Source organism: Buteo buteo, chromosome 9 (genome assembly GCF_964188355.1).
Source record: "Buteo buteo chromosome 9, bButBut1.hap1.1, whole genome shotgun sequence".
NCBI lineage: Eukaryota > Metazoa > Chordata > Aves > Accipitriformes > Accipitridae > Buteo > Buteo buteo.
Genome location: NC_134179.1, coordinates 5,420,645 through 5,563,626, shown reverse-complemented (window position 1 = coordinate 5,563,626; position 142,982 = coordinate 5,420,645). Strand labels below are relative to the sequence as shown.

Genomic DNA, 142,982 nt, shown 5'->3' with positions numbered 1-142,982 from the left:
GAATCATGTACAAATTAATTCAAAATGAATATTACATGAGTCATCAAAATGCTTCAGCTTCCTTCTCTTTATTTATATTTATCCTCCCACATGAACTGTCACCTGGTGGGGATGGCGGGGAACCAGGGTGAAGGGAGAGTGACTCATTCATGCAAAGTTTGCCGACAGCAATGTGGTTTGCTTTCCTTCCCTCCGAGCTGGGGAAGGCTTAAGGTCCATGGGAAAATTGACGGTGAAACCTGCACTTCTTTATTCCCCTTCTGTGAAAGTCTGCATGCCAAAGCAAAGCACAGGCTGCGGTTAGGTGCTGGTGAGGTAAAGGAGACCCGTACTGGATGCTGTCTGGCTGGCTGTTACTGCCCCTCTGCTAGGGGTCAGTGATCCTGCAGCTTGGCGGGTGAAGCGTGATGTGGGGGGCAGCCAGAGCTTGCCTGGCCAGCATCAGCCCAATGCAGACGAGAAGTGCTCTGGCACATCTGGGAAACGAGTGGCCAGGGACACAGGCAGCCCCGGCAGCAGTGGCGTACAGCAGGTGCGACCAGTTTGGTCCTCTCCGTGGGCCGTGACCTTCTCCAGTGTGGAGAGCATCTGCAGTTTGGTTATTGTTTGTCCTCAAGAATACCAGTGGGTCTGGCTGCCCTGATGGCAAAGAACCTCCTTCTTCTTTCTGGCCTAACTGTAGCCACAAACGTTTTTCTCTGTTTGCTCCCCTTCTTTGTTACTGTTTAGCTGGAGGACTGAAGTTCCCTCCTCCTTTTTCCTCCGCTGTTTTTAGCCACAGACATCAGATGGCCTTTCAGCTTCCACTTTTGTTAGACAAACATGCCAGCCCCTTCTCTTTGAGGTTTGTCATTCCCTAAATGATCCCAGTAATCCCTTCTCTGTACTGATTTCTTTTATGTTTCTCAAGATGTGATCTAGCCTTTCTTTGTGCCTTGTCTCAAGGTATTATCACCGCCTCCTGCCTGCTGGAAAGCTGCTGTTGAGCCATTCTAGTCTTTTCACTAGCTGCTTGTAGGCACGGTGTCCTGACACTTGGCTGGGGTCTCCCAGACTCTCCTGCAATACAAATAATAATCATACTCTTCTCCCTGACATCAGATTTTGCTGTTTCCAGTGGAACTTTGTCACCCCTGAGCAAATTTAAACTTTCATTCATTTTCATCCCCCCTGTCCCCCACCCCTTTCCGGATTTGTGAATGTTGTTCAGCAGTTTAAAAGGGCCTGGAAAACTGGGGTTAGATATAGGGAGGTGTCTTGGCCAGCATATTTCAGACAATATCTGTTTGCATTTTTCAACTGATTTACTCTAGTTGTATCTACATGCCTTTGATGTGAGCTTGCAGCAAACATTCTAGTGGACGAATTAATAATTAGATGGTGCAGTGATGGGTGCTCTAGAAATAAAATTAGATAGATAGATAGATAGAGATAGATAGATCAGTGTGACTGAGAGGAGTGAATTTTAAGCGATGTTATAGCACATTAATGGAAATCAAATGTGATATTCTTATTCACCCTGGAAACTCATTCCAGGGGTTGAGTTCAGCTACTCAGGAGACAGATACAAAACCACGTGAGCAGCACAGCGAATCCGAAACAGCTCTAATTTCGAGTCCTGAATTTTTGCAACTAATTCCTGCTGCAAAGCAAAGTGCATTCAAAACTTCCAGTAGGACCAGGGTTTCACACCCAGAGTCCATCTGCCATTTTTATGTGTAACCTCACCTAATGAATAGGTTCTGGGAGAGATATCTTCATGCAGAGAGCTCACAGGCAGGAATGGAAGCCAAATTTGTAGGATTATTGATGAATTATTCAGCCATCTCTGCCTGTAACACTGACATGTGAGTCAGGAGCTTAATGCCCTGAGGCACCACATTCATTGTGGGAGTACGAATCCTGGAGTGCTGGTTTATAATCAACATATTGCACAAATGCCTCTTACTTGCGCAAATCAATTTTCTCTAGGTCTCAGGCCTTAATCTCAAGTGCCTCCTGCTTGGGAACAAAAGATTAAGTTCTGGGTCGGGCTTATTCCCTATGGCTCATGTCAAAAGTTCTTACTGAGCAAGGGAGACAGGAAAACTGCTTGGTTCATTACTTATGTATTTGTAATGAATGGGAGAGGAAAAAATGCAACAAGACAATTCAGGTGAGGTATAAGGAAAAGCTTTCCAATTATGAGAAGAGTGAGGCATGGGAACAAGTTATCCAGGAGAGTCATTGAATCTCCTTCGTCAGAGGCTTATAAAGGTGGGCTTCACCGGCATCTGGCAAGGACATTTTGGATATATGTGATTCTGCTTCAATGAAAGAGAGAGGGGTGTGATTTGCTCCTGAGGTCCTCCCAGCTGTACATGTCTAAGACAGAAAGGAAGAAAATTAAATTATGTGTCAGTTGAGACAGGCCTCAGTTGTGAGGAAGATGTTTCAGAAACATCACTGAGTGTGGGAGACATTAGCCTTGGCAATATGCAGATTCCCCAGGATGGATGAAACCTGCCTTAATTCAAGTCACAGACGTCTTGTCCTGCAACAATCATCAGTGCTGAAGGCAGCTGTCTTTTGAAAGGCTTGTAAGCAACAAGGAGAGAAGAGGAAGAACTTCAGCAGGTCTTGGAATGCTTCCACCTCTCTTCTGTCCTGTCCCCTAGAGTCCAAGTTGCAGGTCCAGCAAGAGTGTAGGGGGCTACTTCTCCCCCCAGCCAAATGTAAATCTGCCCCAAGCCTTGACCCAAAGCCTCCAGGAATTACAATAGCAATGTCTTATGTAAAACACAGAAATTGGGTCATTGTTAGGCATGCAAGTGAGGATTTTTAAAGCTGTTTGGAAGATTTGGGTGCCCTGTTCCTGTTCAGAAGGAAGGGAGTCAACCTTCCCCTCTGCCTACCCACCCAGGTTCCTGGACAATGCTTGGCACATGCCATTAACCCACCTTTCATTTTGCACTCCCCAGGGGGTTATTTTTCTGCCTCTGGTGGAAACAAGGGGCTGTATTTTGGTGCAACCTGCTAAGTACCGTGCAACACTTAGAAGGCACTGTATAAAATGTCAACCATTATCATTAATCGCTCCTCTATGTTGCTGCTGACTTTTATGTGGCAGGCACTGCAGTCTATAACAAGCTACTGTCACTGTAAAATTATTCCTGTACATTTGTGGCTGAGCTGGAGGGCAGATCAGGAGAAGGGGAATAAGCATTTGCAGCTGCTGAGAGGGATGAAGTGGGCTGATGCTTTGTAGGGGTTGGCAGAGGTATGAGGAAGAGGCAAGGCTGGATGCAGCTTAGTAGGGCTGGGGCTGCACCAGGCAGTGCTTCCAGCGGGAGTTACAGTTTGCTGCAATAACTCCATCCCCTAGTGCAAACACAGGAGAGTTGGCTCTCTGAATACAAATGGACTTTGTTGCTGTGTGGATGGCCTGAGAAAAATCAGTCACATCTATTCCTGCAGTTGGACAGCAATAGTATACCTGTGGTGGATTCCAGCAAAATTCTGGATTAGGGAGTGTAACTGGGTGCTGGGCACTTGATTTTGAGGACTGAAGAAATGCTGCTGCAGGGCAGGAGGGAGCAGGGTTGAGAAGGACTCCCGTTCTAGGGGACTCACAGGATAGGAGAGGCCTGTTGGAGCAGGGTGGTGGTGCTGGGGGTGCATCACGATTGGACTGAAAGAGCTAGAGAAAAGGAGAGCGAAATGGGGAAGCAATGGCCCTTTGTTGTGCAGAAAGCGGAGGGTCCCTGCTAGTCAGCGCTGAGACTCTGGGCTGCAACAGAGTGCATCCCCAGGGACTCGGTGCACACTACAGAAGCGCTCTTCAAGGTGCAGGTGAGCTCAACAAATGTCCAAGACAGAAGAAAATCTGACAACTACGTCTGCTTTCAGAGACACCCCTTCCTGGCAGACAGCTCCTCTGTGTTGGAGGGCATGGGACTGTGGCTTGGCTACACCACTGAAACCCAGCTGTGCTCTCATGTCCTCCTGCCTCTCCTCCTCCTGAAAGGGGGCATGATCCCCCAAACAAGCCGCAGCCCCTTGCCTTTGTCTTGCCAATAGAGTGGGTGACAGATTAAAGGAGAGCGCAGAGAATTTGTTCTAGAAGAAATGCTATCACCTCAGGCAGTTTTAATAAACCAATAATCAAATAAAGAACAGACTACAATAAATTAACATCTTTTACCAGGAGCCAGGCAAGACTATCCTTTTAAAGCCATTGTCAGTGTTGTAACCGGTGAGAAGAAGGAGGGAGGGGAGAAGAAAGAGCAGTCGAGGGGAAAAGCAGGGGGGGAAAAAAAGCATTTAACCCCGCTTGTTAGACATGCGAATCCCGCGTCTAATTTCCGACGGCCTTACACCATGTGTGAGCGCTGATAAGGCCCTGTGTGAAATTGACAGCGCGGTCTGAGGCGTCTATCTGCCATAAACCATTTCTTTATTGCACAGATAAAGGAACAAGGCTGGCTGAGCATGACTGTGCGATTAAACTTTCCATCTGAAGAAGGAGAGGTGAAGAAAGAAACACATTCCTATTAAGGCTGCTATTAGTTAATGAGCAAGTGTGCGTGTGTGCGATGATACAGTATTTGTACACACACGGACACACCTGGTCCCAGGTTGTGTGTGAGAGCAGAGCAGAATAGAGGTGGAAAGGCAGGACGGGCAGTGGAGGGAGTAGGGGCGGTGTGAGTATCGTGCAGCACAGGTGGGCTTGGAGATTTGTGCAAGAAACTGAGTGTGAGAAGCAGGTAAATAGGGAACAGCTGAGGTCCAAACCATGTTTTGGCACATTCAGCTGCGTTTGTGAGGACAGGTGTGCGGCAATGCCAGAGGAGCGGACCATGCAGCGGCTGGATAACAGCGCAGTGCTGGTGCTGCCTGCGTGATGGAGCGGCCGTCTGAGCTCGGCTGTGAGGGTTCTGTGCTTTGGGTACTGAGACTTTGACAGCTTTGCTGGGTGGTGTTACACTGCCTGGCATGTTTCCTGAGGGTGTTATCCCTGCACTTTTGATGCTGCTTTACGTGCATCTCTATCCCAGGTGCACTCCCCAGCTAAGATCACTGGTGACCAGCAGGGTGAGTAGAAAGGGGAGATCTGTACAGCCCTTGGGCTCTTCCAGCTATGGATCCCTCCTCTCCTTTCCCCAGCCAGGGAAGGTCCCATCTCAGTGCCTGGACAGTGGCCTAACATGGTACTATGTGGCAGGCAGTGGTGTGCCCCCCGGCCCTGTCCTCACTGTTAATGGAAGCCAGTGTACTGGGGAGGAGGGAATGAGTGACCCGGAGGGCTTCAAAACAGTTGAACTGGAGCAGGCCCGTTAAATCAGAGCAGATGGCCACATTAGCCCTGCAAAAGAGCAGCAACTCTCCCTGTTCATCACTGGCCCCCCATCCAGCCTCAGCCTTCCAATTTTCTCTGCAAGCCTTTGACAGCTGCTCCCGAGGAAATTGCACTAGTGGTGAGCCGGGCTTAGAGAAACGTAGCCCTCACCTCCTTTTCATTACCAATAAGCACGCACTCCCTTTGTCTTCTAAAGCAATTTCATAGCCGGTGCACAAACACGGAGCCATCAAAGGAGCCTTTCACTGGGCTGGCATGAGAGACAATGGGAAGAAGATACACCTTCATCAACAAAGAGGCGCATTTCCATTTTGATAACAAATGTCTCTGGCTCCCCGTTGAACACACGCATCTTGTTTTCCCTCTGTTTTCTCTCTCTCCTTCCCCGAGCCAGCGAGAGGAGTCCGCCAAGCAGAATGGTACGTACAATAGCATTTCCCCCTTCCCTCCCATTGCCAGTTGTCGTGCTGACAGATCTGATAGGCCTGTGTGCCACGGTTTGCCTTTCGTTCTAAACAGGAGAGAGAGAGAGAAAAGCAGGCCTTATTTTCCTCCCTTCAGTGTTATCTTCCTCTTTCATGTTCTCATTACAATGCCACCATGGTGATAGAAAAGGAGAGATTCAGAAGCTGCCAAAAGAGCCACCGGGTATTTTTCTGCATGTGTCCTTCCCCCTGGGTGTGTGCATGCTGGACAAAATGTGGCTCCCGCGGAACTGGAGCATTCCCAGGCTTGCACCATTGTTCAGTGTGACTCCCCAGGCTTGTTATTTTAACTGACTGCCTGGGTGCAAGTAGGGGAGGAACAAGAGGGCTGCACTGACGCAGCACTCACAACCAGCTGACACATGGCAAACCCTGCATGGGCACGTACAGGGCTGCTGTCCAGTTAGGATTGGTGAACGTGGCCCTAACCACAAGCAGACAACTATCATAATTACAGGAGTCCACCCATTTCTAAATTATTTACCTGTTTTACCTCCTCCCTAAACTAATTATCTTGAGCAATTGCACTGCAGATCTCAGGCCATGTTGCAGAAGAGGAACACCACTGGTTCCTCCTGCTTTTGTCAGATTGAAAAAGTAAGGCACTGAGTTTCTGTCCATCTCCCCATCTTGGCCTGATGCTGTCCTGTGGTTAAGGTGTTTTCCATGCTGCCTGAACAAGACCAGCATCTTGTGACTTGTCTGCACCAGCGACATGTTGTTAGGCATTGTGTTACAGAGGGAAATTAGCATAGGCAGCCCTCCTGGTTCAGCTGCTGTCTCCCAGGCCTTGCAATATTCATGTCCCCACAGCCAGAGGAAATGTGAGCAAGTTCCCCTGTGAGCAGCAACCAGCTGGGGTGTCCTGACAGAGGAATACATAGGAGAGAGAGTCAAAGCCAATGGGGACAGGGGGAGGCGAACTAGCAGAAATTCTGCTCTGAGCATTCAGACTCCAAAACAACACTGCCCTGATGTCGAACATCACAGCTGATCTCAGCCACCGGGGATCCTGGGAAAGGCAGGCAAGGAAATTAAGAACTCCAGCTCTTTGTCCTTAGGGGCACTCTGTGGTGGAGCACTAGCTGAGCACAGCAAGGCTGAGTTTGCTCCCTCCAGACTCTGCTGGGAGAGAATCCTCAAATGTGGTTGGAAAGATGTGATGTACTCTACAGGTTCCTCCCTTTACTGCTATCAAGTGGCAATCCAGAGAAGGGCTCTAGTGCCAGGAGCTGGCCAGAATGCTGCTTAGTCCATCTTCTTTGACTCAGGCTCCGGTAACAAAATCTGAACGAGCAGTAGCAACTCCCTCTTGTGATGGTGAAGACCATATGCATGCACTTGCTGCTGGTCCTCAGGAGGTGGATGCACTTTAGTCCCCAGAGCCTGTTTTTATGGTCATTATCTCATCTACCAGTATTTCTTGCTCTGGCAAAATTTCCAGCCTCAGCAGAAGAGCAGTTTCCTTATCAGACTCATCCTGAGAGGATGAACAGATGCCTTCTTTCATTGCAGTACCTCTCGGTGACGTGACATGGTGCAGGGCTTGAGAGAGGAGCAGGAGTGAAAGGGGAAGCTGGGTTGGAAGAAAGAAAGAGAAAGAATGGGTAAAAGACAACCTAAGGAGAGGGAGAGTGGAGTGTGACGAGGGTAAGGAAACACACAGGAGACCTTTTTAAAGGTAGGAGGGAGTGAAAGAGAGGGGAATTGATGAAAACAGAAAGGGAAAGAAGGACTGCATATGATGGATTGTTCACCAGGAATCCAAGATCAAAATGCCAACTAAATTAGGGTACTATAGGTCACTGAACAGAAATTGCACAATGGCTGAGTCTCTAACAAAGGTTAAAACACGGACCAAACACAAATAATGACACAATCCAGAGTCAGTGACCATAAACTCCAAACAAAAAGGAAGGCGTTGCAGAGATGATGGGAAAGCAGAAGAAATCGTTGCTTGCAATCAGTGTTCAATGGGTCAGACGGAAAATAAAATGTGCTTTTCAGAGCTAGCATTCTAGATGCAAACACAGATGCAGGTTTGACAAGGTCTTTCAGTATAATTAATACACTTAAAACACTTGGTCGGAACGAAAAAACAACATCAGCTTAGGGACAGACAGAAACATGCTTAAAATGTACAGTATTGCCTATGAATGTTAGAATGAAGGAGGGGAACCCTGGTTGCTCTGAGCTGCTGAATACAGCTATCTGGGAATTTTTCAGTAAAATCTTTGGTTGGAAAATAACAATTTAGCTAAATTGAAGCCCTTTGCATTGAGAAGTGCAGTTTTGCTAAACTTCTGGTTTTGAAAACATTTACAGAAATGAATTGAAACGGTTGATGTATACCAGTTTTAGCCTGGTTTTCCAAGGAAAGGGACCTTATGAGATCACACCACATACGGTATGCGTGAGAAAAGGCAATTGCTTTTCTGTCCCCTCCTACAACTCTTGAACCCTTTGACAGGCTTCAACCAAATTTGACAAAGGGAGAGTAGGTCTCAGTGTTATTAAACTCTACACAGGTTTGTGCAAGAGGGAGCTCATGTAGAAAAGATGTTGGGGAAACAGCTGGATTGTGACATGAAACACCAGCACCCATTTTCAGGGCTGATTACTCTGTTCTGATGAGGAAAGAGCCTTGGGGTCAGTGGCACAGGTAGTCCCCACTGCCTGGGGAAATGCAGCCTGCCCCTATTACGATCCCTGGGGTCACACACCCTCCAGCCTGGGCCCAGAGTCCCAGAAACCCTGACTCCCCCTAATCTTATACATAAACCATCTCTGCTCTCCCAGACAGGCTGTCCTCTAGGTGACTTTTGGGGTTGCTATGGCAGCAAAATTGATAACTCCCATCTAAAAAGGCAATTCAGTGTTGCACAGGAAGATCAACAACATCCATCATGCCTGTACCCCACAGGTGCTGGGATATATGACCACCGTATCTACTTCAGCTGTATTTTTCAGAAGTCCTTGTAGTTGCACGCTCTTAGTTGCGCCATCCTATGAGGAGAAAGCTGTAGCCCACCATGTGGAAAGTGAGTGAAAGACACGCAACGTTCTTGCTTTGCCACAGATGTTTTACCTCACCTTAGATAAGTCTCAGTAGAGGGTGGCTATGACCACGGCTGCTGCTTGTCAGATGCTCAGTAGTGCACTGCTCTTCAGGGGGATGCTTTGGCTCCTGCGTGAGGTGATAGGTGCTCCTTCAGCTTCATATCTTGTTCTGCTGTGAATCTGAGATAGCAAAGTCTTTGCCGGATTTCTTAGGGTACTCTCTTTTTAATACCTCAGATCTGTCTGGCAGCCAATGAGGTTGTATAAATAGAAGAAATCTAGGGATACAGAGGATGGAAAGGCAGGCCATGTGGTCTGTGACATAAAACCAGGCTGTTATCTCTCTCTCCAGACCGAGGGCAGAGCTGAGAGTAATTCATCCTGCAACCGTCTTCCAGCAGCTGGCTTCAGATCTGAATCTGACAAGTCTCCCTGCAGATGCAGGGCCAGAGAGTTCATTCTCTAAGGCCCTTCTCACAGACACTGCATTTGGCATGGTGCATTCAGGAGGCAAAGGTATGAACTCCTTGGTCCCTAGATAGACCAAGAGAGGAGACAGACCCTGCACGCTGGCTCCATGGAGAGCAGCTGCAGCTCACAGTAGCTCAGCAATGCACACAGCAGCTATACTGACCGGGATGAAAAGAAAGGGAGTGAGGAGAGACACATGGCAAAGCTGAGAGCACAGTCTAGATATAAAACCTCCTAGCTGCAAGAAATTCAGGTGACAACAGCATGTGGAAGATCCCATTACTGGTCTAGGCATTCCTAGGGTCACCATATCTCACCCTTTTTTGCACAATCATGTCTCTGTGAAATAACGTTAAAAGCAAATACTGCTCCTCTCCCCTTCAAAATCCCAGGCAAAAAGACAATGATGAGATCCAGCTCCTTGTACTACAGCACTTAATAAATGTTGACATTTTTACAGAGAAAACTAAGTATTTTATTGGTGTTAATATGATCTACACAAGATTAACAGGATCCCCCAAATTGTTCTTCCACTATGTAAGTAAAGGCATATTTGGTCTTGCCTCTTATTTTGGGCTTGATTATAACTCTCCTTCCCTTTGATGCTCAGACAATGCCACACGGAGGGGATTAGCCCTCTCCAGCTCCCCAGACCTGGGAAGCCACTTTACACCTCCTAGCCCTCTCCCTGGCAGCAGGGACATGCTGCCCTGCTCTGTTGCCAGAGTAGTCACTGTGCTGGTCAGCTCTGCTCTCCCTCGTTTTCCCTTTTGACCTGCCTTATTTTTAGCTGCTTCTCACAGCTCTCTGAGCTGCATATTTCTTCAGCTTTGATTGTAGCGGCTGAGGTAGCAATAGCAACTGCGATTTTCAAGCTACATTTCATGGACAGTTTAGAATAAAAACCCTTGCATTAGCCTGAACAGGCTCCATAGCATTCACAAAGCGACTGCTTATCGTGCACACATTCTGCACTCTGCCCTCTCTTCTCTCCCCTGCTTATAGGACTGACACCATTAGCTGGACTGGCCCAGAGCTACTGCTTCCCACCCACATAGCTTGCAAACAGACCTCTTCCTCAGTGGCCCTCCAGAGTGAGAAAACAATTGCTTTGTACTTCAGCATCCCTCACCAGTGATGGAGATGAAGGCTCCTCCTCTCTTGTCCGAACCAGTAGGTCATCCTCCATCCTACATGGGTACCACACACCAAGACCCTGTCTGCCAGGTCCTGTGCTATCTGCTAGACTGTCCTTTGCCACAGTTAGGGCAGTGTCTGTGACAAATGTCCAGTCATTCATCTGGAAGCCATACTTGCTTTGAGAAAAGGCAGCAGTAGGCTAAATCTAGCTCAGCTCTGCAACAAAGCATGCTGCCAGGCAGAGTACCTCCAGCTGAGGGCATGAGCTCTAAATCATCACTCATACCTCTGAGTATTTTCCAGCCTGCACCTCAGCCCTCCTTCCTGACTCTCTCCATGGTGGAAGAACACATAATCACGACAAGCCACAGGATGTTAAAGGCAGGCTCTCATTCCCTCCCAGGACTCATCCGTGAGGATGCAGTCACCTTACTTTCCGTTAATCCCATAGAACCTCTGCAAAGTGCTGCTCCACAGCCTCGGCACTGGTAAATCTCTCACACAGCTGTTTATTCCCTGGTTGGAGCAGCTGGGATTTGCAGCTCTATAAAAGTCTCTGAGCACCACTGGGGCCCCCAGGCACCCTCATGAATAACACTACTCAGTATGGAAATGATCTGTCTGGCCAGGAGATCAGGCAGAGCCCCTGGGCTGTCATTGTTGTCTCTTGGCTGACGGGACCTCATTCGCCTGGTGCCCCAGCCTAAAGCCTTGAAGATGGTTTTGTACGCAAAAGTTTCACTCAGCACACAGGGATAAGGGAAATTTTCCCCACAGCCTCCTGGCTTCTGTGCAAGGCCTGTCCTTCCCAACTCACTGTGTGCAAAGTCCCCAGCACCGTGTACCTAGACATAAAGGGGTAAATCTATTCAGCAACAATATCACTTACAGGAAATGGCAACTCCACCTTCGTGCTTTAGGGTCTTCCTGCCAACTGAGGCAACCCCAGGGAGAAGCCTATAGGTGAGACCCAGGAAGCACTATGCAAACCCCTATTAATGGTGTGCTGAGGCATAGGGATCTCATGTAAGCATGCAGATGGAGGAAATAATACAGACCACAGTCCTTCCCCTACCTACCTACCTACAGCCATGCACGAACTTGCTATCTCTCTTTGCCATCCACTGCCAGCCCTGTCTTTCTACCCTGCTGTTCAGTGCACATCCAGTACAACTCGTGTCATGCTGTTCTCAGTGACTCAGTAAGCAGATATCTGGTAAATACACAAAAAGCTCTTGTCTCCCCATGTTACCCAGAGCCTGGGGAAAAGCTCTGGGAGAGCAGGTTCCAGCTTACTTGTTCTGACACTGCCTGGCCAGCCAATGTGCAGGCCACCGCGCCGAGCTGGGTTCAGCAACCACATATTCTCAACTGGGTGAGCAGGGAAGGATTTAGCCAAGACCCTATCAAAGCTGGAGTCAGAGAAACAGTGAGGTCTGCACCTCATTAAGTGGAGTTAGGAAGTGTGACGGTGAGCTACAGGCTGCTGGACATTCATGTTCTGCAGAAGGAAAAGTCTTGAAAGCAGCAGAAGGGGAAAGAGAAGGGCTTTGTATTGAGGAGTAGAAACAAAACACAGATAAATAGCAAGGCCAGCTCTATCCATCGCCTGTAAAGGATCTCTGTGTAATTCAGACAGCTGGGAGATTGTCAGGCTTTGCTCTTTCTACTCAGGATGGCATTGGCACAAACCTGCTCAAGGTCCTCAGCCGTTTGTACAGCTTGGTCCCAAAGCAGTGTAGCTGTCCCAGAGGGCTTAGTACTGCTGCTGTGTTGATGCAACTTTACTGCTCCTGGTCCCAGTGCCAGAATGGTTTCTGCTTGGGCAGGAATCTCTGACCACCTCAGGGACTTGCCTCAGGGTCAGGCTGATGAACCTGCAGAGCAGCTGGTCCCAGGGCTCCTGAGGCCCATTGCAACACCTTTGCCACCTGCATCTGCCTGCATTGGCACCTGAAGCAACAGCTCCTGCCTCAGACACATTGTTCTGCACAGCTATAGTCCCTGTGACACGGGGGCACTCATCCTGGCACAGAGATTGCTGGGTGTGCAAAAGGGAACCTACCAGCTGGCGAGGGGTTTGGGCCAGATGGTGGGCAGGATTAGAGGCATTTGATTTTTCAGAATGCATCAGAAACCTAGATGATCTAATGTTGCTCCAGATGTGAAATGCCTTAATCCACAGGGAGGAGATCTTTTCTGGGGGGAAGGGACAGTCCCTGCCAACTCCCTTCCTGGAAAGGAATTCTCTTGCCTTGTAGCGGGTAGTGGTCTGGGAGTGTATTAAAGAAATTACAGCATAGAGCTGGCTCACCACTCTTTACTGGCAAGCCACACAGAGAACCTTCCCGCACAGCAGCTCTCATACCCCTCCACACAGTCATTCGGGCTATGAGATTTAAAAAAATGCCTTTATTACAGGGATTATTATCATAAGTAGGTTAAACCATCATTGACAATGCCAGCTACCCTGAGGAGAAAAAAATAGTGACTTGGAGACTGGTGATTTCAGGCAGCTGCCCACCTTCCCTCCCAACCCCATTCTGACTAATTCAGACCTCAGGCAGATGCCTCTTAGCTATGAACTGCAATGCACAAAAAAAAAGCCTTATAAATAACCACCGTTGTTCCAAGATTGCCATCTCTGCCTCTCACTCCTTCACCCTCTCCCTAAGGCAGATTCTGAGGCCTCCATTTGTGCTAAGGAAAAGCAGAGGAGGGCTGCTCAAATCTTCCCTTTCTGCTCTGCAGTCCATTTGATTTTCTCCCAGTACACATGGCTTTGCTGCAGCAGAGACAAAAAGCTGTGCTCCCTCTGCTTCCAAAGTGCACCTTGTGCGAAAGGCAAGGGGGAGCTCAGCTTTGCGTATCTTTGCCCACTTCACTCCTCCATAAGAACAGCTACCCCTTTTAATTTATGCATATTGGTTTCACATCTGGATTTGATTTATCTCTGTGTTCCTGAACATCCCTAAGTGAAGAAATATTTTACCATTCAGGGAAGCATGCACCCAAGCAGGGTTTGTAAATGACTGAGAGCCTCAGCTCCACAGGACTTCAGATGTGGCTGGAGCAGCTCAGCCCAGCTGGACTCCCAGCACCCAGAGGTTTGCATGCATGCCCATGGACTGCCTGCATGTGCCCCCGCAGTCCTCAGGAGCTTTGTATCCCCTTGCTAGGTTGTGCAGTGCCTTTGCAGGACAAAAGGTACCTCTGTGTCTGTGTGTAGTGCAAGGACTCGAAACACCAAACCCAGAAGCCGAATGTCAAGAGAGACTGAACACAAAAATCTGCACCTGAGCAGGGTGAGAGCCAAAAGCGTTAGGTTTCAATGTAATGCCATCCAAAGCATGCCCTGAAATTCTTGCTGCCGCCAGTCCTGCTCGGGCTGCTGGTGGGCAGTGGGCACGACTCCAGGGAGCCAGCAATGGGCCAGTTGCAGACTCCTGCTCAAAACAGCTTGCTTTCTTCTCTAAGGGGAGACCCTGTTTTGTGGGATGCTTTAAGACAGATGACTTGAGAGCCAACTCAGAGGGAGAATTTGGTGTATTCACCCTCAACGCCCCTTCCCAGATTATTTGACTCTGAGAGATTAGGCTGGAGAAACATCCCCAGTTACAGATGGTTCCCTTTCTTAGATAAGACACCCGGTCAGCCCTGCTTCTAAATTAACTTCATCCCTTCCGGCCTGAGGGGTTTAACACAGATGGAGACCCTGATTTCCTGAATCCCCCTGCACATCAGGGGGAGAGAAGGGGGAGAAGCATGGAGCACACAGGCACCCACTGTTTGAAGACAGGCTGGTTTCTCTGTGTGTGAACATGGCACTGGGAGGGCAAAGCAGTTTCTCCCAGCCTGGTTTCTCTGATGGGGAAACTTCAGTGCCAGGGGGTATTCTACAGGAAGGATTTCTAGAGAAGGGAAGCAGAACATTCCCAGGAGCTGGTTTATGGTAGTTTTCACACTTACCAGCTGTTTGCACATGAAATTGTTTCACGCGATTAGGCAGGTAACAGCACCTTTAAGCCCTGTGTCAAATATTATTACGCAGTAAAATAAAACCCTGAAGGAAATCGTCTTGACATGCACCCTGATTTACACCCTGCACCGTGAAGATAATTACATTTCAGTTTGATATATAAAAGGCAGCACAGGAAGCTTGTGAAGAAGGTGCAGCTTTCTGCAGTACCTGCTAAGTCAGAAGTGTCTTGTTAATCATTGTTTTACAGGAATCAAACAAACATTGGTACAAAGGGGGACTAACAGGCCTGATCTCCAGGGTGGCTGTGAGGAGGGCTGGGAACCGGGCTGATTGGGGAAGACAGCTCTTGCTGAACGGGTCACAGGGAGGGTAAGCAGTATTACCTTTTCCTGCTTCTCCATTTCCTAAATGAGTGTATAACACTTGTTAATGCCCTGTATGCAATTTTCTCATCCCCGTTCCCAACAACAACAACAAAAAACATGGCTGAAGGTGTGGCTGCAAGTGTATTTGAAGATGTATTAGGCTGGTGGAGAGAAGGGCCAAGAAGGATGCATTTGTTTGGGAGGGAACTTACTGTCTAAGAGAAAGGAAAGTATCCCTATTCCTTATTCCCAGAATAAGGGCACTGGGCTGTGTTGAGGCTGTATTCTGCCTCTGACCTAGTCCATGGGAAGGACAAGTATTGAGTTCAGTGGTAGCTAGAGCTTATCTGCAGTCCATCTTTACCTTGTCTTAGTGCAGAAAGACTTTCCTTCTTTCTCAGTTATAAGGAAGGCACCTCTTGGGGAATCCCAGGAAGGAGTGAGATTTAACCCCTTTAAGATTGCCAAAAAGCTCATGCCATGACTTCAAGACCAGCACTGTTTCTTTCCTTTTTTCCTTTTTTTGCTTGGCGGTTGGTGAGGTTAATCCTTTCAGGGTGTGAAAAAGGGCAGAAAAGCCTGAGGCAACCAAAAGTCTCAGTCCCCACCTCCTTTCCCAGTAGAGAGGTTGTGACCTGAAAGCGCAGCTCTGTGGTCTCTAAGCAGAGCAAGAGTCAAGAGAGGAGTAGTATGTTATGTGGACCATCACTGACTGAAGTGAGCTGTGCAGGATATGGAGCACTTCATTTCTCAGTGGTTCATAACCCTTCAGCCCTGGCAGCCCCTGCAATTCATCACTTAACACAAAGGAATATGTATTAGAAATGACAGGCAGATTACACTCTGGGTTGAGCCAAACCTTCTTCATTTGGGTCTGGAATTGGTTTTAGGCTGCAGGGGACCTTGACAGTGATAAATAGTTGGCATGGCGGCCACTGCTGCCTGCACTCACAACTCATTGAGTGGAGTGGGTATTTCATTAACATTATTTTATTAACTTCCCACAGATGAAAGGCATCAGTCATCATGTTGCATTTTGACTAGAGAGAGTACAAGACAAGCATGAGACACAGCTGAAGGTTCACAAGGTGGATCTTCTGAGCTGCCTTCACTGGCACACACCCAGGACAGCAAGGGTGGGCCTCGGAAGAGTCAGTTTGGATGGGACATCAGTGCTGGAGGAGAGAGTGGGGAAGATAAAGCAAGAGAGTATTTATCGGGAGAAGCAGAGCCAAAGCCAGACCTGCTGTGGGATTGTCCCAGAGGCTGGGACTGCACTAGCAGGTCTATGGACTTTGCCAGTACAGCCTGGGTTGGGGGGCAGACTTATGATGGGGACAGTGGGACTGAGATAGCTGCTGATTGTGGCTGAGGAGAGCTGAGGAGAGCAGACTGAAAGTTGGGATTAACCGGACATTGCAGCGTTGAATTGAGTTCTGTCCCACTCTCACATCTTTGCCTTTTTGCTTGAATGAGCATAGGCGAAATAAGCACTGTGATTAGAAAAAGAAGAGAAGAGAACAAAATTAATTACTCATAAGAAACTTTTAAGATCATGGGTTAGACACTGCCTTCTTAAAAGTCTCCAAATCCCCATGAAAAGCCAGGTCTATGCAATGCACTTTACATGCTAACAGAGTCTAATTCCCTGTCTGATAAAAGCAGAAGGAAAGATAAAAAAGCCTGAAGGCAAATAGGATTAATTGTGTGTCAGAGGTGCCTAATTAGAAAGAATGATGGACTGGAAGGCAACACACAGAAGGCGTGAGCCAGCCCAAGCTGCTTTTAACGGCCTCTTCTGTGTATCCTGGAGCATCAGCTATTTGCAACATAAATGCTCTAGCATCAGTGAGTCCCCTTTTTCTTCTGCTCTTTCCTTTCAGCCAGGGAGCTGGGAAGCCCTTCTCTAGTAACTCCTGTGTGTCAGTGTGACCCTGGGAAGATTTCATCCATCCACATGCTTATTTACTCCATCTACCTTTCCCCTGAAAAATTGATGTTTAAAGAGCGCTTGTTCCTTCTTCCCTTTCCCTCTTCTTTTCATTGTCTGTCCGTCCTAGCATTTTCTCCTGCAAGTATTTTGAACATCTGGAATTTCCAAGGCAAATATTTCTCCTTACTCCACCTCAGGGGACCCCTGAGTCCCTGGCCTCCTGTGAGGACACAGAGTTGGCTTCGTTAGACTTGCCCCATGCTGGCAGGAAAGCCAAACTGCTCAAGGGAACTCATAGTCCCTGGACAGCCAATAGAGATGGGGAGAAGAGCCTTTCACCCCCGGGATTCTTCTCCTAGTGTGGATCAGGCCAATGCTGCTGAAGGCTCTTGTTCTTTTGCTGGCTCCAGGGCCCTATTTACACCAGTCCTGCTGGCCTGAGCAAAAAAGAGGAGCCCAGCTGACAGAGTCAGCAGAGATATCAATAGCTGGCTGGGCCAGAGATACCTCGTGGCAGTGTCCCATAGCCCATTAGGAGAGAAGCTGCCCAGAGAGAGAGTATGGGTTGCCATAGTAAATGGAAATAAATGGTTAGCAGTATTGCACTGGAATTTTCCATAAAGGAGAGCAGCTGGAGGGGATCTGGTTATTACATGTGATGGGCAGGTTCCAGTCTCTTCTCCTGCTTGAGGGCTCAGAGAGCGTGAGTAGGACTAATTTCATTTCACCTAAAGCATTCAGTGAATCCTTTTCACCATGTAAAATCCATTGCAGTTTTCTCATTAATCCTCCAAAGTACAGACACTTACTCCAGGCCTAATCCCACTCTGCTATTGTGTTTCTCTACTGCAACCTTCCTTCATCAGCTTAACAAATTCCCTCTATTTCAATAGAATATCCAAAGCTGAACATGCTGGGCATTAAACTGAAACCATCTCCCAGGGGCTGCTACACTTTCCTCATTGGCAGCCTCATTTCCTGGCCTGGGCAGGGAAGAATCCTGAAACCAGACAGGAGAGGCGGAGGTCATGAGCTGTGACATTAAAAAATTGCTTCTCTGAGCCTGTGTCAGGTGAGACAAAAAACGTATCACGTCCCAGGCAAATTAGAATTGATTGCAGCTTGGTTTGGGGTTGAGATTTTTTTTGTCCCTTTGTCTCTCATCTGGGCCTGATTCTAACTCAGGTGGGGAAATATATCGAGAGTCCATGCTGGTGATAAAGCACTGAATCTAATTAAAGACTTTGTCAAAGGGCTTTGTTTCAGAGGCTCAGCTCTGACTGACAAAAGACCCCACATCCATCAATTTAAGCAGGCCCTTTCTATGCACAGATGCTGCAGCTCAAAGTGAGCAATGTGCTGAGGACCTCTTAAACCCCCAGCAACTGGCCCTCAGCCCTTCTGCTCTCATTAGACTAGCAACAACCTCAGCACAGAGCTGCTCTTGGCAAAGTTCCTCCAAGGACTTTTGTTTCTTCTAACTTGGGTGCCCGGTTTCTTTCCTCTGTGTTCATTTTGCTTTCCTTTCCTCTTTCCACACAGCAGCAAGACTCCAGGTTCCTCCTTTACTTTGGCTATTGATTCAGTGCCAAGCTATTTCTTTCCCTCTGTGCATTAGTTTGTCACCTCTAAAATGGAGAATGCCTACCTTTCCATTTGCTTGGAGATCCTGAAGGAAGGGCTGGAAGACAGCTATATTAATATTTTCATCTCCAAATGCTTATGCTTTATTCACCCATGTAATTTGAACAGCTGTTTCCTTAATTTATACCACAAATCATGTTGTTTTCTCCTAGTCCAGACTGTGGCTCCCTCTCTCCAGTGTGGCACCTGTGAGTCCCAGCAGAGAAGTGTCGCTTTAGCTCTTAGGCAATTCCCCAATTGGGGTGGTTATCACGCAAAGGATTTCAAGCCAGGAAGAGCTAAAAATCTCCCTGACCCGGCTTCTGTCAAGTTTGAGGCCACAAAGGGCCTTCTCATGACTACACACCTAAAGACCAGCTAGGCAAATAACTACAAATACTGATTCAGTTGCAACATGCCACTTCCCAACTATTCAGTTACTGACAGCCCATTCACAATTCACTGGGGACATGAGGGGAACTACACAGCTCAGTTTTCCTATTCTACCTGGCCCTGCTTTAGCTCTCAGGATGCACCTAACACCTAAATAAGTTTCAGAGACATATCTGACCTTAGACCACTTGTCAATAGTACAGGCTAATGCCATTTGCTATATTTCCATTTATAAGGCATGATTCCCATGTAAATGTTTCATTTGTTTCCGAAATTACTTTGATCTCTTTTGAATTTTTTATCTCTTTTTATTGCATTCTGGGTTCATAATCCTGCTTTATGTCCTGGTATCTTTTGGATAGGCCAAATGCCTGCATGCATTTGTTTTTCAGTCTGGCATTTTCACTGTTGCAACTGGTACATAAGCACGCTTCTGAGGGAAAGATTCACAGTGGAAATTAAGCACAAAAGACTAAATGCTCCTGTTGAGCTATGAGATGTTGTGTTGTGCTGTTAAATTTTTAAGAGTATTTGGATGGAAATAGACCCTTTTTTGGTGTAGTTTTTACAAATCTCCTCTGAGGATCCATAGCAGCCTTCTGGAATAGGCAGGAAAGACTTGTCTTTTTAAATAAAAGTGAGAAGGGGGAAACAAAATAAACCCAGAAACAGCTATATATCTCTGAAGTTAGAAGTGTCACAGACATCCTAGTAGAACTAACTTGGGAATGATGGTGTGACGTGCATGGAAATGGGGGAGAGGCTTTTTATCTCATCAGACATGCTCTGAGGACAATGCTGGGTAGAAAGTCGGTGGTCTTACTCTAGTCACACAGCCCCTGGAGTGATCTCTTTTTTAGACTACAGCACTATCAACACAGTGCGAAGTGCTGAATTTATGCAATGGGGGGAAATGGGCTTCATTGGCGTGAGGCTATATCCAAGAGAAGAAATATAAGGAGCAAAAGGGCTGGGAGGGAAGTATGGGTGAAAACTAGGCTTGGAGGAGATGTATACGGTGCAGAAGCAAGAACGTGTATTTGGCATATTGCCTGTGTCTGTGCTATGAGAGAACATGATCTTGTTTTTGATCTTTACCACATTCTGATTTGTAAAGCAAGCCAAGAGGATTGCTCTACTGATGGCTTCTGAAAAAAAGACAAAATCAAGACCTGTCCATAAAGGACCAGTCTGGAATTCCCAACATTAACTTGATAGTGCCTCACATTGCCATGCAGCATCTCCTGTGTTTCATTTTCTTGCATTAGTGAGCCACTTCTGCTCCCTTAGATTCAGAGCAGGATTTAACCTGCACATGCATGATGACTTGGTGAAAGGCCAGATGAGGTGTTTAGTCTGCCCATTACATATGCATATGATCTTGGTGTGTGCCGTGAATGGGTGTTGAATTTATACAATCAGCCTCTGATCAGATGGCCCTCGGGCATTACTAAAACATAAAGCACAGGACAGGCCTAGGGAATCCTAAAAGCACAGGCTCAGCATGATCAAGCCTGTCTGTCCCTGTTACATTTCAATCCTGTCTTCCTGCAGATCTTTCAAAACAAAGTACAGCCAACAAGACAATCATGTCCTTAGACAGACAAAGCACGCACCGGTGCTATCTGCGAACAAAGCATTTGATGCTGATTGCAACATTTAAAGAGAAATCACTCTTCCCCAGCCCTAGCTCTAGTCCACCGGCTCTCACCGCTGGCAAAGGAGGTTCGATGACAGCCCCTGTTTTCCCCATACCTCCCTCCCTATAATTGCAGCAAGTGGAATGTTACTACTGCACATTTGTCTGAGTTAGTTACAGAGTTATGGTTGTTATTAAGTTTGGATATTTTTATAGACTTCTTCACTTACAATATACAAGTGTGCATACACACATGACCCTTTTGCTTTAATTTAGTTCTCTCCTTCCCTGCACCCCATCAAGTGACTTCTAATAAATGACTGAATAAATACATTCAGATAGTGCTGTAATGGAGAAAAATTCAGTGTCTAATGAAGAGATTGTTCTTATCCGGAGACTGTAAAGATGAATGGTGGTGACTACAGTTTGAAAACTCCTTTTAGTTTAAAATATTGCTCCTCGGTAAGGAAAAAAGAAAGCACAAAGAAAAAAAACCCAATCCTGTACAGTTTTTACCGGTAAGGAGCTGCATGCACACAGAACAGAACTGTCGCAGCCAAAATTGCTTCATATATCATAGACCAACACCAAGCAGATAATGGCAAACAAGTTCTGATCAGGGAGTGATTATTGCTCCCTGCTCCAAGCACTGGTGTGCAGACAACTGACTACAGCTTGATTTTCTTTAACTGAACTGACCTTTTGAGGTTGAAATTAAGAATGTGATCACACTGGCTGGTAAGATGAGGTGCCAACCTGAAGGAAAATTCATAAAAGAAGTCAGTCCTTCCTCTCTCACACTTACATTTTCTGTTTGAAATGGGATTGCCTCTTCCCACATTGTAGCTATATGTGCTTTTGCTTAAAGGAAAAAAAAAAAAAAGGGTCTTGTCTTCCCTACCTGTTACTGACAGATATCAAATTATCTCAAAATCATCTTGCACCTGATGAAAATCTGTGGTCAGATGAGATATCAGATTTCAGACCCTGGCAGAAATAGGAAGCAGAGTGGAGGGAATTATGATGAGATCATTTAGTTTAGTATCAGTCTGCTCTCCCCCAGCTTATTTGACGCGATATTCAAGCACCCTTCATCTCCCATGCAGTCGCAGTTTGTGTGTGTTTGTTTTGCCAATGCAGGAGAAGAGTTGTTCACACAGAACAAAAGGCAGGCTGCTATGAGTGATTTGGGAGCAGAAGAGCATGCCAGGGGATGCATTTGCAGGCAAGGCACAAGGCCCGTTAGTGCTATGTCCACTGGCTGGGAACACGTAAAGAGTACTTGTCCTTCTGGCCAGCCTTGCTCAGCCGCACAGGTCCTTCGGAGAGGATATAAACCTCAGCAGACACCAATGGACATCTGCTCAATGCCATCTGCTCTGTTATACCCCTCTGGTCGTTAGCTCCGTTTCCCTGGGCAGCACTTCATGCTCTTTGCTTTGTTTTGCTCTGACTGTACTGCTGGTGCTTATGGACACATTCACGCTTTTCAGCCTCACAAAAGACACTATAATCAAATGCTCTGGCACTGGAGGTTTAGGCTGGAACACGGGAGATGCAAAGTCAGGTCCTGTTCCATGCCACTATGATGCGATCACATAGGATCATCAATCAGCCCGTTTGGCCAGGCTCAAAACTCTTCCCTTCTCCCAACGTTTTGTCTGGTCAGGCCATATGAGTTTCAGAACAGGGATGCTTCCTATCTGGTACAGCACCCAGTCGGACAGGACCTGCAGAGACTATCACAGTACAAACAACAATCAAATGCGACAACTAAATTCCGTCCACTAACAACAGAGCTGTGGACACACCTCCTCTCCTCCATCCCTTGAGCCTAATGCAATGGGTTAATCTATGCAGTGTCAGGCTAGAGTTGCAGTTAATATGAGGCTGTAACTGCAACTTTGTACAGTAAGGCTAACTTTTTTTTTTTTTTTGGCATGACATAGGCATAGTCTCAGAAAGGATAGTAAATTGGATGAACCCCAGACTTGATCAGATTTGGCAATTCCTATGTGCCTATTATTAACATTTCACTACTGGAGAACAAGTTCCTAGCTGAGAAAGGCATGCAGTGGTTAAAGAAGCATGGTAGAGGCACAGCTCGACAGAATGAGACACAAGCAAATTACAAGTAGCAGGAGGTCTCCAGAGCAGGGGTAGTCAGTGAGGAGGGAAGCTCAGATTTCATCCTTGTCTAGAAGTTTGCATGCTATGTGATACATCATGTGCATCAGCCTGCATCTTACGGAGAAAGAGCTAAGCCTGGCTGCATCTTCCTTCAGTGTAAATGTAAATCTAGAGTCATTCCCTAGAAGCCAATGAGCAGGAGCAAACAGAGAGTTAGACCCAGTGTGTTCAGTGCCAATGCCTTTGAGATGGAGTGCTGGGCTGCAGCTTGACTGTGTACTCCAGTTCGGTACTTCTGCAGGGGCTGGAGGGGAGACAACATCTCAGCCTGTGCAATGGTGAGGTCAAACTGTGCAGCTTTACCACCTGGCAGAGGGGAAGGTGGCTGTGAGCGGTGGGACTGGCTGAGCTGTGGGCTGTGTAAGGAGGGAAGCTGCCTGAATCTGCTCCTTCCTCTGCCCGTCCAGAGCTTGAGCCCCTGGTGTTAGTCTGCTGGTCAATACTCCAAGGGAAGAAGTCAAGCTGACCAGAATTTTTCAAAGGTTCAGGAGTCTATGGCATGTCACTGCATTGGGCTGAGCAGTTACTCAAGGTGAGTCCTGAGAGGGGAGTTCAAAGTAGCAAGCAAATAATACAAAAGTCATGCATAGATGAATCTCCTGCTGCTAAGACAAGAAGTCAGACTTTCATCTTTCACGACTAAGACAGCACATTAAAATTAATTGAATGAGCCCCAACTTTCATGAAAAGGATGTTCTATGGCTGTTCATCTGAATCCTTGTTTCCCTCAAAGATGCTTTTGTGTCATTAATCCAAACTTGCATTGCATATACTCTTTCTTGTAAAGCACAATGAGACACACAAGACCCAGGATCTGCCACAGTTTGTTACTGAGTTTGTAATATGCAATTGTGGGAATGATTATAATATCACCAACTGGATTTTGTCTGTCCCCGCACATTCAAACATGCAAGCTGAAATGAACAGTGACAGGAAAATGTTCTTGTTTGCACACAAATACTTCAATAACTAGCAATTTGAGAAAGAGAAAAGTAGGAGAGAAAAAAGTTGAAGGACAAAGAACTCACATATTAAATTCTACAGTGAAGTTAACTCTTAAAAGGAATATCATTAAGGCTTTCAATGTACCTTGAAGAGTGGTAAAAGCAGCCAAAAGGGTTAATTCTCCCCCTAAATCTCTCATCCAGCGACCAATACTTGGCATGCCTTTTAAGGCAGCCAGGAAATTATATTAATTTCTCTAATGTGTGCAATGCCATAAGTTCTTTTTTTAATTATGATGATCAAAATATTGCTTAAAATTAAAGGCAGCTGCATTTGTTTCTGACGGATATCATAATTGCAATTGTAAATTGGGAAATGTAATGTTTCCTGGTGCTGCTGTGAGTAATGGTTCTGAAATCATTATAGATAGGTAGATATAAATAAACCAAAAGATCTGTGAAAATAGAGCAATAGCAAGCTAAAAGAGTAATTAGCAGAGCGAATAGGAACAGGAGAATCCAATGCTCAAAAAAATCTAGAAAGTCTGTGGAGTTCTGTGACTGTATTCATAGCATTTTGTAAAAAAAAGAAAATTGCTCTCCAAAGAGGGAGGAAAAAAACCCAAACAGAGAAAGAATTAATTTGAACTCTGGATTTACCAAGAAGTTTCTCTGCTGTCTTTTATAACCTGCAGAGAAATAAATTCCTCCCCATGAGACACTTGAATGTAAATGCCACAGACAGAGTCCTGTTCCTTTTGGTTTGTCCTACCCTTGGGCTTGACTCAGAGCGATGCTTACAGGTTATGCTGACTGCCCTGCTTTTCCCTGGGGAACAGCAGGTGAAAAGTGAGTGGTCCTGAGGGTCTGTCACTCCTGGTGATGAAAAGACAAGTCAGGTCTTTCAAACTAGCACAGAGGAGGATCAGCTGCCTCTTTTCACCTACTGCTCCTGAAGAGGGAATGTGAAGCCGGGTTTGGGCTCCTTGCCGCGGGGCTATGCCTAATCCGGGAGGCTGTTACCCTCTGAGAGAGGGATGGAGTGGTTTTAAGCCCAGGAAGCATTTCTTTTCCATACAGCTCTGGAGGAGCTGAAAGTATTCAGAAAAGCCCTGAAATGCCCGGCAAGGTGCAGCTGAGCTCTTTTTGTGTCACTGAATGCCCTCGCAGAACATAATGAGCCAATTCGGAATGGGTGTAAATCCAGAGGGTTGCACTATACATCAGTTTAAGCCGTGGGGTAGAAAACAAACAGAACAACAGAAACAGTTGTCAAAAGTGTGGCTTGTATTTGCCCTAGCCACCCTTGGTATTTCCTAGACAAAAGAGAGAAAAAGGTAAAAGTGTTCTTAATTTTAAAGTCTTGAGCTCTTCTACTTTTTTTTTAAGGAAAAGAAAAAGGAAGGTTTTCTGGTACTGAGGCCCTGACAACTGGAAAATGGCCAGCTTAACAGCGATATTTATCAGTAGACCCTGAGATATAACAAGCAATCACACTCCAGCTGGTTTATCATCAATAAGCACGGATGGAATATTAGTAACAATTCTGTAGGTTTTAGAAGGTGAACACTGAAAAAAAAAAGCAGCTGCAAATTGGAGACCTCAGCCTGGATTTCCTGGTCTGCTAAACTCACTTGTTCAACAACTCCAGGTGGTGTTGCCATGTAACTACATCACAAGAGCCATACTGGAAATTGCGGACTGAACTGATGACTCATTGAGTAGATAAACAGATGGAAATGGGAAAGCAGTCAACGGCTGTACAAGCCCCTGGAACATCCCCAGATGGAAAGAAGCTATCACTGGACCAGCTGACCACAGGGCCGGAATTGTTCCTAGCACAGGCAGAATGAGCAGGACGCAGAGATCTAACACTGTTTTGAAGATACTTGCTAGAGATAAAATTAGAGGCATAGGAAACTGCAAAAAACTGTAGAGCTCTGATGCTCTGGGACAGACCAAACTTGGCTTTTATTGTTAGTCCCACAAAATTTGCAAGCACAAGTAGAGCTGAAATCATTTAACATCTGCTGAAGAAATATATGTTCTTGCATGTGTAAGAAGACACTTTGACCTTAATTGGAGCAAAACCAAGCACCAGAATTTGACTAACCAGGCAAAATTCCAAGAAAAGCCAGTCCATCCCATAAAGTGGATTACCAAGAAGCACTTTCCCTCTACTGGGGGCAGGAGGAGAAGCCTAGAGACTTCTCAGGGTTCATTAGAGAAATAGGGATCATTATTTTCCTTCTTCAGCTCACAGAATCACCTCCTGAAAGGATCTTTTGGCAGCCAGAAACGAACTTAACAAGGACACTGACCGATTGAAGAGCCTTTGTGGATACTATAAACAGTATTGATTTTCACATTCACAAAGAAATGAATTAGATGCCAATTGTATATGAACTGGGCCGTTGCCTCTTGTACACAGTGTGTCTCACTACCTGTGTGAATAGAAGTAGGTCTGCAAAACGCTGGGTGCCCTCAAGGGAAAAAAAGGTTGAGGAGGGAGGGAGTACAGCTGCGGGATTAAAAAGGTTGTCTCCAGTTTAGTCCTCTGCTATTGTCAGCAAGCGCCTTAGGGAAGGCCATTTCTCAACTACTTAGACTGCTGTATGAAACCACAGGGAAACAGATTTAAACTCCATGATCACCATGGTGTTGGTGTACATGGTTACAGACTAACCTCAGACCTCCTAGCTGAAGGGGACCAGAAGAGAGAGAAAATGGTGGATACCAAGTCAATAGTATGAAACTGGACTCCTCTCTGCTCCACAGGACTTTTCACTTGTACAAATCCAACTGCATATTTTTTCTCATGCTTGACAAATGAAAAAAATAGATGTGTAGGCATCGAGCATCACTATCATCTCTGTGCCATTCACAATGACCTTTCCCTTCCAGAGCTTCAAAACTACCATTCAGGACAGTTGTCCACCACTGGGAGACAGAGGGATGCAGAGGTCCCTCGGAATGGGGAGGATACCAGTGCTGTGTCCCCTCCTGTGCTGGCCATATTTGACAAGGGCAGACCCAAGAGCCATGACAAATGACATGAGTCCGTGTCATAAAGCTCTATCTCCTACTCTAATCTTCATCATCACCATCACGAAGAAGATCTCAGACACTGAAGCCGGGGCTGGATTAATCTTCTGCAGGCCTGTAATGACTCTGAACTCTGTCTAACATCACTCAGCATGACTGCTTAATTACAGTAATTAGGGAGCGTGGTAGAAACCTGCGCAGTGTGAAGGAGGCACTGCACTCAGGAAATGGATTCTCTGTCAGTTGGGTCCATTAGGAGGTCAGCCTGCCTGTCACTTCCATCTCCTGTGGCAGACGGTCCTCAAGTCTGGGAGCTCGGGAGGCCTGTCTGAAACGTGCTGGGCTGGATCCCATGTCCTAGGCAGGGGTCGTGCAGCTTCTCATCTTTCTTCCTTCTCTCCCATTCCCAGGACTGCTCTTACACTCCAAGATCAGGCCCAGTGAAAGACCACTCCTGGCTACTCTTTAGAAGAAGACAAGGACAGTGTTTCTTAGATAGGTGTCCCTGGGAGAGATAGTGACAGCGAGGGCTCCTCTCTTACCGTCACCCCCCATGAGAGTGGAAGTGCTCATCATAGCTTTACCACTGGGTCACAGGGAGTCTAGGTGGGACTCTACAGCTGGCTTAGCCCTCCATCCCGGGAAAAGGCATATGGAGAGCTGGCAGGGAAGAGAGAACATTGGCATACCATTACTCTCACCCCAAACGCATAACCCAGGGTGGCCATGGCATGTTAAGGGAGTGATTAGAGCTTGCACTTAAAGCAGGTGTGATGTCTTTCTGGAGAAGCATCTCACTCCTGACTATGTCCAGCCACCTAAGCAGGTTGCCTTAGGTCAGGCAGCGCAAATCCCCTCTGTCCTGTGCTATGAGTGGCTTCTGCAGGCTCACAGCAGCTCTGTACCAGACTTGGAGCCGGATCTCCCGAGCACCAGTACAAACCTTTTCCCACACCACCAAACATGTCCTTTTCAGTCCTGATCCACCCTGGCACATAGCCCACCTGCAAGTATTCCCTTGGCTGCTCTCACTCTGCTAGTCACACCTGATCTTCCCTGAACTGTAACAAAATGCATTTCATGCTGGGCCTGCACTAGGGATGCTGACCTTTCCCGTCCTCCTGTGGTTCAGAAACACCTTCCCTGCCTGGTGTGATACCCCTGCACGAGCACACGCAACTTTGTTTGCACTTCAATAGGCGATGCTGAGCGTGGCCAAGGGACACGGATTAGAACCTTCCCCCAGCCAGGACAGAAATAATCCTGGCCCCACACCACTGCACCAAGGAAGAACTCCGGCTCTGAGTTAATGAACCATAAATTCCAGCTTAATGAGTTTTATACTGAGGAGAATAATTAATGTAATTAGTACTGATATGAAAATGATGGTACTCGAGCCTGGATTACAAGGGGGAAGGGAGGATCTGGGGGTGGGAGGAAGCTTGGAGGAAGTTCATTCCGTCTATGGTGCTGTTCACCCAGAGGAACAGGGCTGGATGCATTCTTGGCAGGCTTTAAAACCTCACCTCCCATCCGCCATAAAGGGAAAGAAAATAGAGCATGACAGTGTAGCAAAAAAGAGATCAGCCATCCCTGGCTGCAGCAGAGATGTGGAATCTTTAATGCAGCTCTTTCCTGTGTTGTCCTTTAATTTGCAGCTCCCCCACTCCACTCCATATTTGCAGTATATCGTCTGCCCTCCATGGTGCCTATTTTTTGCTTCTATATGAAAAGCTCTTTATAAAGGTGACTAGCTCCAAGGGTGAAAAAACAGCTCCTTAGCTATATAAGTATTTTGATATGTTTTATATATTTAGTGTAGTCCAAGAGGCAGTAATACTGATATTTTAGTTTTATACATATAGATTGATACATAAATTTCTATATACACATAAAGTGGCCCAGCAGGAGGTACTTTGTTCTGAGTGAGGCACTGATCATAGTATATTCAGCACTGGAGAAAGAGACCTCAACACTCATCTTAAGTGCTGACCCTGCCTGCACATCTGATAGTGGTGGGGAAATAAAAAAAAGCAGGAATGGATGTGTTTCACAGCACCTCTGTTTGAGCAGGCATCTTTTCCACCTTATCTGTGCAAAGTGTCTCTGATACTAGCCTGGGTGTTTGTGTGCCTTTTCAACTCATATGAGCATATGGTGGGAGTCTCCATGCAAATGGCATCTCTATTCTAAACTGCCATGCAGGAGGAAAATCCAGATTCTTTTCCCCTGTTCAGAAAGTAAATACAGTCTTGGGGGGAGACGCCAGGTTCTAGAAATACAGGATGAACTTGTCTGTCTTTGTGCAAGGTGAGGATAACATTGCCAGCAGTCTGCTTTCACCATCCTGCACTAGTGCTTGGATCTGCACGCTGTCCTGGGCCACATTGTCCCTGAGGATAACTTGTGGCTCTCCTTGAACCATTCTGAGAAACAAACAAGAGAAATGCTGGCGTTCTCAGCAAAATGTGCCATGGTCATGAGGGCTTATCTCATGCAATCCAATAAATGCCTGCCCAGTAATAACCAGCTTTGGCTGCTGCTAGCGCAGGCTGTATTGAGCCCACTGGCTGGAAGACAGAGACCCTTTTACCCTCCCTTCGTGACCCCCCCCCAGCCCGCTGCCATTTGCCAGCCCAGATCTGTGACTAAATTGTTCCAAAAGGTCTTTATCCAGATGCAGCGGCTCCATCCTTGTGCAGTGGAGCTTTTTTATTAAAAAATATCCTGGGGATTTTTCATTCTCAGAGTTAGTGGCTTGTGCTAAAAATTCTCTAATGGTGTATTGATCAAATGTGTCTGATAGGGCACCTCCTAAGTAAGTGCGAGCTTCATGTTCAGCTGGACTGGACTGATGCCCCGTTCGCCCAGGAGTGCATGCATGCTCACACAGCACAGGCCAATGTGTCTGTCCGTCTGTCTATAACTCCTCCGCCCCCCCGCGGGATGGAGCAGTGCCTGGAAAGGGGAAAGGCAGGAACCTGGCTGGGAAGCCCTGATCCTGTTCCCTCCCGGGCTGCTGGGGCTGTGGAGGTGTGAGGCTGGGCTGGGGCTGTGCTGCCAGCACCGCGGTCACTTGTCGCCGGGGCATGGCACGCAGTCATGGGGCCGCAGAGGAAATCCCCGCAGACAGGAATGCTTTCCCACACTTGCCCCCAGCCCTCTCACTGGACTGCTTGCTTCATTCTTTTTTAAGCAGAGGACCCCCTATAAAGATGGGGGTTTATTCTGTTGCCTGTTTCTCGTATGAATCCAGCTATTGCTAATCCAGATCAAGCAGGGAGTGCTTCCTGCCAGCTGGTGCAGGGCCCGGTTTTGCCCCTGACCGAGGTACGTTTGATCGCCATGTGCTGCTGGTGAGGAAATATCCGGGACACCAATGTTTGCCCGCTCACTGCACCGTGATTCATGGGTGCTAGCGGAGCATGTAATTAAGCAGGAGCAGAGATGGAGTAGTCTCCTTTCCCCTGCATTATGGATGGGGCAGAGGAGGGGTCTCTGAGCTTCCCATCCCTCTCTGACAGCTCCCATGCAGTGCACCAGAGAGCAGCAGGGGCTGTCAAGCAGTCCCTTGCAGCAAAAACAGGTGCAATGCATTTGTTGTCTTAAAACATTCAGTGTATACCTGCATATGGAACCAGAAGTGCTGCTTGCCTGCAGAAGGAAATCAGGGTGCTGGCAAGAGAAGTGGGCTAGAGAGGAGGGGGCCCCTGGGGATGACTTCACCTATACCTTCCCTAAATAGCTGCTGGCCCAGAGGACTGGCTGTTTGTGGCTCTGAATCTATTCCACCCACTTGCACGGGGAAACTGGGAGGAGGCTTCCCAGAAAGCTAAAAGGTAAAATGAATTAACTGAAAGAGGCATCTCTCATAGAACACTTGGGCATCATAACGACATCTGTGTTGCTCTGAGGGCAGAGCTGCAGCAGTAAAGCACACCAGACATTGCCTTGCAGGTCACCTGAACACTGCTTCTCTGTTTAAGTCTCATGTCCCCATGACTGCTGCAGACAGTGAAGGATGCAACATGAAAGGAGGGTTTATCTAGTCCTGAGGACAGCGTTTGCAAGCAGGCAGAACTTAGTCAGTAACTCCTGGGGCTCAGTGCAAAAGCAGGAGTGCATATGCACATATGTACATTTTGGGGTCTGAATGTGCAAGGGGTGATAGATGTAGTGAACAACTCAGGAAGCAGTCAGCACTGGGAGAAAGGAAGAGATCAAGCACCTCACACAAGTTTCACAGCTATGAGAGAAGTTGTTATAACTCTTCAGTTCACTTTTATTTAAGTTCTGTGATCAGTCTTTTCCATCTGCAAGAGCTCTTGTGTCAGTGCCACCAAAATACGGAACAGAAATTACAACATTTCACCCCAGTAACAGGAAGAATGGCTTCATGTCTCACACCAGTAAGAGAAATAAAACACCAGTTCCTCCCATATACTGCTAGCCCACTGGACACATGATCACCATCGACCAGTTTCCTGCTCAACTCGTTCAGCAATCTACCCCCAACAATGTTACTGGATAGCTCTGTTCCCAGAGTAGGGATCTTTTAAAATCATTTTGCACCATGGCAGGAGGGGAACACCTCTCATTAGCATTGCTGCAGCAGGATTTCTGCACCTGTGAGGTCACTGCAGACATGGGTAGCCTTATCATGAAGCAAAGCTAGTGTTAAGCCCGTGGCAACAGGTGCAGCAAAGTTTGGAAACAGCCATTACGCAAACATCGTGCAACTGTACAGAAGGGGAGGGAGGAATAAGAGCCCTGGATCAGAACCATTTCTAAATGCAGCTTTGTAAAACCAAAACAATGGACTTGAACCTCCCTGTCTCTTTCTTCAGGGTTTTTCTTTGGGGGTTTTCCCCCTCTTCCTAGGGTACAAGGGAATTTGGTGGTGTGTGGAGACTCTTTTGCTATTTTTTTGAGACCAAGCCAGTTCTTAAAGAGAAGAGAGACTGTTAAGAGGCAAAGAGAACCAAGACATTGCTAAGCTTAATATATGTGCTGGCCTAAGTTGAACTACTGCTTTGAATTTAGGCTTTTCTTGCTTTTTCCCTTTCTAAGGAGGATTGAGAATCCTTTCCCTTTGCTGAAAAGCACAGTAAAACCCTTTGTGGCAGTCTTCTGTGGCTCAATTGCAAAGCTGCACAAGGCAACTAGAGTTTCTCTGTAATGCTGCAGTCTGTGTCTCTGCCTTCCCCTTCCTCATCAAAGCATCATCCCTCCAGCCACGGGCAGCAGAGAAAACCACCTGCAACATGTTCTCTGCCTCCTCTGGCAAACAACCATTTTGTCTAGCTTGTTTCCTTATGTATCTGAAGACCTGACCATATTCCACTTATTTAAATTCTTAGATCTGTCTGAAACTGCATCAGGTGAAGGCTCCAAATCAAATTTACTTTAATTGCCACTGTGCAGGCAGCATCCTGCTATTACAAACATGCAAATAAGGAAGCATGTACCAGACTTTTGCTTGCTTTTCCTCCATGGTAAGTGATGCTGTGTTGATTCCAGGATCTCAGAGACCCCTGGGTTCTCCAGCACCTGATCACCTTTCCAAACAGAGTGACCAAAAGGCAGATTTGGCAGACTCCAAAGCATGGTTCCCTTGCTGGGGTGAATGTGTTGGCTGTGGCTTCAGTTCAGAGCACACCCAATTTCCAGCTCTGTGGTAACCAGAAAGTACCCCAAGGTATGTTGAGAAGAAAACAAGAGAGAGAAATAAATTATCTGCATCAAGACACATAGCACTTGAGTCCATTTTTGTAAGGAAATGACTGGCTGAATTCTCTGGAGACTGGCAGAGGAAATGTGAATCCAAATGACTCCAAAAAGGGTTCCATCAGTCAAGACCAAAAGGATGGCATAGGAAAAGTTGTGTTTAATGCTCTAAGGCTACATCTGTATAGTCCCTTGATCCTCTGGGAATGAGAGCACTCCATGGTCTAGCACATATGATAGCTGCTATGCCTGTTAGAAGTGCTGGCCATTTCAGCTTGGCCAAGAAATGCATCAGTGCCCTGTCATCCACACCACACCCAGCCAAGCAGAGCCAGGTCACCTAGCTGATAAAACAACCTGTCAATCTAGTGGGAAACCACTTCCCAGCAGGAAACCACCTCCCCACATTGCGCAGCGATTTCCCACCACAGAGACGAAATCTTGTCCTTGTGACCAGCTACCGTGGTGTCTCCACAAAGCATGAAGTGGCAACATGTACTGGAGAAGCAGGGGAAGAGGGGTGGGAAGAGTTGGTTCTACAAGGGTGTGTTGTATGCCGTGCAAGGGCCCAGGGGGATCCATGCGTGTGGCATCATCCTCACACAGTGCTATATTGCTTAACTAACTGAAGTATAAACTTCTCTCATATACAGATCGATTTATTAGCCTGCAGGGAATCCACGAGGTAGTGTGAACACAGATGTGCTTCTCTGTGGAGGAAGAGGGACAAGCAGGGTGAGTCTTGAGGCTACTCTAGGTGATGGGAACACAGAAAGTGCATAGAACAACTATAGCTGTTTAGATTCAGATATACAAAAATAAAATGGTGCCTTAGTCTGTGTGGCATGGCAGGAGCTGGGCTGGTAGCATCCAATGCAGTATTCATACCTCCTCTTACAGGGAGGCTTTCATCTTGATGGTAGCTTCACTTCTCATTTGTACAAGTCACACTGAAACGTTGTTTGGTATCCGGGCAGCAAGATAATGGTGTGGCCCCCATCTCTCCCTCCCACATGCACTTTGCTCAAACATCCTCGTGGTTTCCTGAGTGATGTTAAGTGTGCAATATCTGCAGAATGCCAAATACCCAACCCGAGACAAAGGAAAGTAAATGCCCATTCGCCAGGAAGGCATATCCCCTTGTTCAGAACTGTCCCAGCCGTCATCTCTTCTATGCCATACCTGGGTGAAACAGATGAAAGTTATCCTTGAAACCAAGCTCTTATACAGGATGTTCATTCCTCTTTCTCCTCTTCCTCTTCTTTGCTTTTATATACATTTAAGTGTATATCTATATTTATTTTTCCTCTAATACAAGTGAACACAAATGTGATGTGGAAATAAATTCCCTTCTCTAAAACACTTTGTGGTCACAGGAATGTACACGTTTGGATTTACACACCCACACACATTCCAATATCAAAAAATTTGTAGTCCCAAAACTAAGATGCTTTTAAAAAAGTTAAAAGGCCAGATTCCTCTATTGGCTTTTATCCTTCATTAAGAGCAAAAAGATTACCTGAAATAATGATTTATTCTTTATATGCTGCCTGAGTTCATTTTAAAATTCCAATCAACAGATGCAAGGAAGAGAGGGGGGAAAGCTAGTGGGGGGTCATGTTAGGCTTTGAAAAGGAAAATTAGAGAGAATGTTTTCCTTTCTAATTTTTTTTCCCCTATGGGTTTCAGGTTATAAGATGGTTATTTAAAGGATGCTTTCTCCAAATGTGTCAGCTTCAAAATATGTCCCCATGCCATCTGGATTTAAAAGAGTCAATCCAAGAGACTGGGATTGGGAACAGGAGGGAAAAAGGACAGAAACTAAACCCCTAAACCAAACCCTTTCCTTGATTCTTGGGTTGGTTTTGAGCATCTTTCATTATAAGCATCTTATTATTTGGTTCTGCAATCTTGGCTGTTTAGCTCTTTACAACAGGGATTTCCTATCCCCACTGCCAAGGGGCAAACAAATTTCTCCAAAGGAGGGAATAAACCCCCCACTACAGCCTCAGATTTGAGCACTGGCTGTGCTGTAAAACTTCACACAAGCTGTAACAAGGGCGGTGAAAAATCCACACCCAGCTAGTCTGGTGCAAACAGTGTAGAGATTGACACAAGGGAACCTACGGACATTTAATCAGGTTGGGCACATCCCATCCAACACAGGGCAGCCGTCACCCACATATGCATGCACACAGATAGCCAGCTTGATACAGGAGGGCCAGGATGAGAAAAGAAAGATGCAAGTACTGAATGAGACGTGGGCAAAGGCAGAGTGTTCCCTTGAGCATTAGCAAGCCAGGCAGATACTTAACCTAATCATGTCAATTACAATTGCACCAAAATTTAAAAATCAATAAATAAAATAAGCAATGGCAAAGGGGGGATCTAAAAGGCCTTGGTTGTTGAGCAACAGGATCAGGAGAAGTGAGAAACATTAGCTTCTTCATTTTGCTGTGTTGACACTTTAAACATACTGTTCCTTAGGACAGATGTAAGGAGCCCGGGAACCGGGAGGTGGGCAGCAGAAGGAGATGTCAGAATGATGAGGATAAAGATCTCGTGGGAGGTCTGACAAGGGGGTATAGACATGAGGGATCTTCTCCAGATATCGATCTTCATGTGAGTAACAGCGGGTCAGGTAATCACTCGCATTCGATATCTCTGAGTGACACTTTCCAAAGTTCTGTAAGTAGAGACAAAAGTCAATGGGTGAAAACTCTGGGATCATTGGCCATAAAATGTACAACTCTTCAGTTCCTTGCTGAGACATACATATAACAAGTAGGATGGAAAATTAAATAGTTCTGCTTACTGCTTCAGAAAAGTAGAAACCCAGGTGATAAATCCTCACATTTCAAAATTTTTGTCTCATTTCCTGAAATACCCGTATTGCTGATGAATATGTATAGATTTTGCATGGTTTGCCCCTTGCTTGTAAATGCTCTGCCTCTCTGGTTAAAATAAGCAGCTGGCCAAGAAAGGCCAGTTTATTTTCAATCTTCCTAACTCTTCCACACCTGAGTTTTGAAAAAGCAGTGCTTGTATGCATCATTAATCTAATCCAGGCTCATGCTCTATTATTTAAAGGGCACATGTGTCTGACCGGGGACTTTGGAGGCAAAATAGGTTATTGTGTCTAATGTTTACCTAGTAGATAGAAGTGCATGTGCTAAGCTTTACCTATGCGAGCAGTTCCACTGAAAGCCTTGGGGCCAGTTTTGTAAGTCAAATCAACTACAGAGAATATAAAGCACTCGCAAGATTGAGACTGCTCTGTGGTCCCACGATCTTCCCTCTGATGAAGTGTATTCTCATGGATGCTTTGCAAAATCTGATTCTTCTTCTTTAAGTGCTGAATTGAATGAAAACCCCTCGGAGTCCAAAGTGCTTTGATTTCTATTGAGATAATTTTGCAGAGGTGTGGCAAGCAATACTGAAGAAACACTGCTTGTTCGAGTGTAAAAATCGCAGAGACCTTTTTTCTCCCACAAAGCTCCACGCAAACAGCAGCAACAAGAAAACAGAGATCCCCCCCCTTCCCCTGCTCTCCTGGTGCTCCTGCGGGGCACGGCTGTGCAAGCTCAGAGGAGTGCAGAGCTTTCCCACAGCCCAGGACTCTGGCTCCCCAGAGGGTGGCAGCAGATGGGAAGGATTCCTCCCTGCACACAAGCTCTTTCCTCCAGTTTGAAGCCCCGCAAGATGACCCAAGCAGGAGGGACATCTAGCGAGGACCGTGCTTTTGGTCTTTAAAGTCAACCCACATTCATGGGCTAATCTCTTCTCTAAGAGAGAGCAAATGCACTGGCAATCACCTTCTATGCCTGTGGTTTGAACTGGGGCTGGTTGAAGCAAGTAACTTGCCTTTGAGTCCTTCCTTGTTCCCTTTCAAAATACCAGAAACAGTCGGTTTAGTGGAAAGGACAAGGATTTGACCCTCAGGAGAAAATGCCTGAAGGAACAGAACAATCTACTCTGCTCATCTGCTGCCAGTTCCTGGATAAATATTTCACCAGGACGCTTAAAAAAATCATATAGAAAACAAAGTGTCGACAATAATTTATTGATGGTTCAGACTGCTAGAAGAGACAACAAGCAAGTTGAAGGGTTGTACCGTCTTAAGGCAATTTCAGGAACAGTCTTGCTAAGAGCAACGAAGGGTGCTAGAGGATGGAACGTTTGTCTTAGCACCAGGAAAACAGCAGCAATACTAAGGTCAATTTGATTTTCATTTCCCTTTCCTTGGCAAAACTGTATATCCCACTGCTCAAGCTTTTAAAAGTCACTGATCTTGAATGGCCAGATAGCAAAGAATAGTAGGGTCTAGGCCCCTTCTATTTAGAACTGCTGCACTGGTACCTGAAATTCAGGTGGGCCATTCCCACAGCTGCCTCATGAGGTTTTTGTCCACTTCTGGCATTTAATTGCAAAGTGAAAAGGTGGAGAGGTGCTATGCAGCATTGTAACTGTTTGACTGGAAGAACCCAAACCAGGGGACATGAGGAAACTTCACTAACTCTATCTTAACCCCTTCAATCTCCTCCTAGCTGCTTTAGGTAGCCCTGACTCACAGCTCTCCCATTCCCAGGTGGGAGCTATATTTACACGGAAAGTTTAGGCCTCTACAGAGTTCAAGACTCAGATTTACACTGTACCACACACAACTCTGTGGCTGGAAAACTAGGCAGGCTGTGGCAACACATACTTTAAGCCTGGAAACAGTTATCTTCATATAAATTCTATAGCATAAACAAGGATCCATACCATAAGGGAAGCAGGGAACAAAGAGCAACTGTTTGCTATTCTTCTGATTGCACCAGCTGATAAAAAGGGATAATGAAGGGCTAACAGCTAGGGAGAGTGTTAGCCAGCACAGAATGTGGACAGGTTCCCTCCCTGTATAATCTACTCTCAAGAAATCTCAAACAACAGAACTCCTTTCCACACCTGCAAGGGGGAAAAAAGTATTAGCCGTGTTCTCCTCCTGCTTTATAAAGGTAAGTCATTAATTGATAGCTCAACTTTCTGGATAAAGCTAACCTGACAGGGAAGATATCTCAATGACTGAAATTTAGTAAAATGTAGTAGGCAAGAAGGTCTCTTAGCAAGACTAGCAATCTATTATCAATTAAATGAGAGGGTAGGTTTATATGCTTTTTGAGCATGCAACAGAAAAGTGTAGGACTTCATACTAATATGTGCCCTCAAAACGCCTAATAGACAGGTCTAATACGAAAGAGATTCTCAGTTAACATAGTAGACATCTTACGTAAATTGAGCTGGGTGTTAGCATCTAACACTGAAAGAATGAGAAAAGGTCATGGGATACTATTTTATGGGCTGCCTATTGACAATATACTGGGTCAGCAAAGCATATTTCTTTCTGTTTATCTATCAGTTAATGTGGGCATGAAACAAGCATCCATGAAGTAGAGCTACAGAAAATAAGTGTGATTTTGTCAGCACTTCTATTTGGCCAGGTGAGTATGAACATGTTCTTCTTTTCTTTCTGGGCAGTGCTCACTTCTCACAGGTGGGAGTGGGGCCAGAGCAGGGCAGCAGGAGAATGCCAGCATCAGGGTCAAAGGAAGAGACTTCCCTGTCTCCTTTCACCTTTCTTCAGTATGCGAAGCCAGGAGTCACATTGCTCTGGCTTCATTCCCTGATCTCATTTCCAAGTAGCAAAAGGGAAGAGAACAAGATCAGCCTGATGTTTTTTAACATATTTAGCAGCCAGTGCCCTTTGACTTCCTTCCCCAGTCCCACTGTGACTTTTCCCAAATCTAATTTATCTTTAACAAACTTTGAAATTAAATTAGGGATAATGAACTAATTAAATTGAACTGGCACACAATTCTGCCACTTTCCCCCACCTGACTTCTCCCACTTGCCTTTGTTTCCAGCATGACTCCATGCAATTCTTCATTATCTGGGTTACATCCTCCCCTCTCACTTTTATTTTCAAGAGCTTGATTAAAGGGGATGTCAGCAATCTATCCGTTTCAGCCTGGCAGATTACCTTTAAACAGCCTGTATTTGATTGAATTAGAGAGCTTTCATTTCTGCTATGACTTCCCCTCAACCCTTCTCCATCCCCTATACACCTGTCTCCAGCTTTTCTTCTATTTGCAGATCATCTCTGTGGTAAAATTAGGTGTGCTGCAGGCAGCTTTCCCTCCAATCTGACCATATCCTATACTTCTAATCATCCTGAAATAAAGAGTTCTTACTGGTCTAAAAGTGAAAAACTCCTTCTCAGGGTCCTGAGGATTTCTCTGCTATAGTCTCTGGAAAATCTGAAGACTTTCTTACATGAGAGTTGGACAGATACCGCAACCGAGGACTGTGGTTTCTGCTACTGCTCAAGAGCCAATTAATAACCTCTCATGCAGCTTAAACTTATCTTTAGTCTTGCAGCATGGCTCACAAACACAAGTAGGCTGGTTTTCTCTGCTTGGCCAAACACAAAGCAAACATAGTGCACATTCATGCACTTAACAGATGTGTTAACCTCTTCCCTGGCTGGGAAAAGTCCCTGCTGTTCAAAACTATTCAAACTTTGGGCTGCCACTGCCCTGACCCTCTCCATCAGTTGGTTTTGAATTTTGGGATGCAACACAGGCTGATGGACAGTAAGAAGTAGTTTTGTTGAGTGACAGCAACAGAAGACTGTTGTCATACTGCAGACCAGTCAGTGGAGAGGATGTAGGTGTCGGAAGATAGAAAATATAACAGGAACCAAAAATAAGAAGCATTTAATCATAGTGGTGGGAGCCTTGCATCTTCTCCTCCCTGTTTTTAAACTCCCTACTCAGCATTTTCGGGCTGCTTTTCATCCTCCAAGTATGGCTGCAACTTTAGGTATCTTCTGGCATGCTCCTGCTCTGTTTGACACCTTATCTATGAGGGAGCTCCCAGAATAATCACTGTCCTGAGTAAAGAACAAACATTAACGTATCAGGGATGAGCAGATACCAGTGGTCCCGAGCTTGCTCTTAGGAGTGGTGGAATGCTGCGAGGACAAAACTGAGGGCAAGTGGGACAGAGGGGCTTGCCCCTGGGTTCAGAAAAAGAAAAGCTTGAGCATGAGGAACACTGAAATTTCTGAAATATAAGGCAAACACCTATGATGATGGATGCACCCACAGACACATGCAAGTATTACTTATGCAGAAAACTTGCTCATAAAGTTGCATTCCTTCTTACAGCATGCTTTTAACTCTTGCTGTCTATAGTACGTACCTGTTCTGCATTCCTATAGCATCATAGACCATCAATAATCTTAAACATTGCCCTCCTTGCTGTTTCCCTCCTGAGGCCTTCTCTCTACCCTTTTGGAGTCAGGGCAGGGCTGCTATCCTCATTTACAAATGGGAAACTAATAAGGAGACGCCTTAGTTCTTTGCTGTATTTCTCCCGAAAATTGGAAATGGGGCTATTGAGCTGAGGGGGTATTCAGGCGACCTTGGTGCTGAGAGGAAGGAAATGTGGCACCTAGGAACTGAGTCAAGGCTGCTACATTTGATGGTTCTCCAACATCCCCAGCTTAGTCTGCACCAAATCTGTAACTGGTGCAGGTGTAATTGTTTTATAGGGACATGCAGAAAGCAGAGCTGGGAACCTGAACCCTGGTCACTAATTTGCTGGGATCTTGGTGCAAGTCTCATGATTTTGACCTATTCTTGCTGTAACAGGGACGAGAAATTCCCAAACAAAACTGAGAGCAGGAGTGTGGGGATGTGAAGGGGGAGGAAATAATTAAAAAAGCATTTAAAAAAAAAAAAATTGTCCTGATCTGTGGTGTCTCTTAGCAGGGAGAATTTGTGGTGGTGAGATTACACCTTCAAAGCACCGTATGACTGGCTTTATTTTTACTTCAGAGAAACTGGGAGGATTTCCAAATTTGGATTTGGAGGATTACTGTCCTTTTGCTCACAATAAAATCCCCCACCCCAGGGAGGAGAAGGCAAGACCTCCCAAGATGGATTAGGGAGTGCTTGCCTTGTTTGTAGCAGTAGGAGTGTCCTCCAGTGCAGCCCAAGGAACTGTTGGGAACTGGAGGTGAAGGCATAAGGGATGGTGGCTGCTTTCAACCACATCTTCCTCTAGGTTGGCATTTTCATCCTCTCTCTGCGTGCAAGAGGCTGGCAGCGCTGCTGCCTGTTGGTGACAGGCAGGCAGGCTCCTGGGAGCTGATCAGCTCCTCTCTCCAGTGACAAACAGACCCCACAACCAAATGGAGAAAAGAAAAACCAAACCAATCCAAAACTTACTGTCCACTCTCGCTCGTTACGTCTACGAAGACCTTGATCCTCATTCTGGGAGCAGGGGTGGGTGAGACACCGCAAGAGAGAGAGGTTACCATTCTGGTCCGGGCCAGGCCTGCTGCAGACACTTACCTAGGAAGGCTTTTGCTACAGCAAGGGAACTACAGGGCTGCTTCCAACACAGGAAAACCAGGGACCATGGGGATAAAGGCAGACTGAACTAACCCATTGCACACCTTCTACCCCGGTGTTTCTGCTCCACCTTCACCCGCCTGTTAGCACAGATGTTCAGGGAGGCACTAATCAATGGGACAGTCCAGTGGGACTTTTTGAAAATGCCATTTTTCTCCTGTTTATCCTCCTGCAAAGAGCTATTCCCCTCCTTCCCAAGGATCCAATGCCCTTGTCCTTTATCTTCTTCTGCAAACCACCCCTCTCCATCCCCAGGTTGCTGCTTCTCTGTGTGCCACCTCTGATCTATCCTGGGTGACTTGGGGGGGATTCAGTGAGCTGCAAAGCACCTCATGTCTCCCTTTGCTTTCTTCCTTGTCTCCACGCCCTTCTCTGCACCTCTTTGTTGAGTACCCCTGTGGGGCCGTAGCCCCATTAAACCAAGCCCTTTCCTCCAATATAAAAGGCAGCAAAATAAAGGGGAAGGAGCAAGGCTTAAAGGTATTTTCCAACCTAAATAATTCTATGATTCTAAGGCAGAAGCTGCAGTCACCACAACTTGGGGGGAATACACAGGACTGAGGGAGAGTTATAGGCAAGGAGGGGGCTGCCAATTGCATCTCCTTGGCCAACAACTCTTGGCATCACCCAGCAAATCTCCTGTGGCATGGGAAGGGAGAGTTGCCTCCCTTTCAGACAGGGACCTGGTGGCTTTAATACCTGAGAAAAGGGTATGATTATAGGGTAAGGGAATGTAAGAGGAGCTGAAGAGACCTCTTTCTGCTGCAAACACCATTCCATTTCAAAGGGTCACTGGTAGCTAGATATGGTCCAGAACCACTTGTAGGTTTAAATGCAAGCTGAGTCCTAATCAGCCCCTACCACAGGCCCTGAGCTTAAAGGAGCTTGGTGACCCTTAAAGTGGTCAGAAAAACATCAGAACAGGGAAACAGTCAGGTCTGGTCTCTCATCTGAGAAGGAGAGCACCAAAGAAAATAATCTTTCTCCGTCTCTCTCAAACATGCTGTCTGCACCAACCTCACGCAAGGCAAGCTCTTTTATTTTTGCATATGCAGTCCCTCTCTGACTGTCTCTTATTCACTGACTCTTTCAGGTGCAGGAACCTTTATGTGTTCCTGTATTCTCCCACATACTCTCCCACCTTGTTCTTTCACACATGCACATATGCTCCATCTTAACTATAGTTGCTTCCATGCACGAAAACTCTTTTTTTCTTTCTGTCAGTCCCCTTCTCTTTCCTTCCCCTTCTTGTACTGAGTAGCTTGGAAAGGCCCTCTTAACATCTCCATGAGGCTTTTGGCTTCAGCTTCTGCACATCCTAGTATTGCTGCTCTGCTTCACGCTGCTGAGCCTTACAAAAATTCCCCAAACCAAATCCCACACCGAGAGCTGTACCCTTCAAACCCACCTCATTTCTCCCTGTGTCTCCAGCCACACTGACTGCAGAGGGGGCAGACCCCTGTCCTGAAACAAAGCCATTAACCCTTTCCCCGTCCCACATGCCTCACCTCACTGTAGAAAGCAAAGGAAAACACTGCAAAGAGCATGCACAGAAGGCAAGACAAGGCAGAGGCATTCCTGTCAGCACCCCCAGAAATAAGGGTAGGAAAGAGAGCAGCCATCGTGGGCAGCATGCAGGAGGTGGAGGGAGTGGGGAGAAGGACAGACTGGATGCATAGGGGCCACTCCACAAAAAGGGGAGGAGATGCAGAGGGGGAGCACTGACTTCAGAGGGGTGCAGTGAGGAAGGCAGAGTGTGATCATGTACCTTGAGGCCAGAATCTGAGGGGAAAGGGCCTAGAGTGACATGCGCTAGCGTAAGTTGGGCTGGATGGTTGCATACTCGACTAGGTCTCCGCCAGCATGGATGGAGGTCCGAGGACTGGGTGACGAGGCCAGAGCGGAAGTGTCCAGCTCTGCATAGTGGACATCACAGTCCTTGTTGCCAGAGTTCTGGAGAGAAGAGAGCAGCAAGGCGGTGGGGACACAGGAGGGAGGAATTGGGGTTGAAGTGGGGAGGTGGGGGGAGTGAGAACACAGGAACCATGCAGAAGGTGGGGAGTGAGTGAATGAGACAGGAGAAGGGAGTGTGTGAAGGGTGGAGGGAGAAAGAAGAAGGGGGGGGGGAGAAAAAACAGTTAAGAAGAGGGAGGTAGGGAGGTAATGAACAATCAGTCAGGTAAAATTCCAAATCAAAGCACAGGTCCCAATGGCACTGCTCCCCATATCCACCACTGAGCTGAGTGACTCAGCCCGGGTTGGCAGCACTCCCAGCAACTGCCCCATCTGCCCCTTTTACTGGGGCTGCTCCCAGCAGCATCTCGCTGCTCTGATCTTCCCATCCGTCCCTCTGGGATCAGCATTTTCCTTAGCCAGGGGTGGTTCGGTGAATTCAAGCCTTATTGGATACCTGACCTGTCAGTTCTGACCCAGGAATTTGGGGTTCATCGCAGCACACTGGAGGCAAATGCAGGGTTGGGGGCATGAGTGAAAATCATGCGGAAGGCTTGAATTTGGGGTATTGGGAAGGAGATGCCTGGAGGGAATGGCTTCAAAGCCATAGCTCCAAGAGCAGGTTTGCAGCAGACACATTATCATAGGGAAATGACACTGCTTAGCCAATACTGTTGTTTTGCCCTAGCACGGGGGCTGCGGAGTTCTTAAGTGCTACATTTTAACACCAGGCTGACTGCACAGTACGCTACTGCAGATTAACTATGCAGCATGATTTTGTCATTGTAATAACATCTAATAGATGCTAAAAGCATCCTTCTTTGGCATGAAAATATTTATGGGTATTCCCTTACTAAGCGGGCTTATCAGCAAGAACTGCATGAATGGAATATTATCCAATTTGTCTGATCATTCCTACCCAGACATCTTTCATGCTTTGCAAATAATAATGGTCAGAGAACCCTGGAAGGCAGGATTGCATGGAAACCTCACTCCTCAGTTGGTAAAATGAGTCACCAGGAGGACCCCTGGTGTCAGTAGCCAAGGTATGAGGGGATACCCTGGCTACTTGCCCTGTGGAGTTTCTTTAGTACTTGCTTTTGGGCCTGTTTTATGTGTCAGCATTAGCCAAGCATCTGCTAAGCCTCTCTGAGAGGAGAGAGTTGTCTCTTCCAACTGAAAGAGCTTTCCAATTTCTCTATCCCTTTTCCAAACTGACTCCATCACATGGCAATTATGCAAAAGGTGTTTAATTTGAAAATGTTTCTCTTCTCTTTGTTTGGAAGTGTCCTCAGCCATGTACCAGCTGTGGCAGAGCCATTTTCAGAAGTTTATAGCCCTGTAATGAGCTGGTTTAGTGCCTGTTGCTGGAAGGGGTTATTCAGTGAGTGATTATCTCTGACTGCTGCGCTGTTCTGTAGCAGGGTTTGGCTCTCTGATGGTGCCCCTCAGCCACAGGGGTGAGGGGAAAGGGAAACATGGCTGCAGCAGCATTTCCAGTGTCCGGTTCCCCTGTAGTGTTCAGCGAAGCTAGACACTGGAGGACCAGGAGGTTTGAGGTTGCCCTCTGTCCTGCCCTTGGGGGGGGTGACCAGGTGGCAGTGGCAAGTTATTGGCATGAAAGCTGTGTAACCTATGGCCTCTCTGCTTCGTGTCTGGACCCAGACTGAGTGTCTATGGAGATTTAAGAAAATTAGTATTGCCAGCTCCAGACTCAAACCCAAACCTATGCCCTGCAGAACTCTTTCCCCCTGAACTTTGTATCTCAGTACCTCCTCTAGTCCCAGAGAAAGGCAGACTGTCTTTACCTCCTCGTTCCTGTCCTGTCTACTTTGCCTCACTCCTCTACAAAATAGTACTTCCTTCCCACTGGAGGTGTTTTCTCCATGGAGCTCCCCTGCTTTCTGCTACTCTTGGGCTTGCTCCTGCTCTCTGATGCTTGTTTGGAGTAGAATTTATTACAATATCAATAATGTGACTTGTATACAAGGTCTAGCACTGCCACATGCAAGCGCTCTGTGTAAATCATCAGCATCGGCACCCTGGTAATTGCCCTGTAAACCGAAAGGAATTATTTTGCTGTCTGCAGCAACAAAATTTTCTCTTCTACCTGTGCAAATGGGTATTGCTGACATATACACTAATCATACTTCTGCTCCTACATGCACTTGTACCTCCACCTCTCTCACACACAAACACACAGCTTCTACATCACACATAGGCACTGCCACGTGCATGCAGAGCACACCTCTGCTTTTACCCACACACGTTACTCTGCACACTGACACGCGTGGGGGCGGGCACTCTCAGACACGTATAGTCTTTGTAGGTGTTAGCTGAAACACACACTCACCTTTCCATCCCATTCACTCCTGCTTAGATATCCTCACATAGACCAAAGCTTTACCTCACAAGAGCTCAGAAACAAATGCTGCAGGCAATCCCATCACCCCTATGCTCACTTCTGTACCCTTAATTGTCCACTACACTGTCCCTGTATATATCTGTGCTGTCAGCTTCATGTCATCTTTCCCACAGTTTGCAACACATAAACATACATATTCATTTGTAGCCTCTAATGCAGGGCCCAACCCTGCTCCCTTCTGCAGGTATCTTGTCCCTGCAGACATGCCCCAGCCTCTCCCCTTCGCCTGGTCCCCTGCCAGCACTCATCTGCACACATCCACACGCACATACCTGCACACCCTCTTTGTGGATTCCTCCTCCACCTGCCTCTTTTATTTTCTCCTGGCACCTCTCCCATTTCCCCCTCCCTCGCTCTTTGCCATCTCTAATCACTTTCTGACTCCCATTCTAGTGCTGTGAAATTGTCAACCCCAGGCAGTGGCTTTCATGCCGTCTTGTGATAAATCTAGTTTATCCCAAATTACGAGGTTTTGCACAATTCATTTAAAGCTGAATGCACCCGCCCCATTTTTCTGCAGAATCCATTCCCTTCAACTCTCATCTTCTTCACTACACTCCCAAGTCAAATCTCCAGATGAAGTACAAGCAGAACAAGAATATCCTGCCTTTCTTTTGTGCTTCCCCTTTAAAGGATCCCAGAACCATATATACAACAGAGCAGCTGCCTACATCTGTGTCTGAATACAGTGGCAGGGGGGCTGTATCAAAGTGAGGTTGGCAGAGACCCAATGAAGCTGAAGGGGAATGTGCTTCCCTCCTCATCCTCCAACTGACCCATCTCTCAGGTTTAGCTTGCCTTGGTCAGTCCCTCAGCACGCTGTTGGAGTGTGGTTACTGGGCCTGAGCTGAGTGTGCTGGTTTTGGTAACTACCACTACCCCCGCTGTGGTTCCCTGAAGGTTTCCACGCGAGTGCTACCCCAGACACTCTTCAGCAACCCCTCTGCAGGGAAGTGCGTGTGTGTGACATGAATGGGAGGCTTCTGCAACACCTCTGAGTGGTGCTGCAGGGAGGAGGGCAAGAGCTGGTTTCTTTGCAAAGCGTGGCTGGGCAACGTGATGCACAGCCGGCCCTGGCTGTGGCAGTACGTACTGCCTCTGTTATCTGGGAAGAATCCAGCAAAACCAGCACTCGTAGGCAGCAAAGTGACACCCTTCTTCCCCTTGCCAGTCACAAACTTGAATAGGTTGCTGCCTGCCCAAAGGATACAGTGATTTAGCAAGAAATGGGAGCAAGCCTCATCTCATTCCTGGGGCAAAAAGCCAAAGCATGGTGTGTTTGCATGATGGGGGAGACTGATACCATTTACAGGGACTGCCAGCCAAGCTGACCAGAGGACAGGTCCAATTCACAGCTGTGCTAGACTTGTGCCAAGAGCGGGCAGAGCTGTGGCAGCAGTGGCTGAGTCGCCCAGACACCACATCCTGACTGCTAAGGGAGTTTCTTCATGGGCCAAATGAAATAAGGGCTCCATAGTGCCTCACCTCTTGGCTAAAACCAAGGTATGGAGCAGTGAGTGCCAAGCACAGGACATAGAAATACATCTTCTCAGACCAGGATTGAGAGCAGCAAACTCGGTTCCCATGGTTACGGAGCAGCTACCCATCAGGCCCCATCTCACATCACTAACTCTGCCACTTAATTAACTGGCTGCTCGTTATTTCCTGAAATGAACTCCTCCATCCTCCTGCTTGCCTGAAATTCGGCTCTCAGATGCTTTCCACAGAGCAGCCCATCTGGCTCTAGCATCCTGTGTTTCATTTAAAACTCACCTATCACTCAGCAAGGATTAGAAAGAGCTGGAGACAAGCCCCAGGACTGAGGGTCAGCTCCAAAGGGAAGTTTTTCCTTAGGAACATCAGCCATGTTCAGCTAAGATGAGGTAAATAGGATCACACCAACACAGCTCGGCAGGGAGCTGTGTCTTTTTATTTTCAATGCCCTCGGCATCTGTATCGCTGTAGACTTCTGCTAGCTAAAGGTCACTGGGCCCTGTCCTTCTATTATCTGCACAGAAATATACATTAAAGGGTCATACCAGGATGAACTGGAGGGAGGGTTATAATTAGTTATGTTCATAAAATATTACTCTAGTATGGGCTCATATTTACATTGCTTTCTCAAAAGACTGGGTTCACATTGCTGAGATCTAGAAGCACCAGGCTTGGTGTTTAGTGTTCTGAACCACCCCTCATGGAGGAAGAGTTTGAGAGAGACCTGCCGCGTTTACGTGGGGATCCTATGTCTCCCATGGAGGATGGGGGGAGCAGCCCCATGCCACGGGGTGAGGGAGGGAAAGGATATTGTCCAAGGCATGAGAGGAGGAAGGTTTTCTGTTTTCTCAACAAGGGAGGACACTAATCCTACCTGTTCTCTGTTTCCTATGCCTTTGCCCCTTGAATCTAACATTTCCTCCTTCAGCCGCAGTCCTTGAAAACCAGCCTTTCCTGCATGGCTGTTAACATTTCTCCCTGACCCTTAATCTCTCTGCTGCTGCCTCACATTAGCATCTCCCTATCTGAGGATGAACAAATCCACACAAAAAACAGGGGTTTAAAGACCTTGTTGTCAATAGAGAGCCAAATACTGGCACGCTCTGCCCTGCAGAAAATTGCTTTGTGAAGCTCTCGCTGCAGTGCACGGTGCTCTTCGAGAGCTGCTTTGTTCAGCTGCAAAATCTAACAGGGGCTCAACTGCAGAAGGTGAAGAGTGACCAGGGTGGGATAGCTGGCTTGTAGGCTTAGGTCTCATATGCATGTAAAGATGAGACTACCACAGGTTGCGGCAGTCCAATGACCCATAAAGGCACAGCTCTAGGACCTATGGAAACAAAGGGCAAAAGGGGCAAGTGCTGAATTAGGGTCAGTAGTATTTGAGAGGTGGGCTGAGATCAGAGTGTGGAGGTTGCCTTCCTCCGGGAGAGGATGCTCCTGGACTGTGAAGGCTGCTTGTTCGCCCCCACTGGATGGTGGGGGGTCTCTTATTTTATAGGGTGAGAGAACCTGTGTGAAAGGCAGTGAGGCTGGGGGTGAAGATGAGGTCAGACAGCATTATTAGAACCCTGATCTCCTTACCAGTTTGTCAGTGTAGGGAGAGGGCTCGGTGGCTGCCATGTCATAGTACGGAGTCTGCAAAGGGATTTTCTGGATTTCTTCCTCGTGTTTCATGTTGTCTAAGTGAACAACCTGTAATAGAGGAGAGAGAAGAGGGATGAGAAGAGCAAGTACTATCCTTCGTCACAGTTTGGGGCAACATCGACTTCAGGTGATACCACCACAAGATAACACCATGAAGGGCAGTGCATCTTACCTTCTCCCTTGGTCCTGCCATATTTCTTGCCTCCTGTTCTCTGTCTGTCTTTCTCACACCACTCATGACATTCAAGATGGTGAGGATGCTGAAAAGTCCTCACACCTAAGAGCCCAGCTGAACACCATCTCATTTGGAATTCAATCCCCATGAAAGGGAGTAAGCAGGTTCCAAATTATAGCTTTCAACTAGTGCCAGTCTTTGGGAATTCTGGGCAGACAAGTCCTTACTTTCTGCCCCTCAAACTTAGGCCACAGAATTCTTTGCTCTTGCAAACCTTGTTTTCCAACATTTAGGCACTGTGGACACTGCTTGGAATCAGTTTTCCTTGCCAGAGGAAGGAACTTGCAGCTGGGCTGGGGACGCATACCTGGATGTCTTCTGCAGTCAGGTGGCTTTTCATCTCCTGTTTCCTCTTTGGTGGAGGGGCAGGTTTGTGGGATGGAGGCAAGTCAATTCTGCAGATAAAGAAGTGGTTGCTGATTAGAGAGCAAGAAAAAGGGGTCTGCTTGCTTTGATGTGTTGTAACAAGCCGGATCCTGCATGCGCCAAAGATTTGATTGTGTTTGTCACTGCACTGCCAATATAATCATATAGATTATTCTCAGTACCCCCCCCATGCCCTCTTTCTCACCCCAATTAGAATTGTTAATAGAAATAAACTCCCTCCTAGCATTCTGTTCATAATTCCAAGCAAATCCCCATGTCGGATTGCAGATCCCGAGGGTACAGCTGGGATACCTGTCTCCCAGCACTGTTTTGGAATGGCTCCAAATCTTCCCATGGGAGGTGGCTTATTTTATGGCTGTAGGGTACCAGAAAGTGTCTGGCAGTGGTCACTGCAAATCAACAATGTAATGTCAGCCCCAATTTGGTAGCTTATCTGGAATGGTACCCCTGCCACAGGCTTCCCAGTAGGAGTCTGAATCTTCCTCATAGACGTGTTATACCATGCAGGGGCTTTCATCCCTGACCCCCAGTCAGGGGATCAGCTTTTGCCCCAGAGCATAAGGATTGGCAGCCATTATAATCCTAGCCTAGAGACTGTCTCTGCACATTCTGTTCATATGCACAGATGTGTCTAATCCTTTTACAAAACTTATTAAAACCCTGATCCACTAATTAGCCGGGTCCCCCTCCCTTCTCTCTGTACAAACTTCACCAGATCTTCTGATAGAGATGGGTGACTTTCCTTGGCAACTCAATGGATTCCAGCATGGGGCCAGAGTGTATGGGTAAGGGGGAGAGTAAAATGGGTCCCCGAGGCTCTGCAAAACATTGACTCCAAAGAAAAGAAGTGCTATTAACTTCTGGAGGCATTGGAGTGGGCTCCACAATAGAGGCAGCACCTCTGCAGACTAGGGCACCATTGTGTTTCTATTCTCAGCTAAAGTGGCTCTTTCCTCTGCCTGCATGGAGGGCCATTGTGGGAAGTGGATTGTCTGAATGCATCTGTATCGTAGGGCCAATGCTGTTGATGCAATTTCACCTTGTGGTGCTATTTTTTTGTTTGTGTTCCTTTCTGTCTCTCCTCCTACTTTCTCCGGTTCTTCTCCCTCCCTCACCCGCTATCCTCCAATGCCCTCTCTCAAATGGGATTAAATGGAGCACAAAATGTGGCCAAGATGTAACAACAATGAGTTGGGGGGTTGTGGAAGATAAAAGCAACTTCTAGCCTTTGGGCTTTTCATGTGTCCCCTTTGAGGTGGGAAGGAAGCGGGGGGTGCTCTTGTGAAAAGGCAGTGACAAGATAGAGGTTTTCAGGAAGAGGCCAGGGTAAATATTTCTGCAGAGGGTTCTGCTCATGCTGCACAGGCTGAACTCCACACCACCAAATTCCCTGCCTGGGATCTGTGCTGCACGGTGTAGGGCAGAGCAAAGCAAGTACCTGTCAAAGAGGAGCCCCTCAGGGGTCCCCTCTCCCTACTCTCGTATTGCCAGAGTTCATGTCTTCAGGCTGGCACCATATGTACCAAACTGGAATGCTGAGTGGATGTGAAACCTTTCTGGACTCTTTGGGATACATTCAGAGGTGCTCAGGGTCTACCAGAGACCCCTCTCTGGTGACAGAATGTGATTCAGTCTAAATCAGGAACCTGAAGCCATTTCTCTGAAAAAGGAAGAATAGGATCCTCTCCAACCACTGGAGGTGAGGGGCACTGAGCAGCTGCACCAAGTCCAAGGATATGCTACAGCAAAAGCAGCATCTGGGTGAGCATCATTGTGCTTCAGTTTCCACTTAAGGCTTGCGATAAAAGTTCAAAAATAGGAGAGAGCAGGATGGAAAGCACTAGGGGCCCCAAGGAAGGGAAGAGAGTCAGACGAGCGAGCCAGAGGGAGGCAGACAGGACGAAATGGCAGGAAAAATGGTTTGCTGCCGAGCTGTTCTGGTGTGCAGATAGCAGAAAGGCCAGCAGTGCTCTCTGTCTGCTGCCCCATCCAATAGCACCTGTACCATCAGTGTGCTGTACTTCTGCAAGCATGGGGCTACTTACAGGTCATTGTCCGTTTCAGTGCGGTTCTTTTGTTGCCGCCTGTAGACAATAATTACGGTGACAGCCACGCCGATGATGAGAGCTGCTGCAATGACTCCTCCCACGATCCCAATAATGCCTCCTGGGGCACCCTGAGGTAGTGGCTTATCTGCAACACACAGGGAAGCACAGGAGGGAGGGTTAGAGCATCAGGCAACACAACTGGTAAGGCACAAAGGCCAGTAGAACCAGGGACTCCAGGAGCAAAGATGCCAACGTGCTCTGAAATTGTCTCAGGTAACCATGTGCAGGCATCTTCATGGGGGGACACAGGTCATACTGAAACATAGCAGTCGGAGCTCAAGAGGAACAGGAATCTGTGGCTACAATTGCAGCCCAGTGTGTCTTCAAGAGCTAACCGCTTTCTTACTCTATTCTGCAATTTCCCCTTAAATCAGGTGGCTATTCCTGGATCCGTTTTTCTGCCTTTGTTCTGTCCTCAAAGAAAGAAGGGTTTAGGGAATAAAGGTGCCTCCAAGCAGTCACCTCATGTGGTGCAGAGGGACTCATGTGGACCTGCTACTTGATATTATTTAACTATCTGGAAAGCCTTCTGCAGGGCTTTGTCACAGTGTCTTCACTGAATTCCTGGTGCTGTTGAAATTAAGGAGACCTTTGCTATTAACGTAGGTCTTAGAAGAGCCAAGGACCAGTGCTCAATTTATTGAGGTGGAGCAAAGGTATGTGCAGCCCTAAACCTTACAAAAAAGATGCCCTTAGTGTAGGATTTAGGGGTGAGGGGGAGATATATCATATCTTGCATTTCATCTCCTGTTTGCTCCATGGCTGGAGAGCTCTGTGACCTGGGCCAGCTCCTCGGTGACTAACGCGGACCTCATTCAAAGGAAACCTATCCCACGGGCCTGATAGGAAAGCGCTTTGAAACGTATGATAAAAGGATTTAATTTGCTCTACCTTCCAACCTAATTAAACTTGAAAACTAGCTAATTGGTACTTTGTACTTACAGCTCCGGCAGTGATGAAAGAAGGAGATAATTGGAATGGAGGAAGAAGGAGGAGGAGGAGAAGGAAAAGAAATTCAGGGGAGGGGAGCGAGGCAGGAATGAGGGAACAAGGTGCTTTGTAGAACTTGTCTGTCACACCTAATTTTTGTACTTTTCTTAACGCACTGGCTACTGGCTGCTCATGGAGACCAGATACTGGACTATATGGACCTTATTCTGCAACAGTTATGGGTTTGGGTATCATAGTGGTAGCCAGTATCTCCACTAAACTACCCATCCCCAAGGCCTCAAAATTATACCCACTTTACATGTGTGCATGGTTATGAAATATATGCACACATTCCCAAACCACATAGGACAACTTCTACAGGACTTTTCAGGGTGAAAATCTGCCACTTACTCCCACCTTACATCCATGGATTCAGCACTTGCTCAGCTCGAAGGCTGGGCTCCCTGAAATCCTGCGTACCAGGTACAATTGCAGAACTGACTGCGCTGAATCGTTGCCAACAGCCTATTCCCAGATCTCACCTCACAGTCAGCCTTCTTCACCTTTCAAATTTGCTGCTGTCATCCAGGAGTGAACTGAGGTGTATAAACATTTCCCAGGGAAATCCCCTCTCTGGTCAATACCAACAAATTGCACAGCAGAGAAGTGGCATATTTACTGTATCAGTACAAAACACTTGAACTCCCTGCACCATGCTAAGATGTTGCTACCAATGAAGAATTTGTCCTGGGAATTGTCTTGACGCTGATCCCCCACCCCTTTCCATGCAAACCTGGTTTTCTCTTGCCTCGCAAGGACACCTCAGAGCCTCCATCAGTCAGCATCCCACACCCCGCCTTCCCCTGTTCCTTAATTAAGAGCTCAGAGCTGTGTGTCTTCGAGTGGCAGGATGCCGTAGTCATCAGAACGTGAGGCTCTGCTCCCCACTGTCCTCAGCAGTGGCAGTCACTTTTCTTTCTCTTCCCTTCTCCATAAGCCACATTATCTTGTAAATAATATTTCTGCCTTGAGACAGCTCACTTACAGCCATGCCCAGGCAGACAGCTGACATGTTGCAATCCAAACCCCCGGACAGCATTAGAGATTGTGGCAGGGACGGCGACTGTAAAGAATCTTCCAGTCACTTTGGCTGGGGCATTTCCGTGATGAATTGGCCCCTAATGGCTCTCTGGATGGCAGGTAGCGAGCAGAGAACATCAGCCTCCTGCTACTGCTGTAAATCAGTAGGTGTCTATATGTGTGTGGGGAAGGGGGGCAGAAGGAGAAAGAGGGAAAGGAAAATAAATAAATAAAGCGAAAATTAATCTCCAGGAACTTGAACAGGGCTGTATAATAATGGAAAGGGGCCAGGAAACTTTAAAGAGGGGAAAATGCAGCCATCAGTTAGCAGAAGAGAGAGAGGTAACTACAGGGCACTGGGTAAAGACAGTAAGGAGAAGAGGGAAAGAATGAAGGAGCACAAGGAGTAATGCAGATGCTTTGGGGTGTCTATCAGAGTACTTCCTTCTTTCCGAGCTCTCAAGACTATGGTGTGAACATCCCAATGTTGGTACCCACCCCAGCTACCTAAGACTGGGCTGTGTGGCAATGCAGTGTTTCCACAGAATGGCAAGTACCAAACAATGATACAATCCTATGAAAACAAGCCCTGCCCCTGCATCTGCAGGTCTCTTTCCTGAGGACAGGCTGAGCTATCCTACAAAAGCGTTAGTCACATCTTTGCAGGAGTCCAGCTAGGAAGCTGTGAAAGGCAACAGGGATAATTGCTGACAATAAAAGGAAGCACCAGGAGACAAGGAAGAAAAATGAGAGATGAAGGTCCTGAGAGAGCAAGAAAGTGCAGAGGAGAGGAGAAGAAAATGGGAAGAGGAAGAGAGAGACCTTCCTTTCTGCTGCATCTTCCTTCTTTATCCCCCCCTCCCCCTCCCCGCTGCACGCTTTAAAACCTTCTTTCATTTCATCTGCATCCCCAGCTGTTTATTTCCTCAATCTCCCCTTTCCTGGGGAAGAGCTGTGGCTAGTACAGTTTGCAGGGCTCACCTGCAACCCAGTCCATTTCCTTCTCTCCTCTGTGTTCATTGCCTCTTTAATAGGTAAAGTCAGAGACACCAACAGGGCTTTTTTGGAGGGCAGGGTGGCTGCAAGAAGGGGTGTTGTAAGTCAAATAGGAGGATACTGGGAAAGCCTCAGGAGAAGATGATAAGAACTGGCAGATGAGGATTCAGTTACATTGACAGGGCTTTTGGGCAGCCCTAGGAAGATGTTTGCAAGGCTTGTGAATCAGGATCAGAATAAATTGGCAGGACAGCTCAGGGGCCTCCAGAGTGGAGTGGGAAAAGGCTTTGCCAATTAAGAATGCAAAACCCCTTGCTCTGTGTCACGCTCGAATAATTTAAGACTCTCCAAAAAGTTTGTGTGAAGCAGTTGGCAGTGAGGCAGGTACCAGAGAACCCAAAGGGGCTGAATGAACAGCTCAGTCTTATCTGGATGTCTAAGGGCTGCTGGGAACTCCTCGTTCCTGCTAGAAACTGAATTAATTCACAGTATTACAATTAAGGAGAAAAGAAGGACACCCCACCCCCAGTCTCTTTCAGAGCAGTTTCGTTCATTACTTTGTTCTCCTGCAGCTCTTCTGGAGATGGAAGCAGACACAGGGAAGGAAGAAAAGTGGTTATCTATCCATAAATCATCCTTCCCAGTCACCTGATGGTGTGTGCGTCTGGGCTTCCAAAAGTAACCAGTAACAGACGAAGATCTTTCTACCAACCAGATAAATTAAAACATTTTGTGAGGTGCTGATAGTGTAATTCACCAGGCCCAATGCTCAGTTAAATCACATCCAGCAGTCCAATGCTGCCAGTCGTTCACATCTCCCAAACAAGTGAAGAATGTCCGCTAGACAAGAATGTCTATCCTGGAGAAATGCATCAGGCACAATCACAGTGCACAACTGATGCACAACATAGTTTCATAGCACTGGCTGTGAAAAAACCCTTGTCCAAACAGCCACAGGGCTGATGGCTCTGTCCGTATGGACAGACCCGTGGCTCAGATTTACTGCAGACAGCCATGGTAGCATTTCAAAGCAGAGAGACAAACGGACAGAGCTGTCCACACGCGCTATGCCCACGGGGTGAAATAGTGCAGCTGCAGAGCGCAATAGTAAAAAACAATAGAGGAACAATGAAGGCTTTGGAGAACCAGCTTGCAGGAGAGCAAGAGAGATGTTCCCAAAGGGAATTTGAAGTGAGGCAAAGATGGATAAAATGGAAAGCTTCCAGAGAAGGGTATGCCAGAGCGGAGGAAATGACTCACTTGCTCTTGGTATGGGGGGAGTGATGTGGAGGACTTTGCGAAAGGAAAGAAGAGACAGCGTCTGTCACACTTTTGGAAATAAGGTCTCTTCCCTTAAAGCTACCTGTGTGGCTGGGACATTTGCATCATGAAGCAGCCTCGCTGTTCTTGGGATCGAGACTTGAGAGTGGGATAAGTTAACATCCCCACCAAGGGTCTACACCTGTCTGGGTTTGATTTTTTTATGTAAAGCTGGGATCAGCCAGATAATTCTGCACTTGCTGCAGTATATGCACAGTGACATCCAGCCTGAGCAGGTGGGGAGGAGCAGATCTGTGGAATGGAGTCCTGCATGAATTGCAAAGACAGGTGTGGGTGGGATGGAGGTGCTGGCAGGCAGGAAGGCTTCGTTTGGATGAGAGGGCTGGGTCTCACACCGGTACTGTCTTCTTTCTATCCTGATTGTCTGCCATGTATTCAGTTACCCCAGGGAGAGCCTGAGCCCCACCCAATTGCTGATGCACTAACCTGCATCCCCCAGGTAAATCTGGAAGCTGCGCCAGTCTCTGGGCCCAGTTTACTGCAGCTCTGAGTGAAGCTAGTTTGCTCAGAGCGAGCTGCACACACTTCTGTCTTTGCCTCCCCCTAACTTCAACCTGACCCTTCAGTGTTTTGCAGAAAACCAGCATAACAACATGCAACACCTCTGATAAGCCATTTGCTCAAATATCTGCCTGCATCTGTAACCAATTGCAAAGTAGGGTTCCCTTTCCATTTATCACCTCTCCACACAAAACAAATCCCCATCTATTTCATGGCTGGCTAGCCAAGGCACTCAGCAATGTGCTGCCTTGCTCAGACACATTACAAATCAATGGGAAGGAATTGTGATTCTTCTCCTTTCTTTATGCTGGCAGTTTTGAAGCTCTTCTTGCTGCCAGCCTTGCTAGAGTTAATGTTACCTTGGTACTCAACTGCATCCCTGTTCACAGGCGTATACAGCCTGCATGTTTAAAGCAGCCTGTCCCGGTACAGTGCCAGCTCAAAGTAAGCCTGTCTGTGACCTGGATTGTCACCCTGATTCAGTGCAAGGAGTTAGCACTTGCTGGACTCCTTCTGCCTGCTGAACCTTTGAGCAAGACAATGAGATCAGATGATGCATATTTATAATACACCCCACCTGACACATTCCAGGGAGCCTGAGACACGGCAAGTTCACAGAGCTAAATTAAACTGAGTTGAAAAGCTTGGCAGAACAAATACATCTTCAGTTTGGTTTTAAAGACAAGAGCAGGATTGGCTAATTTGAGACACGCTCCAATAGCATACACACCCCCAGGCACAAGCTGGTTCAGAGCCTCATGAAGCCTTGTGTTTGCAAAGGGTTAATGAAATGCTGTTCCCAGGAGAGCCAGAGACACGAGCTGGTAAAGCTGATGGGCCAAAGGGTAGGATAAACAGCAGGGCTTGCAAGTCACTGGAGATTTTAAAGGGATCTTAAGTCTGAAGGAGGAGAGGTGGGTTAGGTCTCTTGGGGGGCAGTTGCCTTCACTGTGTGTATTAAGTGAATCCCATGCAGGGACAGCTAAGCATCCAGAGGATAAAAGGGATTAAGAAAGGAAAGACACTGCTTGGAAAGCTGAGCCACTGGCACTGGACCATTAGTGTGTGAGGTTGAAGTGCCATCCTGCCCCTCAGCAGCAGCATTTCCTTCATCTGTCAGAGCTGGGTCCAAAATCTTCATGCCCTTTCCTTTTGTCCTGGCCTGAAGTGGAGAGGAGAAGGGGAACACAGTATCTCAGTCTCCTCCCACCTAAGCCCCTCTCAGACCTTGCTTCAGCTCAGATCCTTGCCTAACTGCAGGTGGAGGTGACCAGGCTGCAAGAAACACTAGTGAAAACACTTCACAGTGAGGAAAATCTGTCCCTGTGCAAACACAAATCAATGTTCCATGGTCAATTTGCGGTTTGCAGCACCACTTAACCCCTGCAGTATCCAGAACCAGCTCTGTTAGGAGTGCTGTTCATTTGGTGACATATGGTGAGAGAAAAAGGGGGAGTTAGACCTTAGCATGGGGAAGAGGAGCAATTTGGTTAGCAAAGGTGGCTGGCAGGGTTTTCTGAGCCGAAGGAGTGTCTGCACTTCACTTGGTGACAAAAGCATAGCAAAAGCAGAGCTGATCCAGCAGGTCTCCCCATCCCTGCCTCCCAGAGACTCATCCAGATACAGAATGACCTCAGGACTTCTCTTGCTAGCAAGAGAAGTTGCTTCTGGTTTTGTGTCACCTCAGGAGCTGGCGATTCAGCCAGCCAAACAAAGGTTGAACACCAAAATGAAAGCAGAGCTGCTCTTCTGCCTCTATGCCCTGATAGAAGGAATTTTAAAGGCCGTCGCAGCCTCTCCCACCAGGGTGTTTGTTGATGTAATGCTCATTTACACAATTAGCCGGAGTGCCAAGCTATGGCTGCAATCCTGACGCTGCCGCGGCACGGGGCTTCAGCCTCATTCCCCTGGAAATCCCACACTGCACAGGCTGGGTCCCCAGGGCCCCGGCAAGGCGGGGGAGCTCGCCTCCCACCTGGGGCTGCTCTGCTTGCTGCTGCACCTCCCTGCACCTGGTCCAAACAAATGGGTGCTGGGAGGGTCGCAGTTATATTGTGTATTTTGAGTGGGGCCGAAAGCCACTGTTGCCAAGGGTGGTCAAACAAACAAATGCTCCTGACTGCTTTCTGCGTTCTCCTTCCTCTCCCTCCCACAAATGGGAAACCCTCACAACTGCCAAGCCCCTCTGTGAGTGACCTGATATATCCCCTAATTCTCTCTGCTGAAGACCAGATGACTGGATATCCCCTGGGTCCTGAGTGCATTTGGAGCACGGGTATCCCACTGTCTAGGTACTAATCACAATGTCCCTTTAAGATCCCTGCCCACTTCTCTTTCCCCTGTAATTTTTACTAGCCCAACTGGCACTTAAAGACCTTGCAAACCACTTGCCTGTCTCTGATGAGGTTTTGGGAGAGCTTGGCAGTGTGGTGTGCAGATCTGGCCCTCCCTGGGGTGCCTGCTTTGAAAAGCATGCCCAACTGCAAATGGACACATGGATGTGCTTGGTATTAGTGGGGATTTCACACACATTTCAGCAAAGGCAATTGCTTTGCCAGTCACCGAGGGTGGAGGCATCTCGGCTCTCCAGTAATGACCAGCTTTCTCCCTTTCCTCTCCTGCAGGGGAAGCAGCAGAGACATCGTTGGTTAAGTAGCATCTGGTTAAGTAGCTGCTGGCTGCAAAAGCATGTCTGGAATGCGGCTTTAACCCCTGATGACCTTCCCTTGCAATGCTTCCCAGTGGCCGATAGCAAGGATGGGGTTTGGATAGCAGCAATAGGAGTAGTGTGTTAACCCCATGAGATCCAGCAGAGAAGAGGACAGACTTCTGCAGAGTAGCTGTTGTAGCGGGAGCTCCGCTGCAGATACCTCTTACTGGGCTGGGTTTTCTTCCACTCCTGGAGCAAAGTGTAGCAGTTGTTGAACAGCATGTGGAGACATGGTTTGAGAGCTTAGGAAGGAAGCCTTTTCTCTGTGTGAAAGGACACAGCTTAGCAAAGTCATTACTGCGCAACATCAAGAGCCAGTGGTTCAGAGGGTGCAACAGCAAGCAGTCGTTTGCAGCAGCGTCCACCCATAGCAACTGAGCCCCTCTGTGCACACGCATGCTACATCCCCGCGCTTTCCACTCAGCCAAGAAATGCCTGCATTAACTCCAGATTCTGGGATGGCCCGGCCTCTCTGTGCCACTCAGTGGCTCTAGCAAAGAGGGGCCAGACATGACCTTGTTGTCTGTAACCCATCTATCTAAATGCAGCACAAACCTCACCCTGCCCTCTCTCCACCCTGCTTGGCCAACTCCACAGGCCTCCCTGCCTTCCCAGAACCAGGGGCTTCACAGCTAAGTGCAGCAGTATGGTGAGTGCCCCAGCCTGTTTTGGGGGAGAAGATGGGACCTGGAGAAGACGTGAAATGTTATCTGACGTTTCCTCTGCCTCCCAGCCCTTAATTTTAGTTCTGCTTCATTTCCTTGCAGCTCAGCAGAGTAATGAACAATCAAATCCCTTTAGTAATTTATTTCTTCTGCTGTACAGTTTTGAGGAGGTGATGACACTTAAAATTGCCTCTCCTGGAGGGATGAAGGGGTCAGATCCTGAACCCCATTACACCAGAGAGTGTCTCTCTTGATCTTAGCAGCCTGCTACAGCTGCCCAATGCACAGCGTGGTCCCAAATCCATGCTTAGCCAGAGATACAGCCTTGCTCCCTTGATGAGTCCATTAAGGTCATGCTATTACAAGCAGCCACCAGATGAATTCTGTCAGATAGAAGGTACAGGGACTGCAGCTCAGACTCTTATCATTTGTGTTAATAGAGTTAATTTGCTCAACAATCTTCAGCAGCACTCCTGGGAACATCTCACTCTGCTTGGCCGTGTGCCCTGGGCTGTATTTGTCTCCTGTTGCTTCTGGGGTTCTTACAGCATGGGGCAGCTGTATCTTGGATGTCCCCAAAGGATGAGTGAGATCAGCTCCCTCTTTGTGTCTACACAGAAACACTGCTGGGAGTTAGGTGCAGACACAGGGTATGTGTGGCAGGGTGAGGAGGAACTGCTCTGCTTCTCTGTCACCTGGCCAAAAGTGCATGAACAGTTGTGCAAACGGAAAGGTGGACAGGGCTACAGTTCTCTTATCTCCCCTGGTAGCTGCAGCAGCACGGAGGGCTCGAGGCTGCTGTGCCTCTTCACACACCCCCTTCCCTTCTCTCCTCTCCCACAGCTTCCCAAATACCCTTGAGACATGCTGCAGTCCAGACAAAACAATGACTCTTCAGCCTCCTGGAGCAGGGAGGGAGCTGCTGGCTATTCTGGAGTGATGTGCGAGAATGAAGCTGGTGGATGCTCATGTGGCTCTGACCTGGACTCTAGTGCCACTGCCTCCTCTCCTGCTCATCACACGCATCTTCCTGACTGGCAGTGCCAAGGGTGAGATCCGCTTCTCCCAAGCCAGGATGGTCACTGTGCCTGCACTGACTTAGCAAAAGCAGCTGCAGCACGTCCCTGGCTGCCCCCATTCAATCCTGCTCCAGGAGAGGGACAATGATGCAGAGGGCAACTCAGACTTTATGTTCCTGACCCTTTTCCTGATTTCTCCTTCCTGTTAATGGCAATGAAAGACTCCTAACAGACCTTCCCTTCTAACTTCTCAAACATCTTGCAAGCTCTGTGGGACAGTCTCTGCCTTAGCATGTAACCACCAATATTTAGCCATGTAAACTTATTCAGCTGGGTATTTGTTAGCTTGCACACGGGTAGCTTCACCCATCTCCAATATAGATCAAATGGAAATGCTGGAAAGAGAGCGATCAGTCAGTATGAAAGAGAAGCTGTGAAGGACAGGCAATTGATACAAAAACTAGGGTTACCCTGGGGAATACAACAGGAACAAACAAAATCTCTGCAATGCTCTATAGGCACTTAACCAGATAGATATGGTCAAGAGGACAGTAATGATTCAGAAAAGGCAGAAGATTTGAATAACTATTCATGATCTGTCTCTGGAGACCAACAGACATTCGTTTGTGGCTTCTGAGATGACAAAACAATTTCCGCATGTTTGAGGATGACAAGACTGAGGAGCTTGGTGGACACAATCTCCTTGGGTACTCCACTTATTATAAGCAAACAGATAGGTTGAAAGACTTAGCTGAGGAGTTCCCTAACTCACTCCTGATAGTTTTTACTATTTGGTAAAATAGTTAAATTCTAGAAGGTTAAATTCTAGCAGAGTGGAAGAGGACACAGAGAATGACTTGAATACTATAGGGTGAGTTGCTGGCACCAAAGAAAAAGCTAACACAGGTTCCAGTTAATAAAGAATTAAAAGGCAGGAATACAATCGATGCCAGTCTACATGGTTCATGGGAAATGGTTCTTGTCAGTCAAATACAATGTCATTTTTTGCCTACTAAACCAGTCATCTCATCAAAGTAAGCTTAGAGATGGAATAGAAAATAGATTAAGAATGGCTAACTGACAGGTCTCAGAAGGAGTTGTCAAGAGGCAATCACTGTCAGTGGGCACATTTCTGCAGAGTCCGTAAGGAGGGGTGATGGGCCTGATGCTACTCAATGCTTTCATAGGGCGTGTGGAAACAATGACCACCTCAGTGCCTTAGCAATCCCTGGATGAGACAGAGGTCAGTGGATTTGTAAAGAAGCCCATTAATAGACTCAAGACGTTGTAATTCAGTCATTGCAATACTCTCCGTCCCTGCTGAAGCACCTGTATTTTTAAAAGGAAGAGGACCCAGAAGGGAAGAATGCAGAAGACGCCTGAGTATAGCTTTTCAGTAAGTTGATTGAAACTGGACCTTAAAGGATGTTCCTTAACACCTCCCTGGTGAGAAAGAAACTGGTGCCAACCTGCAGGAGAGGAACAGGAAAAAGCAAGGGCTGGGAGTTGAACACAGCATCCCAGAGGCTGCCCGAGCAGTCACAAGGTCATGCTGTAACACACAGACAACCCTTCCCCATGTCTAAATGTCTTTCTCCCCACCCTAATCCCTGCTATGTGTCAGCCTTTTTGGCTCAGCAGTCAGCTGAATGCTGAGAGAGGGGAAGTGACTCCTGTCTCTGACACAGGGAAGGTTGTGGGCCTTAAGGAAAGAGCATCCTAGGGAGGAGAGGGGGGGGCTCAAAGCCTGTGGGGAGAATACAGAGCTGCCTGCGCACGTTCCTCTGTGCAGGGATGGGCTCCACACATCCTCCTCTTCAGCTCCCTCTATTCTGTTGCTCAGGTAACACTTTCAAGGCAGGTCCTCCAAGCAAATTTTTAGGTCAGTTATAATTGGGAAGCCTTGCATGGAGCTATAAAACATCAGTTAATATGCTGGAACTATCTAGTTAAATGCCAATTATAAAACCCCATAAGCTCCTCAACTCAAATATATTAATAACATAATTAAACATTTATTGCTTATGCAAATTAAAAGTTAAGTTAATCGGACATCAATGAAACCCCAGGAAGTGACCATTTAAGTAACTGATTTCTATTTAATTATGATTCCGTCCTATTATAAAGCCCCCATGCCATTATTTCTGGACTGCTCTTCAGTGTTTACTCGAGTCATTCAGACTTGGCATTCCCACTCCGGTATCCATTCATAATTCCAGACAGCTGCAGCATTCATATCAACAGCCGTGGACCTTGCACAGCTGGCAGCAGCTGGACTGGGTACCTTTCCTACTTGTTGCTCCTTCTCCTACCTCCTCCTTGGCTAAGCTGCTAGGAAGGGCACAGCCAGAATTGCCTCCTCCAGATTCTGCAGATTCAGGGTGGGTAGAGGTGAGTATGCACTGGACCCGTGGAAAGGCACCCACTGGGAATGGCGACAGCGAGCATGTGTTTGTACATATCCCGTAGGCAGAAGTGTGCTCCAATGAGCAAGATAAGGATTTAGATTTCCTGAGTCCACACTTAGCCTTCTCCCTGGTTCCCTGCACAACTTCGCTGATGTCATTTCACTTCTCTGTATCACCCTCCCATGGAAGGGCACTCTTTTGCACGGCAGGGAAATTAGGGACCTCAGGGGATGAGTGTTTCATGATGGGTTCAGCTCCTTGGGCGGACAAAACTGTGTGCCAGCAGAAAGCTACTGTTCATTATTATTGTAAAGCAGTAATTGAAAGGGCTGGGAGCTACAGCAGGACAATGAGATGAGGCTGGGAGATGGGAAATGAAGTGATTTGTTCCTCGAGGGATGGAGACATTTCCCCTGGTGAGCAGAGCCTGTGCAGCCAGGGCCATACGGACAGACTCCCTCCCTCCAAGTGACAGGCAATCAGTTAAACCTGACAGGTGTGAAGTTGGCAATTTTCTTTTCAAAACTGTGAGATAAACAGGCTGGCGGGAGTTTGAGAGGAACAGAGAGATAAGGGAGAAATGGAAACATTCAGGCACCTTCTCTCCATGTGGCTAGCAGTGGCTCACAGGCAGGTGGGTGGAGAAAAGCATTTGCTTTCAAAGCCCCAGATATACCAGGAACTCAGGTGTGAGGCTAGAAAAAGGCACTAATGAAAAAGAGAAACCCCTTCCTCTCACAGCTCCTCAAAGGGTGCTCCCTTTGATCTCTTAAGATTTGATCCATATTCATCTCCTGGGATTTAGCCAGCACTGAACTGCTCCTCCCGAGCTCACCGGCAAACTACAGGACAGTGTTTTCTGCAAAGAGGCAGAAAGAGCATTTAGTGCCTCTTTGCCTGCAAACCATTTTCTTCCCCAAGTTCCACACAGTTCAGAGAAAAACCGCTGCCTGTTTCCTATGAGGATTTGAGTTTGGTTCAGCAGTTGTGAAATCTACGGAGGAGGGAGTGTCCCTAACTCACCTTGCGCTGGGCTTAGTCAGACGAGGCCACAACATTTAGCTCAACTGCTGAGGCTAAGGGAGCAACTCCAATGGCTGGTATCCATAAATTACTACCTTTCAATAACTCAGCCCCTAGGGGTGATGCAACATTTTTAACCTACATTTTAATCATGTACACATTTATCTTGCTGTGTCCCTGCTTTGCCTGCATGGCCATGCCTGACTCTCTGATTTCTTCTAGCTAGTATGTAAAATTTTAGGAGTGCAACACACATCCAGGGTTTTTTTAACAGGCTGATCTTTGTTCTGCAAATACTGTATAAGAGAGAGCCTGCATCTAAACACGTCTGGGAAGGCTGTGAAATGCCTTGTTTGGAGGAGGAGTGAACCAGCCCCCCTTGCCTTCTGCCAGGCACCACTGAGGGCATTTGAGGCTCAACAACACTTCTCGGTGTCACAGGTCCTCCAGCTGGAATACATTTGCATAAAGCAATTTTCTTTAACAAATGTGTTCATACAAATCAAACTCAAGATTGCAAATAATCTGAAACCATGAAAAAAACCTAATCAAACATATTTGTTACTGCAAGTAATTCACCCAGCACTGTGGAAACAGCAAGTTTCTCTCAGTTCAATTTTTCCAGCACTAGCTCTAGAAGACTTAATGGTGTGACCTTGAGTGCTCCGACTTGAACCCGAGCACGAATTGCCTCTTACTTCACAATGAATTTTGAATTGAAGGTCACGTATTTCTGGACTGATGCTCTGTGACCTGATCTGCCTCCAGGGCCCCTCAAGCTCCCACCCCTTCACAGCCAGCCTGCTTTAACATCTCCCTGTTACACTGCCTTTTTCTCTGTCTGTTGGAGCCCTTTGGCTCTTGCACCTCCAGTTCTGAGTCTGCTACGAATGTGGATCCCTGGGAGATCCATCTGGTTTTGAGTGTTGTGCAAGGCATTAATCCCAGCATGGGAGGGACATCTTCCCAGGTGCCTGTGCCCAGGGATATCGGGCAGGTTGCCTGATAATTCCCTGATTACACTGGACTATATCTCACTTTCACTCAGTACAAATCCTACTTAGGCCACATGCTTTCGTATGGGTGGAAATAAGCATAACTCCATGGTAGTCAGAAAAGTTGGATGTGCTTGCACCAACTGGGAACCTGGCTCTCTATCTTCATCATGGACATTTCAGCCCTGAACTCTGCATGCATCTCCCAGTTCCAGCGAGGTAAATCTCATGGTGTCTGCTCTGGTCTAGACTAGCTCTCTGCTGCTGGACCGTGCTCAGCAGTGGACATGCAGCCTAAGAGCAAACACAAGCCTCTTGTTCATCTCCTCCTGCCCTGATCCAGCTCCTCTCCTGACTCTCTGCTGGCACCTCTGCTGATCATCAGGCCTCTGAACTTGTTTTTGGGGCCAGCAGTGCTCACCTGCAGAGATACGGCTTTGAGAAGAGATCCAAGCCATGCTGCCATTTTTCCATGGGCTACATGCATTGCTGGCATTCCCACCCCCAACATGTTTCTGTTTTGTTCCAGAGAAACACAATACTTAGGGGCACTGCCTGGAAGTCAGTTCCTGCTGTGTTCAGCTCTCTGCAACCTGAGCTGCTGAGAAGAGGCCCCATGCAGTGGGTTTTATCCATCATCGCTTAACTGTAAGACATGGCCTGGGAAATCAGTGCAGCATTCCCCAGGGGCTCATCCCAGCAGGACCATGGGCAAAGATAGCCCCTCTTAAGCTTCTATCCATCTTAGACCCCAATCCCAGCTCCCCAGTGCTCCTTTTCTTTCTCCCCTTTCTCCCCACCCCCAAACTTGGCTGATGTGGCTGAGCCAGCTGCTGGGGATCCAGTTCTGTAAGATGCTGCCCCTCCGCATCGCTGTCATGGTTGCTCCTAGGGCTACTGACCTGAACGGCTGCAGCTGAAGCAAAGCTACGTTTCCAACATCTGTCATTACTAAGAGGAGCTGGCAGATAGGGGAAAATGAGAGGAGTAAAATATGTGGACATATAGATACAGCCTGGATAGTGGTCACAACTCCCTTGGCCACATTGAAGCCTGATAACAAGAGCGTTTCTGGGTTTTCCTCCCTCTGCATCTGAGGAAAGCCTCCCCAAGGCTATCTTTAACCCCTTCCAAAGTGAGGTGCCCAGCACACTCCTTTTTCAGCAGAATGACCGAGAACTGGCTCCCTTAGTGGCGTGTGGTTTGGAGGGAGCCTGTCTGCCAAGCAGCATACAATGCTCTGATCATCCAGCCTGGTATCAAAAAGCCTCCTGCTGCTCTGGTGCATGCTCCACACCTGCTTTTCTGCTGACAGGGAATGTGCAGTCTGCACCAAACCACACCTTTCCAGCCTAATCCTGAGCACTTCCCTCTCCATCCAGCTCATCTCTTCTCAATGGAGACCAGTTCAAGTTCAGATTTGGGTCAGGATCCCTCTCCCTCTCTCTCTGTGATGGGGAGTGCTGGGTTTTGGTTCAGATCTCCAGCAGATAATCCATGTGCTGAAGTTGGGTGCAAAAATCCCTTCCCAGGGAGTATTCCACTCTCTAGGCCAGAGGCATGGCAAAGTGCCTGTTGATATCAGTGCAAGGAAGAGCATGCACATTTTCTCTGATCTCTTGCTTGCTTTGTCTCTCCCTCCCTTGCAAAAGTCTGCGTCTTGCAGAGTCGTCTGCCTTGATCTTTGGGAACAAGGCTTTCTTTGTAGCATACATTCACAGTCAGGAACCTGGAGGAAAGGGGAAAGGCAATCTGTTCTTCCCAATGCAGAGATCAGTAACGGAGATGCAGGGATGCCGTCTGACTGATCTTGCCTCCCAATGGACCCTTAGCATCCCTATAGCATTTAAATGGTTTTGATGCACAATCGTCAGTGTTGCACTATGGGAACACCCTACTGTGTCAAATCAAAGGTTGGCCTAGCCAGTATCCTGGCCCTGACGGCAGCTAATTACACATGCCTAGAGAAAACAGAAGAGTGCAAGTGTGTATTGCCATTTTTCCAATAGCCTGTCCCACCTGCTATAGCTAACAGCAACTTAAGAACTTCCTAAGCTAGAGAGAGTATCATATTTTTTAATAGCTTTTGGTGGGTTTTTCTTCCCTGTGTTTTTCTAGCCACTTTTTTAGCATCAGCACTTTTGGCATCAGCAGCATCCTCTGACAAGGAATTTCACTGTTTACATTGATAAGGGGAAATGTTCCCACCTTCTTTTGTCTATCTTGAATCTGCTGTCCAAGAATTTCACACAATACCACCTATGTCAGTGGCAAAAACAGTCATTCCCTGTACACCTTCTCCAGGCCACTTGCTGTTTTGGAGATCCTCTTAACACTCAGCCTTCAGCCTTCGTCTGCAAGCAACTCTCATTACAAAATACTGCACATCATGGGAACAGACCGAGGTCGTTGGAAAGTAGATGCCATTTCTGCTACTGTGACTCTCTTTACAGCTACCAGTCACAGGCTGCAGAACGACGCAGTCACAGATGCACAAAAAAAAAGGAGAATGTCTCTTCTTTTAAAATTCTTTATTTATAAAAAAGTACATTTTTTTTCCACAGCTGAGCCACTATTGGTTTTTATACAAGTAAAAGGAAGGGTGATGCAACACCCCATCCACACAAATTATAACCATGAAAATGCCCCCCCCCCGGACCCAAACGAATTACAAAGGATGGAAAACAAAAAAAAAACAAACAAAAATCATAAAAGTCCATTACATTATTATTATTTTTATTTTTTATTTTTTACAAAAGCACTTACAACACAGATTACAAAAAAAAAAAAGTGGGGTTGGGGTTGTTTGTTTGTCTGTCTGTAGTCTTTATTCCACAATGATAATTACAGCAAGAGGAAGAAGAAAAAGAGAGATAAAATCACTGGAGTTAGGGAATCATGGTTAAAAAAAAAAAAAAAGGCAAAAGAAAAGAAAAAACAGGTCCTCAGTGAGAGTACCTCCACCAATACCAGTTCATGCTAGCAGAGGGTCTGACTCCATATGCTTGTTACATTCACCCCCAGGTAAATTACATATGGAAAGTCACACTGGTCTGAAGGACAAACTGCCCCCCCTCGCTAAGGCTTGGTTTTCCTTCCTTTGCTGGTGGACTGACTCCTCCCTTTCGCCCCATTGCAGAAGGCAGCACCCCCCGCTCTGGCACCTCAGCCCTGGCTGTGCTCTGCCCTGGCCCCTCTGCCAGGTCCAGCCCTTGGCCCTCCCCACCCCCTGCTGCAGAGCAGCAGCCCCTGGGGAGAGGCGGGCGAGTTTTAGGAGCGATGGTGAGGCAGCGGTTGGACCCCAGACCTTCGCACTCTCCCCTGCCTCTCTCGAGGAGTTGCTCGAATTGACAGCGAATTGCATCAAATACGAAGGGGAGGGAAAGGGGGGGGGGAACTGCAGGCTAGGGGAGGGTAAAGTGCTATCATAAGCCCCGCAGAATAAAGAACAGGCATCAGTGCACACGATGCTGGCAGCGTCTCCTCTCCCCACCAGGGCCCACTGCCCACAGCCCAGAAGAGCAAACAGACCCCAAAATGTCGGGGCTACAACAGGGAGCGGTTGTGAACGTGGGAACCTTACAGTGAATTTTAACCTGCTGGCAAAAGGCTACCACCTGCCCCACTGCTTTTCCTCTTTGAACAAAATGGGCCTGGGGTACCCCCCCCAATTCCACGGTATGAAACCTCTGAGCTTTGCGCAGCCTGCAGGCATGACACATTCGCCTGACTCCTGCGCTGAGATGGGCAATGGGGTTTTCACCTCCACTCTGAGCATAATGACCAGTGCCTCAAACTCCAAAAACCTGTGTGTGCGCGTGTGTGTGTGCGCGCGCGCGCTTGTGTATGGGAAAGAAAACCAGCAAAGGAGAGCAGCACCTCCCGTTCTAATTGCATTCCCTTCTCTAATTGCTTGAAGATCAATCTTTTGAATCTCTCTCTCTCTAACCCTCAGTGATTTCTGCTGAACAGTTGCTGTGTTTCTTTTTTGACTCAACATCAGGAAAATGGCTCCCTTTGTCCCTTATGTCTTTGCAATCAATTTGGTGCTACCATTTCAGTTTGTTTGATTTTTTTTACTAAGAAATCTTCAGGGTTTTTTTTTAATTTTTTTTCCCCTGGCTGAATGAAAATGATTTAACAACAGGGGAAAAAAATCTGGTAATTAAATAAGGGAAAATAACATTACTAGGGTGAATTGCAATGAATAATCCTAGAGATAAGCCCCAGCAGGAGAACAGCTGGGTTGTCTTTGTACATAAACTACAGGCTCATTTTGGGTTGTGACACAGATGTGGCTGCTTCAGTACAGCTCCCTGATTACACGCAAGGAAGGACCTGGGTGCTCGGCCCAAATTCACCTGCATTTTCTTTGCTGAGATGGTGGTGAGACCCAGAGCAATGTACCACAGGGCTCAGAGTGACCCCCCTCTCATCTGCCTGTTCAGCTTTTCCATCAGCCCATCTCAACCTTGAGGTACCCCAAGTTTTGCTTCAAGTTGCTATCCAGGATCAGGGCTTGGGAAGGGAAAAGCACCACGCTGATATGTCTGTTCACTGGCAAGAACCCAGCAAAGGGATCTGGACAATGATCCCTTCAAATGGAGGTACAGCAACCGGCCGTGTCTCCAAGGCACTTTGCCGATACTCAGTCCCCAAGCAGTGCAATGGCACTTCCCAGGCAGAAAGCCAACTCGGGTGTAACTAACGGGACACACCAGTTCAGGTTCAGCATAAATGGGGCATTTCCTGGAGAGCAGCAGCTCCCTAGCACCTAGGCAGAGAGGCGGCCAACACTGCCCACAGCAGGTGTTGGGAACTAGGAGAGGATGGGGACGTGCTCCACTCTGACCGGAGGGGTAGCCAGGAGGTTCCCACCCCATCTTCTGCTGCTGGCTGCAAAGCTGGGACACCACAACGAACAGCTTCCATCTCCCAACTGGAAGCTTGCTCTTTGCCGGGTCCCACAGGGTTGTTTTACGCCTCCTTAGCACCTCTGATGAAAGGGGGGCAGAGAAGCAGGGGATTTTTCACTCGAGGCAGCCTGAGGGTCCCTCGGAGAGGTGGCCCAGCCTGCGAGCTCATGTGCGCAGCTGTGAAAAGTGCGTCGCCACTTAAAATTGGCAACTTGACTCCAGCCTGTCAGAATCTGGCCCGTTGCGAGAAATTGAGGTACAAAGGGACAAATGACACTGTCCCCCGAGGAAAGAACAGATTGCCCCTCTGCGCCCCCTCGCAGCCCAGGCACCAGGAGGCCCTTGGGGCCACCAGGCAGATTGCCCCTGCGGGGTGAGTACTGCACGGCCGCCAGCACCTTCACTCCCCTGCAGAACCTCCCAGGAGGCAGGATGCACATGGTCTTCAATTTGGCCCCTCTACTGAGCTCACCCCTACATTTGGGTAGAGACAGGTACCACTTTCCCCTGATGCTGGTGGAAAACCTGATCGAATTACCCTCAAGGGCCCCCGCAGAGCAATTTAACCCAGAGAAGGGAGTGAAGCTATTATTACTGGATCAAGACGGCTCTCAGATGAAACATCAATCTGATTCCCCCTGCCCCCGCTTCTTTTTTGTTCTACCTTGCTATGGATTAATGGCTAATCACTTGGCTAATTACCACCCCAAAAAATCTCTTGGCCAATTAGCTGACCTTGCAAGGGACAGCAAGAAGCAAATCACTGCATAGAGGTGGCATATCTCTATGGCTGTGGGAATAATTGCACCAATGGAGTAATGCTGAAGGGCCCAAGCATGAGAAGAATGCACTACTGAACCTTGAACTTGCAGGGTACCTCACTGCTGTGACAGGTAATACTGTCTAAGGATCTTCCACTCCAGGCTTGCCCAGGTTCTGGATGAAAAATAATCATTTGTCCCCTCTTCTGAACTGCTCTGATGAGCTAAGTGGCTGAGCGCTTTCCTAGACTTGTGCTGGCACAGTATTGGGGAGCAAAAAGTGTGATGTAGCAGAAAAGGAATTGTATATAGGCTCTAGCTTGGAAATACCATATTGCTCTGCTATCTCCTTTTCTTTCTCTGAGTCCCACTGTTTTTTGAGCCCCCATTCAGCTAACTATGTGGACAGTGTGTGAACAGGCAATGAATAAGCCAAGGAGGCTACATCTCAAAAAATGACACCTCTAAGTGCACAGCTAATAACTACCAAAACATATATCTTAGGACTCCTTGTTCATATTTCCTGCAAGCCATACCTTAACTCAGGAACAGTTATACTGTCCTGCTCTCTCCCAGGCCCGTCTGCAACGCTTTGTACCTTTGGTCTTTAGGACACAGCTTCACTGTGGGCTAGGGCCCCACAGTGCCGTGGAGTCAGTGCAATGTGAATTTGCCAATCAGATCAGTGGCCCCTGCCTGTGACTAATGCAGAACATGAAAAAATCACTGCTGGACCCTGCAGATTTTATAGAAGGTTGTTTTCTTCCAAATCCATCTCCCCACAGTATGTATCTGCACTGGGGGAAATTTGCAGAGGAGGGTCTGTGCCACCGATTTCCACTCTGTGCTTGGCCACGGACCACCCAGAGTTTGGTGTTGGAGATGTCATCACAACCCTTTTTAGAGCCTAGTTGTGAAATTCAGATCTAAAGGATTATTCACTTGAGAGATGGACTTTGTTGAGAACACAAACTCTGCAGGCTCTGCAGTGTATCCCATGTTACCTTAAAGTAAGCTGTGGCTAAGGTACAGTGCTCAGCAATGCTGCTCTGTCCTGATCCAAATTACAGGGTTCACACTTTGGGGAATTAAAGCCCTGTGTATGCTGTTATCCCAAGGCACTGGATGGAAGTCATTCCCTCTGCAGGTTTACAACCACCCCTAACAGTCAGCCCCTACTAGTAATCAGAGATACGGAGAGATGTTAGAGATTTCATTTCCTTTATTGGGGGCTTGCTTGGTAGCAGGGTGCTCCTGGTGGCAGTGGATGGACTTGGGAAGGTTTAGCCGTATTTTTTAAGGTTCAGCCTGAGAGATCCCAAGGGAATCTCTGCCCTGCCTCGAGTGGATATAAAGCAGCCTTCCTGTGGCATTTGGCTGTTTTGCCAGAAGCCAGGAAGCCTGGAGGGCTGGCAGGAACAGCAGAAAGATTAGAGTGTAACAATTGGATTTCCCACTCCCCTACACCACTAAGGCAGTAAGAACAAGCTACAAACTGTGGATGGCTCAGGCTGAGCTTCACGTTGTCTGGACCAAGCACCACATACTAAAGGAAAGCATTGGAGGTTGCCTGGATCAGAGATCTGACCTTGACTCATCTGCGTGGGTCTGACTCGCCACCCTCCCTTTTGTAGCAGGATAACCACTGGATGTTACGGAACAAAACCCAGCGGGTAAGGCAGGAGGAGAATTAGTCCTGCTATTTTTAGATGTGCATGATAATACAGCTCAGAAAACTGGGGATTTCTTTTCAAACAAAAGATTTATTTATACATCAAATTAAAAAAAAAACAAAACAAAACAAACAAAAAAAACAAACAAAAAACAAACCACCAACCCACAAGAAGAAAAATAAGCCCCAACCCAGTGAATCTAATTTGGATATGATCAGTGTCAGACAGAGGGCCCTGAAGTCTGGAATCCCATTTATCCACAGAGCAGAGATAGCAGCAATCCAAGCCTCCCCATCACAACACAGTGGCTCAAGGGAAGGAGGACAAGATCAATACCCCAGGCTCACTCACTCCTGCCCTGTCTACCAAGCCTTTGCTTAGAAGAGGGATGTGATATTGAAAAAGTGGCAATCAATGCAGACTAAGCAATATATCTAAGGGCTGGGGTTGTTGCTAGGAGAGTTAGAGAGAAGCACCCCCATGCTCTGACACACGCAAAAGAAAAAAGTGTAAACACATGACAATTAAGTCTTAGTGGTATAATAAAACTAGGGGCCTGATGCTGTACCGAAGCCCTCAAAGACACTGGATGGTACCCTGGGAGATTTGCCCTGCCAGGGTCTGCAGACCAGAGCTGAAGGCAGTGAGTTTGTGGGAGAAGCAAAGTGGTTGGTCCCCTTCCCCAGGCAATGGCAGCAAGGTGTGTGGACGCCACGCCACGCCATGCACAATCGTTGTGCCAGAGTTAACTGCTCTGTGGCTGGTACTAGCAACAACAACAGCAACAAGAACAAAAAGAGGCAGCATTTCTCTGAGCCATCACAGGGGGAAAAAAAGTCAGCAATAAATACTCATTTTCTTTCTTTTAAAAGAACACTCAAACAAAGACAGAAAATGAAAAGCCAAGAAATAATAAATTGTAGGAGGAAAATGGCAGCTCTGTTTCCCTGCCCTGCTATCAGCCCATGCACCTGGCGTTTGTTCTAGAGCTTTTTCTCCCCCCTTTCTCCTCATTTTCCTTTTATTGAGTCATTAAAAACTGGGAGTGGATCTCCCCAGGCCTGCAGTGGGCAATGGGAATGCTACCCAGACCCCACGGAAAAGAAAGTGATTAGGAAAAAAAAAATCAGTTCACCTGATAATGGCACCTATGTTTCCATTGCCATAAGCTTTCCTGGCCTCTGTCCTTCTACGGACAGCCCACTTGACCCCCTCCCAAGGTTAAAAAAAAACCCAAAGAAGACAACATACAAACAAATTCCAGTGTTTCAGGGGTGCGGAAGTGGGAGGAGGAACCTTGGGGAGGGAAGTGGGGCCAAAGGGCACTCTGAGACATGAAGACACAAACAGAGTGTAATATACAGGCTGGGCAACAGTCGTTAAAGCAAATAGTAACACCTAAGCCACCGACCAATACAAACACCACAGAAGGGGACGAAAGTCATCAAGAGAAATTAAAAAGCAAAACCAAAACCGAGAAAATAATTACCCAACCTCCCACCTCCCGTACGCCCCCAAAATGATCTGTAAGCAAAGCTGCCCTCCCTCCCCGCTCGCCCCAGCCCGCCCTTCCTGCCAGTGCTGGAAGTGTCCAAAGTCTCTGCTGAGCGCCTGGGGCTGGCCGGGGGCGTGCGTGCGTGTGCGGGGGGGTGAGCGTGCGTGCAGTGTGTGTGCAAGCGGCTGCGGCACGCTTGGCTCCGCTCGGCTCCGCTCGGCAGGGATGCAGGGGGAGTGGGAGGGCATCACTCACGTGTGTGTGTATGTGTGTGTGTGTGTAGCAATGGGGTGCCGAGCTACACGTACCACTCCTTTTTGGAAATAAAAGATCCGTCGTTCTGTGAGACCATGTTCTCCGCTATGTCGAGCTGCTCGGGGTCGTACTGGAAGCCGAGTGTCCTTTCATCGTAAGGTTCGGGGTGCGCCTCCCCCTCGTCTACCGTGAAGTAAGGCCGCTTAGCATCCTCCTCGTATTTGTTGGGGCCACCCAGCTTGCGCTCACCTCCCGCATCCTCGTCCTCGTCTTCGTAGGTGCTGCCGCCCAGCGGGCCCGGCTTCTTCTCGTCATCCGAGTCGTCAGGGTACTGGAGGTTTTGGGCCATGGGGGGGTGATGCTGCGGGATGCCGGCCTTGCTGTAGCCATTGCCGTACACGTGCTTCTTTGTGCTGTAATCACCCTTGAAGGTGTGACGCCGACGCCGGAGTACCACAAAGAGCACCACGGCCACCACCAGGACCAGCGAGACTCCTCCCACTATGCCCCCAATCACCGGTGTGGGGATGTTCGGCTGCACCATGGATTTGCGATCATCGATTGGAGACGGGGTGTAGGGAAATTCTGGGTAGGAAAAGACAGATGGAAGGGGGAACAGTGTCAAACCATGCGGAAACGCGCCCTCCCTCCATGCTTTCATTGCCATTTTTGGGGGGTGGGGGGGTGGGAAGATGAGGGTAAGGAACAGGGAAGGGAAAAACTAGGGAAAGGGGAAAAGGGTGCATCCTCACAGGGGTCAGCGCACAGGAGCTCTGCCTCAGCAAGGGGAACGCAGCGTGCCGTGCCAAGCTCGCCAAGCCTCATGCAGGAGCCCAGCAGGCTGGAAGCAGGGGTTCCCTCCCCACCCCACCTGGTTTCTCCAGATGGGCTTAGATCCCACAAGCTCAGTGCCTTGAGTGCAGACACTTCCCATTTTATTGGGTGACACTTCAGGTCCAGTTTACCAGAGCATACTGACAGCCCCAGGTTGCTCCTGCCGGGGAGCAAGACCCAAATCCCATCCAACAGCGGGCACCGAGCTGCCACAACTGCTCCCGTATATGCCACGCTAGACCCACCAGCTTTGCATCCCCCTCCTCGGCAGCCCAGCCCAGCCTGGCCCCAACCAGTCTAGGTCGGGCCAGAAGGCAGTGGCACTTTGTGATCTCTCCTCCCACCCACCCCACAAGTGATCTGCGGCTGCACAGTGCTGCTCAGAGTCACGGCTGGCTCCTGAACCCGCTTGCTGACCCGGCTGTGCTCTGCAGCATGGGGACACAGACCTCCCACTGTTCCTTTCTCTTCTGCTATCACTGTGGCCAGCATAGTGCCACTACTCATGCTCATCTTGTTCCTGCAGTTACCCTGACCTATTAAAAAAAGTAAATAACTCAGAAATAGAAAAGAGATGAGAAAGAAGCTCTCTTCTCTTTCATGCAGTCCAACGCCCACACTTCGGCGCAGATAAAGTTTGATCCAGGACTTAAATCAACCTTCCTAGCACTCCCTGGGAACAGTTACAGCCCCTGGCCAAACTCAGCTTTCACACACTGCCTGTTGAGCACCTGTGCCCATGAGGCATTAAGCGCCACATGGCTGTCTCAGTCCTTCACCTTGCCTCTGACTTTAGACAGCAGGCGCCTGGTTAATGTCCCCTGGCTGCCTTGCCCTTGCACTCCATGCTCAGACTGCTTTTTCCACCCCCAAGGCCTGTCTGCCAGCCCTGCTCATAGCTGCAAGCCTTCATTGCTGCTCTGGAGCCTCCTGGCCCTCACTTTTTACTCTGGCAGCCAAGGACAGGCTCAGACCGACTAGCAATCTCAGCACACCCTCCCAGAAGAGCAGCCGGGATGGGGCAGTGGGGAAGGAGGGGCTCAAAGGCCGCAAATTCAAAAGGGATATGAGGCAAGAGTCTGCTTCCTGCCCCCTCTTCATGTGCCTGCAGGACTGCCTGCTGCTGGCAGCCACGTTTCTGCATCAGGGCAGGAAGCCCTGAACAAGCAGGAGCTGGGCAGGGAGTGGGTTTCCCTGCAGCACAGCTTAGCCCAGCTGCTAAGGAAGAGGTGAGAAAAGAGCTTCCCCTGGGTAGAGGCAGTTCCTGAAACAGCTGCAGATTTTGGATAAGGGTACTGAAATCAAGCAATTGCTGGCCTGATCCTTGCAGCATAAATGTTTTGCCTGTGCCTGAGAGCTGTTTCATTCCTGCCTGTCCTGAGACATCAGCCGAACAACAGCATCTTGGTTTCTGCAGTACTGACTTGCCTTGAGCAAAGCCTCATGAGCCTGAAACCACACAGAGAGCAGAGCAGCACACTGGGCAGCACAGGCTGGGGGACAGGCAGATGGAGGGCCTCCCTGCTGCAGCCAGAATGAGGAGCAAGACGCTGTGCAGGCAGGAGCCAGCATCTCTTTCCAAAGACAGCCTTCAGAGCAGGAGCGAGGGCATATATTTCAGCATAGGGAGCTGGGACTGGGTTCTGGAAAGCCAAAACCACATGTTGCATCAACAGAAGACTTGTCATAGCCAGCTGGTTAATGCAAAACCTCTCTGCAGAGACAGCAAGAAATGTCACGTCCAGCCCCTGGTATCCACCCCCTGGTAATCCTCGCTGCTGAGGGCTCAGCTTCAACCACACAAGCATCCACACAGCTCTTTCTACCCCTGCCCATGCCATCTCCCCAGGACCGCTCCTTGCCATCACAGCTTCTGCAACCCCGTGGTGCCCAATTCCCAAAACTGTGCATAAAGCAGGGGTCCACATGGAGCTTAAGTGGGTGCAGGGAAAGACCAGCAAGCTGGCTCAGATCCCAGGAGCTGTATCTTTTATCTTCCCCTACCCCACAGCTCTGATCTGAGGCCTCTTCCTACCTTGCTTTCCCCCACAGCAAGGCTGATTTTGTGCATAGGACCAATACGCCACCCTGAAAAGACCCAGATACGATGTGTATGCTGGGCACAGGATCCCTAAAGCCGCACTGATCCTCTCTGCCTCCCAGCTCTGGAAAACAGACACATCTGAGAAGGGAAGTCTGTGCACAATTTCAAAAGGAGCTTGGCCCACTTTTCTATTAAAAGCCTCATTAACCGCCCAGGTTGGACGCATGAAGTGAAAAGGGGAATGTTTTCTACCTTTCTCATAGATATTTTTTTTTTTCCTGCCCTTTGTGCTGTCCGCCCCTGAGATAGCACTCGCCTACATGCCACCCCCCCTGCCACTGCCAACGCCGCGGACACAAAAACTAACACGCCGCTGTGCTGGATTTCACACGTTGTTCAGGGAAGAAACTATTTTCTGCTCAGATCCCATCCCCATCCTCCTCGCAGTGGCCCAGTTCCCATGCCAGAGAAAACAAAACCAAACTGTGGGAAGAGAGGGAGAAGAAAGATGGGAAGATCGCAAGCCAGCAGCCGAAATCGTCCCCTCCCTACCCACATAGTTTCCTCCCCCCCCCCCCCCCGCCTCGTCCACCCACCGCACTCCCCCGGAGCCTGGAAAAGCGAAGTGGCTCCGGGGATGCGGCGGGGGAACGTGGCTAAGCCCCGGTTCGAGGCGGGAGGGGACGGACACGACGGGTAAAAACGAGGCGTGAGCGACCCCCGAGCGGAGGGGGCCGGGCCGCTCCGGAGCAGGGGGAGGGCACAGGCCTCCCACCGCCGCTGGATGGCGGTACAGACCGCCGCTGCCTCCGGAGCAGCCGGGTGGGCGCTGCCGGAGCCCCTCACCGTGGCCGCTGGGCTGCAGCGAGCCGAGCCGGGAAGGGAGCGGCGGGTCCCGGCCCGGGCTCTGCCCTGGCGTGCCTCTGCCTTGCGACAAGGTCCCCTTCGTAAAAGCAGCAGCCCACCCTGCGCCCCAGGCCGGATTCTGCCCCCCCCCCCCCGGTTCCCTTTGCTTTCGGCCTCCTCCAGCCCCGCACCGGAGCCAGGCCCTGGCGGGGATCCCCGCGCCCCGCAGCCGCCCGGCACAGCCTGGCACGCCCGCAGCCCTCCGCCACGGTGCCCCGGCGTTCAAGGGCCAGGTTAATTAATGACTCGGGACAGGTCCGGCTCTCAGCGGGTGTCCCTCCGCATGCATCCACTGCTGTCAGCCCCACAAAGGGGGGTTTACCCCCCCCTGCCCGCCGAGTTTCGTGTCTGGGGTGCAGAGGAGAGCAGAACTGCAGCCTGGGGAGAGAGGGGAAAGTGTGGGAAAAGGATCCCCTTTTTGTGTTCGAGGGGTGCGTGAAATTTCTGGAAACTGGTGCGATGCCCGAGTGTGCTGGGGGCCCCATGTGAAAAATCCATTAGGAAGAGTCTGGAGAGAATTAAAGCCGCTGTGAAAAGCGGACTGGAGAAACAGGAGACAGCAGAGTGGAGGGAGGGGGAACAAGCTAGGCTTTAATGCCAGCATAAAAAGCCTCCCCCCCTCCTCCTACCCCCCCCCCCCCAGCCCTCATAAAAAGAGGGAGTACTGTATGAATAGGAATTAAAGCAGCAACACTATCTGCCCACTGCCCGGCTCTGCCAGCTGTTGCATTCAGCCCAGCTTCCTGTCCCTGTGCCAGGAGCCAGACCTCTGGGGCGGCAGCTGGGAGCGCAGGGAGACGGGGGTTCGCCCTGGGCTTCGCTCTGGCACCTGGCCGAGCCCACAGGTTCTCTTTGATCCCTCCATGCAAGGCGGAGGGCTCCGAGCACCTCCCTGCCTCAGCTCCTGCCTTCTCCCGGCAGCACCCCAGGGCATAGCAGTGCTGCCACCCCAGAGACAAACCAGGCCCTCCCATCACAAGAGTGGCTTCAAAAATACACGTTTTAAAAATCACATCTTTCTTTTAATGGCTGCTTTCCAATAAAAATGAGACGTATGCAAATCATCTTGCCTGTCCATCAATCCCTTATCTAATGCTTCTTGAACCTGCTGGCCAATTTCAGTGCTATCTGACAGAAAAAGAATGAGCCAAAATTATCCCTATCATAAAGCTCTTGGGGTGAGCTGGAGTGGGATCCCTGGCAGAGGTGGGAGCTAAACCTCATTAGACATCAGAGAACCCAGAGGGACAAGAGGCTGCTCCCAAGGGCAGGAAGGGCCCAGAACAGAAAAGGCATATTTTCAGACACCAAATATTTCTTCTATGATACGCAGATTCACAGGAAACCAGCTTTCAAAAGCCGTTCTGCTCACCACACTGCTTAGATATTTTAAAAGATACTACTTCCTGTGGACACTTTTTTTTCTGGAAGTCACATTTCCATCCTTTTCCCTTCAATCATAAGGGCCAAGGAAAAACCCAGCACCAGCCGAGATTCTCACTGTAGCCATGGGCATTGAGGAAAATGTCAAACTCCATGAGAAATTACCTTCTGGACATGTGTCAGCCCAAGCTGCTCCTTGCATGAAGCTCCTCCAGAGGAAGGCCCTGGATTTCCTTCTGCCTTGCAAAAGCAAATACCTGCTGCAACGGGAAGCAGGGGGGCCTTTGGCAGGGTCTAGCCAGGGCAAGCAGCAGCTCCGGGGAGGAGCAGGAACCTTAATTCCAGTGGGTTCATGGAGCTTCTCAGTTCCCAGATGACCTCAGCAAATAGAGTGGTGATCATGTGGGTTTTTTTAAGAGACAGATATCTGACGGCAAACTTTCCCTGCCAGTACAGTCCACACCAAATTATCCCAGGACTTTGACCTGCTGTGTTACAGACGTGTACATGAGTGAAGATACGGAGATACCTCTGGACCTGCCTCAGGCCGGAGAGGGCTGCAATTTGAGAAGCCCGTAGCACTGCTGTCCTTTTTCCTTCACAACGGCCCTTGCACCTATACATGCCTATCTCTTGCTTCAACGGATCCTGCCTTTCCTCTCCCTACCAGGGCTTTCTGCTCTCCTCGTGCAGAGCGGGGCAGGGGGGAGAGGAGGCGGTGGGGGTGGAAAAACCACTGGCAACTAATCCAGAAGTTTAGCAGCTGCCACTGGCGTTTCAGAGTGTGATGGCTTTTAGGCCAGATGCCAAACGTGTCTTAGGTTTTAATCTCTCTGTCAGGTCACCTATCGCTTGTCAATCAAGCGCTGCTCCCGCAGGGGCCGCTGGCACAGATGCCGTCAGACAGGATGCAGCAGACGCTCCTACCCGCCATCCGGAAGATTAGCATCAGACGGACCCCCCCCCACCCCCGGCTTGCTCCTCTTTAGTCCCTGGCCCTGTCTTCCCACCTAAAGCAGCCACAAGCACTTGCTGGTGCAGCATGGCATGACCCTGGCCGGCAGCTGGGCTTTGGGTGCACCTGCTCTGGGCTTGGGATTTAACGCTTCCCGGAAAGGGCTTTCTCTTGCGCTCTAAGCCTGTAGCAAAGGCCTGCTGCCGCATGGCAGAGAGCTCCAGTGAGCCCCACAGGCTGTTTGCAGTGACCTTGCTGGGACAAGATTGCTGGTGGTGTGTAAATAACTCCCTGCTGCAAGCCAAGCAAACGGGGGGGGGGGAGGCGTCAGCCCCTGCCAACCTTTCCTTCCCCCACAGCCTGTAGCACATCCAAGGCCAGGGCTGCAAAGCTGCATGCCCACAGGCTGGCACAGCCCTGGGCAGGGAACCGCACAGAGCCTCCTGTCCTCACAGCCCGCCCCTGGGGCACCTGCACATCACGTCCTGTCTCTGGGAAATCTGGGGGAGCTTGGAGAATCCTGAAGGAGAAGACCCCTTCCTGGCCTCGGGAAACAGGTGGGAGCCCTGCAGCAGAGAGGCTGATAGCAGTCCCTGCCTCAGCACAGGCTCTGCTATCCCAGCTCCAGCACTGTGAACCTCCTTCGGTTTTGATGTTTGCCTGGTGCTTGAAGGCCCACGGGGAGAAGAGATGTTTTAACGACATCTTTCTCCTTGTGTTTCCTCTGGCTGAAGCCAGTACGCAAGTGCATGAATGTCCCCCTGCATACCCACACAAATGTATATGTACACACATGCACGAGGGCCAGGGTATGTACATGCACTGCTGCACGCCAGCCCATACAGCTAAGCACGTGTTCATAAAGACATGCATATTCACATATGCCAATGCACCGATGCTCTTGCGTCCTGCATGCACACATGACTGCGCAGCAGGACATCCCTGTGCAGGCATGCAGGTTTGGGAGGCCCATTTGCATGCCAGGATGCAGATCGGGGTCACACATTATGTGTTTGTGTACATGACCAGCTCTCTGTGCAGGACCACCACACCTGTGTGCAGGCACGCAGGGACACGCATGCAGTCCACAACCACAGCCTTTTATTATGTCACCCAACTGCCTGTAATAAATAGTTACATGTCACACTACATGGCTTGCCTGCGACTGACAAAGGTCCTGCAAGGCAGGAGAAGCTATTATAGGAACAGATTGCTGGAATAAAATATTAAATCTCCACTTATCAATCTCTTTAATGTGCTATAACTCTAATAGAAGCATTCAGCCTTCTCCCCCTGAACAAATCACCCTCCCCATGAGGGGGCTGAACTAGCCCTGCACTCCTCCTCTCTGGGGCTGGGGCTGGGAGGAAGGATGCTGGGTAGCAGGAGGAGGGATGCCTGTACGCAGGGAGACGGGAGGGGGAAAAGCCGCTGCAGGGCTTTCTCTGCATCAGCCTTCTGGTTTTTTTTTTCTCCCAAGGCTGGCTGCTCACTAGATTGAACTCCATTTATTGCATGCAGCTCTTGAAAGAGGTTTCGTGGTCCACTGACAATCCCTAAATTGCCTGCAAGACCCAAACAAATGTACCTGTAATAGCTGAGCGAAGACGGCTGAGCCCTCCCCAGCACTGGCCTAATCGGTCCTTAGGGAGAACTGGATAAACATATTCAGATTCCATGAATTATTAAAAGTGGATTTTTTATGTGGCGGAGGCCTGGCCTAACGGGTTGGCTGCTAATCCCTCCTAACGGGACAGCTGTGGGTGTGCCCTTCCTTCCCTCTCATTTAACCTCAACCCCACAATTCAGACCTTTGGGAATAAATTGAGATTGCAGGCAGGCAAACATCAACCCAAAGTCATTCCCCAGAAATCCTGCCAGTCCCCGCTTCCCTTGCCAGCACTGCGCTGATCGAGCATGCGAACAATGCTCTACCAGTCCCCTGAAAAACCATCAGGAAGGGAGACATTAACCAAACCCCGGAGGGGGAACCCACAGATCCTCATCCCTAGAGGAGCCCGTGCCCGTGCAGGCGAGTCGGTGCAGCCCACCCGGGCTGCAATGCTATTGTGGTGCTGAGATAGATAAAACCCTGGCAGGTGGCAGCAGGAAATATGAAGAGAGGGCTGTATCTGCTGTTTGGGAACATGTGTCCTGACACCTCAAGAGATACTGGGTGGTTGGGTAGACAGAACACCACCAAGAAATGGACATACAGGCTATGCAGAATTGGAAAATGAGACATGGTGAAGAGAGCCTGTTCCTCTCTAAGTTGTCTTCTGCAATACCTATCCCACGTCTTTCTCTGTGACTGGGGATTGAGTTTGTAGGCTTTTTCCCTTCGATCACCCTTTCAAATGTGACCCAAGGTGCTTGTTACTAAGTAGGATGGTTTTCTATTGCTAATGGGAAGCGAGTCTGCTCAGTTCGTACCAGGCAGTTGCCTGCACTGTCCCAGAAACACAGTGCCTTCGGTGGCAACTCCCATAAAATGGCCAGCGGCTGAACAGATTTTGGCCATGACCTTCCCCCAGCTTCGGGCGGTTGGGCAGGGCTGGGCAGGGCGGGTGCTGCTCCACGTCTGTCCTGAACAAAGAGCTTTGTTATTGTGGTGCCTTTCACTGGCAAATGAAAAATCCCCCAGAGAAAAGCATATACTGGGAACAACTCAGCAGGCAGGGATCCAGGACAGGAGGTGTGAATTAAAGGCCTGCTACAGTGATAATGATCATAAATAAATAGTTGGTAATTAGCATCTAATTAGCACATCCCATCCATTGACCTCCAAGCACTTGGATAGAGGAAGATTAGCCTGGTTTACCCATGTTACAGAAGAGGGGAGCTGAGGTGGTGAGGATGCCAAACATAGTGTTATTGCTAATTTCAGGAGGTCAGCTGCCCGGGCCTCATCTTTACACTTGCTCAGCACTTACCACTGTAGAGGGCAGGTGGAGGAGGCCGGAGCTCAGCCCCTCTGAGAAGCCCGTTTCATCACTCTCAGGTTAGACAACTCTTCAAGGACTGGGGTGGCTCAGAGAGGTGGCCTGCTATCAGAACAGCGGGCGCTCTGATTTGCCTCAGTCTGGACAGCAGGAAGGGCTAACAACCCTGGGGAACTTGTCCTTTATTTCCCACACCTTGGGAACCCCCAGTGTGCCTCATTGCCCATCCAGCTTGTAGGCACCTGTGCTGTCTGTGCTATCTCCAGGATGCAGGCAGCCTGCTGCTCTCCAGCAAACCTGGCTGCAGTCACAGTCCTGCTGCTCTCCCCAGAGATCCCCAGGTCTGGATCTACAACACCCCACGGTCCCCGCTGTGAGCCCAGCTGGAAAAGTGGCCATATGCCATGTTTTGTGCTGCCTGCCTACCTGGCAAGGGTCCTATGCTGGGGTGTAGGGGGAGCACTGAAAGGAGACCAGCGCTGAGCCCCCACAGTGCTGCTGGCCACCTGGGGGGCCAGAGGAGAGCCTTGGCAAGTAGTCCCAGCTGCCAGGCATGTCTCCCAGGCAGGCAGTGCTGCTTCATCAGATGGTCACTCCCTCCTCTGTCCCCCAAGAGCCTGGAGCTTATTGCAGTGTGGCAGTGCTCCAGCTCACTACTGCAAGAGGTACTTCCATCTCTCGCATGAGACCCACAAATGCTGGTCACTGCCTGTCATTAACCCACTGATAAAACAAATCGCTCCTTTTACCCCAAAGAAATGGAGTAAACTTGCTTTCCCCACTCTCAAAGCACCAAAAGCCACTTTTCCCCTTTGGTGATGCCTTGCGATATAACTTTGTGTGTCTGAAATCAGGCTATTGCCATATGTTATTTCTTCTCTTTAACCTACTTCTTGACATCACTTTCTCTCCCTGACACTACCTAAGCATATCCACATGTCTTCTCCTCACCCCTGTGGCTACACTGATTTGCAAGTCATCAAATTCCTTCTGTCTCATATGACATCACACAGCATCACTTCCCATTGCCTGCGTCCTGTGATGTTATTCCTTTCTGGAACCCAGACAAAGCTACTCAAGTGCTCACAGCCTCTCAGTAATCTGTGGCAGCCAGGTGAGCAAGTGCACAGACCAACATGGCATTGGAAGGAGCACAAATGAAAAATCATGAGAACTGCCTAACATCAGAAACACCAAACATCATCCTGAACAAATGACTCATCCATCTCATGCTTTACTGCCTCAGTGGCAGTCTATATCCTCATCCTACTCCTTCTTCTACCCTCTAACAAATATCTCCTTGACATGTCTTCACTTTTAACATGTCCAATGATCTCTCTGAATCCAAAGCAGAAGACAAGGGGGAAACAAATTGAACGTATCTTGGTGTAAGAAAGGAAAAGACAACAGGAGGAAAGGAGAAAAAAATCCAAGGCAAACCAGTGCAAAACCGGTGCAAAGCAAAGAACTTTACTGCTCCCTTTGCATCATGAAACTCCCCACCCCTAGAAGGAGACACTGGTGACTCAGACAGATGTTAAGGAGATGTAACTGACTGGTATTTGTCAGCCACTCACACTCTCCTCTCCCCACCTCCCCCTCCTCTTCGGTCTTTCAAAGCACACCGAGCGTTTTCCTACCTGTGACATTGACTTCCACCAAGCCCGACCGTGTACCAATGGCGTTGGAGGCCTCACAGATGTAGGTGCCAGCCACGCTGTAGGAGACAGGCCCTTTAAAGTAGATGGTATTGTTCTGGATTTCCACGCTCCCTGGCAGAGTCCCGTTTGGCCTAGGGGAAACAAAGATCATGGTTGACCCCAGAGATGATACTCAGTAGGGTCAAGCAGTATTGCAGAGGTGACACTGACATGCTGGTTCTGCGCTTGCCATTGGGCAGGTCCAGAACCTAGTGGTGCTGGCTGGAAAATAACCATTAATGTAGTCAGCCTTGAAACCAAACCCTCAGACAGCAGCATTACAGGAAAGAGTCAGTAGAGTGTCTCCAGGGTAAATCCACTGCATGATGAGAATCAGGTTCTTTACATGGATTGTGGTTTTTTTCCCCTTCTCTGTGATCACAAGGGAGATTGGACATATTTGGGTCACATACAGCCCCCTGGTTTTGGCTAACGGGATGTGGAACACTTTCACTCTATGTTGTCCCCTATCCAGAAAACAGACTCAGAGCCTTAAAGCGGTTCATTTTCCAGCACAATCCCCAAGTAGCTACAAGCTTAGGGTAAGATGGCCAGGTCACTCTTTTGTTTCAGGTGTCTCACCTCTAGCAGGCTCATCTTCAGGGTGTTCCTCCATCTCTGACTTTCCATTTGATGGAAAACACAGGAATGGGACACCAGCTTGACCTTGCTTTACTCCTATTTCCTGCCCATGTAACTCTCCTATGCAGCTGATCAGTCAGTGTTATTGCAACTCAAGCTGGAGTAAAGCAGTGCTGATTTAGAGCCCTGCCATCTATGACTTGCCTATGTCATTATAGTCAGATAAGTGTGAAACTGCAATACTGCTAAACTAAGTCTAGAGATACACAGAATAAATGAACAAAGGCAGATAAAAAATAAAAAAAACCCCTGTGTGCTAGGAAAAGACACACATGGCCTGGTTATTCTTAATTACTGAAGCAAAGTAAAGTAATTACTTCTCTTAGGCAATTAAAAATTACTCAAGTAGTTCTTTCCCCTCCTCCCAACAAAAATGTGCACATATTGTCAGCAATTTGTAAGAAACAAAAGGGAATAATGGGGGTATAATTAGGTTTGTAAAGAAGTGCCTAAATGCACACGCACATATTTTTCATGTCTACATATAGACATAGGCACATATGTATAGCAAACACATTAGTCCTTCCCAGTCACATCAAGCCAATGATCCCAAAGCTGACGGAAGAATAGAACAGCCTAACGTTGGTCCTCTGCCTATAGGGCCCTGAATCTACAAAGACAAGGGCACATCCAAAGACTGTGGTGTGGGATGCTAAATAAGGCTATTGCTTCCTCTAACAGCTCCCCTGACTGTTGCTCATCATGATCCAAATGAAAGGAGAGGAAAGCATGGCTGGTTTTTACATTCCAGGCAGGAGCAAAACATCATCAGCAGTAATTGCTTCCTGAGCCCCAGGAAGGGGAAGAGGCACATACAAGCACATGGATAAACCAAAGATGCTGGTGGCTATTTCTCTGGCTAACCAGCCAAAGAAATGAGGAATCAGTTTAATATTACCAAAGTGGCACTGTGGGAAGGAAGGGGATGGCCATGGATCTTATTCCCATTTCTTACCTCCCTACACGCACATGTGCCACATGCCTAGGTGGCTGGCTGCAGTACAGTTATTTATCAGGCTTTCATCCCACCTGCTTGGTTTGCCTCTTTCTTGCAGGGCCCCACTCACAGGCAGCCTGGGACCAAGAATGGGAGAGCAGGAGACTGGGCTGAAAGAGCCAGGGGGCAACTCCGTACCCCAGCTTTTTCTTCCTCCTCCCTTTCTGCTTCTATTTCCCCCAGTCTCACTTGCTCTCTCTCACTCTCTACTTCCCTCTTCTTCTGCTTCCATTCTCCTTACCTTCAGCTGCACTCCATCTTTCCTTTCCATCTGCTCAGGTCAATAATCCTATACTCAGTCCTAACTGACCCACAAAGTGTGCACAAAGGGAGAGGCTGGGGAATCGGAGTGAAGCGCTATCGGGCATGCTTTCTCTCTCTCCATTTTTCTCCCCACAGTTCCTTCTCAAAGCAAAGTATTGATGCTCCCAGCCTCTTAGCTGTAAGTCAAGAAGCACTTGCAGGCTAAAGACAGACAAATGGACATATACACAGCTCACAGAGAATCCACAGGAAAACAACTCTTTCTAGTGTTAAAAAAAAATAATCATCAATCACACAAGCACAGAGGGACCAACTCAATGCCTGGCTTAAAGATGTGCTGTTCTCAAGAACCATTTCTGCCAGAGATGAATTTATTGCCAGCGCAGTGTGTAAAGCAGGTGTGCAAATGGCACATAATACTCAGACTCGGTCATGCAGCGCCATGCTCAGCCCTGACACCTGCATTCCCTGTTGTGTTTGAGCCTCGTTGGTAACTAACCCTCTTTCCTGTCCTGGGCTACAGAAACATCACCTGGCTGAGATGTTTGGCACCTGGTTACCCTGTGTTTCAGCTCTCAGCCTGCCTTCAGCATTACTATCACAGCAGGAGCAGATTGCCCCAACAGAGACCAGGGGATGCTTGTGCTGCTGGCTGTTTCTATACACAGCGACAGAGCTCCTGCCATGGAGAACCTGATGCCCAGGAGCTCAGAAAGCGCTCAGCCTCCAGCCCCGCATGTGAGCAATACCAGAACAAAAGGCTGTAATGACTTGCCCAAAAGCAGAGAGAAAACCTGCCTTCTGTCCCCAGTTTCATCTCAAAAGGCTCGCTTAAGCTCAATTCGTCAGGTCTGCTACACAGAGATAGCCTAAACCGGGATCTCTTCTGCCTTGGGTGCCACAAGGGGTATCTTTGCCTCTAACACATTCCTGGCAATGTTGTGAGGAACCCAGAGAGTCCCCTCGGAGTTTAAGTCGAACTGGCAGAACCAACAGAGGGAGAGACCTGGGGACGAGAACTAGAAAAAAGGCAAGAAAAACAATCCTCTTCAGACTTTCCCTGTGAACAGTTTGATGTGGGAAGCAAAATGAGAGAGAATATGCCTAGCTCCTTGCAAAGCCATTTTGAGAGCCTCTTTCCTCATGACAAATGCCAGCTGAAAAGAAGAAAGGATCCATTTGATCTTTCTTTTTTAAAGCTACATGAGTGCTTATAGAATAGAGAGGGAGAGAGAACCACATCAGGTTGCATCAATTCCCATCCGACTCCCCAGACACCCCTTGCTCACTTTTCAGTCCCTTTAGTGTGTTCAGCCAAAAGCTGAAACCCTGGAGGACGAGGAATTGCTTCTGTTTAATGTCAGTCATGTGGGGATGAGTGCTCCAAAGGGGAGCTCCTGCTTACAGCTGGGGCTGATTCCAGTGAAAGGTTTTCTCACACACAGACAAATTTTGTGCTATTTGTGCCCCTTGCAGGAAGGGAAATCCTGGGTTCTTTTCCAGCTCTGCTACTGAAGCACTTAGTGGTGCTGGGCAAATTATTCACCTTGTCATATCTCAGCTGCTTCACATCACCAGGGCAGAATATTATTCCAGTGAAGTGAGAACAGGAAGTTATCGTGGGTATTGAGGCTGGTGGCAAGCTCCATCCCAGCGCGGTAGAGGGGGTGTGTGTATGATCCTTACCCACTGCCCTTCCCTCCTGAGACTGAACTGGAAGACACTAGGGGAAGACCCCGCTGAAAGACAAGGGATAACCCCTGTCCATCGCAAGGTGAGGTGGCTCTGTGTGGCTCAACTAAAATGCTAGTCCCAGCTCTGTCAGCTGGGGCCATAGGCCACGGGAAACTTCGGATAAAGCCCACCCACCCAAAACAAGGCCATCGCCCTAGTTGCTTCAAACACTGCATTACCTGCCTCTAAAGCACAGGCTGCCCTCTAGACAGGGCTGGCAGGGCAGCAAGCCTTGTTTTGGATCTGACAAGCTCAGAGGATGGCCAGCACAGGGGGGGGTGAGCCAGAAAGGCCAAGGCTGAAGACAGCAGCTTCCCTGGTTTGCAAATAAAGAAATTAGTTCCGGTCCCTGTGCAACGAAGGCCTCCTGGCAGACCTGTGCCAGGGAACCAGAATCAGCTCTGAGCATTCTGCAGGAGCACAGCTCCAGCAACTGCAAGTGTCCAGCTCTCCCCTCACATGCACAGGTTTTACCTTGGAGTGACACCACTGACAGTGATGGGACTGGGCCCTAATTGACCAGAGGGTGACTGAGGTTTCTACAGAGACTCCTTGGCCCTGTTCGAAGATCATATGTGCTGCTGAGAGCAGAAGCATTGTAGGCACTTACAGCTTCCATTCATAGGTGTGAGCTGGGGGGTTGGCATCAGATTTGCATATCAGCTTCACATCCTTCCGGTTGAGAAACCAGTTGCCATCAAAGCCCTCAATAGTGACTTCTGGCTCATCTGCAGGGGATGAAAAAGATAGAAAAGCAGGATGGAAAAGGAGAGGAAAGAGTTATGGAAAAGCAAGAGGGAGAAAATGAAATAGGAAGAGATGAGGGGGCAGGGGTGGGAGAAGGAGAGAGATTGCAACGTGGGAAAGATGATGGGACAAGGAATGTGAGAGAGGGTGAATGAAGGAGAGAGAGAAGGGCAGGAACAAAAGGATGTGGCAGAGGCAGAGAGAAAGAAGGTGTGAAAAAGAGAAAGCATATGATTATTCCATGATCACTTCAGTTTTCACTCTCCAGAAAAAGAGAGCAGCCCCCTACTTCAGTGCCTCCACCAGACCAACATATTCCCTTCAGAAAACTCCTCTTTTGCCAAACTTTATCACCCACCCCTGGGACTGACCATGGAGCACTGCTCTCCAGCCCTACCCATGCTCACTTACACTGCACGTTGAGGGTCATGCTATCGGTGAAGCGGTCCAGCTGGTAATTGACCACGCACATTAGCTGCTGCCGGTGGGCTTCCCGGCTCGGCACCAGCCGGTACCGGCTGATCACTGTGATGGTGCCATTGCTATTCCGGATCTCCTGAAACTCCGCTTCCCCTTTGAGCTTGGTGTCCCAGGTGACAGTGCTGGGGGGCTTCCCATTAGAGGAGGTGCAGGTAGCTACCAAGATCTTTTCTGTCCTGCCAGACTTAGCAATAAGTGGCCGCTTGGTGCCCTCCATCCGATTTGTGGGTTTGGCTGCAAGGAAGTGCAAAAAGGAGGAGGAGGAGAAAAGGGTACAAAGGGATGGTTAGAAAAGCAATGCTACCCTCTCTACTACAACCCTAGAGTCATCTAGCACCACTGAGCCTGTGACAGACCTTGTGGTGAATCCAGAGCTGCTGCAAATTGCCAGCAACCTACTCTGGGGAAAGAATGGTGGAGGTGCCCTAGATGTACAGATACATGATGGAAAGTCAATCCTTTCCTGCAATAGGTTTTCAGCCCTATGTTAGAATGAGAAGCCAAAATTGGAGAGCAAATGAATCGTGCAGACCTTGGGTGGGATCTATTCGCTCACAACCCTAAGCTCCATGGACAAGCTCTACTTGTGCTTAGGATCTCTCTGTTGTCTTTTCTCTCTGTTCACTTGACAGCCACCAGCTCATTAAAACTCACCACTCCCTCAGGGAACAGGTCACTGTTATTGCATCTGCATTAAGCGATAGCGGAACTGAGGCTTTGAAAGAGGAAGAGGCATTCCTGTGCTAGCTCAGTGAACCACCTTACCCTGGGTTCCCTGCTCTTCACCTCTTTACAGTCAACTTGAAAGATCATCATAGGTAAAATTTACATCTGAGATTCAGGTTCCTCGAGATCTGTTTAACTGGAGGCAATGGTTCACACTACAAAGCTTGTCCAGTATCTTACCCAGCACAGTGAGGTTCAGTTGACTTTCCCGGTTGCCAGTTGGGAAGGTAGCAAACTCACAGATGTAAACTCCCTCATCCTCCAGCTCTAGCCGAGAGAGCTGAATGGTGCCATCTTTGAAGGAAGGATTCCGGAAAGTCACTCGCTCTTTGTAGGGAGAGAGGATGGAGACCCCCATGGCAGGGTTATAGATGGCCACATTCTGCTTGGAGCCATTGGTGGCTTTCTGCCACGTGACCTGCGTGATCTTCACATTGGGGAGCGGATTGGTGAAGCTGCAGTGCAGGACCACATCTGTCCCGATAAACCCCGAGACTGTGTCATTGACTAAGACAGTCTGAGCTTGCAGCCCTGCAATAAAATGGAAAGACATGAATATACGTGTACTTCTCAGAGGAAGAGAGAAAAAGAATGGTTCTTGGACATCAGGCCCATGAACTCCTTTATTTATTCCATTTGCTGCTTCTTAGCATGGCTGATACAAGAGCAGTCTATGGCTACAGGCACTCAGTACCTTCTGCAACTACCTGCATTCACCTGCAGCTCCACTCCTGTTCACAAACACCTTCCTTCCCACAACTGGTGTTCACACTTCACTACGACCAGCCCTAATGCTCTGCAGCCAGCCTAGGACTCACGATCACCAAAAGGCACAAGGTTGGATCAATAATACTTCCCTTCCTTTTGTCTTCAACTTTGGATGACAGTAAATCAGTTATTGTAAATATACAGAGCATGCGTATCTGGAGGCCTATGAAAGCACTGATATTTATCACCATAGCATGTCCTAACATATGCTAACACACACTCAGACATCCATTTAATCCTATTGGAAATGCATCAGTAATTAAATGAGCTGCAAAGACTCAGCCCTGATTTCAGAGTAGCAATAGCTGCAGCATCTCTCCTATGAAGACAGGCTGAAAGAGTTGGGGTTGTTCAGTCTGGAGAAGAGAAGGCTGCAGGGAGACCTTATAGCAGCCTTTTGGTACCTAAAGGGGGCCTACAAGAAAGCTGGAGAGGGCTTTTTTTACAAGGGGATAGGACAAGAGGTAGTGGCTTTAAACTGAAAGAGGGTAGATTTAGATTAGATGTAAGGTAGTTCTTCACTGTGAGCGTGGTGAGGCACTGGAACAGGTTGCTCAGAGAGGTTGTGGATGCCCCATCCCTGGAAGTGTTCAAGGCCAGGTTGGATGGGGCTTTGAGCAACCCGGTCTAGTGGAAGGCGTCCCTGCCCATGGCAGGGGGGTTGGAACTAGGTGATCTTTAAGGTCCCTTCCAACCCAAACCATTCTACGATTCTATGATTCCATGAGTAGTTCCCATATAGGAACAGATTTACAGCAGTGCCTATATACCTTGCACGATCTACCTGCATGATCTAGATCTTTTCTGTGGCCTTTTTTTAACCCCAGAAGTGGCTGCATTTAGGAACCTTCCATCTTGATTCTGTGGAGTAAAGATGAAACATGCTTGGGAAAAGTGGTGGCTGGTGTTCATGACTGCTATTCTGTCTCAGTCAATTCCTCCCCCTACAGCTGGAGAAAAATGTCTCCCACTAGACCGACCCTGAAATTCATCTTTGGCTGCCACTGTGTCTTTCCCTAATCTGTATGTTTAGAGATAATGCTCTGGTAATTATACAGCCAGTATTTATATGATAAATACAACAGAGAAGCAAGGTGGTAAGAACAAGAAAAGCAGGTTTTGCTCACTGCTTCTGGCAGAATCTGAAACTGGATGTATTCTGGGAGCCTGAGAGTAAAGGAAAGAAAGGGGTAATAAAAAAAGAAAGATGTACAAAGAGTGAGGAACATGAAAGGGTAATGAAAGACAGAGAAGCTGGGGAAAGAAAAAAATACACAGCAAGAGAAACAGGACAGCATCTTCTAACTGAGGGGACAGAGCATTTCTGAATTGTCACACCACCCCCGCCCCGTTCTTCCAGGGGAAGAACGGGCTCCCTGTGCAAGGCCAAAATGAACTCAGTCTTAACCCCCACAGTCCTCAGTAGATGTGCCCTATGACTTCTACATGTGAACCTGAGCAAAAGACTCCTTCCTGCAGTTTCACACACACACACGCACAAGTGCAGGCATACAAAAGTCTTCTCACCCACAAACACCGCCTTTACCGTCCCCTCGGCACGCTCCCATGTTGTCCCCTCACTCCATGCCTGCTGTACTCGGCCTGATCTCAGTCCCCACATCTGATCTAAGCCTCTTCTTTCTCCCCTTCTCCTTCCCTCTGTGCCAAGCCTGTGACCCTGAGGACAAGCCTCAACAATCCAGCCCGGCCATGAGACGCCATCAGCTGACCACAGTCATCAGCAGTTAAGACCGAAACTCGGTCTCTAGAGCTTTGTGTGAACTTGCCCCCTTCCCTGAGTCAAGCGCTGGTTTGCCCCACACCCTAGCATTGCAGCTGGGTGCTGAAGAATGTTTTTCAGCACTGCTTACAGCCACAGAAAGCACCGGTGCCCTATTGTGCCTGCACGCATGAAGCCATTAAGTCCTTAGAGGCTGTCAGCTGAGCTGGCAGCGTTGCACGTTCCCCCTCCCAGTGTAGCCAGGGCCATTTTTGCCATGCATGTCCCTCCAGAAACCAGAGGGAAGGAATGTTCCTGCTCTGATAAAGTCACAGCTGGACCATATTTTTCCATGCCACCCGGAGGCACTGGCTTACTGGAGAAGAATGTCCAGGCAGTAAGACACAGTGAAAAGACTTTTCTGACACCGGTCTGGCCTGTGCCCTGTGGGACCCCGTGGCCCACAACAGCCTTCCTGATGAAATGAGAGCGCCGGGTGCAGAGCAGGGCTGGGTTTAGATAATGCTATGCTGGGATCTGAGGAAAGAACGGGTGGATGGGGAGGGGGGAGATGTCTCCAACATGCTTTGCAGCATATGCTGCTCCTTCTACCCTGGAGGTGAGAGAGCCTCTTGCAGAATTGCCCACACCCGCGGAGGTGAGCAACAGCTTTGCCAAGCAGTCTGGCTCTGAAGTCTTTAGAGCCTTGCAAAGCGTGTGGGAGCTTGCCAGAGAGCAAAAGCAATCACGTAGCAAAGGCCCTGGGAACAACCTGCCGCCCATCTCACGGCTGCCTGGCTGTAGGTGTGCTCAGCACTCCCTCTTTCTCCCAAGGCTGGAGGAGAGCGGATTCATCAGCACCGGTCCCCACCTCTTTCATGAAGGGCCCGTGCCCCCAGGCAGAGCCTGCCTGGGGCTGGGGCGATGGCACAGCTGGCTCCGCTCCTAAAACAAGCTCCCTGACCCCCCACAGGCCTCAGCGGTTCCCTTTGAACCAGGCTTTCGACATCCCAGTAAAAGAGGCCCTGTTCGCGACAGCAGGAAGTCGTGGCCCAGCACCTCCTTGCAGCGCCAGAAAAGCAAGAGATGAGCCAAAGCCCAGAGAGGAGAGGACGGAAAGCCACCGGCTTCTCCTCGGAGTTGCTCTTGCAGGGCAGCCGGGAGGACAGGACAGTCTCTTCCTAGCAGGGTGTGCGGACGAGGAGCACGGCACGCAGGAGGCTACGCCAGGCTGAAGGCCACCACTGCCCAGGGATGGGCACCTAAGATGTGCGCCTTAAATAAAGATATTGTCAGCCAACCTGGCAGAGAATGTGATATATATCACAAGAGAGATCAACCCAATCCCTCACTTCATCATTACTATGCCCTTTCTTTACGCTATGATTTCTCTGCAAATCAATGAATGACCCTTTTAAAAATCAAGTTATTTTTCTTGACATTAAGTAGTAGTAACAATTCCCAGTCCTACGCTCCCCCTTCTACCCGACCCCTGCCATGGGAGTTATGCATCAGTGCAGACTGTACTTGGACACAAATTGGAGAAAAAGCAGACTTTGGTGCTGATGAATTTGACCCTGAACCAGACCCCAGAATGGTCCTGCAGAACCCTCCTCTGCCCAGGTGTAAAGAGTCAGACTTTCGTCTAGGGAAAAAGTTGATGCCAGCTGAGGACTGTTTGCCAACAACAAAACGCTGCTAAAGCTGGAATTCAGGCCCCTGCATGTAGCAGCTTTAACAAAAACACATTCCAAACTTTCTAGAGGCTTCAGGGGAAAAGGGGAAAAAAAAACCAGCAGAAGAAATAACAAAACAAAACAAACAAAAAATACCCCCAAAAACCCCAAACACTCTGCGGAAATCGCGTTTCCTTTCCAGGTGACTGAGTAACTCATGGCTCTTTTGCAAGACAGGGTAAACTCTTCGCGTTCCACTCCTCCAAGCCTCTCATCAGGGAAATAATGCACCCATTGCTCTGCTCCGTACCATGGCAATAACACCCACACCTCAACAGCAAGGATGAGGAAGGGGAACAGAGGGAGTAAAGGGGTTTTGCAAGTCGCTGGATCAGCTTCCCATGCTCCCCATCCTAAACTAGAAGCCAGAGGGCAAACTAGCAGCTGTCATGCTCTGGGGAGCTTTTGTTTGCAAGGTGACTGAGCTGGGATGGTGGGTCTTCCCTCTCCCCGTTATACACTCAATAATTCATCACAGCAAATGCATAGATAATTGATGGCAATGAGTGCGCAAGGCCGGGAGAGGAGGAGAAAATAAAATCACTAATCAGCCTCTGGAGAGGCTTGAACATATTAAGCAGGATGTGTGTGTGCATGTGCAGCGCTGGGGTTCGCCTTGCTTTTTCTTTGCTGAATGATGTGTGTGGTCGGTACGGCAGAGAAAAGGCTTGGGATACATCCTGCCATCATCAGTTCCTATGCCAGATCTTCCAGTGCCCACCAATTCACTCTGACACCTCCCAGGGGGCAGCCAGCACACAAGGAAGGATTAGCTATATAGGTTGAAGCTTGCCGAGATGTGTTTTACTCATTAGGTTTTTGGTGTTAATTTTTTGTTAAGGACCAAAAGCAGTAAAAAAGGCCCAGCTGAGTGCCAAAGACATGTTGGTGCCAAGACCTCATTAGTGGAGACCTCTGAGATCCTACTCCTCCACCTTGGCCTCTGAAGTGGTTTGTGTTGATGCCTTTCCCCACGATCCCAAACCCAGATATTTACTAGGTCATACAAGGCCTTGGGGGCACTGTGCAGAACTCATGGTGCCCTGCAGCACAGGCAGTGGGCTGGGAAGGAAGGTCTGGACTCCCCGTGTGTGACGGGTGCTGGCGAGGGAGCGGACTAAGTGGCAGCTGGTGGCTCTTGCACCTGACAACCCTTCCTCCTAAAAGCCCGGGAGGTGCTGTTACATTGAGGCTCCCACACTTGCAAATCTGGTTCTTGCTCCCCCATATAGAAAGCTCTGGAAATAATCTCCAAGCACTAGTGAGCTCTGTCACAACAGCAAGCCTCCAATCAATGCCTCTTTGTTAGGAATCATGTGAACTCCACACTGCTTTGCACAACCTTGCCTTTGCTGAGCCTCTCACCAATTTCTCTCCCTCCTGTTCCTTGATACTCATCTCACCCCAAGGGCACTGAAACAGCCCTTGGCAGAAGTGTGATGAGCCACCCTTTGGTGTGGCAACATCATGGCTGATGCAAATGTTGGAGGAATCAGTCCTACTAGTCTTTGCATCACTTAGAACTAAACTGAAGGGTCAGAGTAGCCAGACTTTACGAAGGACAAAACAATGCATCACGCTTCAACCTACAGAAGACCTTACATGAAGCACCTGATTTTGAGACAGCCCCTTGCACTGCACCTTGACTATGGGCAATGATGTCCTGTACATGCTCCCATATGCCTCACAGAGACTTCAAACAGAGCTCCAAAAACTTTCCATGAGGGGAAAAATAGGATGGAACAGGAGCTCAAAACTTTCCAGCTGGTGGCACTTACACCTTGTGGGGCAGAACACAACCAGCCTCCAACAGCCCAAAGGAACGCCACAGGTGTGTTAGGCAGGGTGGGAAATGGGAAAGAAGATCCTAAATCCCAGCAAGGGAATTTCAGGTGGCAGGAAGCAAACGTTTGAGCTGGCTCTTGGCCAAGATGTTGGGGTTAATACCTTTCCTCTTGCCAGAGAGACTCTGTATTGATTGCCAGGCATTCAAATCAGTACTCTGCTGCTCTTCCAAAAGAGCACAGTGCCTGCCTCACCCTGCTTAGTCAATGGCTTGCAGCCGATTGCACTGAAGGAGTGGTCTCCAGTGACTCACCAACATGCACTTCCTGCAGCAGCAGACTTTCACTGGAGGTCTCTCTGTCATGCACTGGTTCAGTTCTGCCCCACTTAAGTGTGGAGCTTGAACACCAAAGGGATTAGAAGAGGAAGACTGAGTTTCCAACACAAGGGGAGGGGGCCTTGGAAAGAAGATGAGAGAGTAAGAGATGTGGCAAGATTATAGCTCCAGGTGACATGGCTGCACATGAAAGTGAAAGGCCTGAGATAACATTGTGATCGGGTGGGGGCACACCAAGAGAAACTGCAAACCCAAGCATCCCTTCCCCCAGCTGAGAGCTGGGAGCTTTATGGGAGCTGACAGCGGGTACAATGGCCCATCTGGCTCTCATCCAAATCCCTCTCAAAAAAGAAAGAACGGGCTTGGCTTTGGCTTGCAAATGGGAAACACAGGGCCTTTTACTCTAGGTCACTGGTTCATATCCAGAACCAGCACTTTGTAGCGACAGCAGAGATGTTATTATCTGAGGACCAGTCAATGGCTTGTATTGAGTGATGCCTCTAACCAGCCCTTCATTGGCTGTCTGCTGGGACAAGACAGTGGAGATGCCTTTGGGAAAAAGCAGGGTTGCCTTCTCCTGCCTATGCAGTATTTTCTCTTTGGATAAACAGAGCACAAAGCAGCCTCAGGATCCAGTTGAATGAAAGATCTTTCCCAAAGGGCCTGATCCACTGATGCTCCACTTGTTCTCTGTTAAGGTTTCGGAAGTCTATTCATTGAGCCACCACTGAGATCCACACAAAGGCCCTAAACAAGACCACGGCCATGTTTGTCCTAGGTGTTCTTCATAGAAGTAGATGGAAGAAAAGCATACATCAGGGTGAGACCGGCCACAGATCAAACAGGCAGCGAAAAGCAGAGATGAACACCAGACTAGACCACTAGTTCTTGCCGTCTGTGCAAACAGCCTTGCAAACAGCCTCAGTTGTGGCCAACCTTCTAGTTCTCTAGGAAAAGGGCCGCAAACCAGAGGAGTGGGAAGGGAACAACCATGCCTGCCTTTGCTCATGGCTCTCCCTCTTTGTTGTACCTTTCCCGGCTTTCACACAGCTGCTTTGCTTCGCTCCCCAAGTCAAGGGGAGGGGAACATGCCCCATGGCAAAAGCAGGAAGGCTGGCAGAGCAGGGCTCCTGCTGAAAGAGCTGACACAGCACTGGGAAAGGCCTTCCTGCAATAAAGCCATGAAACCCCATGCTCAGCAACAAAGCACAAAGGCTCCTCAGTCACCGCGGAGGAGCCAGCTCCTGTTGCCTGCCCCGCCCCGCAAGCGTGTCAGCTAATCCTTCGGCAAGAGCTGCCAGTTCCCACACACCTGAGCAGCGAACCAGACTGCCCCTTGCCTCTACCTGACATGCACCGGTGCTCAGTACTTGGCCCACTTTCCCATCCATGCAGCCTGTCCCTCCAGGCCTTTTGGACTGGACTTTACTCCAGCTCCTTCCTCAGCTCTTTTCACACTATGCACTCTTACTCATACCTGTCCAGTGCCTGGATTCAGAAGACTCTCATCTCCTTTCCCCTGTGGCCTTGTGCAGCTTGTTACAGCTAACTCGCATCTCCATTCTGCCCCTGCTACCTGTCTGCATAAGCCCGGAGAGGACTGCCTCTCAACCTGGTCTACAATGCTTATTGCTTTGACTTGCCCTCCCTCCATTTTAGTCCTACAAATTTTCCCACCCCTCTTGCATCTCTCCAACATCATCACCACACCCCAGGCCACTCACTTGCCTCTTCTCATCCCTAGACACTAGTTCCTCTGGAGGGGCACCAGTGAATATGGCCAGGATCATAATTCTGCACTAGGAAAAGCAGGCAGCTAGCCAGGCAAAGACAAGGGTGGACAAAGAACAAAAAATCAAAGACCCTTCTCTCAAGAGTCTTCTCATTGCTTGCCAGCAAGGAAAAAGCCAGGGTCTTCCTGCTTACCAACTCTGACCTGTAAACAAGAAGGAAGACTGAGAAAGGGGACCACATTCAGAGCCAATGCTTATTTGGTGGTTGGGTGAGGGCAGAAAAAACAGTACAGCTGGAAAATCAAGTGTGGAGGAGGGGAAAGAAAGCTGAAGCATTGAACAGGGGGAAGCTAATTAAGCTGAGACTGTCCTGAGACCTTATCTTGATGGGCCGAGTCCCCAAATGTACAGGAGCATTTTCTCTGCCCTGCCTCTTTCTTGGACTTCCGCGTTGCCTTGGATGTTGTTCAAGGAACTCTCGTCCAAGGCTAAATATTCTCACTATTAGAGCTCTCCAGGTGCTAAGGAGGAGGGATTTAATGAAGAGCTGTGAAGAGGGGATCAGGAGAGTAACGCATAGAGAGTCTCATTTCCAAAATGAAGGAACTTGACACTGAAGAGATTCAATAAAAACAAAAATATACTCGATGGCACAGAAAGAGAGAACATCAGATCCTTCCTTCCATCCCTGGCCTGACAGCTCAGAGCTGGAGCACGACACTAGGGAGCTCTCAGGGCTCAGCCCGGTGATGACTCACTCACCTCCACAATGGGAACGCGACAAAGCCGAAACTCTGCTGACTCAGGCGTGACTTCAGCGCCAGAGTTAATAGCTGGCAGCCCTACTCTGACTGCCCCCACCAGCCTCACCACCCCCTGATTCTCTCTGTCCTCGCTGAAATCAAGCCTTTTTATCAGAGGGATAGATGCCAGGTCACAGGAAATTACAAAAGGATACAACTCTCTGGTCTTCTGTCCAAGACATGGTGAAAAATGCACCCCCGCCAAACCACACTGGTATTGGCCAGGCCTGCAATTTTGGTGAAGAAGATCAAAACTCCTACTTTCCTATACTTGAAATGCATACTAACCAGTCACAGCTTTCTGACTGTGGTCTTGCTTTCCTCTTCTCTTTCCTCCCATTATCTTTTTAGTATATAATGTATTGCTGATATTTCACTATCTCCTTAAGTTAGGGAGAAATGTTTCCTACTATTGCAAGTGGGAACACCATGTTCTGTTCTACTATAATTTGTTCGAAGATAGAAACAACAAACTTTTTTTGTGACCAGAAAAATGTGATCTATGTTCTGGCAGCTCATGACCTGTCAGAGCTGACAACTAGGAAAAAATTTTGCAAACAACATGAATGCAAACATGGCACCCAACAGATACAGTGGACAGACACCCTTTGCCAGCTGACTGCCTCTGTTTTTTCTCATAATGTGTTTTAGCTTACCCTAGAGATACTTCTGCAGGAAAGTGGAAGAGACTCAGACCTCCCAACTTTGTCTAGGTTGTTTAAGGATTCCTGCCCATGAACAACAGGCCGTAAAGAACAGTGTGTACGTATAAACCAAAACTCAGTGCTCTGCCTGATTTCCAGCCTGCTGCGGCTCAGCCTTCTTATCATGAAGTCCCTGTGCAGGGAACTAATTTTACAAATTTCACCTCTTCCCAGATTTATGATCTCCACACAACACTTCAGTCCTACCTGGGACCCATCTGTAGGAATAAGTCTGCGTATTTATGAAAAGCTCTGCATCTTCAAAAGGCTTTTCAAACAGTAACTAATTAATCCTCCAACACCCTTAGAGGCAGGAAAGTATTATTACCCCTGCTTTCAGGGATGGGGAAATCAGAGGTGCTGAATGACAAAGAGATGTGCCCAAGGCCACCCAGGCAATTGTTGGCAATCTCACTTGAATGGGTTGGTTTAGATGTGGGTATCTGCATATTATGGTGACAATTCTCACCTAAGGAAGCAGCTATGGAGGCATTTGTGGTAAGGCCTCACAGTCCCACCCACCACTGAGGCAAATAGAAAAGGTCACGCTCATTTTTATGTCTGAGGAAACCGAGGCACAGCGAGATGAAGTGGAAGACCTATTCTATTGACAGAGCCTGGAAGCAAACCTAAACATTACCCATCTCAACAGCTAGACTAAAGGCTCCCAAAATGTGGCTCACGTTTTTCTCAATAACGAGCAAACTGGCTGCGATGGTGAGTGTCCCATTCAACCTCTGAGCAAAGCCAGCTCCACAATTCCAGTCCCCACTGCCCCGAGGAGCTGACGTGCACTCCAGGTTTGCCTCATCTCTCTCATTTGCCAGATCAGTGGCTGCTGTGATCTTTCTAGCCTGCGTTTAGAACTGGCATGGCCCACTACAGCTCAGCAGGAATGCCACCTCAGCAAGGAAAGAGATCTGAACAGGGCAGATTTGGGTGCACGGGCGTCCCTTTGACTCCAGACCTCACGGCAGCTGGTGGGGTTGAGCAGAGGGCGGCTGGCAGAGAGATCGACTCCATGCTGCATGGAGATGCAGCTCCCATATCTATTAAGGTCACAGCCTCCATCCAGGCTGTCTCGAGAATGATAGCTAAGCCTCAAAATGGCTGCACAGGTCGGGGCTTAGAGGGGCCTGCTGAGCTTGTAAGACTCAGGACTGTAAACAAGTGACAAGACCACCCATTAAAGGCAGCCTGTGCTGGCCTCAGTCATGAATATCTGAGGTGGGGGAGGAAAGCAATGAGTGAGGGTCAGAGCCCGGCGGGGAGGCCTCCCACAGGGGGTCACGCTCCCTGCCTCACCCTGCCTGGTACACAGCTCTGGGATGCACGGGGTGGTGGCTTTGCTTTTCTGGGGATGGTAAGGGAGACCAGCTTGGTTATCTCCACTCTTACCTGCCCAGAAAGGTGAGGGCAGTCAGCCAGCGCTCACTGCACTGTAAAGACACGACAGCATTGGGCCCAGAGCAGAGGGCAAGTCAGGAGGAGCAGGAGTTCAAAGGGACTTCTGCAGAAAGAGGTGATCTGTCCTGCAGAGAGGAGTTTACAAAATAGGGACCACATCCCATTTCCCTTTGGACACCTCTCAACGGGAGCAAGGCTTTCTGGTGGCACAGACAGGGATAACTGGGAACTTAGACTTACGAGTTATACATACTTAGTGATTGTAGCGCAATGGGGGAGGCAAGCAAACTTCCAGGAAGAGAAACTAAGGGCTTCTTCGTGCCTTATTATCCCCTCCTCAAACAAGGTGGCTTTGTGCTTCCAGGTAGCCCCAGGGAGGAGCTGGGTTGTGATATAACACTCACGGGAATTCGATGACAAATGTCACTCAGGAGGTGGAATGACACGGTGTGCTGAATGACTCATCGGGCCTCTTATGCCCAGGTACAAAGATGTACCTTCATACACATCCCGGGAGGCATTTCAGCTATGCATCACCCAGAGCCTGATGGATGCATCAGCAAGCGTCTACACTGGCTTGTTGCTGTTTGGGCTGGTTTTGGGGGCCTCTCTCACCATGTTTCACTTTTTTCCCCAATCTGGGGATGCCTGAGCCCGAAGGCTGGGATACCAACAACTATTGACAGGAGCTGTGGGTAGCTACAAGGCCTGAATCCCTATGTCAGGTTTGACTCACATATTTGCCCTAAACCTAACTGTTTTCAAAGTCTAGATTCACGAGAGACAAGCCAGAACCAAAACCCAATCAGTTCCCCATAAAGATCTATTAACAGTCGACAGCATGGAGCAAGCCGAGAGTCAACATCCCATTTCCAGCTTCATGCTGGAGAAACTAGGTCCAGAGACTGAGGGTTAAATAGCTCAGTTGGCCTTAATTGACATATTTCATTGACTTTCATAGTTATTTCATTGACTTCTGTTGAAACTGCATCAGCACTAGGCTCTCCGCTTCCTTCTTATGTAGTAATAAGCCATGTTCAAAAGGCTGGCTATGTGGATGGGAACAGCAGGCTGCTCAGCGGGGCAGACGTATTTTCGTATTTTTCTCCATGCCACTGGGGAGAGCTCCAGTGAGTCATCCTGGTCTTCAAAAACCAGGAGGTCAACTGCTCTCTTGGGACTTCTGCATGCTTCGTCCTAGCTGAAAATGGGGACTGCCAAAGTTGCCACAAAAATGGAAAGCATGTGAAAAAAAAACTAGAGCTACTAGAAAATTTTCCAACACGGCATGTTTTTCTGATGGAAAGTGCCATTTAGTCCAAGCCAAAACTATCCACTGGAACGTGCTGATTGTGACAAAATTAAATTAAAAAAATAAAAAGCCTTTTGATAAGGTTGAAATGCTCTGTGCTAACCTTGGAACTGAATGTTTCCTTTTTTTTTGCGGTTTTCCCATTTAAAAAAAAAGGGGGTTCCCATTTTAAGACTTATTAAATTTATTGTAAAACAACTTCTCCTTTTGGTCTCTCATTTCTTTTAAATGGTATATGGTAAAACACTGACCAGAACTGCAACCAGAATGAAATGCTTTGGTTGCAATGCAATGGGACATTTTGGATTAAGCCAGGCCAAAGTTTTCTTCTGAAATTTCATTTCTGTGGAAATTTTCAAAAGCCAGTTTGTTTCAAAGCAGAAGGAAAACTCATTCTGAAACGCCCAACATCCCCACTTGCAAGACCATTCTGCGTTTTAGTCATCCCCACAGATGACCTTTCCAACAGCTCTCACACCCAAAGAGAAAGCACCTCCCGCCTGCCTGTGAATCTCCCCACCTTCATTTTCCACAGCCCACTCTGAGCTCCAGTCCATCTGGATTAATTCTGTAAGAGTCTCATCCCACCCCGTCCCTGGGTTAGGAGTTCTCTGGGGCCTCGGGCCAACCCACACAGCCGTGTGACGTAGCCCAGGATGGGACCATTCCAGTGCCTGTCCCTTTGGACTCCGTGTCTTTTCCTCCTTCCCGACAGACGGATTTGCTCCCACCCTCCACCTGCCCGGTGTGCCCACCTCCTCCTCCGTCTGCTGTTTGTGTCTTCCCACTTGCTAACAACTACATGGGAGGCTATTTAAGAGAACTCATGTTCTTTTCAGACTGGGGGGAAAAAAAGGAGAGATAACACAAACCAGACTATTACATTTTTTAGCAGACATGACAATATGGACACAGTTCCTGCAGAACGTTGTACATTTTTAAAGACAAACTTTACCCCAAAAATGTCAGCCAGCTCCCCTGGTGGGAGGAAAAATGAAGAGAAGAAAGGGTCCTTCAGGTTTCCAGCAGAACTTTTATGTTTTCCCCTTGGAAAGCTGAAAACAACTGGGCAAGATCTCTCAGCACCTGGCTGCATAGTCAGGAGGCCGAGTGCTTGGCTACTGCACGCAGCAGCTGCTCTTCGACACGCTGCGGAGAGCCTCTCGCTCGCCAAGTGCGAGCTCCCGCACAGCGGTGCCCCAATGTCAGCCAGCATCCCAGCTCCCCGACCTTCCTCGCGACAGCGCCCCGCCACTTCACACAGCAGCAGGCCTTGTATTCCACATCCCCTGAGGGCTGGAGCGAGGGTGGACGCTCCCCAATATGACAGCACTGCACAGCCAGTGCTCCTGCAGAAGCAGCCCTGTCCCCCATCACGGAAGCACCCAGGAATGGGGGAAATGGCTCTGGAGCCAAAACTCCAGAGGCAGAAGCTGGAAGACTTGTAGGTCAAATGTGATGGACTTTCTTGACTTTCTGACTTTCTACCACGCCAGGCCCCAGAACAGCTGAGGACCGTCACACAAGTGAGGGGGCAAGGGAAGGAGGAGCTATGCAGAATGAATCCCTACGAGACAAGAACACCTCCCCTGGGGTCCCAGTGCTCCACAGAAGGATGGGACAAGCTTCGACCAGGGCTCCCCTTGGTGCCTCACCACCTCTGGGCACGGCAGCTGGGCTTGAATTGCTCACAAGCTGCACAGCAGCTCAAGTGTCACTTGTTTGCCACCCCTGCTCTAGCGCAGCCATTGCTTGAGCTAACAGCTGTTAAGAAACATCTTTACTTGTTGCTTAGGTACCAAGGTGACAGATATAACACAGCTGGATGCTTGACTACCTAAGAAGATGGATGGAAGGATATAAATAGCTAACAGCAAGAGAAAAGAGGACAAAAAGTCCCATCTCCAATTTTGTAAAAAAATGACCAGAATAGTAGTGGAGAAAGACTTCCAGAAATAACCACATGGGTATTAAATGAATGGGAAAAAAAAAAAAAGAAAGAAGGAAAAAAGAAACCAGGGAAAAGAGATTAAAGGGACCTTCTTAATTTGTTCCAACAGTAATTCTCCCATCATGGAAAATGAGTTAATGCCACCTGGATGCCACAAACCATTATTGGCGGTAAGGTACCCCGATACTTCAGTGTGAGGAGTAAGGAGTAGGCAGTGGAAAAGAAAGATAAGTATGTAGATAAATGTCATTAACTCCTATTAGTGTGGGGGTTAGAGAGTTCAAAGGGTCAATCTTCAGTTAAGGGTAGAGGTCTCAAGGGCTGTGTCTGGCAACAGAGGCTTGTCTGTAGAAACTCTGAGAGGAGGCAAAGGTGGGCAGAAAGAAATACCAGTTTTAAGGCATGTTGTCGCATTGTGTGAACACAGTGCAAAGCAGGACATGTCCTCCTGGCACAGCACAGTGCCATGCAGAAATAGATTAACTTGTTTATTAAAAGTAAGCTCAGGCACTGGAAAATGGTATAGCCATTCTGGTAAAAGACTCTACTTGTGCTAAGCAGCCTGGTTGATCTAAGCAAGGGAAATACTGCTGGAAGACACAGACCGGTGCCTTGCCAGTATACCCACAAGTTGGATGAAATGAAAGAATCATTAATTAAATCAAAAGCTAAATTTCTTCCTAGTTCTGGAAAGGCACCAGACTTCAGAATCTCCTGTTTCTGATGCTGTCACAGCACCAAATCTATGACACTCACAGGAAATAGGTCTTTGGACTTCAACTCTCAACAGATCAATAGCGTGGCAAGCAGATCAGTCCACACTGGAATCACCCATACAAGAATGCAAAGGTAATGGGTTCTGCCTCTGAAGTCACCCTGGGCCCAGGCCCAGCAAAACACATGGGCAGTGAGAGGCAGGAAACAGAGCACAAGAGGATAAGAATGACGTGCCCCAAAGGGAAATTAAGAGACTTCCTTTAGGGGAGAGACACACCTTCCTCAGAAGAGATCCCATCAGAAGGAAATAACACCCCTGAAATGGAATATAACTGCCTCTTTGCAAGGCTGAAGGCAACCTGAAAGGACAGCCCAATCTTATCCCCAAGGCTACTTTCAACCCTGTGGGCTATACAAGCTCAACAAGCACTGAGAAAAGGACTGGGATTTTTTGCTGTGGATCTCCTCAAGTGAAGGACTCAGACAGGGAGGCAACAGGAAGCCCAAGAGAAAGAGGAAGTTTACAGTTGTCTTCAGAAAAGTGAATGTGGCCTTTTCTCTCAGAGCTTCCATATCCCTTAGGAAAGCCTAACAGCTTATATGCAAGTCTGCACAGGACCCTTTGGGACTCTCAACCTCAGGCCTGACAACTCGCTGGCATAGTGTGAATCTAAAGTAATTGCACTGTTTGCTCTGGGAATACTCCAGATATACTTGGCATAACTGAGAAATAGACTCCAAACTCTCCCATTGTAGGATCTACAAAACCTCTGCTCTTTCACATCCCTAGGATCTGTCTTTTCTCGTGTCTTCTCTCATGCCCTCTTTCTTTCCATTGCCCTTATCCCAGAAAAAGGTATTTGAGTTTCTACCTTCACTCTCTCACTGTGTAATGAAATCCTTGTATCCTCTAAACATGCCTTGCAGTTAAGGGGTTCTCTAGAGCAGACAATGAGCTAAGGGTCCCTTGGGCATAAAGACAAGTTATCTGCAGGCAGCTGTTTGGACTGCAGGGTTAAGCCGTTTTAATTACCTGGAAGCAGAGCACCAGCCAAAGAATGGTCAATGTGTAAAGCAAGCCCTGCTGTCCCAGTGGGGCTGGGATGTCTCAGGAAGGCTGCCTGCTGATCTTCTGCTAGATTAAATTCTTCTGTGAGAGCTGGCCTACAGTTTTATGGCAATGGGGATAACTTCTTTCCTGCACCCTAGAGTCCATTGTTTGGTTTGGGGCAATGCCTGTGATCCCAGAGCAGTGCAACTGCAAACCTCCCATCTGGATTACAACATGCCCTGCAAAATCCCGGGAACCGTGACTTCATAAGGGTTTGAAGTTGTGGCTTTTCCATTCCTATCATTGCAGAGAGGCAGATCCTACTTTCTCAGAGCCACAGAGCTTCAGGAGATCAGTATGTCTTCCAGGATGTGTCATCCCCAGAAACAGCCATTGCTGGGCCAGATGCAGTGGACAGCACAGTAACCCCATAAAACCGATACACAGCTTGTTAAGAGAGTGGGCTTTTTTTCTTTCCAAAGTAAGGGCAAATTAATCAGAAAAAAAAAAAAAAAAAAAAGCCGCATCCTGAACTTCCCAACCTGTTTTCTATTTGTCGTTTTCTTGAAGTTGAAAGGGTTCTGATCACCTTTATGCCCCCTTGGCTGCCTCTGCAGTCTCAGTTCACGTTGGCATGCACTGTGGAAGTTTCTGAACAGCTGTGCTCATACACACTGTCCTCAGGTAAACTGGTGCCAGGCCAAACACCCTCACTATGGCTGAGCCTAGGACTAAACAGGAACGTGGAACTGAGCTGTGCAAGGGGACTCGCTCTGTCATGATTCTCTCTCACCCACTCAGCAGGTTGCTTCCACCTCTGGGCTCCATCTGCCTATCTGAGTCCATCTGTCCCCAACCTACCTAGCCCTACCCAACTCCCAGTAGCTTCGCATGGCTTCTGGTTCCCTCATATCCCTGCCATCTTCCTCACATGCTCACAGCATACCCATGTGAAAGAAGATGGTGTTTGGGTGTGTTTATATGTGGGCAGAGGGAAGGGAAGGAACAGATCTTTCCCAAGAGACTAAGATGGGAAGCAGTGCTGAACAGCAGCTCTTCCCAATGCAGGGATGGCCATTTGCCTGCCAGCTGCATCGTCCTGGCCCTGTGTGAAGTCACCTGAGGCTATGGTAGTGTTCCCCACCAGGAGCTCAAATAGCCCATACGTGGCATATTGCTCGGCAAGCTGTGCTGTGCCTCTATTGAAACTCCTGCACGTGCCTAAGTCCCCTCTGCTCTTCCCCTGCCTCCTTCCCAAGCACTCTCAAGGGCAGTTCAAGCCCTGCCCGTCCAGGGAATTCAGTGATGCTCCCCAGGGTAAACCTGTCCCCTTCCAGCTGGCAATGGGTCTGCTGCATAGACCCCACATGGAGCTGCTCTGCTGAGGGGAGCATGCCTTTTTGGCTCCCTGCCTCCTTCCCTTCTCTCTCTATGTTTGCAGGTACTAGGAAAGTCACAGCTTGGTCCCACGGGACTCAGGGTCTCCAATATGCTCCCTCTTCCCTTGCCCTGCCATGTGGGAAGCCGCACCCTGACCTCTTCGAGCTCTGACTTGCTTTTCCAAATTCGACTGGTTATGGGTAGGACATGCTGGGGCCTGCCGCCTCCTCCCCGTCCCTTTGAACACAGACACGTAGGCAGCAAAGCACGCTGAATGCAGCTGCACACCGCAGGATCCAGCCCTCAGACTTTCGTGTGGAAAAACCACAAATCCATGAGTCACCTGGATTCAGCAGGGACAGGGCCTGCAAATGTTCCTGTTCTCTTCCCTTTCTTGGTGGGACAGACATGCTCCCAGGACACCATGCCTTCCTTCTCCCTCCCAAATAACTGGCATAAGCTCCTTGCGGGGGGACAGACTTCTGCCTGCTAGGCTGTGCCAGGCTTTGGGAGCAGGATCTCGGACCCAGACCTCCGGATGGGTGAAGGGGAAGCCTTCGTGCAACGTGGTGTCCCTGCTGTGAGAAAGGGCAAGGAAAGAAAGGACAGGGATGTCTGGTGCCACAGCAGATAACTAAAGCAGGCGGCTCCCTGCAGAGCAAGCCGTAAGTCACGGAGGCCTGACGTGCTTCAGCCTCAACTCCGCAGCAAAGAAGCCTGCCTCGGCTGAAGGATTCTCCATGCTCAGCACTGACCCCCTCCCTCTTCCCCTTTCTCAGAGACCCCCTCTCCTCCTCATCTCCATTATCATCCCATTCAGGTGCTCTCCTCCTACCAGCTCTGCCGGTGCCTCTTCAAGGGTAAGGGATGAGGGTGAATGGTGTGTGGGAAGGTTCCTGCCCAGCACTGGAGGTACCATCTGACAAGCAGGGTACAGAGCAGAGTGTGTGTAGAAAGGACATTTTGGGAAGAGGAAATACAGGCTGTATTACATGCACGCATGCCGCCTTTCAGGGCTTGGCACAAATGCTTCTCAACTTCCACAGCCCAGCTAGAAATCCCCCACAAAGGCCATTTTCTCAGCCAAAGAGACAATAGAGATCTAACATAAACAACCTAGTACGGTTAGCACACATGGGTAACTAGCCTGCCCCCGCTGCTGCCTCTCTTCCCCCTCAGTGGAGCTGCGGCTAGCACGACACAATGTGTAATTAGGTTAATGAGCTAAGCATGGATTTTAATTGGGATTCCCTGATTTACTGGTCTATCTCCTCCTTTTGTTTTACTGTTGGTGAAGGTTCCTAAAAGCTGTCCTTGCTAAAGGCTCTGATATCAGAAAGGTCTTACGGATCCTTAATTGTATTTAATCATCAAGGTAATTAATGATCCTTGAGCAAAATGGAGATTGCATCTAGAGTAGTTCCAGTCTTGCCCTTCAGCGTCTGTTGTGTCTGGGCAGAGGCATTCTGCAGACACGTAGGAAGGGGGTTGAAACAGAGAAACACAAAAGAATAGTAGAGAGAGGACAGGGACGGAAAGAAAAAGGGTTGGGGAAAAAAACCCCAACACTTAAAATTGAGAAGGAGCTGAATAGAAGAGAGGGAAGTGGGGAAAGGGAAACAATGCTATTCCTTCTCATCATATGTGAGCACTGCCCTGTTTCATGGCTGATTCATGTGATGGAGGGAAACCAGGTCCCTCAGCCACATGTTTAAGGTGCCCCATGATGCTTCTCTGCCTTTCTTGCAAGCTATCCATCAAATGTCCAGCTATCTATGAAATAGCTTGAAGTTGCACAGAGCTCTCAGTGGGTACAGCAACAAGGCAAGGGGGAGGCTGGCTTCCACCACTGGAGCCTAGACCCCAAAGACAAAGATCCAGCTGTGTGCGGGCCCTGGGAACTCAGAGGACCTTCCCAGATTCACATGGCCCTGCCTGAGCTACCAGAGTGGTAAGCCACTGGGATGTCATTGCCCAAGGAGACAGGAGACTACACGCCATTTAATTCCAGAACCTCGAGCATTAGCTCATGGGGGATGGCTGGTCTTCCCTACGCCTCCAAACTGTACAGCCTCAACAGGCGCTCAGTCCTCAGACTCCAGCAAGTTTACTCCCGTAAGACAGAATCACCTGCTTCTGTTGTTCCCCTTTTTCCTTTTGTGCTTCCCTCTGGCACCACTTCACACCCCTTTTTGCAGGAAGACATTTCCAAAGTTCAAAACCCTGAGAAGGAACTGGGGAGAGGGGGAGCAATGGGCAGCAAGTTGCAACACGTCCCCTCTCTCCCAGGCCACAACCGTGCAACTCCCATCCCAGCTGAGGCCTGCAGCCAACCTCTCCATTTCTCCCAGAGCACAAACAAAGCCTGTCCAACCAGAAACTGGGCTGCCTGCTCTGGCTTGCCCCAGAAATGCAACTTTAGTTAGAAACGTCAGCGGGAAAGCAGAAGGGCCATGGAATCAGGCCCCATTGCTTGGGACCTATCGGACAAGGGCCATCATAAACACAGGGATATGCTAAGCAGGGAGAAGTGTGCATGTTGGGAGCAGGGGTCTGTGCTGGCTTGTTGAGGAATGTACTCTGGCTCCCAGCCCTAATGACAAGGGATGGTTTAGTGCAGAAAAACCATTGCCCTCCCCTCCTTCAGCCTCAGCAAGGGTGGGCAGGCTAAATGCAGCTGCTCTGGTGCAAGAATCAAGGACAGTTGCAAATATTGCAAACGAACCAGGGGAAGGACCAGTGCAGCCTGGTAGTGGGGTGATATTCAGGACCGCATGAATTCTCTGTAGAGGAAAAATCCAGCTGTCACAGCAGGATCCACCAAAAGGTTTCCTCTCTCATTCCTATTCTGGTGGGCTCTCCATGGCTGAGCACAAGTGAAAGGTCCTGGCATGGTGCTATAATGAGCCTGCTTTTATTCTGTCATTGTAAATTCACCCTAGCATGGCTTCAGATGGGATCCAGATAAGCTCTGCAAGTTGTGACTTGCAGAGAGAAATCGTTGGGTTGGGCTTGAATTTCAAACTGGCCATAAACTGGGTTCACAGCCTTCCTCAAGGTTGGAGCAGCCTGAAGTCAAGGTTAAGGGTTGGGGGCAGAGTTCCCCTCCAGATATTGAAAGCCCATTTTTTCCTTGGGCTCCATTACCATGAGAAAGGGACTGTGCAGAGCCAGTCCTGACTGGGAATCTGCCCCTTCCCACTCTGGAACAAGCCTCCTCACCAGGCAGGTTTCAACTTGCTTGGGCTGTCAGCTTGGCGGATCTCATTTCTAGTGGTTTTTTCTCCTTTATTGCCTACCTATCTGCCCCAGGGCTTGAGAAAAGGCTGCCTCCTTCTTTATAGCATTAACAACCATGCCAATTTTCCCCACTTGGAATATTTCATACACAGGCTGTTTTCTCCCACGCTCGCTCCCTACCCGCCTTCTCCGTCCCACGTTCAGCTATGGCTACCACAGCAGCTTGTCAGCCATGTGCGTTCAGGTGCCTGGCAGGGGCAGGTGGGCAGGTAGTGTGCCTGTTCCCTCTCCTTTATCCCTCCAACCATAGCACAACTGAACAAATAGGAACACTAGATGTGAGAGACGGGGAGAGGCAGAACACCAGGAGCTGCATAGGAAGTGCTGTCACCCAGAAACATGGGACAAGGAGCAAGCCAGCACAAACGCACAGAGAACAGGAGGAGAGGAAGCTACAGGCTGGCTTGTGATTGTCCACAGCAGTTGGCTTTGAAAAGCATGGCACTGCAGTGGGGAGAAAGGAGAGGGCTAGAAGACTGGGAAAGCGAGCTGGCTACAGCAGCAGCATGACACTGGGGTCGGTCATGCTCCCACTAAAACACCTCCCTGCAGGCAGAGCAGGGTCTCGGTCTCCCTACCAAAGCTGATCTCTACAGACCCTGATCCTGGGAACAGCTAAGCTGATTGCAGCAGCCATGAAGATCTGGATCAATCCTCTCCTCCCTCCCAACACATAAGATCAGGCTGCCTGATTGTGTCATTTATTCCTCTGTAAACAAAGCAGCCAAAAGAAAAACCCAGCCCATAAATGAGAAACCTTCCCAGAGACACAGCTCAGCATGGAGCAGCTGGGCAGAGCAGGAGGAGAGCAGGGCTGATGCTTCCCGGCCTGACCTCATTTGTGCAGGAGCTGCCTTGGGCTGGAGCACAGCAGGCGGCACGACACCTTCATCTGTACCAACTGCCCTGGTGGCAAAGCCCCCGGGGTGCCTGGGGGGCCTGTCTTCCCCCACAGGACCCATGCAGACCACATGTGGAGAGGACCGTCTCCACAGGAGGCACCCCTCAACCAAGCAAGGGGGTGATTTGGCAGATGCGGGGAGAGCTGGCCAACACTGTAACCATCACAGCCATGTTACAGTCACAGACAGGCCTCCCCTTTCACTCTGGGCAGACAGCAAATAGCATGTTGCTCCCACTGGCCATGTCCAGCTCATCCCCTGCACCCCCACAAACTAAGAGCTGCCATCCCCAGGGGAGCTCCTCTGGCAGGTCTTAGGGTCCTGCTCCCACAGCCTGCTCTGCCCTCCTGCTCCCTTCCCAGCCTGGCGAAGGAGGGAAGAGTGAGGCTGGAAATGGCTTCTGCCATAACAACTGTGCCTCAGCCTCTTTTCTCGGGTGCCCTCCCTCTCCTCCTGTCCCTCGAGGCAGACCACCTGTGAGGCCCTTAGCCACAGCTCAGGAGGATGACATAGACAGCATTTCAGCCCTTGTGCTTCAGGGCAGGAGCTGATCATGGCTTGCCGTGCCAGGGAGGGACTGCCCCTTCAAGGCATGTTACTTACTCTCCATTCTTTCCTACTGCCAATACCAACCACTGTCTCTTGGTTGAAAGACAGGACCTAGGTCCCAAGCCACTATCTGCAGAAGTGGGGCTCAAATCCTGCTGCCTGCTAGCAACTACGTTATTTTATATCCCATGAAGAAGAGACTTCATAAAGCTCCTACAGCTCACACCATCCTGTTGGGATGTAGACTGCTGGGCAGGGTGACTTGGTGAGTAACCCCCACTGATGACCATAGCTGCGATCACACACAGGCATTTAAAATTGTCCCATTGTCACCAGGTCACTGCCTCCTGCAAACAGATGTAGGCAATGAAGGACGTGCTGGGTAATATCAGCATCCGCAGAGCCGGGAGATCCTGACACAAAAGGAGGAGGTGCTGGGCACCTCTGTTTGGTAACTTCAACTTGTGTTGCAGCTTAGCTCTGATGTACCAAGAAGCAGAGCTCCAGCTCCCCTCCAGCTGTTTCTGGGAGCCAGGGCTGGCCTTCCAGAGCCAGGGTCCCGAGCTTCAGTGCAAGCTCAGCCAGGGCTATATTGCACCAAGGAAAGCCCAAGGCTCTCTTTGGAGCTGCTCAGTGTAGCTGTGGTGCCAGGGCCTGCTGGCAGCATCCATGCCTTCTCCTGGGGGATGGCATGCGGGGGAGGCAAGCTGTGCTGGAACTGCTTGCCTTGGGGTCCCTGCCAGCACGGTGATTTCCCTCTCGCATGTCAAGGGCAGCCAGCAAAGAGCTGGCTGCAAAGCTCCCCCTCCATCTCTCAGCTCTGCCTTCCTGGGAGGAAGGGGACGCAGAGTGGCAGGCTCCAAAACACGCACAAATGCGCACAAATGCACCTGACTTAGACTTTTTTTTTTTTCCCTTTCTCCCACCCTCCACAGTGTCTTTTGCTCTGCCCTTCTGGCACCTCTGCACATGACAGCATTATCCTTCTCCACCAGAAAGAGCAACCTGACAAATTCAGAGCAGTAAAACTCAGCAATGGCATACAGGGAGCCGGGTGTGTAGGAAGGGGAGAGCTGAGGAGGCTCACTTGACCCCGTCTCACTGCAGAAACTTTTCCCTGTCGACCCCGCCTTGAAACATCTGCACTTAATAAACATGAATGCAAAGACATCCAGCAACTGGAAGCACCACAATGGTAGTTTCTAGCCACTACTCAGCAAAGAGCCCATACTGTCCTTGCTTGCTACTGCCTGCTGAGGAAGGATCAGGCCCAAGGGTCCTTGCAGTATGCAGAGAGCTTGTTTGAAAACTGATCTTGATCTGATGCCTTCGTTTTTTACAAAGAGGTGGAAATACAGCAAAAGATCTTGAGGGATGCAGAGAAGTCACTGACTGAATACACAGCCTACAAAACCTCAGCAAGGCATTGTGAAACCTTCGAACCATTGTGCAAATATATTTTAAGTAGAGTCCCAGGCCTTGATACGCTGAAGGTGATGAAGAATAAAATGAACCAAGACTTTTTCAATGCACACATTGAGGACAAATGGCTTTTTCATTGATAATGCCAGGGGCTGAAGCCAGGGGATTCATCAGCATGTTTTGGCATCCCACGGGACTGCAGGATTCTGCCCGTACTAGCGTTAAATACCACGTTAACAGGAGCAGAAGTGCAAGCAGGAGTGCAAGGCCTCCCAGCAGCTGAAAAGTACCACATAAGCTGTTGCCAGATGCACTCAGAAGACCAGCTTTCAGAGTCAACTCCTTTAGATGAATGGAGAGTAACTCCTGCAGTGCAGACAACAGTTTGCAGCCAGATCACTTGGCTTGGGTTGGCCTCTGCAAAACTACTGCTTCTGTCCCAGAGGAAGCACTGAACTGGGAATTACCCCAGTGAGCACAAGCAGCTGAAAGAGAGGCGATGGCTTAGCTTCTGTCCAGTCATTCCTGCTGTGTCTTATCCTTAGCTTTCTGTGTACACCCAGCCTGAGTGCCGGGATGCTACCGTGCCGGGATGCCACTGTGCCCTGTCTGCCCAGGCCGTGTGTTTTGCTGTTCATTCCCCTCAGGAGGCTCTTCTCAGCCTCGCTGTCACGGTAATGCAACTCTTGGGACCGAGTCACTGGCATGGGGGAACCCAGGCAAGGAGATGAATCTTGGAGAGACGGTAATTAGTTCTGTCGTATTAATAAATTAATGAAACCCTCATTTATTCTCCAGATATAATTTCCCATCCCTGTTTTCTCTTCCTGTCACAGAAACACACTACTAAAGATGTTGAAGGCACAAGGAATGATTGAGAGAAGCAGGGAAAGGGAGAAGGAGGCTCCAAGAAAGGGGCCATCTTCCACTCTGTAGAGCTGTTTAGCATCTCCAGAAAATGATGCCAAGCTACTGAAATGGCTCCTAAAGTTGCAGTGGCAGAAAGGTGAGAGGAGTAGAAACTCTGCCTGCACAACAAGCAGCCCCCCTTGTGGAAAAACACAGCTCACGCTGCACAGTGCAGACCTCTTCATCTTAGCTGGCTGTCTGCACTAACTGTGGAGTCAAGGAAGAGAAATTTCTACCGCATAATTCACCCAGTGTGCATAAGAAATCTACCTTGGGCTGGATGAATCTTAGCCTGAAAGTGCCTATTTATTTCCTTGGACATGAAGGAGTCTGGAGGATTAGCTCCATATTCCCATTCGATGTCAAAGCAGAGTCTTGCAGGAACCTAGCCCCAGTGAAATCAAACCTTTCTCACTGACCTGGACTAGAGAGAGGGCTCTGCTCATTCAGCGACTTACCCAACAACTGCTCAAAACACTTGTTCAGGAGACCTTGGCCTGCATTTTCTAAAGGGGCTGCCTAGCTGGAGACCCCATTTCATGAGAGCCTGTTCTTTTCAGAAATAACTTACAAAGTGCTGGCCTCCTTAGCGGGTCTTAACCTGGACAGCCCAAATCACAAGCCACAAGGGGAATGTCAGCTGAACCTATCTCCTCCTCCACAGCCTCCTTGGCAGTACTAGTTCTTGCCCAAATTTCTAAGCAAAGCACTTGCCTTGTTTCTTCTCCCTTTGCTAACTACTCCTCTGTGAAAACTGACACTGCCTGTGGATCAGATTTCTGACTCATCACTTAAAGATGATGCATTTTGGCCCGATGCTCAATCCAGCCTCTGTAAAACGATGCTTGGCCTCTTCTCCCTCCCACCCCCTCCTGCCCTCCTGAATGGGCAGTCTATGAGACAGAGGCGGTGGTAACCCAGATGTATTTGTTGCAGGGGAAGAGGCACTGACAGTCTGATGCCGCAAGGACCTGTCGATGTTTCCCATCTCAGCAGAGAGAGAGGCTCAAGGGGAGCATCCATTTAGCAGCAATAGGAAGGGGAGGAAACGTAAAGATCCTACTGTGGGCCATCAGGTCTTTTCCCTTAGGAAGGCACACACCGCATCCCGCATCCCCTGAATGACCCTGTACTTCCCTACCTCGCTTGCCATTTCTTGCTGGCAAAAACACAGACAGAAAGATGCGGGGTTTCTTGCCAAAAAAGACGTGGTCACACCAGGAATAAGAGCAGGGACGTTACAGGAGTCGTACCTATACGCAAACTCTCCTGCTCAAAGCGTTCCTCTCCGGCGCACCGGAGACAGCAGGCCGTTCACCTGCGCAGATGCAGGGCTAAGCCAAAGTTTTCTCTCCTCGTCGCTGTCGGGAAGCAGAAGGGAAAAAACCCCAAGGACGACGGCAACCGATGGCCGTATTCCGGCCGCAGAAGGTGACAAAGCAACAACAAAAGACAGCAGCCCTTCCCCGCCCCCCTCCCCGCAGACGTCTGCTGTCTGCTGTCTAATCCGCCCGGGTAGCCAGGCACCAAAGCCTCCCTCCCCGCTCCGGTCAGCAGTGTCACGCCGCGGGAGGCGAAAGGCAATCCGCCGGCCCCGGCCCCGGCCTCTCGCACAAAGAGCACCGGGGGGAAGGGGAGCGGGGCGGCCGTTCCAGCCGCTGCCGGCCCGGCCGTTCCCGGCCCGGCCGTGCGCCGGTCTGCAGGCGGAGGGGAGGGCCGGGCGGGGAAGGCGGCTTTCTCCCCGCTCCTGCCATCGGCGGGCAAACAAAGCGATGGGGCCAGGAATTCAGAGCAAGCAACAGCATTTCTATGCTAATGAGAGCTCCCGGTTAGATCCTGCCGCCTGTGGCAAATTGGAGCGAAAATCCGGGCTTGAAAGGATGCAACTTTTATGTCCGATGAGCGTCGCTGGCTCCAACACCGATCCTTCTCCCTCGGTTTATTTTTAATTGACTCCTACTAAGCCGGAGTACACGTTCATCCGTTCCAAATGGAACAGCTGTTGAAACTGAAAATCAGCATCATAAAGTGCGGACGTATATATTTTGTGGTGTTCGCTTCTCAGCACTCCATTTCCAAACCTCAGCAGCCTGCCCAGAACAAAGGACGCCTTGGCAGAGCATTAACCCCATCCTGCAAGCCTCGCATCCCCCTGCGCTTGTGCAGAAAGGGCTGCGGGCAGGATCCTGCACTGAGCAGCACCTGTACGCTGACGAATGTGGCAGTGCAAGAAGGTGAGGTTGGAGAAGACCTGTCCCACAGGCAGCTCACAAAGGCAGCTACGCATCAGTCAGCCCTGTGCTACAGCCCCAGCAGGGAGCGTTTTGATCAACGGGGTCAGAAACAAGGTCTCTATCCTTTGCATTACTGTCCACTGACAGGCCAGCACACAAAACCCTGCACCCTCAGAAACAAGACCTGACAAGGCACTGGCCCCTGGAGGTGGACTGCTGGACTCCATGACCTAATACAATCGCTGATTTTTAGCAGGCATGATGTTCTTTCTGATCATAAGGCAATGGAGCTGGCATGCTGGTGCTTGGTCCTTCTCACAAATAAACCATGCCCTCCTACACAATGAAAACACCAGCTGGCTAAGTCTTGGCCATCCTACTGCTTAGTCTCAAGAAATAATAATCCACAGACCTGGCACTGCAAAATATACTGGAGAACCCTATGGGTTGCCAAATTCCTACAGCAATCCGAAGTCAATGTGGAAATGTTGCAAATGGGAGCAATTGGGATCCAACCTGGGAGCTGCGCTCCTGCGGAGGGACAGGATCCATCAAGCAGGGATTGAGCTCTCTGCTAACACAGTGCTGTGGGGTCTGGCTGGCTCCGAGTACAACCAGGGTTCACTCCTATCTCCCCGGAAAGAGACCGTGTACTTTGAGGTGAGCAGGAGGAACAGCGAATTTCTAAGGCTGGTGTGCCAGTGCCTTTTGCAAATGAAAGACAAAAGGGGCAATACAAGGGGCAATAAAAACTCCACAGGAGAGGCAAGATGCTGCAGACCAGCTGGCGAGTGGTATCCTGCCTCTGGTACTCCAGTAGGTTCAGGGCTTGGGACAAGGAGCATTCCTGGATGCTTCTCTCTAAATGTTACAGGTGCCACCTTCCAGTTTGGCAATAGCCCCCTCAAAAGCCTGTGCGCCTCTTCTGTTTTCTGACCTTGACATGAAGGAGTCAGAAGAAGAAAAGTGGAGCAATGCTCCAGATACAGCCTGGCCATGGCATCCAACTGTAGATACCTGCTGGAAACATTTCTGTAGGCGGCAAAAATTGCTAATGGGAGAATCAAAGCTCAACCTTTCTCCCTTAGGAGTTTACAGGAGAGTTTCTACACTAGCAGTTGTAAAGGACCTGGATCCCCAATACCAACAAAGCCAGAGGGAAGACCTCCTAAGAAAGCTAGATCCTGTTGCAGGAAGGATATCCCTCTCGCCTCCTACCTGTATCCTGGGGAGTGGAATCCAACCATGTGAACAGACCTGGAGGAAAAGCCCAAGAAGGAACAGGAGAAGGGGGAGTGGATGCAGATAATACTTCGCTAGCATGTGTCAGCAGGACTTTTTCTATAAATAATATTTCACACCAGGGGCATGCTGGGTGTCAGTCATTTCAGATACGTTAGCATTTATTAGGGTGGTTTGCAGGGAGCTGAGGTGTTTAGAAAACCTGTCACTGACCAGTGTGCTACAATCTTAAAAAAATTTATTAATTAAAAGCTGACCCTGCGCTTTTTTGAAAGTCTGGGCCTATCTGCCTAGCTTTAAAAACACAAAAAGCAATTTTTATGTTTTGCCAACCAAACAAATCCAGCTTCAGACCTCTGATTAAATATTAACTACTTTGCACAGACCACAAGCAAGAGCCACAGCTATTTATTGCTCCAAAGGCAGCTGCAGCAAGAAACAAAACAAACAAAACCAGCCAGGAATGAACGGTGTCATCCACATCAACAAGTTTCCCATGTGTGCTTGAGTCAGCTTGAAGCCAGGAGGCATTTAAGAGCACGTTTCAGTGGGCTCAGCACTCAGGGACCCGCTGCTGTCGGTGCATTGCTCTCCTAGGCCCACATGCCTCCCAGCACCTACCGCTCCTCCCTGCGCTGCATGAGTGAACCCACTACAGGCCCAATCCATAGGCTAATGACGTCAATGATCTTCAATTTGGATCTCACTACAAAATGTCTCTCATGCCTGCAGAGCTAATACCGCTTTGGGAGGGTAAACTGGCGACTGCCTGATTTATCCCCTTTTCAAAGCCCAGTTTGGGACCAGCAGAGGCCCGACCATGACATTTAGAGACCCAGAAGGAGGTAAGTGTGTGCAAAAGGCACAGACCCCATAGCAGGACTGCAGCTCTGAGCTGTGCTCGGCCAGCACCGTGAGCGTGCCGTCGCAGAGGTCAGTGAGGCTGCCATTGCTGCAATGTTTGGCCCTGTGCAGTGACAGCTAGGGCACAAGTGTAGGACACCGGTGGGAACCAAGGTCAAAACAATGTCCCCACGCCAAACCTGCCCATTTCTTGCAGCCCTGTTAAACACCTGATCACACCATGACAGAGATTTGTCTGTTTTAAAAAAACAATCGCACATTTCTCTGGACGGTACAGCCTTTGCCTTTCCTCCTCCTCCTCCCAGGCAGAAGGGCCATAGCATAGGCACGAGAGTTGTTTCCAAACTGTCCGGCATGCACCGACCAGCAGCGTGATGGTGGGCAGTGGGGTGTGCAGGTCTGCTCACCGCTGTGCTGCCGGCAGGTGCCCTGTGCTGTCCGATGACATGAAGCGCTCACGCAGCTGCCTTTCCTTAGGGCTCCTCACGTGCTTAGAGTTAAGCAAGTGCTGAAGGGCTGCAGGCAGCAGAGCTGCCCTCCCTGCTCCGCATCTGCTCGGGCAGGTATTTGCAGCCTTCGATGACTAGAGACCTCGCTAAAGCCAGGCTGAGGTGGGGCAGCCTACAGCACTGTCTCAGCTTTGTCCCATTAAGTGGCTAGGTAGTGTTAACAACCCTCGTATGCCCCATGCATGTCTTTGAAGGCTTTTCCCCGGGGCTTCCCAGTATCATTTGATGCCCTGGAGCAACAGGACAAAAGGTGATTGTTCCCCATCTTATTTCTAATTATTATTGGAAATAAAAAAGCAGCTGTGCTCCTATTTGGGCCCTGAGCCAGCCCTGGTATCCTCCCCCCGCCCCTCGCCGCCTGATTTCATAGGCATATGCTCAGGTTTCTGGTGCACAGAGATCAAATAACCCATCACTCAGGGTAAGATATTATCCCCTATTACCAATTCAATGCAAACAGCTCTCGTCTTCCCCAGATTAAAAGCCAATTAAAGAACCTTGCTTTTCAAGGGGAGAGGAAACTGAGAGGAGTTTTTTGTGGGGGTTTTGTTGGTCTCTGGCAAGGAGGCAATATCCCCCATAAGTGTTATCGATGAGTTCTTTTCAAATCACATTGATTTTGCTCAGAACCATTTGGGACTTACGTCTCCAGAGAAAAAGAGAAACACAGAGAGGACAAGAACAAAATCTCAACAACCCATGTCCTAAAAAGGAAAAAGAAAGAAATTTTACTTGCTGGAGGATCAATGGTGTTTGCTTAAGTCAGCAATTGGTGTTTTGGGTTTCAAAGCTTTCTCAGGGCAAGGCAGCCTTACTCTCAAGGTGAAGAGCAAGCTCATAAATCTGGGAGAAGCTTCAAGACCAGAATATGCTGATTCCCCACTGCAGGGAGGGCAGAGCCAACAGGAAAAGGGCATTTGCTCTGCAAACAAGAAGCAGGATGAGCGCTTGTAAATCGCTAGTCACAAGGGAACAGGTGACATTCAGTCCTGCTGCATTCAGATCCGGGATACAACGGGAAGATAAAGGTGACTTTAAGCCAGCTCTGCACTCACAGGGGCCACACGAGCCCCTGGTTTCTCCTCTCAGGTCCCAGAACAGGTCAGTGAATCCTCAGGTCTCATACTCCATTTCCCACAGCTCTCACTGCGAAACCAAGACTTATCTTCAAGGCAGCAGACTTGGCCCTGGCCCCAAATGCCTCCTATTGCCTTACTGCCCTGGGAGCAGACATGTCCACAGACATGTCCGGTGCAGGGGTGAAGCCAGAGATCGGAAAATCTCCCGGCTGGGACTGCAGCCAGCACAGCAGGACTCCAACACAAAGGTATACAGTGGTAACTCTCTTCATTGATCCCGTTTCCCTAGATTTAGTAGAAACAAACAAAAAGCCTCATCATCGAAAACCCCAGACTGCCTTTCCAGCAAGTATCGTACCCAAAAGGAGCTCTGTGTTTAGGCTTCCCCTGGCTTGCTACTGTTGTACTCACTGCCTGTTGACCCCCTGCCTCTCTCAGGGCCCACACTGCTCATAACCTCATTACCATCAGTTTGCAATCAGCGTGCAGGAACCACCCTGGGTTCGGCCTTGCAGCTCCTGTCTGCCATGGCCCTGCAAAGCCCTGCCACCATGAGCGGCCTTCTAGCGTGTCTGCTGCAAGGTGAAGGGGTACTGAGCTCCTGACAGAGGCGTTTAGCACACCCATCTGCTTCAGCAGGTAGGTAGATGACCTCCTGCGGTCCTTTCCAACCTGAGTTATCTTCTGTTTCTATCAGGATGCTAAACTAGCACAAAAACATGTCTGTCTTTCTGTCAACCTGTCACTTTGTGTTCATTTCATTTTCATCTGCCACACATTAGCCCAGATCTTACTGTTTACAAGCAGATAGTTATTGTTTTCTCTTTTGTCTTCTTTTTAAAAGCCATTTCCTCTGGAAAGATACCAACACACACAGCAGACACAGGCATACGTACACAACCAGCAGGGCACCATTTTCACCAGGCTTACTCTCTATTGCAGGCTTATTTAAGTGAGAAAGACTGGGAGTAACACGGTCTGATAGGTGACTCTTTGCATTAAAACGAACAGGCAAACTGCCACAGCCTCCCTTGGTTGCATACACGGGCCGGGCGAGGGGATCTGCCCAGCTTCCTTGTGCGGCCTGGGCTCAGCTGGTGCGGAGGCAGAGCCGGAGGCCAGGTCACGTCTACGCTGCCTGCAGCAAATCCCAGCCCGTTTGCCAGTCCACACTTGCCCACCAGCCAACATGTTCCCATGCAACCACAAGTTTTGCATTGGGAGAGGAGGGGCCCAACCACGGCCCAGCAAGCAGGAACCCAAAATCTTGCTCCCACTGCCTGGGCTGAGCATTGAGCACAAACCAAGCCACCCACCAGCAGACGTTCTGAACGTCCTTGTGCTCAGCACCACACGGGGGTCTCCAGCCTGAGCTACCGCCGGGCTAAGAGCCACAGATAGAAAGTGGGGAGGTGGTGGGACACAGACACCGCCGTAGCTTGTAGGGGACTACAACGGCTTCTCCCCCAGCGCAGTAAGCGTGCTCCAGCGGTGCCCGTGCTGGCGATAGGTGCTAGATGGGAACAGCACCAGGGCTGGGGGAGAGGCAGAGAGCCCGGTGCGGCGGCTCGGGGAGGCACCGCAGCCCCTCCTCGCAGCACCCCGCGGGCTCGCTGCCTGCCGCCGTGCTGGGGGAGGCAGGACACCTCCCAGCACACACCTGCACAGCCACAGCCCATCTCGCTCCGCTGCATACACGCGGGGGAGACTCAAACTGGAGGGCAAGGGACAGATGGAATGGGAGAGGGAGGCAAGCAGGAGGAGCCTGGGGACAGGACGGGGGCACGGGGAGGAAGGAAGGAAGGGACGAAGCCTCTGCCGGGAGGATCCCTCCCTCTCCCTGTCTTTTCCCCCTAGGAAAATAAAAAGGAAGACTTTTCCCTGCCTGGATTTTTTTCCCAGCGTCCCTGGCCGCTGCCGGTGAAACCCCATCTCAAGCCACCCCGTCGCCATGGCAACGGGCCGAAAGGAACAGATGGTCCTGGCGAGCCAAATCCCAATTCGAGGGGGAGCAGCGCAGGGGTGCGGGCAGGGCAGGAGCAGGCCATGGCCACACGCCTGGGGGGGACAGGGAGGTCTCCCCCCTCACGCTCATCTCCCTCGTCCTTCAGCTGTGGCAAGGCGTTCGTAGGCTTGGTGCCACCTCGGGGTGGCCTCACAGGAGGGAGGGACGTGCACGCTGCCCTCCCAAGGGGAACGAACCCTCGGAGACCCACCATCCCGTGAGCTGGACTTCCCTGGCTACGGGAAGAGCCGCGTCTTCTCAGACATCTCCAGCATCTCCCTGCCCGCCTTTAGCAAACCTCACCCCCTAAGATGGCGGACTGCACAGCAGGTGGCTGTGGGGGCCAGACTTTTTCATCTGTGAAGTGAGCAGGCACAGGGCTCAGCTGGCACAGCCTTGCCAGGTCTCCCAGACGGATTCATCTGAGCAGACCGGGGATGAGGACTGGGTTGGGTGAAGATAAAACTCGGCCACTAATCTCCCTGTGGATTAGCCTGTCCACGTGGGGCCGTGGTGTGGGGCTTTGGAGCAGACAAACAACATCTAAGCCCTCCTGGAGATACCCACGACTCCTCTGGAGTATTTGAGAGAAGCAGCCAGGCATGCCCCAGGCACCCTGAGAGAAGAGGGTGTTTCTCAGGGGCGCAGACCTCTTCTCTTCAGATTCGCAGGGTGAGCTGCAAACCCAACACAGCTTGGTGTGGTCAGCCCCACAACTGGTTGCATTTTGGGGGAAAGCAGCAGGTGTGAAACTACACTTCAAAGCCGACAAAGCTGTCTGGACCTGCCAAGGGGAAGGACTCTCTATGGGGAAACAGGCTAAAGACGCCAAGGAACATTGTTGCAAGAAAGAAAAAATAAAAGAAGTGGCTTTTCCTTTAGGAACCTTAGCTCCTAGCACAGGCTGTCTCAACTGCTCAGGCCCATTTTTCTCAACCTGAAAAACCCAAAGCAACACTTGCTCTCCAGAGCCAGTTTTGGAGCCGTTACCACCATTATCACAACTTCCTTAGCTCCAGACAAGTTCAGTCTCAGTGGAAGATGGCTGAGTTTTGCAGCCCTGTCCACAGATCCACAGGGGCCAGAAAGCTGCTTCTGTTGCCCACGGAGTCTCAGGGAGCTTTCGTCCCGCTTGGGAAGCAGTGTTTTTTCAGGGCTCGAGGGCCAGAAGAGGCTGGGGACAGAAAGCGGGCAGTCCCAGGGTGAGAAATGAGCGTGCTGGGAGGCTGCACAGAGCGCTGCAGGGAGGTGGGAGATAAACCCCCTCCTGACTAATAGCAATCACTTCTCCCTACACCACCCGTTCATGCACCAAGCTGCTCCCTTTCCCGTGGCCCTGGCACGCTCACAGAGATGCTGGCCTCGGGGGCCCAGCCCAGCCCAACCGGCTCCCAGCCCACACCCGTGAGAAGAGCGAGAGCCCGTCCTGCCTCTCAGGTGTGGCCCTTCGCCTCCGGGCTCCCGCCCGGCGAGAGCACTGGTGCCAGCTTGGATGCGGCCACTTTTGCTGGTGAGAGAAGGGGAGCAGGAGCTGCAGGGCTGCAACACCCTGCCACGGAGGTCTGTGCCAGGGCAGCTGCTCGTGGGAGGCTGCAAAGCCTCCTGGTGCGGACGGCGTTGTCCGCAGCTCCCCTTTTCTGTGCTTCCTCTCCTTCAGAGGGGGTTCCCAGGTTTTTCTCCTGGCGTCTGGGTACAGCCCTTTCTTCCCCAGCCCGACAAGCCCTGGAAACCCACATCTTTTCTCTGCAGAACAGGTTGGGTGCAGGAGCGGCCGTGCCCGCTTCCCACGCGCCAGCACAGCCCAGCCTGGCCCACACCCTCCCCCTGCCCCAATAGTCCATCTTTTTTTTTTCCCTCTGCTGTCTTTCCTGGATCAAAGCTGCCTCCCCTCCCTGTATTACAAACATTATTCAGCTGCTAGATAAGAAGCTCTCCAGCAGCTCTTTATTAATCCCACTGGAGGCAGAAAGAAGGCAGAGAGAAAGGACTCAGCGTGGCCAGGACAGAGACTAATGTTCCACGAAACACCTTTGCAAAAGAGAGGCATGTCTCTTTCCCCAGAAAGTCTCATGGGAAGCTTGGGTAATAATTAACAATTATCGAACTTTAAACCCTCCGTCTCTCTCTTTGTCCTGACCAGGATTTTGTAATAACTCATCCAGTCGGAAACATTCCCAGCCTGGTTTGCTGGGGCACACTGGGGCAGGAGGGTTAAGGAGGGGGATGCAGAGAGACTTTGGGGCAGGCAGGAGGCAGTTGCTGAGCTTGCTGCTTCCTTGCTTCTACACTGAGCTGCAGTGTCCCAGCTCCAAGCTTCAAGGGAGCCTGGATATGAACCTCCTTTCCCTCCTTCAATGCATCTTGCAGCTGCTTTGGCTACAAAAAGAAATGGCTTCTTGTGGTACACATCTTCCTAGGGAAGTTTCCCCCAGCCTTGGAATACCATAGACTCTTGCATATGGCTAAAACCGTAATCTACCCAGGAGATAGACTCGGAAGCTTTTACAGCATAAAGACACTTGTTTAGATCCATCTGCTGTCTGAGGCAACTATAATCAGAACCGTGTGATGGCTTGCACGTGAACCAAGTTGGATGGCCCATAGGGCCTGGGTTTCAATTGCTACCTGCCCCCTCTTATGGAAGGACCACGGAGTTTTTGAAGTGCTTGTTCATGCAACAGGCAGGGCATTTCTGTTATCTGCATCCTACAATGGGGCAACTCAGGTGTTATGAAACTTGCTCGCAGCCACCTAGGAAATCAGTGGCAAAAGCAAAACGCATTGCAGATACCTGGAGACTTACATTACTGTCCCCAGCATGCAGCCATCCTTCCTGCCTCAGCATTCACAGCAAATCCACCAAGGACAGGGCACAGCGGGAACCCCTGTCACCTGCCCTGCCAGCAAAGAGCCAGGGTGTGGGTGGGAGCTGCCCTGGGCTGGCAGGGCAGCAGGGGTGTGCAGGCTGTCCAGCCCACACCTCTCACCCACCTGCAGCTCCCCCCAGCTAGTGAATGGAAACCAGAAGTGACCCAAAATGCAAAACTAGTGGAACAAGAAATCAAGAGGCCTTTGAATTAAACCGGGCAGGGAAGCCAATGGACCATGTTCACCCACTTCCATTATTTCAACCCACACATCACACACTCAGAGCAGTAAGAAACTGGGTCCAGTGTTTGCACTGACTGAGTATTTCCACATTGATCTATGCTAAACAATTTCTTGTCTTCTAAAATCCCTGGGCAAGGAGCTGTGGGGTCCTGGCTACTATGAAAAATGACAAAATAAAGGGGAGTCACCTTTCCCTGTGCTTTGCAAATGGTCTCCTGGTTGTATAGAGTAACGTCGGCAAGATCTGTTGTGCAAGGTGCCCTGCAGACACAGGGCAATATGAGCAGAGAAGAGAAGGACTGCTACTGGCAGCTTTTGACAAGGAAAGGCACACAGAGGTGAAGTGAGCTAGCCAAGGATATTCCAGGGAGCTTGTGGCAAAGCCAAGAAATGATGCCAGCCCTTCTGAGCTCAGCCTGCCTTTGCCATCACCTCCAGGCCATTCTTTCCCTTTAAGTAAAAGCTGAATCACGCTTGGTAGAAGTCAGTATGAGGCAGCAGATATTCCCATTTCCAGTGAGGTACCGTAAGGTACTCCACAGGCATGGCAGCAATTGGAATGTCAAGAATACAAAAAAATATATGTACCTAAAAAGAATTATTTTAGCCTTTTATTTCCAAAGCGAGTTTAGAGGCAGTGAAAGGTCTCAGATCAATACCAGCAAAACTGCAAATTGGAGTCCTCCCCTTAGCCATAGAAAGGGTACAGCTGAGACAGCATCTGCACAAACAGCCTGCCCACAGTCTCTGCCAGCGTGCCTCAGCTCTGACCTTGAGGAGTTGCCTTGAAGTGCAAGAGGGAAACTCCCCCCTCCTCCTTCCTCCCCCCTTCCCATGCAGCCCTGGGCTTTTGTTCCCCAGCACGGAGATCACTGCTGGTTTATTTTACTTGGGTACTTTCTGCCTAGAGAAGAAACTGAGTCTTGACAAACTCATCCCACATCCACACTAAGAAGACCTGCTTCATCATGCGGGTAGAAAGAAGTCCTAAGGGGTTCAAGGGGATTTTGCAGCACAGATTTTGAGGCAAATCCAGCCCTAGAGAGAGCTTAGCTACCAGGCTGGCTCTGGCATTTCAGATGGTGAGATGCAGTTGCCTGTTCATGCGCTCCATTATAAACAGGCCTTTCTTCTCCTCTGCTGCCCCACAGCTGTACATGTGCTCGGCCCCATGCCCCAGGGACCTTTGAAAACTGCATTATAGGTTCTCCCCATACAAAGTTTGGATCAATACAGCTGTCAGGCTTTGGCCACATTACCCCTGCTAATTGGAATTACAATAGGCAGACTGCAGCTTTCACTCCATCTCTCTGTTGCTTGTCATAATGTAATCAAAATCTCTCTCGCTCTCTCTTTATCATGGAGCGTGACGGGAGCAGAGGCGCTGGCAACCACGCGGCCTCCAGAGACTACAGATTCCTGTGGATCAGACTGGGGCTGGGAAGCTTCGGCACAGGGCTGGGAAAAAAGCCCCTCCCTGCCAAAACTCTCCGGCCTGCCTTTGGCCAAGCAGGTTAATGGGAGAGACAGCCTCAGCCCCCCAGCTGCTCAGGGACCTGGCTGGGCACAGCAGGGAGACAGAGATGGGGCCTGAGGGGTGCTGGCGGAAGGAGGTGCAGAGTCGAGCCAAGACCAGAGGCAGCCACAGCTTGATTGTGGAGCTAGACACCGGCTGGCAGCAGACCCCAAACCCTCACCTGGCTGTGCCGAGGAAGGAGCCTCCCTCCTCAGCCAAGCAGTGCCTGCGCTGACCAAGCACGGGGGCACGGGCAGGGTGCCTCCTCCTCACCGCCTCCTGACATCCCCCGCTCCTGCCTCCCCAGCGGTGCTCAGCCACCCCCATGGCAGGGGGTTCCCACCCGCTGCCAGAGACAACAGTAAGTGGGGGATCACAGGATAAGCAATGCAGCAGCTTGGCGTGGGCATGGCACGGGGCACTGACCAGGACTCGAGTGGCTGGACAGCAACGAGCCAAAGCTTTGTGCTTGCATGGGAAGCTGCCTGCTTCTTGCTTAGCCCTAGTACAAGCAAAGCTGAGGTAGATAGCATCTAAAGGCTTCAGCTAAGTCAGGATCCTTGCCACACTAGGCGCTGTGCAAAAGTCCCTGCCCCAGCAAGCTCCCCACTACGCTGACTCACAAACCCCTGCCCACATCTTGCTCACCGCTCCCCGCCTATGTGCAGCAGCCCTGCCAGCAAGAGGCCATAGATGTCTTGCTTACACAGGCTCCGAAGGCTCGGCCAATTTACGGAGCCGGGGTGATACATAGCGGGCAATAGATACAGCATCTGTGATTTGTTGATCATTATCAAACGGCAGTAATGTAGGGCTGAATTACCCAGACGAGGGAAGGATCGGCAGCCCGGACCTACTCACCTCCCCAGAGACTGGCCATAAACAAAACCTAAATAATTAGAGTGCTTGGGCGGAGATGCAGCCTCTAAGTATTCTTAGGCTCACGCAAATAAAGGAAATAAATTCTTGGAAGGTGCCAGGCTGGATGGGGCAGAGGGAGGCTCATTTTCCACATCACTTGAGAGCAGCCATTATAAATCTCACTGAAAGATGCACCTCCCCAGGCTAGCGATATTTTTAAACTCCGGGAGAGAGGGGAGAGAAAAAAACACGTTTTAGTATTTACACCACAGGCAAAAAGGGTATTTAAAAATCAGGGTACAATTTTGGAAGTCTGTTCCTGCCATGCCAAGAAAGACAGCAAGAATTTTATTTCTATAGCGTGATAGCTGGATATATCAGCCCCAGAGAATTCATTCCTACCACCATCCTTCTGCTGCAAGCTGAGAAATCAAACTCCCAGAAGGACTGGGGGGAGTCAGGGGATAAAGGTTCTTTCACTGGCAAATTGCTAGTTCAGTTCCCAGCTGAATCAGTAGCAAATACAAATCAGCTCCTCTGAATCCTGAGGGGTGACTTCTGCACTGTCCCTGCTTACTTGGTGTCTGGGATAATGTCCCATAGGAGATGAGACGACACGGCTCTAGACAGCAGCACCCTCACGGGAACAGCAGTCTGGTTTGCTGGGCCAGGAGCCCGAGCATGTAACCAGACACAGCGGGAATGGGACACCAGGGCACAGGGACCTGCTTGCGGATGTCAACTGAAGGATATGGCCCTGGAGTTGGCGCCAGGGCAGAGCCTCACGTGGTGCTTTGCCCGCTGGAGCAGTGTGTCCCAGCCGTTGAGTGGCAAGGCCACCTGAGCTTTGGGGCAGGAAAATCCACGCATCGGCTTGCACAGGATCGCCAGGCCAGTTTTAATTTCTGATGCTTTACTGTTCCCCCAGTTGGTTAGTGTTTCCTTCCCTGCACAGGGTGGGGAGTGGGGTGGGCTCCGTTTTTGGCAGTCATCTAAGAAATCTTGTCAACGGCTGACTGATCACAGGTTGAATGATGCTGCGTGGCAACTGTCTGCCACGGGAGGTGTAAATGTGAGAGTTCTCAGCCCTGCTCTCAGGGGGGTCCTAGAGGACCCAAAGATAAACTGCCAGAGCACTGCCTTCCTCTGCAACCACTGCAGCTCCACTCCTGCCAAACTCAGCCCTGCTCCTCAGGCACTGAGAACATTCCCCCTTTTACAAGCCCGTGCTCTGTGCAAGCCTCTCTCCCTGCCATCCCTCCCACCCCTTACCAGGACTGCTGTCATCCTCCCAAAAGGATCCTATTCAGCTTGTATCAAAGGGATACATGAGCACACCCATTAGGCATCAGAGCATCAAGCAAATCCCCAAACAAGCCGCCTCTAAAGATCAGAGCATACTGTAATCACTCCCTCTGCAAGGAGATCCCAATAAGCCCTCCCCCACTTTCTCTGGGTTCTTGCAAAACCCAAGCACATGAGATACGTTTGGCAAGCTCAGCACCATCACTAGTAAAAGGCTCTTCATAAAACTTGCACACACAGAGCTCCTGGCCTCTGTCTGCTCCCCTGCAAGCCCTCTCCCCCATTTCGGCACACAGCAGATGTTCAGAGGCTGCCCCAGCCCTCGGGCCCTGCAGTAAGGAGGACACTGCTGCTGCCCTGAAGGTCTGGGTCTCACATCCCCACCTGCAGCTGGAGGGCACCACCTGGGCTGGGCAGCAAGAGGGGCTGCTGCAGATGCCACGAGCAATAGCAGCAGGTCCCGTCCCCTTGCCGCCCTCCTCTCGCTGCTTCCCCCTGGGGAGAGAGCAGAAAACCAATGCAAGCCTGGGGAGAGGGGAGTGCTGGCAGCAGGTGGCCATGCCTGCACGGGGGCAAACACCAGGACAGCAGTGGCACTCTGGTACATGTGTGTTGATTCACACGTTGGTGCACATGACTGTCTTTCACAACCATGGCCTCGAAGAGAAAAGCAAGAAGCGTTTTCGAAAGCCTTTCGTAAGACACCATGTGCTTTACCAATATGGCACAAGCAGCACAGTACTTGGCTTTGAAGTCGTGACGATAGGTGTCCTGTAGTTTTGGATCCTGGGCTGGTCTGAGACTGCACTTTCTTCAGCACCTACCACCTAGGTCTTAGCCCCTTGGTACACAAAAATGAACTCATCCTTCCCGACTAAAATATACAGAGCTCCAGCATGTCCAGCTGTGGGGTGCAATGCACGACCAACATCACCCAGCAGCACTGCCTAGAGAGCCAAGAGGGGTCCTGTATCCAATGGAAACTGTGGCAGCTGATATAAATTACAGCATGGCAAGGATGCTGCTATGCAACACATCCCCGATCCCTAATGACCATGAATGGGCACAGCCTTGGTTCTCCCCTGCACCCAGAAGATACCCCTTCCCGCAGCTCAGTTCCTAGCCACCTTGCTGGTGCAGCTGACAAGGGGAAGAGCATGAACGGGCCCAGGAATGAACAGCTTGTGCAGTTGTCGCCGCTGTACACCACCAAACCATTAGCTGCTGCCTTCTGTGCCAGCCCTTAAAACAACACTTCTCAAATGGCACGGGCCTTGGCTAAGTGACTAAGGTGACATAGGCAAGAGCAGCAAGGAAATACTGTGTGCTGCAACCTCTTTGGAACAGGGGCGATCCTGTTCTTGTGTGTACTTACAGCCCCTAAACCGACTTTAATTATCCATCCTTAACATTTCCTCTAGTCTTGCCCCCCCCCCCCCCCCCCAAGCTAGGAAGGCCATTGGCACAGCTACTCTGGTAGGAACGTGACTGGGCTTGCCTACAATGGGTCTCAGTGCTGATTATCCAGCCCAGGAAAAGTCAAAGACTAAAGCCCATTGGATGCCTCTCCCTAAGAAAAAAGTAGCCATAGCTTGGTGCAGCTGAATTCTCCAGTGAAACCAGCGTACTCCTGACTGCAGGCTTTGTATGGATGTTTAGCGTGCTGGCAGCAATGTGCACCCTTCTCCTGCCCACCCCAGCATTCATTTTATTGGGCATATAGCACTCATCAGTCTCTGGCGCAGCAGCTATAGCTCTGGCAGGTAGTTAGGAAAGCTGGGTCTGTAGCACACTGAGATGGTCTCTTTATTTCTAGTCCCAAAGCAGTGGGAGGGTGAGGAAATGTTTCAAGGCAGGGGGAACCTCTGTCACGGCCATGGGTTTGGGTGAGGGGTGAGCTATAACTTTACAGTGTGCTGATAACTCACCCGGCCCCAGACTCTGAGCTTAGCCAGCTCATTTGTTTGGGCTGTTCAAGGATGGGGCATGGTTCATTCCTCCCTTGCTGCTCTCCCCTGCCCTGAGTGTCAGAGTGCCTCACGCAGACCAGCATAACTATCACGTATCAAGCTGCTCTACACAGAAACCTGGACAAGACAGTGACGGAAACCCTGACCTTTCTCCTGAACTATCCAGCTCTCTGTATGCGCCTCTGAGCAAACCTTGTTCATCATATTAAACTCTCCCCTAGGTCTATGACTTCTGCCCATCATGGACCTGGACCGTTTGTAACCCCTAGCTTTGCTAGGACACTCAGCACAACAGCCTCTAATTGTAGGCCTCTGCTTGAGCTCTTAAGTTCCAGCAGCCTCTTCTACACATTAGCATTAGAACCTGAGTCCATAGCCAGAACTCTGCCCCCAGACTGCCCCCTTGGGCTGTCTTTCCTAGGGACAGTGAAAATGGTCAGTGAAAAGCTTCTCAAGCAGTACCGCCCTTGGTCCAGAGGGTATCTTGCCAGGGATTAAGAAATGAAACCTGATTTGGCCAAGAGTGTGATCCTCAGTGCAAAAGGTAGGTACCTATAAGGCCAGCTGAAATCCAGTGTCCCCCCTCCTGGATTTGCATGATGTGGCTACAGACCCTCCTCTGCAGCAGCCTGTTCTGATACCGTGTCTTTAGCCTCACACAGAGAACAAGGCTGGATTTGGTCTCAGGTGGCCACATGGCGCACCGCTCCAGCCCCCTCGTCTCCGCACAGACAGGCCTTTGTGCTGGGAACCGCTCTCGCCTGTCACCAGAGCAGAAATGCTGGATGTTAGCCACTCGCTGCGAGCTGCATGGACCCTCTGTCACTCCTGGCCATGCCTCCGGATGCCTCACTCTAGCATGTCGGGGAGGAATGGATCTTCCATGGGAAAGGAAAAATAGACTCAAAATCAGTCTGATTACGGGGTTTTCCCACGTAAAGAGCGAACTCCTGAGAAGAGAGATGGAGGCAGAGTCCTCTTGACTAACCAGGCTTGGGAGCACCTGCTGTCTCATAGCCAGGTGGTCCATCTGGTACCTGCCGCTGCTTCAAGGCAGTGATGTGATTTGCAGGTCCTTCTGTAGCATCCCTGCATGGTCGGGAGCAGATGGAGGCACTTTGCCATTTCCTGCAGTTAGAAAGGTAAATAGGCTGGGATGGGGAACAGAAAACCCCATCCCTGTGTTTTTCTTTCAGGGAGGAGAGTCACACAGATCTTGCCTCTCCTTAAGCTCTTCCCCCCTGCCTACCTGTAGGTCTAATGAAGAAGGAAAGTAGTGCTGTACACCAATCTCCAACTGGACTGGCTCAGAGCCAGGGAGGGCAGGCCTGGAGCAGAGCGAGGGAGAGAGGCAGAGTTGGGTGGATAGCGCCTAGAAAGCCTTTCCTCCTGCATCACACCAAATAATGTCAAAGGAGGATTATAAACCTCCTGCAGGGACAGCTTTATCGTGGGGGAATGGAGAAGAGACGGTTCATCAAGTTGGGTCAGTTCCTCCTATCCATCCCCAGCACCCCACAGAGATTCCGAAGGGACAAGAGACCGCTGGCCAGATTCCCCCTAGCCCCAGCTGCTGCAGACCTGTGCCATACAGGGCACAAGCAGCCTCCTCTAGCCTGGGACCCCCTGTCCTCCTGGGCTGGGCAAACAGCAAGGGACTGAAGCTCTCTCTCCCCCCCTCATGCCCAGTAGCTGCTGTTTGTCTGCCTTGGGATTGCTGCAGAGCCGAGAGCTGCCGCAGCTTTTATGATGCCAGCCTGCGTGAACAGCTGCATCAGCCCCAGAGATGGGGAGAAACAGCGAATGGACAGCGAGGCATTAAACTCCCCACGCTTCCTGGGGCGCCCATGGAGGCAGGGTCACACAGAAATGACAGCACGGGGCATAAAAATAACACAGTGCTGGGAAGGTAGCCCTTGCGCCTGCAAATTTCGCTTCCCGTTTCTGTGTGTGACGGAGACAAGACTGTAAACGCAGGACTTTAAACCTAGCATGGTGGCACGGTGGAAGGACAGGGAGGTGCCTGTCTGGCTGCTACGGGCTCTCACGCGCAGACTGAGGGGAAACCGTCCTTCCACCCATGGATGATAGTTCACATCTGAGCAGCTTGGGCAGGAGTTTTTCTGCTGGTATGGAGCCGAGGCGTTCTGCTTGAAAACCAAGCTGGGAGGGTACGTGCATGTGCACCGGGAGGGTATGTGTGTCGATCTAGGCTGGACTAAACCTTCACTGGGAGAAGCGAAGAAAACTGCAAGGCCAGGAGAACATCTGTGGCTCAACAGCAGCCAGGAGGAAAACGAGGGGATGTATCATGAGAGATTTCATTCCTTAGTTAAACAAATTTTCACCTGAAACAGTAATCTGGGTTAGGGAACCCTCACTGCAGAGCTCTGAATTCTCCGTGCTGGGATGGCTGTGCTCTGGTAATTAACACAATAGGTGTCTCAAATGCAAACTGGGTCCCAGCTCCAGTGGCTGGCGGCATCAACTCACCCTGCATCAGAGCTGCCCTGATTTAATCTGACGTATTTGAAAAAGCAAGAAGATCTCTAGGGGTTGCTCAGATTGGAATACCTTTGTCCCTCTCTCATTTGTTTCTGCTTTTTGCACCAATACGCCTTGCTGGCCTGTGAAAAGGACTGAGCAAGAGCCATCAAGACCTCGAGCAACAACATTGCAAGACGCGAGCTTTTTCTCAGAGGCCCCGAGGATTGTGGCCATCCATCTGAGGACTTAACCAACTCATCCCTGCAGCATTCACAGAGACTTCTGCTCTTCCAAAAAATCTTTTTCCCCTGGTGCTGCCCCACCATCTCCTCCACACGCCTGTCTGCTGGCGGTGCTGTGTAACTCCCCAGGGTGCTGGAGGTGGGAAAGAGCCTTCCCCTGGCTAGTGGTGGCCTCTCGATGCTCTCCGCCTGCCTTATGATGGGCTGTCCCCACTGTCCCCAGCCTTAGTGGTGCTAGCAGAGGGCAAGGGGTGCCAGGGGAAACGCAGGCCTGGGAAGCAGGTCACGACAACCGGCTCTTCTGGTTCCCTTCGTGATTCAGCTGAGGTGTGAGCAGTGTCCACAGGATCCTTCTGGCACCTCCCTGTAAACTTGGCTTTGTGGCTGGTACAGCTGCAGCCCAGAGGAGGGGCGATGTGAGGAGAGACGTGCCAGGCTCCGCCAGCATCGGCATCTTGTCAGCCACCAGTTAATCGTAAGCATTTGCCTCGTGCTAGATGTGTTGCTGGATGCGGTAATGCCCCTGCTTTTCTGTCTGTCTCTTTGCAAATGGATCCATGTGCACTGGGCTGGGAGCTCTTGCTTGATTAACGCTGCCGGTTCAGAGAGCAAATAGCATTAACCACGGTCGTCCCCTGGGTCTGGCCATGGGGCAGACACCCTCCTGCTTGTGGGCTGAGCTGGCTCTCAGTACAGCCTGTCGCCTCACCCACACTGACACATACATGAGCTCATCAATTCACACCGGGTTAAAACTCGATGGGTCGGTTCCACCACAAGAAGCGAGGTTTAATGAGAAAATATCAGCAAAAGACACACTTTTACTTCCTGAAATAGCCTGATGTTGTTGTTTCTGAGTTTTGGGACAAGATAGATGGTGGAAAGAGAAATAACAACTAAGAACTCAAACCAAAAGCTGAACAAAACTCTAGCAACTTTTTGCCTTTGGGGAGCTGCTTTGGGATATTAAAGCAGCTCTGTAGACTACAAGATGGACCAGATCCTGCAGCGACACACTTTGACTATTCCCAGCACTCCAGAGAGCTGTTGTACCTCCCCAAAAAGGAACCCTCCCGCCAGCTGCAGCCAAGCTTGACCTAAAGCCTCCAGGTCACTACAGCTCAGTCAATGCGGCTTTCAAGTGCCGTGATGGAAAAACCCTGTGTCAAAGCTTCAGACACCTCTCCAGCTCACCCTTGCTAAGGATCTCAAAGCACTTTGCAAAGAAAGACTCACAGGCCCCTCTCAGAGCCCAAGAGGTAGCCCAGTGATAGCAGACAGGAATTTGTCCCCAGACAGAGGGGAGCATTTGGAAACAGAGGCCCAGATCTGCAGATGCAGGACCAAGCACAAGATGAACGCCTCTGCTCTGCGTGGTTGCATTTCAAACTGTACCGAGCTTCGTGGCAGGGATAAACAGACAGATTGTTAAGACTTGTAAAGCATCGATTTAACCGCAAGTGTTCCTAACCTCTGAAGATCAGCCACCTAGGATCTCTCCTCCCCGGTAGCCCATGGCTTTTCAATAAGCCCTATTTATGTCAATACCTTGAAGCCCCAATGCCGTAGCCTGAGTTGATACCTGGTTAATGGTTCCAAATGGACAGGAAGGCAGATTTGCATGGAAGGCTGCAGGAACCCTGAATTGAATCCGTTCTGGACGATTGAGCCGATCACATTAAAGATAATTTGTAAAGCAGATTTTTATAAGGGACTCCTTACAGCTTTTACAGCAGGGAACTTTTATTTCCTTATCAGAAAAAAAGCTAACATTGTCAGAAGGGGGAGGTAGTATACATGGATGGGAACAAAATGAAATGGCATTGATCAGATGAGCATGAAAGGTTTTCCAGAAAGCAGGTAGTGTCTCCTGCCTTCATCTCGTCTTTCTTGGGTGCTAGGTACCGAACCACATTTTCCAACAAAGCCCACAGCTACTAATTCACTTATAACAGAGGATCCTAAGTTCCCCTCTCCCCTTCTCCCTGATAAGCAAGCTTGTCTGCATTCAAAGCTTACATATGGCTTGTTATATATAAACCCTCAGCTGATTTTGGCACAATGCATTGCGAACTTGAGAAACTACCTGCCTCAGTATGGCATTCAGACCTGTGGTTTAGTAAGGACTGTCAGTCTGCTGTGGCTTTGTGCAGCACCTAGCACAGTATTGTGCTGGTCCTTCCCTGCAGCCCTGGGATGCATCCACAGTACAAAGAAGTGCACAAATGAATGAAAGGAATGAATGAATAAGTAATATAGGATCAGTCATTCCTGCAAATGTGGTGGATCCACCACTAAACTGGTCCAGCTGAGAGTCTCGCCCACACAGGCTGCAGGGTACTCGGTGATCACGGACAGAGGTTGGGAAGGATTATCTTCCTGGAGCATTGCAGAGCTGGCTGTACCCTTTGCTTGGCAAGGCACCACTAGATGCACCACTGGCTTATCCTGGCAGAGCTGTCAGCGGGACAGTGCAAGATAAACTACCATGCTACTGCAGAGTGGCAGGAGACGAGATTGCCTGACTGCTGGCAGCAAAGCCTCGAGAACAGCCAAAAATAGGATAAGTCGGGGAAAAAAGTCTCTCTTGGCAGGACAAGGTGAGATGCCAGCCTGCCCCAGGGTCACTGTCTGTGTGTCTCCTTGGTGAAAGCAATTCCTAGAGCAACTGTGGGAGCATAAACCCCTTTTGGTTCACCCAGCACAATCACCACAGCATTATTCCACCTCCAGTGCCTTTCCCGGGGGCTGCGGGGAGGGTTTCCTGCATGGGGCTGCCCGGTGGAGGGATAAGAAGGAGGGAAGACCAGGTGAAGAATGGCATGGAAAGTTCTGAGACTCCTTGTGAGGAGCCAGAGCTCAGCCAGGCACTTGCCTGGAAGCAGAGAGGAGTGCAGGGAGCCCAAGGCTGTCCCTTCCATCACCTCTTTTTGCAATGCACCGCAGATCTCTTTGTCCTAGGAATACAGAGGTATACCCAGACCTGGTTTCTCATCACTCTGTTAAGCTTTTCCCTCTGTCTCCCTGGTTTCTTGACCATCATCCCCTTCCATTTCACCTCTGTCCTCATCCATTTTAGCTGGACCATCCAGTCACTGTGCTCTGTTGATCTCCCATGCCCTGGATGTTATCATCTCTGTCTCTGCTAGCACCAGGGAACCCTGGGCCCTGGCATTTGCTCTGACGGCCGATCCTTTGGCCCGGACCTTGCAAACTGCAGCCACATCTCAAGAGTCACAGCCCAGGCAGCCTGGCTGCTCTTCTAGGATGCTGGCCCCCACCCTGCCTCCAGCGCAACTTCTCTCCAGCTGCAGATCCCACTCCTTCTGCAGGCACAGCCTGCCTCTTACCCCTGCAGAAGGCTGCATACCGACCCGGGGGTGGCACATGTGCCCGCTGCCGTGCGCTCCAGACCCAGCCACCAGGAGCCTAGCCTCAAAAAGGCAAACATCGGTTCTATTTGCATTTCCCAGTTCATTCACAAGCACTGTAAACCCAGACTGCTGGTCCCCCTTCCACGTCTCCCACAGCCGACTCCGGAAAGCCCTCCAGGATGGCATTAACCCATTCTGCACTGGAGCAGAATAAAAGAGTCCTGCCCCAGGGCACTTCGCAAAGTGGGTCACTCTCCCGCTTCTAAGATCTGTGCTGGAGCCCAGGGCAGGACCGAGCCCTGGGGTGGGGACAAACGGGCTGTTCTGCAAGCGCCAGGGTAGGTCGAACGGGCTGCGGAGAAGTCGATCCGAATCTTTGCCCACCTCGTCCTTTCCAGGGATGGATCGGAACCAAAGGGATGGATCAGATGCCATCAGGCACCCAAGTGCAAAAGCGGTGAAAGGAAGGGCTGAAACCTGGGAGCAGTGGAGCCCCTCCGCAAAAGAGCCCACGGGAAGTGCGTGTGCTGAGGGGAGCGGGGATTTCGGGGATGCTGGACAGCTGAAACCTTCCATCTCTCCTTCCAAAACATCTGTGCTCATTACCCAGCCTTGTGGCTCCCTTTCCCGGGAAGCCTGGCTGCCATGCCTCGCTAGACGTTGCTCGATCCAAAGAGCAAACAAACGGCCTCAGCTCCCAGGACTCCAGAACCCACAGCCTGCAGCTGCTTCCGAAACAAACGATCGTGTTGTTCCTCTCCAAGCCGGAGATGAAACCGGCCCCGACTCTCTCCCACCCTCACGCAGATGCTTCCACACCTGCTCCAGCCCCGGGCGCGCACCCCAAAAAGCCGATCCCATCCTTCCCCGCCGCTCCGCAGCACTTCCCGCACCCCCTTCCCTCCATCGGCACCCCGCAGCCCTCCTGCGGGGCTGCCGCGACCCCCGCAGAGCAGGCAGAGCCCACCGCCTCCTTGGGGGGGGACCGGCCGGCAGCGGCTCACCTGGTAGGAGCGCGGCCGCCAGGATGCAAACTCCGATAGTCCACCAAGATGCACGGCAACTTGTCTGCAGCTGTGAAGCCATGAGAGTTCCTTAGGAGAAATGGGCAAGGGTCGGTCTGGCAGCGTCGCTGGGCCCCCCACCCTCCCCGTCCCCGGTGATGTTCAGGTCTGCTTAAAAAAATAAAAAATAAAAAAAAAAAATTAAAAAAAAAAAAAGTAGGTGCAGGAGGACAAAGAGGCGGTGCGCCCAGCAGGCAAGCCGGCGGGAGGACGGGCGGCCGGAGGAGAGCTTCGCACATCCGCAGGGGCCCTGGGGCTCGGCGGGGCGCGGGGGCCCCTCTCCGCGGGCTCCGGGCGCTCCGGCCGGCTGCGGGCGCCGGGGCAGCGCGGGTGCCTTCCTCCGGGAGCGAGCACGTCCGCAGAGCCGGGCGAGTGAGGGGGGGGGGGGGGGGGAATGCAATTCAAAAAAAAAAAAAGGAAAAAGGGGAAAGAAAAAAAAAAGAAGGGGGGGGGGGAGAAATAAAGAAAAGCGAGGGAGAGCCCTCCGCGGGCTGCTGCCGCCGCTCGCAGCGCGGCGGTCCCGTGGCTCCGGCGGCGGGGCTCGGCAGCCCCCGCCCGCTGCCCGCCCTCCGCTTCCCGGGGCGCGGGGCGCCGGGAGCCCGGCGGCTCTCAGGCGGCGGCGGCGGTGGCGGTGGCGGTGGGCCGGCTGCGGCGCTCCATGGCCGGGCGGGGGGCGCGGGTCCGGGCCGGCCGCGGGGCGGAGAGGGACGGGGGGGGGGGGGGAAAGGAGGGAGGGAGGGCGGCGTGGGCTGCCCGGGCTGCGAGGCACGGCCGCCCGCTCGCACTCGCACACGCACACGCACACACTCCCGGGCGGGGCGGCGGCGGCGCTCGCCCTCTCCTGCGTGATGTCAGTGCACAGCGGAAGGAGGGCGCAGCGTTAACTCTTTGCCTGCCCCGCAGCCCGGGACGACGCCGGTCGCTCTCCGGCAAGCCGCTCTCCGGCGGCCGCCACGCTGCCGCTGGGGAGGGGGGGGGGGTCTGGGGAGCTCCCCCGGGGCTGCCCCCCCCCCCGGCTCCGGCGGCCGCCCGCCTCGGCTTGAGGCGGGGGGAGGGTGGTCGGAGCTCCCCAGCCTCGCCCCTTCTCCCCACCAGCTGGCTGCTGTTGGCAGCAGCCTTTTGTTCGGCGGGTGTCCGGCGTGCTTGCAGGGGGATAATCTCGGAACCCGGGGCGCCTCTCGGTGGGTTTCCTGAGGTGCTCCTCGGCTGCGCCTCGGCACCCAGGTTTTGTGGACTTTGGGGCTTGTTTTCTGAATTCCCTTACGGATGGATGGTGGAACGCCTGGGCCACGGCTGCTGGCAGTGGCAGCAGCCTACCTATCTGGCCAGTGGTACGACGTATAAAAATACATTACGTAAACCGCGTGTGAAATAGACATAGCTATCGTATGGAACCTAGAATTGCACTCATACGGTGCTTTGGATGTAGATCCCAAGTAATACACGGCGTTTTCGTGGGGCCTGCTGAAAGAAGGAGCTGGCTCTGGACACGTTCTGTGCGCTTTGATAAGCGAGGGGATTCAGAATCAGCACAAGGGCTGATGCACTGAAGGAGAGAGGCACTGGTTCGCTGGGCTTTGTAACAGCCCTTATTATGTGGGCACAGATACAGCCTTTGTGGATCTTTTGCTAAGGAGGTATTTAGCCTGCTAATGCCAGCTCCTGAACTGCCCTGGCCTCCACAAGGATGCTGAACCCCAAACAAAGATGTGAACAACAATGACAACAACCGACAACAAAGTCATGTTGATTTCAAGCTCCATTAGAATAACACAGGAACAAATCAATGCCTGGCAAGCAGAAAAGGACAGAATCAGTGGGGAAGGATACCACACATAGTGGAAAAGGAAGGGGGGGGGGGCAGCCAGCAGCTATAAAAAGATACCTCTAAGGACCCCTTCAGCAGTCTCCTCCTCCTTTTAATTCCTTTAGAAGTTAATTCCTGTTCGAGGGAAGGATGGGCAGCTCTGTAACAAAGCGGATTAGCCAGATACAAGGTTTGTTCCAAAATAACAAAAGTTATTACGTAGTAATGAGGTTTAGCTAATAGATTCACAGACTTTAAGGCCACTGGGACTCCTCTGGACATCCTGCTTGTGGAGCGGAGGCTGCTGAACTTGCCCTGATGATTTCTGCCTCCCACCTCTTCTGTAAAGCTGCAGGCCTGAGCTTAGGAGCGTAACCCCCTGTCCTTGTGGACAGGCAAGCTATGGAGAGCTCCTGGCATCCTTGCAACGGTTGTTATTTTCAGCCATTTCAGTGGCTGGTTTTCCTGTCCTTGGAGTGTTTATCTGGCTAGTTTCACCTTTAATCCATAAAATCTCATTATTTCTTTTCCCGACTCTATTAAAGAGATACCTCTGATGAGATGTTACTTCCCTGGGCAGGTCTCTCTAAGTTGCGATCGAGTCCCCCACATTACACAATGTTCCAACTTACATTTTTCCCAGTGTTACACTCTCCCCTCTCCCTTTTACTGTATTGCAACTGGCACCTGAGCTAGCCTCTGCTGAGATGCGTAGGGCAGGCCAGACCTCAGCACTATTGTTTTAAGCTTTCTGCAGACCCAGGCAAAGACATCTTGGGTTGGTTACACTCGCTCCACACGTTCGGGGTTTCCTTCACAGGCCCAGCAGCCAGCGGTTTTCCTCTGCGAAAGGAAAGAGCATAGCCAAAGCCGTGATTATGCAGTACACCGGGCAGGTCTGTTCTCACCCTTGGCAGCCCTTTGGTGCACTGCTTGGCCACGGGGAGCAGTGACGGTTTGGCAAACCCTGAAATTGCCCACGTCATTCACTATGAGGGCTAGGAAGGGGAACGCTGTTCCTGAGGGCTTGTGGGTGACACAGAACAGACATGGCAAAGATGTGAGATTCCCCCCTGGTTTGTTGCAAACGCAAATCTGAAATCAATCACAGAAAGAAAAACTCGGGATTGATCATAGCTTGATCTAAGCAAGGTGACATTTCAGTGCTACATCATGGGTATGATTAAGATTTCCTTTCAAGAATATGGGGAGATTTGATAGAGCCTCAGGCCTTGGCCTCCCAGATCACAGACCTCAAACATTTGAGACAAAAATGTAAATCCATTAGCAGCAGCAGCAGTAGACCATTAGCCCTGGTGCATCAGGCCTAACTTATTGAGCCAGAATGTATTATTTTCATGATCCTGCGCAAAGCAAAACCCATCACATTTGGCACAGTTCTGGCTGTTAACTTCTAAGATTTATTACACAGTGCCATGGGGCCCCTGTTCTGCAGCTTTTTGTGAGTCAAAAATTTCCGTGAAGCCCAAGGGGACTTCTGCATGAGCAGGAAAGGCAGGAGTAGAATACTTTGGTTTGGCAGTTTTTTGTTATTTCTAGAGGAGGAAGATCATAATATGTAACATATTTAATTGCATCATACTTATTTTTTTGATTGGGGGAGGTCTCTGTGTGCATGTCCTCTGTGGGGCTGATGGGGCTGCCTTCTGCTTTGCTACATCAGCTGGTTTAGCCAATTGTTTCTTTCCTTGTTTCCAACCCTCACAGCAGTAGGTTTCTAAAGCCCATCCCAGCCAGAGACGTGGAGGAGGAGCCCTAACTACTTTATATACCATGGTGCCTGCAATAATAGGACAGGGGTTTCAAAGGTTGCCCATCCTTTCCAGTCCTAATATAGGAACATATGAACCACTCTGAGGCTCAGAAATCCCTTTCATAAATCTATGAACATATTCCAGTAGAAACAAAGAGAGAAAAAAACAGCCCACCTGGTGCTTCAGATAGTCCAAAGGACTGGGCTGTGAGGAATTCTCCCTTCCCCAAGGAAAACCATTCCTAATACCATACAGAAGGCATATTTACCCCCTTTCAATTTTTAGGGATGGTAGAAGTCTCATTTTAGATGGCAACTAGCCATCAGAACAGAGATCCAAAATTTACACAAGCCCCTTCCTCTACACCCCTGTGAAATCTGTTTTAGGCACAGATACTAGAAATGGTGTAGTAATTTGGCCGACACTTACATAAGTTGTCATGCTAATATAGGTCTTGAAAATTGCAATTAAAGCATGAAATAACATTTGGCTGGGGGAAAAAAAAAAAAAAAAAAAAAGGCTTTCTTGTATTCAAGCACTGTTTTGTCCGCCCAGCATTTTGGCTGTTCAGCCAGCACAAGAGTTTTCTGCTGATGCTGACATGTGAGGTAACGTCTCTGCAGCAACCTGCTGTAATAGGACGTTTCACGTGCACCTCCCAAAATCCTTCCCACTGGCTAACGTGGTTGAGCATGGTCTTTTGGCAATGTGCAGGAGGACACGGGATGGGTTTGGTAAGGGTTCTGCAATGACGCAGTTCCTTTGGATGGGGTCTTCCCTGGCAAGCTGATACACATCCTTCCCCAGGGCTGAACAGTTGCTGGGCTGAAGTCAGGGGAAAATGGCTCATCCAAATCTTTGTAAATGCATCTCCTATCTGCTCTGG

At 49.6% G+C, this 142,982-nt stretch overlaps 1 protein-coding gene across 4 annotated transcripts; it reads right to left on the bottom strand.

Moving 5' to 3' along the window:
* Positions 1-34,563: 34,563 nt before the first annotated feature.
* On the bottom strand, positions 34,564-138,888 carry NECTIN1 (nectin cell adhesion molecule 1). Of its 4 annotated transcripts, XM_075035057.1 has the most exons (10): positions 138,455-138,888; positions 90,346-90,696; positions 89,371-89,673; positions 88,823-88,940; positions 84,516-84,667; positions 50,981-51,128; positions 48,856-48,943; positions 48,251-48,361; positions 42,566-42,750; positions 40,539-40,656 (listed from the first exon to the last, which is right to left on the bottom strand). In XM_075035057.1, exons 1-9 carry the CDS (start codon positions 138,534-138,536, stop codon positions 42,610-42,612), a joined length of 1,494 nt encoding a protein of 497 aa, XP_074891158.1. In that variant the 5' UTR covers positions 138,537-138,888; the 3' UTR covers positions 40,539-40,656; positions 42,566-42,609. The 4 variants fall into 4 exon arrangements, with proteins under 4 accessions (XP_074891156.1, XP_074891158.1, XP_074891157.1 ...); XM_075035055.1 differs by lacking the exons at positions 40,539-40,656; positions 42,566-42,750 and adding an exon at positions 34,564-35,024; XM_075035056.1 differs by lacking the exons at positions 40,539-40,656; positions 42,566-42,750; positions 48,251-48,361; positions 48,856-48,943; positions 50,981-51,128 and adding an exon at positions 67,228-74,396.
* Positions 138,889-142,982: the final 4,094 nt, after the last annotated feature.

Bases quoted from the DNA above. Each gene is read 5' to 3' on its own strand.
- NECTIN1 (XM_075035055.1), bottom strand. From the start codon at position 138,536: ATGGCTTCACAGCTGCAGACAAGTTGCCGTGCATCTTGGTGGACTATC. The intron at 88,941-89,370 runs GTAAGTGAGCAT...CATCCCCTGCAG, and splicing joins CATGACCCTCAACGTGCAGT to ATGAGCCAGAAGTCACTATT. The intron at 48,362-48,855 runs GTATGCGTCCCC...CCTCTATTACAG, and splicing joins TGACTGCAGAAGACATCCAG to GTTGTTCACTTAGACAACAT.